Source organism: Miniopterus natalensis, chromosome 6, assembly GCF_054644295.1.
Source record: "Miniopterus natalensis isolate mMinNat1 chromosome 6, mMinNat1.hap1, whole genome shotgun sequence".
NCBI classification, from domain to species: domain Eukaryota; kingdom Metazoa; phylum Chordata; class Mammalia; order Chiroptera; family Miniopteridae; genus Miniopterus; species Miniopterus natalensis.
In genome coordinates, this window is record NC_142086.1 from 5,062,963 (window position 1) to 5,207,141 (window position 144,179).

Here is a 144,179-nt window from a genome sequence, read left to right on the forward strand (position 1 = left end):
TCCTAATCTTTTAAAGACTTCAACCCTTTTTCTCTAGATGACTAGTAAAAAGAATGGATTTAAAAGGAATCAAGGTGGTCAGAAGGTTGGGGCCTATTAGATACTCAAGTGAAGATATTTGCTAGTAAATGAGACGTAGAAGTCTGGGGTTAGGAGAGAAGTCAGGGTTGGGAGGCTAGTTAGATATGGAGATATATTTTCTTTCCTTTTTTAAAATATATCTTTATTGATTTCAGAGAGAGGAAAGGAGAGGGAGAGAGATAGAAACATCAATGATGAGAGAGTCATTGATCGAGTCCGCAACCTGGGCATGTGCCCTGACCGGGAATCGAACCCTGATTGCCTGGATCCCAGGTCGACACTCAATCACTGAGCCAAGCCTGGCCGGGCAGAGATATATTTTCTTTTGAATCTGCATATATTCATTTAGACACATGGAGCCCAAGGGCTGAAAGTGTACATTTTCATGCTTATAAAAATAGTTGCATCTGGAGGATTTGAATTGCAAGCTTGGTCAAAGGGAGCTTTAGGTTTTTCTATAATTCTCGAAAATTTTGATTGAGAATGTATTCATGAATTCTATATGATATTAAAAATTACTAAAAATTTAAAAAGAAGAAAATGTGCTAAGTCAGCCACATGCTTGGGCCAGGCTCAGATGAAATAAAATGTTGTCGCATGTCAGTGGGAAAAATATGGTCTGTTCTCTCCAAATTGGGTGGAGTGGTCTCACCAGGAGCATCTCCTTGACTTCCCTCTCTGATTCTACCTGGTTACTACCTTATATATATTCATTCACATTTAGAAATTACTTACCAATATCCCTGACTTTGTGAGACCTTATTTTATTGTACTTCTTTGCTGTGAACCTCTTTTCTTCCCAAACCCTCCCATCCTCTTTATGACCTACTCACCCAGGCTCCCTGGATAATTGTTTTCCTATTGGGTTTGACAAACAGGGACCATAGATAGGAGATTAGGAAACAGAAAGACAGAAACATTTTATTTCTTCCCTTGACCTCTCCTTTTTAACTATACTTTTGGCAGGGGCCATATGCCCCTCTGATGGCTGCCCTGGTGGGAACAGGGACAGGGGCATGGGGGTCTTCTCTGTGTCTTCTGCTCTCCCGATTGCCTTTGGAAACACTCTTTCCTCCGCTTTTTCCTACCCAGATCTCCTAACAGCTTGTTACTGTTGCTAGCTGCTGATTGCCTCAACAGCCTTATCAGCTTCATAAATGAGCTCTGACTTCTCCGCACTGAAGTCTTTTTGTTAAACTTGCGAAGTAGACTGATTTCTTGAGAGGACCTGGACTGACACACTCCCTTCTTGAGCCCACTGTCCTGAGTTTCATAAAGGCCCTCATCACAGCCTCTACCAATGTGGTCATACTTGTGTATTTTTCCTCATAAAACACATCTGCTCGTTCTCCTGTCACCTATAATATGTACAGATTTTCATCAGGTGGCACTATGCCTATGACCACCTCTCTCGGGCTCACGGATATCTCCTGCTTGGATTACTACAATTCCTCCTAACTGGGTCTTGCTCCATTGCAATTTAGTCTCAACTTAGCCTTCAGAACCATCATTTGAAAACATAAGTCAGATCTTGTCTCTCCTCAGAATCTTCCAGGGGCTTCTCATTGCGCTGAGGATATCATCAAGCTTCCCTACCATGGGTGACCAAATGGTCACGCAGTACCTGCCCCCACTACCCCTCCGATCTCACCTGCTCCCGCGGCCCCACGGTGAGCGCCTGTGGCCCTTTCACCCTGAGCACCGGGCCGCCCCGGGGCCTGGCAGGGGCTCCTTCACCCGGAGCACGGTCCCCAGGTACGCGCACTGGCACGCCCGCTGTGCGCCAGGCCTGTGCGCGGGCCGCACCCAGACGGCCACCCTCTTTCAAAAGTCTCTGACTCTGCTTCATTCCTTCTTTCTGGCTCTTAGCATACAGCCTAAACACACTTTTTAAATTTATTTTCCTCTCTCTACACTTTAATGTAAATTTTATAACAGCAAAGATGTTTAACATTTTAATCACTGCTTTCCCAGTGTATATGTAACCATCTCAGAACCTACTAATACATATACAAGTGCAAATGTTTTCATGTGTAACCTACATGATGTTAGAGAACAGAGATATTGGTTATATAACTTTTTAGTTAAAAATAAATTAGTTATATGTTTTATTCAGACACTATGAATATAATATATATTTATGCTGTTTGTGTGAGTGGTGGTTCTTTATGTTTATATATTAATTACATGTGTTCTCCCCAAATTAAAGTGGGTAATATGAATAAACATGATTATTGCTAGTAATCTCAAAACATTCAGTGATCATAGAAAAACCATACCAATTAATTTATAAATGATGACACCATGAAGGATGGTTGGACAGTTACTTTATGAATATTGTATGTATTTATGAATATTTTCAATATTAAATATTTTTAAATTATCTCTACTCTTGTCACATCAAGCTCAGATAATCTATTTAAAGCTTCTCATAGTATAAAGATATTTATTATTTAATTTGATGTATATATTTATTTATACTGCTAGACATTGCCAGATGTTTACTTTTTATTTTATTTTTAAAAACTAATATCACCCTAATTTTGGATGTGATGGCAATGTGTTCAGTTAAAAATACTTATCTTTCCAGAAGTTCAGTCTGGCTCTCTGAGCCCATTCTGACAAATGAAATGCATACAGTACCTTTCTGGGTGAATTTCTGGGAAATGTGTTTTTTGAGGGGAAAAAGAGTCAAACTTAGCCGATATACACCTTTTAGCTTTTGCACTCTTGGTTGGAATGTGGATGAGTCACCTGACCTTGGAGCAACTGTTTTGTGACCATGAGGATAGAAATTGCATCATAGACAGTGGAGAAGAGAGTCAGGAAAGCCTATGTAGGAAATCAACAAAAGTATATAAAAAGAAATAAAGAAAACGTCATCTTTAAATTTACCAAAGGTCGGTACCATTAACTTTACGGTAGCCACAACTTTATAAATTTTTACACATACACTGTATATATATGTGTTCGCTTTTTTTTTTTGTTTTGTTTTTTTTATATATCTTTATTGATTTCAGAGAGAGGAAAGGAGAGGGAGAGAGAGAGAAACATCAATGATGAGAGAGTCATTGATCGAGCCCACAACCCGGACCTGTGCCCTGACCGGGAATCGAACCGCGATCGCCTGGATCCCAGGTCGACGCTCAGCCGCTGAGCCACGCCCGGCCGGGCTATCTATGTTTTTATATAAATGTGTTATGTATGCTGTTTAAAAAAGTTTGAATGCCTTGTGTTTGCTGTCCTGTTCTCTCCCTAACCTTTAGGGACTAATGTTAACCACCTGAAACATTATTCCACATGCTTCTTTTCTCTCATTTGCATATTTATATACATATATGTCATCATTTTATAAGTGTGGAGTTGTGTACATTACTTATATTTTATTTTTTTATAATTAGTACTGGACATGAAATCTCACCCAAATAGTTGGGAAAAATCTAACTCAGTCTTTTTAATTGAAGCCTAATTGGAGGACATTCAACTGGGATATTAGAGTTTTCTTTTCCCTTGATGATATTTTTAATTAGGATTTGTATTAAGATAATTATAGATTTGTATGTGGTTATAAAAATAATATAGAGGGATCTCATGCACGTTTATCCACTTTCCTCAATGATAATATTTCATTAAATCCTAGTATAGTATCAGAGTGAAATATCGCTGTTGATACAACTCATCAATCTTATTCAGATGCCCCTGGTTTTACTTGTACTGACTCATTTGCGGACGTGTGTATGTGTGTGTGTGTTATTCTATAGAATTTTATCACATACGTAGGCTTGTGTATCCACCAGCACCACAGTCAGGACGTAGAACAGTTTCATCACTACAGGGATTCCTCTGGGTGCCCACACTCCAGTGGCCCTCTTCTCGTTCAGCCTCAACCCCGCAGGTGCTTACAGCCCTAAGCGATGGGCCTCCCCTTCCTGGGGCTGGGACCCTGGGCTGGGAGGTCTGCTCTGGGCTGGAACCCTCGCTCCTCAGGGGCCCCACGGCCAAGCTGTCCTTCTGGATTTTAGCCAGTTTGTTGGTGACTCTGCCCCTCCTTCCAGTCTCAATGTGGTTTCTCTTTTTCTTTCTTTTTTCTTCATATATCTTTATTGATTTCAGAGAGAGGAAGGGAGAGGGAGAGAGAGAGAAACATCAATGATAAGAGTCATTGATCGGCTGCTTCCTGCAGCCCCCTGCTGGGGATGGAGCCCGCAACCTGGGGATGTGCCCTGACCGGAAATCGAACCTCTGTCTCCTGGATCCTAGGCCGATGCTCAGCCGCTGAGCCACATCGGCCGGGGTCAGTGTGGTTCTTTAGTTGTAGGACTTCTTGTTTAGCTGTTCTAAAAAGTTAAAACTTTAACTGCTCTTCTATTTTTCCATATAAATTTGAGAATAATTTTGTCTAATACTTCAAAATAAATCTTGCCAGAATTTTGATAAGAATTGTGTTAAAACTATAAATCAATTTGGTAGAATTGGAGTTTTAATTATGTCAAGCCTTCTAATAAGTGAACATGGAAGATTTATTTATTTAGGTCATCTTAGATTTCTTTTATCAGCATTTTATAATTTTCAGCATAGGATTTCTGAATTGTATTAACTGCATGTCTAAGTATCTCATTTTCTTTGGAACTGTTGTGATACTGGGTTTAATTTTTGGTTTTGCATGGTTATTGTTAGTACCTAGAAATGCCATTGATTTTTGTGTGCTTCTTTGTAACATTTATACTGAAAATAAAGTTAGCAAGTGCTTCTTTTTTGGTGGTGATGACTATTTTCAACATAGTTTCAGAGATAATATGCTTTTATATTTGAACAACTTATTCACAATTAAATTTTAGAGAGAAGTGTGTGTGTGTGTGTGTGTGTGTGTGTGAGTGTATTTGAGATTGAGGAATGAATCTCAGAATATCCATGCTGTTTTGGACAAGGTATTTGCAAGCCCTGGTTGCCTGGTATATAATATTTAGTTAACAAATTTCCCTTTTATTATTATTGACATATTTCAGGCCCATTGATTACATATATATGTGTATATATATATGTATGCATTATGAGATTCAACTTTCTATACTGTTTTTAAGCAGAAAATTCTTCCTGAATCTAACAACTGTTTTGAAGGAAAGTAGTCACAGTTGTACATATCTAGATTTAACTTGCAAAATAAGATTATGGTAAGAATATATTTTGGCTTTTGTTTTCTTAATCAGCTTTCTGAATTAAGTGAATAGTGCTTAAATTCTATTTTCAATTTTGTAGATAGCATATAGCCAAAACATATAAGAGGAAATTAAATATACCTGACAAGTATCTTGCCTTCTGATTGTTGGGATGTTTTTTTGCATTGCTCTACTTATTAAATTGTTTTTAGTTGATCAAGTCAGCATCATTTTAAACTTTCAGTGTGCTTAATACCTGCACATTCATAGGGAGAAAAAAAAAAAATCAAGATTTAAATATAGAAAGCAATTTTATGAAGTAATTTACAAATGATTAGCAATCTCCCAAAGAGAAATGCACAGAAGTAGGACAAATGAGCACAAGTTAACAACAAAAAATCAACCTTTTGGTGCGTTCACTTGGGAGTTGAATCCAAGGCTGATTTTCTGATATGTCCCTTTTCTTTCTGAACTTGATAGATGAAATGATGGATTGGGTGTGTATAGCCGATTTTCAATGCCATATTTTGGAAATCAAGCTAAAAATAATACCATAAGCAGGATTTCCAGACAGTAGGGAGTAGTTATGGGACAAGAGACTCGTAAGTTTTGTTCATGTTGCCTTAACGGTGCAGCTTTTGTCTGCATCTGAATTTTTCATGGGCATGGCATGACGGAACAAGTGTTGGGGATGAATAGCTGAGAGCAGAGTGAACGTAGGTAATAGAATTGGGTCCCAAAGGCGACTGTGGAGCCTCTAGGCCCCATGGATGTTTCACTGAGGAACTTGCATGCCCTGCTGAGGGTCTGCACCCCAGCCCGCTTCCACCCCGGCTCAGCGCCAGGTGCTGCCTCGCTCCTTTCCCTGCGAGGGCACAGAAGGTCGCTCCTGTTGGGCGAAGGGTTCCCAAAGTAGGTCTCAACTGTACCCGGGACCCTGGCCATATAATCATGTGTTTGCCATAATCATTGCGCTGCCCAAATTTCTTTTTTATTCTTTAATTTTTGTATTGAAATGAATCGATGTGCCGGTGGTCTTACAGCGCCTTTACTCTTACTCGCCTGTAGCTGCGTTGCGTTGGCTTTTACATTGGCCTGCTGGTCACTCTCAATACCTAGTAACTTTCTTCATTCATTTTTATATAACAAGAACAGGAATGACAAAATCAGGACGATATTCAGGAGTCCAGGCAGAGGTCAAGGAGAAGCAGGTTTGTAAAACCCTTCTGTGTCTCGCTTCCCACCACCAAATATGTAGAGAAGTTCTATTTAAGGACAAAATGCATTTTTATTGTTACTTTTTCAAAAGTACCTCCCATTCCACTGATTCTTTCTAGTATGTTCTGCTTGAGCGCCTCTCGTGACCGGATTGCTGTCTGACATCAGCCCGTTTCACTGTCGGGTAACAGGGTTAACAGCTTTACTCAGGGTCTTCTGTCCCTTGGTCCTATCTGACCTCCAGAGAAGCAGACCGTCTTACTCTTTCACTGTGAAGGGTTTGCTGCTAAGCACAATGGGGGGCTCCTTGCCAGCGCGACTATCACCCCAACCTTCTCCGCGAGGCGTGGTTTCCATACGCTTGATGGCCATGGCCGTTATCCTAGGCTTATGCCTGACGCTGTGGAGTTGCCTTTTGCTTATTAAGTTATCATTCATTTATCTGGTACCTTCTGTGTGTAAGATATTGGGTTAGATCCTGGGGCATATTTAGTTTTATTTAACAAACGCATACTATCTTCTGTGTTCTAAAATATGTTCTAAATGCCTTATAAATATTAGCATGTTTAATCCTCTTACCGAATCTACGGCTTGGGAACTAGTGTTACCCCTGCATTTAGGAGGAAGGCCAGGCACAAGGCGGTTGTGTAGCTTGCCTGGCTCAAGCTGCTAAGAAGTTGTAGAATGCCAGTTTTCTGTCACTTGCAGCTAAGTGTAATCTTATTAATATAATAAAACTCCAATAGTGAAAAAATTGTTCCTATTGCTCTGTCTAGAAATGACTTTAAGAGAACTCCTATGGTCACAATACGATACTTCCTTGAATGCTACTTAAGACTGAATTGCCATTTTATTAGATGTGATAGTGTTGATTTTAGGAATTATTAAAGTACTCAGAATATTTTTCTGTGTGATGTGTTGCCAAATAAGGCATTTCTAATTCTGTTCCCAGGCAATTGATTTTTAAAATCTAGATATAAGACTATCCCTGTTAAATTATACACTGGTCTGGGCAATCTGGCATAATGAGTTTACCGCGTTAGTTACATCTTAGGACTGCAGAGCATAAGGTTTTCACCACCAAATGTTACTTACATGAAATGCTAGTAACATTAATGTAGTGTACCCTGAACATGGATAGAATTTCCTTCTACAAACATGTATATACATAGTTTCAAAAATTAAGGGAAAATAATCTTGGAAAAATACATTTTGGGTTATTCTATATATTCATTTTCAAATATTCTGAATTGTAAACAACTGCCAGCATTGCACAGTTGCAGTCACCAGGTAAAGGAATAGCTTTCTTAGGTTTGAGAAAGTTAAAGTAGTTGATTGAAAATTGTGTAAAGTTATTCATCTAATGATATGTAATAATTTGGTTTTGTGTGGATCAATTTAATATGTAAAATACAGATACCACTTGCTTTACAGGATTGAAGTGCAGTGGAAATCACAGTTTGCAAATATAAAGTACTGATGAGTAAGAGACAGTATTCCCAAGTTATAAGTCTCTAATTTCAAAATTAAAGGCAATAGAAAAAGGATTACTATTAAGTTTTCAACTTATAACATCTCAGCATATGAAATTTGATTGATCTTAGATACATATGTATGGGTTTGTAACATGATTATAAAATACTTAGCTAGTTCTCATATATTAACCTAAACTTAAAATATTAATAATGGGTACATTTGTTGAATGTCTACCACGTGGTAAGTTCTTTCTTTGGCGAACTTATGACTCCTCAGGTAAACTCAGAAAGTGGATATTCTTATTATCTCTGTGTAACAGATAAAGAAACTAAAGCCTCAAGGAAATCAATCGCTCATCCAAACTCTTAGCAGTAATTTGTTTACAAGCTGGAACTGAACTCAGGTATCTGACTTCAGAGTGCAGTCCCTCAACAGTTTTGTCTCTTTCCTGTTGAAATGAATGTTCTACTGCACGAGAAGCCACACGCCACCTTCCTGCTCAGACGCTGCTACAGACCTGCTAGCCAACTGCAGTGAGGGACAGTTTATAATCTAGGGTAAGGATCGTCTTTTTAATTCAGCCTATGAAACTGTCTGGGGTTAGATTTCACTGAATCAGGTCCAGAGAGCAGGGCCTCTTTAGGGAAGAGCTTGCAGGGAGCAGTGGTCTGAGAGTAGGAACAGAACAGGGAGATGGAAGCGTTCCTTCCTCAGCAATACGAGACACACGCTCAAGTGTATCCCAGCAAGAGGCAAAGAAGTAAGCTCCTTCACTAGTGATTTACCAGTGAAGGGCAGTCCTGGGAAACTTACATCCCAGAGTCAGAGGCAAATGCCAAACTCAGAAGCAAATCACATGAAACTGGAGTTGGACTGAAAGAAATGCTAACATGAATTCAATGAGCAGATCTTAGTTCATTGGTGGGGAATCCTACAACCCCAGCTTGTACTTCCTCCTCACATTATTAAATTCAGCTCTGAATATTTGTTTTCTATTTGCAAAAATAAGCAAACCTTAAAGATTTAAAATAGTGGAAATAAATCAACATCAGCAATGACTGAAATGAAATAATTGTTCAGATACAGATATCAAAATACTGACACATTTTACTTGATAAAATTTTTGTTAATGCAACCACCTGTTGGAGAAAATAAATATGTTCCATTCAGAGGAACAGGCCAAACCCTTTTTTCTGTACTAAGATGGGGGCAGGGTGTTCCATTTCACAAATAGTCCCCAACATTACCAGCAGGGCTCACGCAACGCCACCTGATCTTCCCGCTCCCCAGCCAGTGACTGCTCTTAGGTAGGGCTCCCTGCTTGTCCGAGGCGTTGAGGAAGTGCAAGGTGCTGTTCCATGTCACTTAAGCACTAGTCTCTATTCCAGCCTCTGCTGCTGATTCTTGCTGCTCACAGAGCATTGTCTACTCACTGCCATTGGTTGCTGAAACTGCTACGCAACCCTGTGCTGGCCAACAATGACTCATCACCGGTTCTACACATGGTCCCCATAGGGTGGAATTCCTATGGGATATTGTTTGGCCTAGGCCTGTTCTTTTTTCAGAGTTCTCTCCGCTTTAGGAGTCACAAGTTTTCTTAGAGTAGACATAATGAGGAACTTGTTCCCCTCGGGACTCCTCAGCCCAAAATATCTTTGATATCTGTCTCTTTGCCTCTGAACTTTAAATGCTAGTTAAAAGTTGCTCTTATTATTGTTATATTACAAGTTTACAACTCTAACACTCTATATTTTACTTAAAATCAAATATCTGGGAACTTTTTAGATTATTATTAACAGTAAATATTGATGTGTGCATGTGTGTACTATGTATACATATAACATGCATTGAGTATTGTTAATAATTCCAATGTTTTCTCATCTTGACTTTATAGATGGAGGAATTTACTAGCAACTCTCTCAGTGTCTTCATTTCCTAAGGCTGTTGTAGCGAAGTGTCCAAGTTCTTTAAACTTGGGTAGCTTAAAGAACAGAAATATATTCTCTCAGAGTCTGTACATGGAGGTGCCGATGGAGCTGGTGTCTTCTAAGAGTGCTGAGGGAGACTTATTCTGGGACTCCCTGCAAGCTGCTGGTGATGACTGGCATCCTGGTCTTTCCTGGCTCGCAGGTGCATCGTTTCAATGTCTGTCTCCATCTTCACACAGTCAACCTCCCATGTCTCTGAGTCTTCCCATGATCATCCTCTTATAAGGGCATCAGTCGTATTGGCTTATGAGTCCACCTTACTGGACGTGGATCTCATCTCAACTAATTATATCTGCAACCACCCTGCTTCCAAATAGGGTAACATTCTGAGCTTCTGGGAGGTAGGATTTCAGTGTATTTTTGTAGAGGACACAATTTAACCCATAACATGTACTTTCTGGCAAAACAGATTTCATACAACTTGGGGTGACTCCAAATTCCATGTTTTCCTACTCTTGGAGTTTAAGAATAAGAACGCTGGCACATAAGTAAGAACTAAAACTTTTGTTTTAGAAGAAAAGAATAAAAGTAATTTTAGATTTTTGTCACTCTCATAGCTACAGAATATTTTGTTGAGCCAAATTAGGGGATAAGTGCCTAGTTTTTAAATGGATAGTATAAAGTATATTTGTGAACTTGAGGACGAAGCAGATCCGAGTGGTAGAAATGGGTGGCATATAATTTGAGCAGAATGTTTCCTAGCATGCAGTATTTCATAACCAATGATTTGGTTTGCTTGAGGCTTGAACGCAGATGAAAGGAGAGTAAATCATAAAGCAATTGCTTGAAGGTAAGAAATGTGGGAGTAGAGATATAATTTGAGAATAAAAGTAGCAACTGGAAAAAAGATGATTGTTTCTTAAGAGAAATGCAACCCTCATAATTGTAAACTCATTTGCTTCTCTAAAAAACAAACAAACAAAAACATAAGCAGCAGGTTGGTACATTAGGGAAGAAAAATGCAGTATTTAGAGTGAAACTTGATGTAGTTTAAGGAATGGAGACTACCTGGTGAGAAGCGGGGTTGATGGCAGACGGGGAGAATGATGGCCTGTCTAAGAGGAGGAGACCTGGAAAGTCTCCACAGCTGAGTAAAAAAAAAGTTGACTAAATCAATGAAGGAATAATTCTATTATGCATTTTCCTTTTAAATTACCAAACCCACATAACATTTTTACTAATAAGAACTAAATAATAGAGTATATTTCTCAGTAAGTCCTTTGTATGTCTTTAAAAGAATTATCAGCCCAAGTGCCTCTATGAAACCTTGGGGCAAATTCAAGCTGTCAGTGTAAGCGGACTTGTTTCCAGAATAAGACGTTTATAATCACAGACTCTAAATCTTAATTTTAGTTATTGTAAATAGATAATTGAAGAGATATACTTTGTAATATTGTAACAAAAAGAATATTTTTATTATTTGCTCTTGAATAATAAAATAAAGTTTCTATAAGACATTAATCTTATTTAAACTTTGTATTCCAGTGGAAAGATTTTGGTTACAGATTGAGAAGGAAGAATCTTGTGAGGAAAATGAGAAGCCACATATTGTCTTCAAATATTACAAAGATGCTTCATTTTATTACATGATACATATGTGTCAAAAAGAACATACTAATATAATCTTAGTTAACAACTAAAAGTGGACGCACAGATGAGACTGGCAAATGTCAGAGGGATGGAGGAGGGTGGTAGGTGGAGGGGGAGAGAGTAACCAAAGAATTTATATGCATCTATGCACAACCCAAGGACACGGACAATGGTGGGGAGAGGGACTGGGGAGGGGTGTGGGATGGGGTGGAAAGGGTCATTAGGGAGAAAAAGGGACATCTGTAATATTTTAAACAAAAATAATTTTTTTAAAAAAATTGTATGGATAACATATAACTCTGTTATCTGATATATTTCAATATTTCACTTGGATCCCAAGTTGGAATCATGGCACCACAGCCTCTTAACATGGTTGTGGTTATATCGATGCCCAAAGTAAAGAAATTACATAATATGCCTGAGAAAAAAGCTGGAAACTCTGTTTCTTTACATTCTTTCAAATGAGTTACAAGGTCCTTAAAACTCAAGAAATGTTATTTGAAATATTATTATTTGTCAGAAATATCATTTGACAAAAACTTGACATCACACAACATCTGTAATACTTTCAATAATAAAGATACATTTTAAAAAAGCAATTTTGTAAGACAAATGACTTGGCTTATTTTAAAAAGAGAAAGAGAGGAAAGTCATAATAATCAAATGCAATGTGTGAGTCTAGATTGGATGGAAAAATATAATAAGCAAGTTTAAAAGACATTTGGGGAATATTTGGGAAATCTGAATATAAATGGGATTTTAGATAACATTATAGAGTTTTTGTAATTTTCTTAGGTATGTTTTTAAAATTGAATATATGTGAGAGAATGTCTTTATTTTTAGTAGACATATGCTAAGGAAAAGCCAGTGTGACTGCCACAGATTTTCAAATGGTTCTGAGAAAAGGGGATATATGGGTAGAAAGACATAAAGCAAACATGGCAAAATGTAAAAATTGGTGAATTCAGATAAACAGATATTTATTAAACCTTTTTTTTCTCTTGGTTTGATAACTTTAAAAATTAAATGTTGGGGCAAATAGCTCTTCCTCTTGTTAAAGTTAAATTGATTCTAGATTTTAATTCCTTGATTCCTTCCAGGTAAAATACTTCAGTGACCTGTGATCCTTCATGGACTAAAAAGTTCTTCCACTAGTGCCTATAACGTTTGATTGTAATAAATTTGCTATAAATTATGTGGATTTGGGGCTAGAAAGTAGATATTTTTATTAAGCGGCAGTTTTTTGTTGTTTAACAATTAATTAATTACATTTTCCACAATAAGAACCTGATGCATTGCTTTACATTATAATTGTTTTTATTCAGGAGGCTCTGGATTGTTAAATTGGCATTCTGAGTTACCCTCCAACTGTGCCATGTGGACTAGAAAACCATGCCCATGGCTGCTGCTCCATCAGTGACCCTGGCTACCAGAAGTTTGGGGGGGACTAAGTTTTACCTGTGCTGCATAGCTTTCCTGCTTTCTTCTAACCATACCTGATATGATCATTATAAAATAGTTGTGATTAAAAAGTTACACTTAACCTTGATGCATATTTGCTTTCTCTTCATGAGCCTTTTCATGCTCATGAAAATTGCCTTTCTCTTCTTGCTGAGGTGATAAACCGACATAGATCAAGCTTCAGTTCCTTTTAGCACTGGCAATAGGTTCTTCTGGGAGCAAAAAGGTGAGCTTCTCTCCTTCTTTAACTAAGAATTACAGGGTTTCTGTGCTCATACTTGGCCAAGGAAGGGGGTGAGTACACTAATGTTATCTTTGGTGCCATTGTCTTCTAGAGACACATTCATACTAATGTTTTATACCAGTGTTGGCAGAACAACATCTCAGAATGAAATTAAATGTAGCTCTCTCCTAAGAATTACGTTTCTAACACAACCAATTCCCCCGTAAAGCCACAGTAGTTACCAAAAATGAAGAATCCATGTGATTATAGCCATTTTACAGTTACAAAGACATGCAACAGAGAATGGGAGCAGCAGTACCACTGGTCATGAAAAAGAGACTTCATTTGCAAAGTATTTAGTAGAGCCTTATACATGCATGTTCACTCTGCCTCTGACTTTCCATAGTATACGACAAATAAAAGGTGTTCTTATCTCCAAAACTTTATTACTAAATAGGGGTACAAACCTGAACACAAACGGCTAAAAACAAGACAGTATCTGAAAAGGGTTGTATGAGTACTAGAGGAATTTAGAAAGTGAAAACAAATTTATCTATGAACACCAAGAGAGCAAAGAGGTGGCTTTTTCATTCAAGACTTAAGTGGATACATGGCAACAGAGGCTGATGGCATCCCAACTAGAGACCGTATGTGTAGATGAAACAATCAGGTGATCCTGTTATCTTGTTATCACAGATTTCAAGAAATAGCATCAGATTCCATGCCCTACTTGTCAAAAATATGGAATTTCTAAGGACTTCATGGGAACTATCAAATTTTGGTTTCAGGGTATAAGACCTGCAAATGAGCATGCATAAGACCATCTGTATTGACTTTTAAGAGGAATAAAGTTTGGATAATATTTCCTTAGTCGTTGGGGTATCACTGAGATATTTTTAGTGAGAAAATGTATAATAATTGATATATTTTTTGTAAAATAATCTAGCTAAACAGACATTCTTGCTCAAAGATATCAGGACCTTTAATAATCCCAAGACAAGTTACTCTCATGAAGGAGGGGGTCTTTTGCACAATGTGCCCCTAAACATCCTTAATGACAGGAGAGATACAAATTATGCTGGTCCTCAAAGTCTGGGCTGCAGCAGGCCTTCTGAAACTTTATGCATTTCCAAGTCATATTCAGAGACCTTGAGGAGAGAAAGGACTATAGTGTTAAAGTTTTCCTGAGTTGAAATTCTGATCATGCCACTTATTGGTTGTGTGACCTTATACAAATTGTTCCATGTTACAAAGGGCACACAAATAGTAATTACTCATAGAGTTGTAAAGACTACAAGGGATAACACCTCTAAAGTGAATATGTGGAAATAATTGCCAAAAATACATGCATCAGAAAGGATATATGCACCCTGATGTTCATAGCAGCACAGTTTACAATAGCTAAGATCTGGAAACAGCCCAAGTGCCCATCAGTAGGTGAGTGGATTAAAAAGCTGTGGGACATTTACACCGTGGAATACTACGCAACTGTAAAGAAGAAGAATCTCGTACCCTTTGGGACAGTATGGATGGTCCTGGAGAATATTATGCTAAGTGAAATAAGCCAGGCAGAGAAAGAAAAATATCACATGATCTCGCTTATACCTGGAATCTAAAGAACTTAATAAACTGACGAGCAGAATAGATTCAATGACATGGAAGCATAGTTGAGACTCACGAATGTCAGAGGGATGGAGGGGGCGGAAGGGTGGAGGGGGACAGAGTAACCAAAGAATTTATATGCATATATGCACAACCCAAGGATACGGACAATGGTGGGGAGAGTGACTGGGGAGGGAGAAGGAACGGGGGGGAGGGTCATTGGGGAGAAAAAGGGACATCTGTAATACTTTAAACAAAAATAAAAATTATTAAAAAAAAATAGATACGAATCAGTCAGATTGTAGATTATAACATTATCTTTCTTGTACCTTTTGTCTATTATTTTACATCTTCTTCTTAGTGCTAGGCCATGCATTTTTGTTTTTGTTATGTTGTTTCTTTATTGCTATTTTAACACTAGAAAAATGGATTAACTGCTCTAAAGGGGGAGAAAAGTGCATTGTGCCATTTATGGGAAATAAAGATGAATTTATTTAATCAGTAATGAGAAATAACATTTGGACTTATATAATTTCAGAGCTAACCTGTACTATTAGTGCATAGTATAAAAAGCAGACCAAAAGTGATATTATTTATTTGCTTCCAAATTACCTAAGAAGAGCCATAGTAATTTGAGCAAAATTTTGGTCAAATATATCATGTCAGGCAATAATTTCTGTGTGTAAGTTCATGATGATTGAGAAAGATAATATTTTTAAAATATCATTGTCCTTCCCCCCCCCCAAAAATATATATTCCACATTGTGGAAAAGTAGAAATGTTTTATCTCACTACATCACTCACTTCTCATATTTTACTGTCATCATCTTTTAAAAAATGAATTAATACAAAATATTCTTATTAGTGGATATGAGATATTCTATAAATCATCCCATTGCTTTGCCCACCGATTGATTTTAAAGTGCTCTGGAGATGATGCCTGGTGCAGCTCAGAGAAGTTCCTGCCCTTGAAGATACGGGCAATGGTGGAACCAGGAAAAAGACCCACACAGTGTTAGTCAACTTTGCCATACTGTAAATCTACCACTATTCTCATGGCATATGGAGATTTTTTCACTCTCTTTCATGATTTCTAAAATTACATATTTTTTGACTACTATTAGAATTTGAATATTTAAAAATACTTTTATCAAAACTGTTAAAAGGTCATGAAAGTTTTTTCTTAACATAGTTTAGCAAACATTGCACACAATTTTTCTCTTATGTCACCCACCTACTACAGCTTTAGTAGCATGCCTTCCTTATATAAAAAAGATTTTCCTCTCTCTTGGAATCTGACACTTTCCTCCTTTGTTCTGCCACCTTTTTTTCATTCTTTTAGCAAACTTTATAATCAAAGTCTTGAAATTTTATAACTTTGCAAGGTTATAAAACTATTTTTACTCCAGTGTATGCTCTTGCCTCCTTTGTCAAATATAAATTGACCATAATGGTGTGAGTAGATTTCTGAGGTCTCTGTTTTGTTCCATTGATCTATATGTCTGTTGTTGTACCAATACCAGGCTGTTTTGATTACAATGGCTTTGTAAGTACACTTTGATATTCAATAAAGTGATCCCTCCCACTCTGTTCCTCTTTCTCAAGATTGCTGAAGCTATTCGGGGTCTTTTTAAGTTCCATATAAATTTTGGGAATATTTGTCATATTTCTGTGAAATATGCTTTTGGTATTTTAATAGGAATTGCATTGAATTTATAGATTGCTTTTGTATGGACATTTTAACAATATTAATTTTTCCAATCCATGAACATGGTATATTCTTCCACTTCTTTATATCTTCCTTTATTTCTTTTTTCAGTGTCTTATAGTTTTCTGAGTGTAGGTCTTTTACATCTTTCATTAAGTTTATTCCTAGGTATCTTATCTTTTTAGTTGCAATGGTAAATGATATTGTTTTTTCAGTTTCTCTTTTTGAGAGTTCACTATTGGTGTATAAAAATGCCATTGATTTTTGGATATTAATTTTTTATCCTGCTACCTTGCCAAATTCATTTATTAAACCTAGTAGTACTTTGGTGGAGTCTTTAGGGTTTTCTATGTACAATATCATGTCATCTGTAAATAATGACAGTTTAACTTCTTTTATAATCTGGATGCCTTTAATTTTTTCCTTTTCTTTAGTTTGGGGTTTTTTTCTTTGTCTCCCCATTTTAGTGTCTCTTTGTGTTTGTATCTGTATATTAGATATATTTGCTTTCTCCTAGACTTGTGGGTTAAACTTTCATAGTGAATGTCCAGTGGGACCCAGAGGTGTGTTTCCCTTATACTTCTGAGATGTATTCTCTAAGTAGGTCCCTTTTGTAGGTTCTTTGGGTGATCCTGTTGTGATTGGGTCTAGAATGTTGTTAACTCATTCGTGGGAAGGCTCTTCTCAAGCTGGATAACTGTGAGGCTCAGCCACAACCACGTTGTGGAGAAATGTTGTACAGGTGCTGATAAGGCAAAACAAAACACTATCAAACTGAGCAAAAACAAGTAGGACCTTACAAAATATCCTGACAATCAATAAGAACAACCCAAGAGAAAGTAGAATTAAGAAACCAAAGTGAGAACACAAATCACAAATTCTAAGGCCAAAGAGAAGGAGAGAAAATGATATTATTGCTAACAGTAAAAAAATACTACTATTAATAAATAAAATAATAAAATATAAAAAATACAGAAGCTACTGGGAGATAAAAGGGGCAGAGAAAAGATTCTGAAAGGAAAGAAGGGTGAGCAAAAAAATAAGGATAAAGAGTTGGAATAGGAAAGTGGTTAAAGAAAAACAAAACAGCAACAAAAAACAGGAAGACAGAATGAAAGGTGGGAAAAAAATTATGCCAATGCAACAAGAAGGGGCGCGGGGGGTAAAACAAGGCCAGGGAAGGAGGTTAATAAGAGATATGGAAGAAATGAGGGAAAGGCAATAAACAATGATTGTAATAATAATATCCCATCAATAAAGCAGAGACTATCAAGAAAATCTTGATAACAGAACCACAACAAACAAAAGAAGCAAAGCAAGATAAAATGAACCCCAAACAAAAATTAATTAAACACATAAAGGTTAAAAAATTATAAAAATATTTTTTAAATTAAAAATTAAAAAAAAAATGTTTTGCCCGCTTTTTTCTTTAAAAACAACAAAACAAACAAGTGAGATTCATCTGGGCAGCTTATGTTGTCTGAGGCTCACTGTTTTGTATGTTGATTTTGGGTCTCCTGGGAGGTACTTTTATGTCAGCCAATGTCAGGGGCTGTCTAGGTTTGGCTCTGGTGTCCTTATGTAGCTGGTTGGTCTGAGGCTCCCTGTGAACCACTTCCAGCTGTCTGCTTGTGGTTGCCTGGTATTACTCCAGCATCTTCTGAAGAGAATCCTTAGGGTGCAGGCCAGCTAGTGTAGCTCAGGATATTGATTGTATCCCTTACTTAGAGGTTTCCCTATCAGGCATTCACTGTGGGGAAGTCAGTCTGCTCCATAGCCAGCTCCTCAGTCCTTACCCTGTCCTCCAATTCTAGTTCCCCATACAATGGCCTGCTGCACGTTCAGATTGCATTCAGTCTTTTCCCTTTTCTGTGTGGGCCGTTTCAGTGGCCTGGGCTCAGTGGGATGAATCAAAAGAGACTCCAATGCCCACATTGCCTGCCCAGCCCTCAGAAGGGGTTTTAAGCATTTTCTCTGGTTCCCAAACAATAGTTCCTGAGAGTCTTACTCTTGTATTGTCATCTTATGAGCTGCCTCCTTTCCGCCTTGGAGCTGTGCCCAGTGGGGGGTATCTGGGGCTCCAGGGAGCTGAACCAGCCCCTTTCCTGTTGGGGGTCACGTTCCTCGCCTGCAGGAGAGGTAGGCATGCTCTGCCCCTCCTTTCCCAGTTCTGGCTGGCTGATCTCACAGGGCGCTGAGTTCAAACTCTTCACACTGCAGACACAAATCCCAGCTTTTGCTGGTCTGTCTCCCCAAATGCAAGCCAGAAAGGTGGATGCCTGTTCAGTAATCAAAAACATATAAAGTAACAAAGGGACAGAGAGCCTGCGCTGTGAAGATCTGGCACCCTTGCTCCTTGGAGCCAAGCAGGAGGGACTACAAAATCAGCCCACATAGCTGACCCCAGTAAAGTTGGGGCAGCTCTGTGCAAGCTATCCCAGCTCTCTTCGGGGAAGGTCAAAAGCCCCCAATTCACGCCCCCCCCCAGTCTGTCCCCTCTCTGGCAGCGGAGGGCTCCCTTCCCCTTCCCTGCGCCCCACAGTTCAAATGCTGTCTGAGGTTCTACACAGTACTTACGGGGAAGCAGAGGGGCCCTGCGGTCACTGCTGAGCGCAGCGCTCTGGCCCCTTTCTACCCGGAAGCCACACCCTGCGGGGCAGCCTTTCCCGCGGGCAGCGCCTGGGGTGAGACCCTCCCGCCCCCTGCAGCCCTCGGGCTCATTGTCTCGCCCGAGGTGCAGCCCCCTCCTCGCCCGCACACCGTTCCCGGGCCCCTCTGCCCGCCCTGCCCGGGCTCCCCCGCCCCTCTCCTCCGCTTCAGGCTTGCGATCCCAGCGTGCGGATGCCAGGCCGCGCTCCCAAGGGGAGGGGGCTTTGCAGCCCCCAGCCCTCAGCCTTGCAGCCGAGCCCTGGCTTCAGGGGCACCCTCCTTTCCATGCCCACCCTCTCTTACCAGTCTCTGCCATGTTTCTTCAGTTCTCCTTACTTGGAATATGCCCATCGGCTATGCTTCTCTTCCTTTCCCGCGCCGGCTGTGCAGTGCTTCAGCTGTCAGCCCAGCCCCGGGCTGGGAGCGAGGGCGCTGTGGCTCCGCCGAGCGCCCCGCCTCGCGCGCTCCCGCCTGATGCCAGTTGGGGCTAATCACCCATGTGCCGCGCTGATGCCGCGGGCGCCTGAGCACTTTCACTAAACTATGTTTCCTAAAGGCAACTAAGTCTACTGCCCAGTCCTTCGGCCTTTGCCCAGCAGGCCCTGAACAAATAGTTCAGAGATCCCCGGCTGACGGATGAGATGGAGAGGAAGGCTCTTCCCCGGAGGGCTGGGCCCGTCGCTGAGGCTGAGGCTGAGGCTGCGCCCCCCCCCCCCCCCCCCCCCCCCGAGAGGGGCCGGCACGCGCCTCGGAATTGGGAACTGGTGACGCCGAGAGGATTAAAGGGGAGAAGGAAACGTTTGCTGGTAACGAACAATTTATTTCCAATGTACATTTTTAATAAACAGACTTTTGAAATAAAATAAACAACTGTTATATTTCCTGTGGTAAATAATCATGTTTCAATGTTTAACTTTCACGGTGTTGATTGGCTTTGTCTTTTCCTGGTTGTTTTGTCAGCAACTGTCACAGTCCATGGAATGCAGCAGGGACACTTGAAACACGTGAGTGAGTGAGTGAATACAATTAGGACCAATCAGTAAAGTTATAATTTTAACCTGCGATGATAAAAATACAACAGTATGTCAAAAATGTGCCAGTCTGCAAACATTTTGTTTTTGTTCTTTTACCTAAAATATTTTTTCAGAAACAATAGAACACATATTGAGAATGTGGCCTCTGGTGTTAACCAGTGATTTAATGCTAACTGCGCTTTTCAGACCAGACAGATTTTCAGCATTTTTTTGTTTAATTTTTTATTTAGAAAATGACAAAACAGTACCTCTTCCTCTAGATTTTGTATACTAAATGAGACAATTTATATAGAGTAGAAAGCACGTACTAACTGGCTTCAACTGGTAATTTATTATTAATTAATTTACTTATTTTCAAACAATGATTACATTTTATTTAAAGATTTTAGAAGATGAGTGGTAGAACTCAAAAAAGTTACCTGAATCATTAAAAACAATGAAGTTGAAGAACTTTTTTAAAAGTAACTTTTAGCAAGATGATACCCTTTTAGTCTCAAATTGTGGAAGAGAGCAGAAAGAAGGCTGAAGATCTAAATTATAAAGTTATATTTATAAACATGTTGAAGAGTACATTAAAATAAAAAGATTGAGGAAAAGGGTACTGTACCTTACAGGTTAAATCCTATTATAAATGAACATATTCCTGTGGAAATTAACAGTCTTCTTCAATGATATTCAAACAAAACCCCATTACTAAAAGTGCTTCCACACTACATGGGATGTGCATGAAAAACACCCTGGAGAGACTCAGTATGTCTGCAAACATGAAACTGTTTCTCTAAATGGCACTTATTGACCTTGAATCCAGTTGAGTGGAGGTCAACTACAACTTGAGGCTTGTCATCTTGGGGTAGGAGAGCAATTTGAAGCCAAAGAGCACATTGCTATAGTTAATTTGTGCAGCTACAAATATATTCTCTAAGTTTCTCCTCAATGCCAAATATCTTCTGAGAATTACAGAGCAGATGAAACTTTCTAACCAATTTCAAGAATTCGTGTAAAAAAGGGTAATCATTACAGAGCTTATATATAATCAGTGTCTTACTGCCATGGATATTTTAAAGAAGAAAGTGTGTGGCATTAATAGATCTAGGACCTGAATTCTAGAATATTAAGTGCTTTTTCCCTTGCTTAGCAACCAATTATATCCACGGGTTGCAAAATCACATGCATGACAACATTGTAAGTGTTTTGCATCATCTAAGCAAAGGCCGATATTTTTGCCTGAGTGTCCCACTAACCTTTATCTAGAGCCATTGTACCTGAACTTTCTTTAAAAAGTTTCTTTTCAAATAATTTATTAATTATAACAACTAGGAGGAGCAGTGTAGAGAACCTGAATACTTCAACCAAGCAGTGAAGGCAGCAAACCTCCTATGAAACTGCTCTCCTGCCTGAATGTCTAAATACTAAATAAGCCTGCTCCCTCACCTTTGGAAGGGCGCCCCGAACACAGTGCATTTCTTGGCCACCGCAAGCCTTAGGTCGATCTCCTTTGTTCCTCAGTGTTCTCGCAAAGGCCTCTGGCCCTGCAGCTCATGCCCCGAGTAATTCAGCCTTGCTCTCAATGACCCAGGCACCCAGCACCGGCAGGAGGAGCTGAAAGGCACCCTGAACTTAGAACGCGCTGCTTGAGGCCCTGGAAGTACCTCTGTAATTAATGGATTAAGGACGGCTGCCTCTTCTTTGACTCCGGCAGCTGCTGGGCGGGTGGTAAACTCTTTAGACAGCGAGGACGGCTCTTTAGGCACCAGCTGTCATCTGGAGAAAGGTTCTGCTTCTTTCCATAGCTGCGGCTTCCTGCTTCCAGCCGCAGACAGCGCTGCTGTTGGGGGAAACAGTTCACTTGAGGAGGCGGGCGGTTCTGCCAGGCTCTGGGTTGCAAATGCATGGATATCCTCTATCGAATTTTTATTGATTTGCTCAGTTTTTTCTCCTTCCAACTGTTTTTCTCCTTCTTTATTTTCTTAATGGCTTCTCCAGAGATGTCCTGACCCACTCATAGGCTGTATTTCTTGCCCTGGCAAGTTTCTCTGGTTTGGAGGAGACGTGTAGCTGGGAAAATAGCTCTGCTATCTCTTTAGTAAAGGCTTCATCTCCTTTTGTCTTTTTCTTCCCTTCTTCAGAGAACTCTGGTAGGGAAAATGCTTCTTTCAGTTTCCAATTCAAGTTTAAGAGTCTCTAATTTTTCTCCACTTAGAGAATTAATATTTCATCTTTACTTCACATACTCGGGAAACCATCTCCAGAGCTGCTAGATGAAAAAAGCTTTTAAATTCATCAAAGAATAGCCCATAATGAGTTTTCTTGTCTGTTTCCATAGTAACCTCATTGGTGGCCCACTGCTGCTCTTTCTACTTCGCCTCTCATAAAACCTGAGATGGTGTAGAATCCCTGTTCATCAGACCCTTGGTTCCTTTAAGCCCAGGACTCCCTCCTGCTATTACACCCATTGTCCTTTTCCCAGTTAATCCTGAGGCATCTAACCCCCACTGACAGCGATCTTTTCTGTGCTCTGAACAGCAGTAGATGGCGGAGAATATGCGAAATGGTCCAGTCACTGGGGAGGAGTTTTCATTCTTTTTGGCATTTGCCTCTCCTGTTGCACCCTGAACTCAGTTGAGATTTCTCTGGGCCTAATGAGTCCCAGGGCAGTCTCCTCCTTCTTTCTCAATGACTTGAAATACCTTGTCCTGCTGTGGCTACTGTACCTGAGGCTGAGGAAAATAAGCTCTTGCCCCAGGGGCCTAGTAGCCCATGGGGTCTGGGGTACATCTGCAGAAACAGTCTCTGCAGGCAACCTGTGATGCTGAACAGGAAGAACTTCTGTCTTTTGGTCACCGGAAGGTTTGGGCTCTGGTTTTTCCCAGTAGAACCTACTGGTTCTGGTTTACCCCGTGACGTGATACTTTGATCAACAGACTCAGGATTCTTGACTGGCTCAGAGTTCCCATCTTCAAGGATGTGGGTTGTTTTAGTTATCACTAGACATGATTAGATTATAGCCACCACCACAGCTGCCCATGAGTCACTCCTACTACCCAGGAAGCCAACTGGTAACTTATGGAAGAAAGTATCTCTATTCTATACACTGTGCAAAATTAGTTAGAATCATGCATATAATTACAATGATTCAACTATCCCACTCTACTTCTAGAACAATCCAGCACTGTAACTACTTGATTAACAGTAATTTCACAAAAATAATGGTATAAAATCAGGTTTTAGTATAGAAGTTTAAGTACAAAAGCAGAGGCAAAATATTTGCAATAATTACATTTGGAAAAAGTTATGACAAAATTTCCTCCATGAGAATAAAAATGTTGCCTCTTTGATAAGTTGAAGTAAAATATCATGCCATGAGTCCTTGGACCTGAGTTAAAACCTTGGGCTTAATATCTATACTTTCTATGACTATTGACCTGCATAAACCAGGATAATACCATATTTGCTGCTCAATTATAAACTCACTTAAGTTTTCCCTCTACTTCTTCTGTAGAGAAGGAAACTTTCTCCCACTTTTCTAATTTCTTATGGTTGGACTCACAATCAAATTAACATATAATGGATTAACAGGAGAGAATGACCGACTTTATTACATATGTGCATGCGGGGGTTCCACAAGAATATGAGGCCCCAAGACACGTTGGGCAATTGAGGCTTAAATACCAATCTGGACAAAGGAGACAAAGTCAGGGGGGTGCGATTTCAAAGGGAAAGAAGGCAATTCACGGGTAAATGAGAAAGAGCAAACGCGGGGTAAACACATTCTTGCTGGGCCACCCAGAAACAATGGGACACAGGGCAATCCAACGAACAGACGTGCTGGATCCCCCCTGCTTGTCACACTTAGCTCACACATGCCAAGGTGAATATGCTAAGGTTGCTTCCTGAAGCAGGTTTTTCCATCTGAATTCCTTTGGACAGGCAAAGGAGAGGATCAGAAGCTTTTCCTGAATCTTTTGTTTCTTATAAATAACCAGCTTAAAATAATCAGTTTCCCAAATGTAGTATTTTGGGCGGCAAACTGGCCCTCCTCACTTTCTCCCCTCCCATCTCTCTCCCCACCCCTCTGTCTCCTCCTTCTCTGCTCCCCACTCCTTTTTCCTTCCTTTCTTTTCATTCTTATTTATTCTTATTTATTTTTCAAAACACCTCCATTATGCTTTAGGAACGCTAGTAGTCTTTGAAGTAGCACAGTGAAAACACAGCTTCATTCTTGGAGCTAACAGTCTCTGGGGAATGAAGGAATCTAAACAAGAAGCTTCAATAAAGTGAGGTATGTTGTATCAGTGAAAGTTTTGGTACTACGAAAAACTAAAAATGAAGCAGCTCTAAAGCTTTGGAAAAACATATACACAACCATTAAATAGAAATACTGTGTGATCTGAAATAGCCCCATTAAATGTGTAATTTAACCTGTGCACATGGCATGCTGGACAAAGCAGTGCTTCTCTCGGATGAGAAATTCCTTTGTCTGCAGGGGCTGCCGTTGTGCCAGCTGCCCGGCTTCGTGAGGCCTCCTCTGCTCTAACAATGGCGAGGCGTGGTTTCCATGGTGTTCCAGCAACTGATCTTCCAGACACTGCTATGTAATTGCTTTTTCAAATACAAAATAGCTTATAGAGAATAACATACAAAATTTACATATCCACTGTCCAGTCTTATAAATCTTCTCATGTTGGCGGATTCTTTTCAGATTTTTTAAATAAATTCTACAATACAGATACAGTCAAAGCCCCTTGTGCACTCTATTTTAATTCTACTTCCCATTGTCCTTTCTTGGTGAAACCTAAATTATGTGATTGTCATTTTTATGTGAATATTTGCAATATTACCACAGTATTTATGAACAATATATAACATTATTTTACATATTTTTAAACCATGTTATAAATATGATGTATTCATTTTGCTACTTGCTTATTTTGCTAATTATATACATCTTACAAACATACAGAATTGATATGTAACATAATATGTAAGTGTGCATTTATATATGTATATATATACTGTATTTTAATAGCTGTTCTGCATTCCATTGCTTTATTTCAGAAATTTGTTTGCCTATTTTTATTGAAGAACATTTAGATAGTTTTCAATTTTCACTATTACAAATCAAGTCAAGGCAATTATTGCAAGCTTTTCTTTATATATGTTATTTTTTAACAGTATATAAAAATAAGTATTGAGATTGCTGGATCTAAAGGAATGCAGATCTTTAACTTTGCTAGATACTTTAAATTTCATGGAGTTACATTCTTGAGTTTCCAAGGTCCCATTTCCCTTTGTCCTGCCAAGGAAGAAGTCCCATTTTACTTTTAGCAGAGCTAGGGTTAAAGCCATTGCTAGAGTTTCCTTTCCATGTTGGGGCACAGTCCAATCCAGCATCAGACTAGCTTAGTTTATGTTTCTAGTTGCAGTCCATCAGTCCAGTTTGTGGATTCTGCATGGCCATAGGCTATGTGGCCTCTAGGAAAACAGGTAAATGAAATAGAGTCACAAGAGCCAAGAAAGCAAACTCCTCTGTCTGGGATTTCCTATGTATTCCCAAATTTTCATGGGCTTGCCATGGCCCCACCTCATCTGACCAATGATCTCTATCCCCAGGTTTGACTAAAAGACACCTTCCCTAAGTCATCCAGACTTTATTGCTCATGTGTCCATCTCCCCTTTGTTGGACCCCTTCCCCCAGTGATTTTCAGGGAATGGATCGGTGGTTCCCTGGGGAGTGTAAAGCTTCAGCTTCCTGATGAAGCTGCCCAAATAGCCATGCTTTCAATGTCTGGTCTCCCTTTTAGTCCTATCCTATAGTTAATAACTAGCTAATTACAATGGTATTAATCCTCTCTTTAGATAAAACAAGACTCTTTGTAGCTTAAAAATGGGTAAATGAATAAAGGTCTACATCTTCTTATAACTGCTTAATGCTGTCAGAGAGGCATAGCCCTGACTATACCAAGCGTCAGAGGCTTTCCCTACCTGACAGAGGAAGGAGGTATAAAAGGGAAAGGGATTTTTTCTTGCAGGGAAGAGAGATTCTGCGAAGACCAGGTCAGTTTGGTGTCCCTGGGAGGCAACATAGACAGTGTCCAGAGGATGGTGCATTGGACAAGCAGGCATCCTTGTTGTATTCTAGAAGTGAGAAATTTAACAATAAAGTTAAAAGGCAAAATTCAAAAGTGAGGAGACCTATAGCAACTTAAGGTCTGGTGAGATGTAAAAACCCTTATCATAAAGGGAAAGATTAAGTTTACAGTGTCCCAGATTAAGTTGGAGGAGTGGCTTCCCTCAAGACAGGTGTGCTGTACCTGTCTGAAGCCCCTCTGTCTATGATTCTTAACTCAAATTAAGCTAAGGGAAATATTCTAAGATTTCCCCCTTGAGAAACTGTGGGCTTTTTCTGTCTAAATCATTAAGGCAGAAAAGGGAAAGCAGTTTCAAGTAAAGGTGATAGGCTGTCCATGTTTCATTGACTCAACCATAAGTACAAACCATTGAGTCTCATTGTAGGATACGGTAATGAAGATGGCTTCTAAAGTGAGGTTTATACCTTGTGCATAAATAATCAGGTAAATAGGGACATAGGCATATATTCTATGAAAAGAGAAGGAAGAACACAAAACATAAAGGTTAATGAACCAACCAAAACATAAACCGGTTGAGAAGACTTCCAGATGCAAGGCTTTTGCTGGAATGAAAGCACAGTGACAATCTGATAGATTGTCTGCAGTTAGAACATCTCCAGTGATGTCACAAGTACTGAGACCTGTATGGCATATACAGACACAGCCTTAAAAATAAAACTTTGGTGACAGTTAACTGTACTGTAGTCCAATATCCATAATTGCACATGGTGATTTCCATTGAAACATAAGTTTTCGCCCTAAGATTATCCTCATTTTCAAAGAGAGTGCATTAAATCCAGCTTTAATTTAGCCTGATTATTTGCATAAAAACAATAATAGCAGTAGATCAAATAGATCATACAGGCTTTTCCAAATTTGCTTTGTTGGAATTTTTATAAAGAATCTATAGATTGAGCTATAGTCAGCACCTCAGGGCAAAGAAGCCAAGACACACAGTTTCCAAGAGGGTTTGCTTGCAATATCTGTAGGTTTGGGTAAATTCCTCAAGTCCTGTGGTCCCCAAAGATGTCTTGAGGCTCCTTTCTTGTCATCTTTCAGGGAAGGTACCTTCATTCTTTACCAAGAAGGATTGCCACCAGCCATGTGACCAAGCAAGGTTCCAGCCCACTACTGCAGTGGGCTCTGATAATCTTTGAGAGTCAATCTTAATTCCTTAAGGATTTCTGGTGACATCCAGAGTCCAGACATCTCTCTCTCACACACATAGCTTTCCAGTCAAAATCTTGGTCAATAAAACCACACCATTTGAAACTGGTCTTATTTAATTTATGCACAGAAACCTATTGACATGACTCACTCATTAAGAATTGCCAAATTCTGGAGGGCTAAGGTAAGGAGAAAAAACTAAAAGTAAGCGATTAGTATTTCCTAGACTGGAAGACATATTTCATAATTTTTAGAAACATAGGCTTTTTGCTGGCAGACACACTGACTCTTCAGATAAGAGTTCTTGGAGACCAGGAATTAGCAGTTTAAAGACAGACAGTCTTTCCCTTGACAAACCCAGAGTAAAATTCCTTGCCAGAGTATGCACTCTCAAGGCACTGTGAATGCAGATTGTATTACCTATTGACTTTGGGTAGAAAAGCCAAAAACCTTCCATCCTCTTGAGAGGGAGATGAACATTTAATCCTCTTAAAAGAGGGAGATATTTGGTGGCTGAGGAAAAATATGAGCATCCCCAACATTTTCCTAGCTACATTGTCCTGTTGCCAGAGCCTAGGATTAGCACATGACCTCTCACTGCCAGTCTTGCCCTTCCCAAAGTAGTAATACCAGTTTCCAAGTGTGGGGCCTTACCAACAGACAGTGTTGACCAGGCACTGTTTAGTTGGGTTTATTTAACTCCGCAAGGGTGATTCGGATGGCCTCTGACCTTACAGGAGGTTTCCACCCTTTACTGTCTTGGGTAGAAAAATTCTGGCTTTTATTTGGCCTCTCATGGGTAAGCTAGAAATTTATTGCTGTCTCTTATATTCCTAACAGCCTCAGCCCCTTAGGAGGCTTGGCAGAATGAGACAGCCTCCTTTAAGAGGGAGAGAACATTCCCTGTAAACTTGACTGGACAGAGATTTAACACCCAGGCCCTGGGGTTAAATTCTGTTAGCAGTCTCACGATTACTTAATAAAAGCCTTTCATTTTTCTGAGCACCTATACATTTGAGGCTTTTCTCTGTTAGTTATACCTGTGGTAGAAACATTAATGACAAGTAGCAGTGTTTGCATGAGCCAAAATACACAGCAGTTGCATTTCCAATAGAAGCTAAAATTTATCAAGGTTGCCATGGAAGGGGAAACTCCCAAGCAACTTTCACTCCTGCTGCCCTAACGATGAGACGTTGCCAGGGGAACTCACCCTAGGCCTGGGAGATAATGGGCACCCCCTGCTTCTCTGGCTCACAGCCGAGGGTTCTGAACCATGTGCCCTAAGCCTGCAGGGCTGGGGGTTCCCGGGACTGCTGGAAAAGAGGAAATTTTTCAGCTGCGTCTCTCAGTAGCAGGCCCATGCTGTGGGGGTAGAGGCAGGGATGAAGCTTTGAATGCAGGCCACAAACTGCTGGGCTGCCAGCCAGCCCTAAGCCCCAGGCTGGGGGAGTGGACGGCCACCGGCTTTCTCTCCTGGGGCTTAAGCAAGCAGGGGGCACTGTGGGGGGCTTGTGTGCCTGTAGTAAAATCCAAGCAACATGAGTGCATGCCTGTTCCCCTTTTCCTTCCCTGGCCCCGCATGTCTGGGGCCAGCTACAGAGGCCTCTCCTGTGGCAGCCCGCTTCAGCTCACACTGTCAGAGCGGAGGGGCGGCGGCAGGTGAGGTGACACGGGAACGAGGCCGAGCTGTGCGCTTACAGCTCCCCTGGGCTGGGCACACTTGGGGTTTCGCAGGGCAGGCGTAAATTCCAAGGCAGCAGAGGGGGCTTGCCAGCTCACCCTGTTCTGTGTTCCTCTGGCACCCATCCGCCCATTGCCCTCCAGGGACCCAAGCATGGGGCCCGTTTTGGTGAAAGCCTGGGTGTTCCCAAGCAGCGGTCTGAGTTCACAGGGTGGCAACAGAGAGGAGACAGCTTGCAGAAACACAGGCCTTAGCAGAGAGAGGGATGAATTATATAGTTCCCAGACTAGGGAGAGGGGTTTCATCTCACCACAGTCCCGGTCAGGATTTCAGTCTTGGAGGCTGGGAGCCCCTCTGTAGGGAAGGAGCAGAGAAGGAATGCTTTCCACAATCTCCACAAGTTATTCTTTCCCCGGTGTTTCCTTCACAGAGGGGGCCATCTGTTGTCTGTTGGGAGCACTCCTTGTCCCTACCAGTTGTTGGTGGAAGTGGGCTTCTTGCGATGTCAAGAGAAAAAGAATTTTCTGAGACTCACATGGGGGAATGAGTGGCATTTTTTGCATGCAGTTACATCTTTGAGTTTCCAAGATCCCGTTTCCCTTTGCCCTGCCAAGGAAGGAGCCCCATTTTTCCTTCAGCAGAGCTAGAATGAAAGCCTTTGCCCAGAGTTTCCTTTCCATGTTGGGCACAGTCCAGTTCAGCATCAGGCTAGCTTAGTTTGTGTTTCCAGCTGCAGTCGATTAGTCCATTGCATGTGGGGTCTGCCTCTAGGAACACATGTGAATGCAAGAGAGCCCCAAGAGCCAAGAAAGCAAGCTCCTTTGTTGGGTATTATGTATGTCCAAATTTTTGTGGGCTTGCAAGGGCCCCACCCCCTCTGACCAATGAGCTGTTTCCAGGTTTGACTGAGAGGCACTGTCCTTATGTCATCTCAATTTTGCCGCTCATGCATCCATCTCCCCTTCATTGGACCCCCTTCCCCCACTGCTTTTCAGGGAATGAAGAGATGGTTCCCCGGGGAGTGTAAAATTGCAACTTCCTGGTGAAACTGACCAAATGGACTTACTTATAATGTCTGGTCTCCCTTTTGCTCCTTTCCTTTGATTGATAACTAGCTAATTACAACTGAATTAATTACTTTCACTATCCAGGCATAAGGTTTTCCATTTCTCCCCTTACCAAAATACTTGAGATTGCCAGATTTTTAATTACGTTCAAAGCAATAAACATGAAAATGTAGTCCATTGATTATATAGAGATCATTTATTCATGTTTCTTGGTCACTTGGACATCCACTTTTATTAGTTGCCAATTTATATACTTCTCCCATTTTCTAAAGGGTATTTTGTCTTTTACTTTTTAGTATGTTGATTTTCTTAAAATTATGCATACAAATCCTTCATCATTTTTAAATGACTTAAAAATGCTTTTTCGCTTTCAGTGTTTTGTCATTCTCTTTTGTTTTAGTAACTATTGGTGAACTAAAGTTTATCATTTGTACAATATGCGTTTATGTCATTTACAGGGAACAGACTGACAGCTGTCAGAGGGGAGGCGGTTAGGGGCTGGGTAAGAAGAGTGAAGGGATTAAACAGAGGAAAAAAAGAAAGACTCATGGACACAGACAACATCACGGTGATTATCAGAGTGAAGAGGGGCAGCAGAAGAGGGTAAAGAGGGAGTAAATGGTGCTGGAAGAAGATTTGACTTGCGGTGGTAAAAATGCAATATACAGATGATGTATTGTAGAATGTACACTCGAAACCTATATAATTTTATTAACCAATGTCACCCCAACAAATTCAATAAAAAATATTTAGAGCTAAAAAATAGAAGAAATCCTTCTGACACTGACAAAATATATTTTATATTTTCTTCTAAAACTTAAATATTTGATAAGACAATTTTTACATTTGTTTTTTTCAACTTATTTTAACAATTCTTGGCTTTGGGTCCTTTTATTCAATTATAAAATTAGCTTGAGAGTTTCCATTAATGAAACATGAAATTTTGATGAAATATCTTTAATTTATGAAAATATTTGAGGCAAAATGGCCTTTAAACAAAACTAAGTTTCCCAATTCATGAATGGGATATATCTCTCTCCATTTATTCATGTCTTAGTTTTGTCTTTTAGTGATGTTGAAAAAATAAGTTTAATTCTAATAAGTATTATTGGGCAAAATCAGAGAATTTATGTATTACTTTATTTTGTTTCTCTGAGTTTGATCATTTCTCTTTAGTTATTATGCATACACAGAAATTATATCAAGTTTTAGATTTTAATTTTCTTATGTCTTTATTGATTTCAGAGAGAAGAAGGGAGGGGGAGAGAGAGAGAGAGAAACTTCAGTGATGAGAGTCATTGATCGGCTGCCTCCTGCACGCCCCCTGCTGGGATCGAGCCCGCACCCCAGGCCTGTGCTCTGACGGGGAATCGACCTGCGGTCTCCTAGGTCATAGACTGATGCTCTGAGGCTGAGCCATGCCAGCCAGGCTGTTCATCTTTTAATCAAGGTTTTTTCTTAAATTTCTATTGGCTCAACACTTTTGTATAACATTTTAGATTGTCTTTGAAGACATATTTTCTGCCAATATATAAAAACTTTTATCAATTTCTTTGTATTTTGTAAAACTCTTATTTTGCTTGTGATACTGCCTTGGCTATGATAATAATGTATATGAAATTGGTGGACATGGAGAGGGAAGAATCATTACCTGGTTATTAATTTCTATGGTCATGTGTCTATAAAGTTTTCCCAATGAAGTGATATTTGCAATTGGTTACGAAATTAAGGAAATTTGCTTAGTCTTATTTATTTCGTAATCAGTGATTTTTCTTAAATATGTTTCTGAATCTACTATGATGATCATATAGTTGGTGTGCTATGTTGACAAAATTTTCTAATGTTGAAATATATTTGACTTTCTTTCAAGTACCCTTTTAGCCATGGTTCATTTTTTTTTTTTTTTTTTTATGGTTGGAATTGATGTGCTAGTTGTTTTTTTTAAACTTAAAATATTTATATATATTGTTTAGCTTTTGACATAAATTATTGTTGTGAAATAAATTAATTAAATTCACATATTCTTCTATTCCCTAGAATAATTTATAATAAGTATAAAAATTAATTCCTTAGTTAGATAAAAATCATTTAAAAACAAAACTAGAAGTGGTGAATTTCTGAAGGAGAGATTGTGATTGACTTCATATTTTAGTAACGTTCCTCTAGTTCCCTCTTCCCCTTCCCCTTTCCCATCTCTCTCTCTTCCCTCTTCCCTCCCTCTCTCAGCACCCCTCCTACTCCCCTCCACCTCTTCTCTCTCTTTCTCTCATGTTTCTAGATTATTTTCAGTTACTTCAGTGTTTCTTTTAAAATTTTCTCTCAAAGGTATAAATTTACTTTTAGTTATTATTCGCTCTGCATTCTCTAAGTTTTAATATATGATATATTTCACTGTTATTACGTAATTTTTCTAGAGATTGCCTCTTCAATCTATAATCATTTAGGATTGCATGTTCAAAATTTCTAAAGTAGGGTTTCTACAGTGTGTTTGGAAATTTGCTGTGATTTTTAGCTACAATTTTATTGTTGATGCTTTATTGAATTTAATTTTGATTCAAGCTCTTTATTGGTAGGATAGCAATTTTTTTTATTTAATGAGACTTTGAGTACTTATTTAAAGTTTTCTTATTCTTACTAAATTTATTAGTCTGCTACATTTACCCTCATATAAGTATGCATATTAAAATCTTCAAGTTCAAAGTTTGAAAACTTTCTGTAATTTTCTTCAGTTATTTGTGTCATTAATTTATCTCCTTACAAGTGCATTATTGTTATATATTATACAATCATTATTATGTGTTCCTAGTGGGTTATTATTTTCATTATTTTTATAATATTTTTATACTTTTATATTTGTATGAATTATAGATATTTATTATTTTAGATTATAAATATTGTATTGTGCTTATTTGTATTAGTATACAATTATTATAATTTTATATTTTTGTAATAATTATGAAGCTTTTTCTTTATTGCTTTTTCCCTTAATTATATTTTGTTCATTATATTTCATGTCTTTGTGCCATATCTGTTTGTACTACTTTGTCCTGAATCTTAATATATAGTCTTCTTTAGATACACCTTGTTATAAAGCAGCATATAGTTTGATTTAAAAAATACAATCTGAGTACTTGTGTCATATTTAGGGACTATTTAGACTTATTTTCTAGATTATACATTTTTGTTGTTTCCCCGTGTCGTTAGTCTCCTTTCCTCTTCAGCCTCGCGGGCTGACGTCCGTGAGTGTGACGGGTTTTCTGTTACTTCGCTCCCTTTCCTTCCTTCGTTTCCTTTCTCCTTCCCTCCCTTTCACCCTTTCTGTCCTGACTTAGATAGACTATGTGCATATTCTGTAATTCTCTAAATTTACCCCATGGAAGTGATGCTCATTTCCATTAAATCTGAATTTATTCTGCAGAGCTGTCTTATCCTAAACCCAGCAAGGCCCTCGGTGCACTCTGACCACCCATTGCCTATCGTATGTATATTCCAGCATCATGTAGTCATTGCTTTGAAATTTAGACTGTTTCAAAACATTTAAAAAGTTGTCTTGTAGTCAATAGTTAAATGTTTTTATCAGCACCTTTTATTATTTTATATTACCTTTTGTCCTATACATTCTTTCTGGTTTCTTATTTCACCAAGATGAAATTTTCTCATTAGAAAAATTTTTAAGTGTCAATACTCATCTGACAACATTGTCTCTTGAAATATTAAAAAATGCATTTACTTAGTTTCATACTTAAATGATAGTTTGGCAGGTTATAATTTTTTGGGCTGACAGTTGCTTTTCCAAAGCATTGAGGAAATATTATTTCATTATCTTTTAGAATCATTTAGCACTTTTGCTGATCAAATTATGTACTGTTCATAATTATTTTATGGCAGAATATTTTTATTTTTGCTGATTTAAAAATTAATTTTTCTTTATTCCTTATGTTGCACAGCTCACTGTGCTGTGTCTAGATGTGAGCTTATCTTTACCCCGCTCTATGCTAGGAATCCCAAATTAAAAACTCAGCCACTTTCTCAATTTCCTCTGCAAAGAGACTATTTGAAGATATATATGCTGGAGACACTTGAAACTATTATTCCTCGGTGAATCTTTCAGTATCTTCCACTTTAGCAATTTTTCAAGAGACTGTGGTTATACTGGTGACATTTTATTAATAAGTAGAACTTTTATTTCCAAGATTTTTAGGTTTAGTTTTTTTTCATACCAATTACTCTTATATTGCTGTTAATTTTACCAAAATTTATGTTTTTGGTTTTTACTATTTTTCATGCATTTTACAAGTATTTATATAAAATACTCTGTACTTATTCCATGAATGAATTGTATCTGAAATAAACATGTTACACATAGATTGGATGTCTTTCTTAGCCTTACTTTGCTTCATATGATTTACAATTTGTGTTAATTCATTGCATTTAGTTTGTTTATTAATTTAATTCATTTATTTTCTGTCTGTTTCATTGCTTTGCTTACCCATCTTTTATGAGTTGCCTCCATGTGTCTTCACTCAGAGCCTTTATCCAGAATCAGATATTATAACGACCTCTAGTTTTGTTCTCTCCCAAGTCATAGCCCTGATCACTACTCAGCACTTATGTTACATTTCTGGCTTATTGGAGATGTTTGTTTTCTTTTTACGCATGGTAATTTTGCCTGGGTTTTTATTCTTCAGTCTTATCTCTCAGTGTGTATTTGCAGCACAAGTGGTAAATCAAAGCATGGCCTCAATTTGCATTTTGACTGAAAGTCTGTGACTGTTTAAATGTCTTTTGAGTCACAATAGGGCTTCCTTGCCTCTTTTTGCTGATATTATGGATTTTCATCCATGTGCTCATTTTTATTTAGCATCGCTTGGGGGAAAACTTCAACTGTCATAATGTTTTATAAGTCAAATTTTCAATATAGAAAATTAGTTTTCTGCAGGTTTGGAACTAGAGTTTATCAAATTCTTCACTTTGTATATAGAGAATAAAGTGAAGACATTTGATTTAAAATATGACTTAGGGTACTACTTTAAATAATAATAACTAAAGTTTTATAGGCAAATATTATATAAGGAAATGTGAACGTCTTATATAGGGAACAGAGTAATATTCTACAATGGGGACATTGTAGAATATTGAGAAAAACACTGGGTTCTGGGTTAGGAGGTGGAAATCTACTCTGGGCTATTTAAGCAGGTAGGTAAGAGGCTAAAAGGATCAGAACCTTTTAATTTTATTTGTAAGATTGAGGTGCTGGGATACAGAACTTTTAAGATTTTTTCCCCAGTTCTAATATATGATACTAACATTTTAATTAATTTTATGGTTCTGAGGTGATAGCCAAAATATGCAAGTCACTTTAATCAGAGTGGAAGCAATTTTTATAGAGACTTCAACTATAAATGGAATAGATTCCAAATGAGGCATTTGGATTTACAAAGAAAATTACTGCAATCATGAACAAGTAGAAAAACATTATTAAAAAAAAAGAAAATAGGTTTAGTTACACAAACAGCTCAATTTCTGAAGAGTTCATTTTTATTTTTTTGGAAAAGAATATATCATCTGGGCAATTGAAAAGCACACGACTATGCTTTCAATTTTCAAGTTTGAAAATGAATTTAATCCACTGCTTAGCTTCTGTCCTGGCCTTGATCCTAAGGAGAGCGCCTGGGATTCGAATAAGCTGCCGAGAGCAGGGCGCCCTCCCCAAGGCCTTCGGGGGCCCTTCCACGGCCCAGGGGCACGGGCGGACGAGCTCGCTGGACGCGCGAAGGAAAACTCCCGAGAATCTGCTGTTTCCCGGGGACCCCGAGGAAACGGGCCTACGGCGGGGGCCTCCGGGGCCTCACTGCGCCCGGGTAAGCCCCGGGGGGGGCGCCTGGCAGGGGTTCCCCGGTGCCCGGGCTCGGGGCTCGGGGCTCGGGGCTCGGGGCTCGGGGCGGGCCCAGCAGGGGCGCGGGGGGTCCCGTCGGACCAGGTGGCAGAGATGCCTCCCCCCAGCCCCTTCACCGCCCGGTCCCCCCGCAGGGATTCGGGGCCTCGCCTGCGGGGACATGCCGGTCCAGGAGCCAGGGTGGGGACTTGTGTTTCCCTCTGGCCTGGAGTCCCCCCGGGCTTCCCACCGGGCTGCGGAGCTGAGCCGAGTCCCCGTCGGAGGACCACGGGGGCACAGCGGGGGCAGGCGGGGAGGCCGGGAGCCCGAGCAGGGCCTTAGGGCTGGGGCTGCAGAGGCCCCTGGCCCAGGCCGGGCCCCAGCCCCGCCGTCCCCCAGGGAGCTGTGACACTGGGAGCTGCTGGTCCCCAGCCCCGCTGTCCCCCAGGGAGCTGTGCCACTAGGAGCTGCTGGTCCCCAGACCCGCTGTCCCTCAGGGAGCTGTGCCACTAGGAGCTGCTGGTCCCCAGCCCCACTGTCCCCCAGGGAGCTGTGCCACTAGGAGCTGCTGGTCCCCAGACCCGCTGTCCCTCAGGGAGCTGTGCCACTAGGAGCTGCTGGTCCCCAGCCCCGCTGTCCCCCAGGGAGCTGTGCCACTAGGAGCTGCTGGTCCCCAGCCCAGCTGTCCCCCAGGGAGCTGTGCCACTAGGAGCTGCTGGTCCCCAGACCCGCTGTCCCTCAGGGAGCTGTGACACTAGGAGCTGCTGGTCCCCAGACCCGCTGTCCCTCAGGGAGCTGTGACACTAGGAGCTGCTGGTCCCAGCCCTGCTGTCCCTAGTGAAGCTGTGCCACTGGGAGCTGCTGGGCCCCAGCCCTGCTGTCCCTCAGGGAGCTGTGACACTAGGAGCTGCTGGGCCCCAGACCCGCTGTCCCTCAGGGAGCTGTGACACTAGGAGCTGCTGGGCCCCAGCCCTGCTGTCCCTAGTGAAGCTGTGACACTAGGAGCTGCTTCCACAGCCCTGCTGTCCCTAGTGAAGCTGTGACACTAGGAGCTGCTGGGCCCCAGCCCCGCTGTCCCTAGTGAAGCTGTGACACTAGGAGCTGCTGGGCCCCAGCCCCGCTGTCCCTAGTGAAGCTGTGACACTAGGAGCTGCTGGGCCCCAGCCCTGCTGTCCCTAGTGAAGCTGTAACACTACAAGCTGCGTCCACAGCCCTGCTGTCCCACAGTGGAGCTGTTTGCAGCCAACAGTTTCCTCTTCTCCACACCTCAAATTGAGGATTCCTGCTGGAGTTTAATTGGTGCCAACAACCATCGGTTGACACTTTTTACTACAGCTACAAACCACTTTAGATAATTTGAAAATTATACAATGATAGTTGCTATTTTTTGATAATTTACTTGATCCCAAGCATGTACAAAATGCTTTATTTTGTTTTATAACTGAAGCCTTGAAATAGACTCTCTTTGTTTACAGATGTTTTACTTTCAAAGGCTCAAGCAGACCAAATGTTAGCATGAGTTTAATTAGTGGCAAGAATCAAGTGGAGATCATGTGGGTATATCTATAGTTCCTACCAGAATATTTATTGGATGTTAGTTATGTGTTAGTTATGTGAATGGGTATTAAAGAGAGGGCTTCAACCCTGAGAATGCAAGGTGGGTAGAGATAGCAAATGTTCATCAGCCTAACAAAATACACATGCACACATCAGAGCTTTCCTAGACTTATTATAAATCTTATATAGGGTGTAGAATTCCTCATGTGAAACTCCTGGGTTTGAGAATTCAAACTAATTTATATTAAAAAAAAATTGTATAAACTGCATATTATGTGTCACCTGAAAAAGTGCCCAGAGTTATAGCTTATCATGAAATGAACAATTTCTGTAGCAAAAAGGAAAGTTTTATATTGGTAGGATAAATAGTTTCCCATCAGATCACGTTTTGCCGGCAAATAAATTTCTGGCATACTTAACAAAAACAATTTTTTTCCCTAGCGTTTTCAAGTTTTGGAATTGCAAATAAAGGGTGGTACACCTCCATGATATTACAAGTACAGAAAACTGGAGGGAGGAGAAGGAAATACAAAAATACGTTTGAAAATCTATTTGTATTATGCAGAAATATACTGTAACTCAACATCTTCTGAGGATATTAAAGCATTTAGCTGATATTGTCATACACTTTCTATGCCTTCTTGAGATACAGCACAATTGTAAAGATGGCTGGTTGATTGGATTATTGGGATAATTTGTGTCAGAAAATAGGTTATTTTTTATATATGAAGTTAACAACCAATAAGGAAATAGATTGAGAGCCTCACCTTCTTCAGACAGACATTTAGCAATAGACTCAAAAGAAAAAGGGAAAATCAATAGATAATTTTAAAAGTTTAAAAATTGATGAGCCCCATGAAAATGCTAGAGCCACCCTGGGTACTGTGGGCTATCATGTTTCCCATGTATGAAGTCACATGAGAACAAATTTAAAAAGAGAAAGATTCTCTCAAGAGGGAGAAAAGAGGTATTTTCTAACTAGATAAGTGGATACATGAAAAAAATAAACATAATTGACACATAAACTTGTTTAACGATGGAAGGGAGTTTGTTAAACATGTAAAAACATAATGAAGATTCCTGACACAGATCTATTTAACATTTTACTGTATATTACTTTAAACTCTACACCATGCAATGAGCGGTAATATAAGTACATGACTGTGTCAAAGTCAATGATAAAGTATAAAAGAGGAATAATTGTGCTTCTTGTAGAGGGCATGCTGCATAAAGTAGAATAATTCATTGAAGCATAGAAATAAAATGAAAATATTCTGAAAACAAGATTTTATACCCTTCCAACAGTAGTGTTATACTTGTTTTGAAAAAATAAGTAGCATGGATGAAGATTATTTGTGTCTGTACAGTTGATGACTTTACTAGTGTAGTGCTCTCTACCATACTATTATTCGGGGAACTGGCAGTGAGTAGTGTATTAGGGGCCTAGAGGCATTAAATTCAGTGATAGCCCAGGCTGAGCACGTCTGCCAACCCCGATGGTGGACTTGATCAATGGTCTGGCGGGAACCCTGCATTTCCGAGTCACGAAGCTGTGGTGGAGGAGCCCCGAGCAGCGCTCCCCGGTTAGACAACCCTGGCAAGTAACCTCATCTTCTGAACCCCACTGTTCTCTTAAAATAAAGGCTACCCCCCAGAGCTGCACATGAGAGCATTTGCTGAATTGAAAATAGTAGTGATAATAATGAAAGGCACTATGAGTAGCGTGTTACCCTAACACCCTGTGGTTTAGCCTCTCGGTCTAGTTCAAGTTTTGGGTCTCTACCCAGCAAGATTCTGACTTTGGACACCTCTTGTGTCCTCAGCTTCAGAAGCTGTAAAACAGAGATAATGTCAGTAATATTCTCTGCCGCGGGCCATTGTCTTCCAGGGCCTGCTGGGGGGCATCTCCCTGCCAGGTAGGCCCCCTCTAGGTCCCCTCACGCCTGTGGTCGCGCTGCCCTGGGTCCAAGCTCCCTCTCCCCCAGCCCTGCTCTCTGAGGCTCTGTCACAAATGAAGGCATCTCAGGACTGTTTCCTCTGGGCCCAACCCCCAGAGGAGCCAGGACTCGTGGTTTTCTGGCCTGGGAGCCTGTTACAGGCAGGAGATTGGCTGATGGAAGACTGAGGAAACCAACCTTTAGTAGGAATTTTACTAATAAATTTAAAGTGAAAATTTCTACGGGCGCTGGCACATTAGAATTTCGGTCCCGTGGCGCTCACAGGGCCTCCTGGGGAAACGTGCGGGGCAGCAGGCCCTCTTCTGCGGGAAACTGAACCCTCGCTGTCCTGTGAGATCTCAGTGGTTTGCAAAGTCCTCTGGGTTTCTTTATATTAGCAGGGATATTCATAAGCATATATGAAAACGGACCTAATTTGATATTGTTCTGTTATGCAAATGTTATTGAAACCTGCATAAATGATTTTTCCCTGAAATAAAATGCTGCTGGCTTGCTTCCTGTGGTGAGCAGGGTAGTGAGTGCCCTGTGTGGAGGATTCCAGGTCAAGCCCTGGGCTGGCAACGATGAGCTTCATGTGCCTAAGCGGTGATGCCCAGAGCTGGTTCCCTCGTGAACAGGAGATCTTTAGAAGAACCTCACGGAGTGTTGTATAAAACCCCATATCTGAGCTTTTGCAAAGTTGGCTGGTTGACGCCTATTGCTGCAAAGCCGACTCATTTCCTCCGGTCTCATTGGTGCTCTTGCATCTGGAGGTCTTTGTATTTCTGAGTTCTTCTACCTAGATACTTAAGCCTGGCCTTTCTTACAATCTAGCTCTTAAGTTTTTTTCTCTCTCCTTCAGCTCAGCAACATGAGTGTGGACTCAGCTTGTCCCCAAAGCCTGGCCTGCTCTTAATCGTTTGATTCCGGGGAACCTTCACCAGGGCCTGCGATCTGGGAGCCTGAAGAAAACTCTGCACCCTTGAAATGTCATCTGAGACATCCACACGAGACTGGCTCCCCTTCCTTCCCCAGGGACCTGCTTACTCGGAACAGCCTGATCCTTCCACTGGTCTCGGGGGAAGGCTGCCCGGGGACGCTTCCACGGAGAACATGCGGGAAGGGGAAAGTCCGCACAGACACAGAAGATCGGGGCGGTCTCACACACCCAGCTCTGTGTATGCAGCGAGAGATTTCAGAGGCAGAAACGCCTCAGCCCCCAGCAGACCGAGAACTTTCCACCATCCTGAACCTTAGCTACAAGCAGATTAAGACCTGGCTCAAGAGCCAGAGAATGAAATGCAAGAGGTGGCAGAAATACAACTGGCCGAACAATAGCAACCGTACGACTCAGATGAGTTCAGCAACTACCGAGCACCGGGGCCTCTCTTCCTGTCACCAGGGAGGCCTGATGGACACGTCTGGAAACCCTCCCGTGTGGAGCAGCCAGGCCTGCATAGCCCAAGGTGGAACTACCATTCCCGGAATAGGCAGACCCAGGGCCCCCAAGCCTGGAGCAACCAGGCTGGAAACAATCATCTCTGTGGTTAAAGACAGGAACCCCTGCAGCCCCAGGCCCAGTCCCAGCAGAACGCTGCTAGTGATTTGAAGGTCACCTGGAAGCGCTGGAGGAAGCTCTGATGCACGACCGCAAACCCTGAGTGCTGTGCCCAGCAAACCCGGACCTAGGCCCAGGTTGCTCCATGAGCACGCAGCCTGGCCCCGCAAACAGCCGCGAGCACACTGTGACGGTGGCTATATTATCCTGTCTCGGTCCGGGCACTGGCTGCATTACCACTCCTGGAGTTTTCCATGCAGTTCTGCCTGATTTGCTGCTTCTCATTATAATGTCTATTGTGCCGATTGGAGGGGCGAGTCTAATCAGAGAGGGTTCTGTAACCTCTCTGCTATAGGTAGACACAGGATAAAAGATGTCTCTGGCTGTAGATAATTAGATATAATGCTGTTTTGGATAACTCTAGTACCTAGAATCTTAACCTCAAGGATAGAAAATAAAAGTACAAAGGTGTGTGGTAAAGGATTATTCATATTTTCTGGGATTGGGAGACTCTTTAAACCCTCAGTTCAGGTGAACCATTGAGACATAATGTGCTTTGCTGATTTCCTCTGCCCCTGTTGCTGTTTACTGCAACCCCTAATTGGTTTATTACTCAAGTGTTTGCAAAAGATGTTTTGCTGTATCATGATAATAATAGCAGTTTGGCTGGTTGGTCCATAGGTTTAAAGACAAATAAATAAAATGTCTATTTTACCATTAAAAAAACACCAAAAAGAAGCCCATATTTGAGGGAAAGTCCTTTCAGTTGGGCTGAAATCTCTTTGAAGCCCCCAGTCTATGTGGAAAGCACCTTTTGATAAACATGGAGTTGTTCTCTCCCTAGAGGAACAAGGTGTGTCCTGATAATAGATGACACACTTGGAGGTATATGACTACCAGCATTTGAGGTTTTGGGGACACAAGTGTTTATTAATTTTCCTTTGTGTGTCCGGCAGCCATGGAGGTGAGTGCCCACTGGTCTCTGGATGAAATGAGCAAGAACGAGAGGAAGTCAAGACCTCGAAGCAATGGTCCAATCCATGTTTTTCTGCATCACAACTAAGTGCAGATCCTCCTGAAGGAAGTGTGTGACCGAGGTCTTATGGCCACAAGAGAGGCTGTGCGGCCTGGGCTGGCCTTGTAGGGAAAGGGTAAATGGGCTTGATCGGAAAGCTCAGGGTGCCATTGACCTTCCCAGCTCGGAAACTCTTCAAAGTGAGGATTTCTGCACGTCTATCTTCAGGTTGCACAAGTAGTAGACCATTGTGACCTGAAAGTGTATATCTCAATGTTTGTTTTAACTATGAGAAAGTTCCTTACTTCTTATGACAGGTCAGGACCAGGTCTCACAGGTAACACATTACTGTGCAACACAAACCACCCAGTGCTGAAAGGCTTGCTTTCTGAAAGGCACTGTCTCTTCTTTTACATTAACTAGAAAACCTTTCTATACCTATTCTTCACAGCTAGCTTTCTTGGCTGTATTGGGCCATCTCTTTCTGTATAGACTGATTTTGGTAAATGTGGCAGTTAATGCATGTTTTATGCAAAAGAATATATTAGTTGTTTTTAAGGAATTCTGGCATTGTGGGTACTTTTTGTAGAATTCCTACTGAATTTGTAATTACATACTAAACTCCAGTCAGGTTTCTGTAAAATTACATAAAACCAATTCAAAAAATATATATATATCAGTAATAGTATTGTCCATTCACTAACAATGACTGCACATAAAATGCTGACCCCTGTGGCAGGGCAGGCACAGATTAAAGTTCTCAGTAACATGACTTTCAGTCATGATAAAAGTGGTAGGAAGGCACCATCAGTGTCTTTTGTTTTTCAATCCTCATATTTTTCCATTGCTTTCCTGAGAGTGGAAGGGAGAGAGAGAAACATAGATGTGTCTGATTGCTTCCCTCAAACACCCCGACCAGGGCCCCGGATGAGTCTGCAACCCAGGCACATGCTCTTGGCTGGAATTGAACCCAGGGCCCTTCAGTCCCTGGGCCAATGCTCTACCCACTGAGCCAAATTGGTCAGGGCACCATCCACCATCCAAGATCCCAAGAGAACTTTTAGGAAGAGAATTAGGCTTCATAGAGGGAGAATCACCATGTCTGAAGTCACTTTGAGTATTTTTTACCTATTTTTTTTCTGAATTAATTTTAAAATATTTCATCTTTTCCCATTTAAAGTAGCTTTTGGGCTTTGGTTCATCATTCATCATGTAATTGCTAATAGCTATGCTATATCTTCTGTGCGGTTGATCAGTGCTTTTAAAAAAAAATGCAGATTCTTGTCCTGGCCAGTGTGGTTCAGTTGGTGGGAACAGGGCCCCATGCACCAAAAGGTTGCCAGTTCAATTATCGGTCAGAACACATATCTAGGTTATGGGTTCGATCCCTGATCAGGGCTTGTATGGAAGGCAACTAGTCCTTACATCAATGTCTCTCTCCTTTCCTCTCTCTCTCCCTCTCCCTTTCCCTCTCTCTAAAACTAGTAAAACATATCCTTGGTTGAGGATTTTAAAAATAAAAAAAATAAATAAATGTAAGATAGCAAATCCTCTTTTTATATTTAATATTATTCAGCAATGAGTAAAAACTTATCTTTGAGGATTATCGACTGCAAGACTGAGCCAGTTCATAGGTAAAATGTGAATATAAAACAGTGATCATAACATACCTTAGAACTAATTTTGAGTAAGATTTTCAACGTTTATAAAAACGGTGGTAAAAAAAGGTTTGTACACACTATCATTTTTCAAATGAGAGTTAAGTATTTGGTGCCATTCAGATAGATTCAGTAAGTTGCTTACATCTCTTCTGTTGCACATGTGTTTTTAAGCTTCTCTGGGCTTTTTGCATATTATTTGAAGAGCTCTTAGCACTCCTTTCATTCACTAAATGGAAATGGGTTTTCTGATGAATTTCTAATTTTACCACCTTACTTGTCTAGGGGAAGTTTCCGAAGCCACGAGTTACCCTTGTCCTTCCTTATAAGATGATGTTTCATATGTATAAGCCTTTCACTCTCTTAATTGTCTTCCAATTCATTTATAGCAGGGTGACTTATGACATCTTTTCCTAAGTTATCAACTTTTATATATTCCTCTCCTTTTCCATAAATGAACACGTTACTCCAAAATTAATGTACAGTAGATGATAAGTGGCCTCACATAAGTCAAAGGAGGCTTCATGTAAATAATATTTTGTGAACAGTCACAATTTTGTTAGGCTTGTTTTTCAGAATAGCTGTCCAAGCCATACGATGGAAGAGTTATAAACAGAAAGAGGAGGAAAACTACTATCATCCTGACTCATAATGGATAATCTGGCCATGCATCTAGGCTTAAAATTCTTGAACAAACTCATACTTCTTGCAAAAAATTTGACTGTATTTGAAATCATCCAGGCTCTTTTTCCATTTGAAGACAATAGCAAATTCTGACCTCACTTTTTCAGTTGAACCATGATTATACATATCTCTCTTATTATAAAATAAGTTATTCTCTTAATTCATATTTCCAATACTGGGGCCACATTGCATTGAAAATTATTTCACTTTCAAAGGTCTTAATTAGAGTGTCCTCTACCATGTTTAATGCTATTAAACCATGCAAATATCTAAAAATAAGTGTTTTCTAAAAAAGATTATGTTCGGCAATATTCTTCTGCTTGTAAGTACAAATTCTGGAGATATGTTACTGGAAAACTTATAAGCATGTTTAGGTTGTTTAAGGTTCACTGAATATTGTTTTATTCTCTAATTTCCTTTTAGAAAAAATAAACTATGGTGTGGTTAAGGATTTAAGGATGCATTTCTCTAGTTTATGACCAGATTGGACATTTACAGCCCTGCAACTGGGGGAAAAGCATCAAAGAGGTAAAGGGGTGCTGGGCTGGTGTGGCTCGGCGGTTGAGCATTGACTTATGATCCATCCAGGAGATCGAGGCTCCATCCCTGGTCAGGGCACTGCCTGGGTTGTGGGCTGGATCCACAGCAGGGGGCATGCAAAAGGCAGACAATCAATGACTCTCTCTTATCATTGATGTTTCGATCTCTCTCCTTCTCCCTTCCTCTCTTTGAAATCAATAAAAATATATTTTTAAAAAAAAGAGGTAAAGGGGTCACAGAATGACCAGGTAGTTGCATTTCTGGGAAAAGAGAAGTTCCCATTTTCCTAATGTTTTCAGATGATAAAGGGAGCACTGCTAACAAAGTTCCTGAGTATAGCTGAGTTAGGGCATCCTTATAACTGGAGGAATCAGCCAATTTTAGGAATCTCAATTGCTGATGTTAGACTGATGACCTCATTGTTTTTCAGTGGAAAGAACACCTATGGGTATATTTGAAATCCCAGAGTTAAGAGTTACCCTAATAAAGGGTCATTTATAGAGGAACATTCTATTTTTTTTCACTTTATTGTTGAGACCATTACAGATGTCCCCCTTTTTACCCTACTGATCCCCTCCACCCCACATCCAACCCACCCCCAGGCCCTCCCCGCACCAATGTCCATGTCCATGGGTCATGCCCATAAATATACAAGTTCCCTGATTAATCTCTCCCCACGCACCTCTCCCTGCCTTCCCTCTGAGATCCCTCAGTTTGTTAGAGGAACATTCTAAATAAAACTAAGAGGCAGATCAAGGTCAGCTTAAGGTATAAATCCATGATTAACAGAATGGTTGATTGGATGATCACAATTAAAGATCAGTGAGAAAAGGTATTGGTTTTTACACAATTTCACTATTTGATAATATAAATGACTTTATTCGTTAATAATTGTCATTTGTTTTTTGTTTGTTTGTTTTCTTTTTTGTCATTTGTTTTAATGGAAATATTCTGCTCATGCCAACAATTTTGTATTACTATGTAAAACCATTGGTTTCAACCATTTATAATTGAGAAAATCAGTAATAGTCTACCATAATAGCTTTAAATACCTTAGGTGGTGATAATTTTCTTGTAAATTTAATCTATAAACCTAAACCTGTGAGATCACAAGAAACACCACCTTATAATTGTCATAAATCAGGCTTTGCTTTAATATTTGTACTTGTCTATTTCATAAGAACTTTAGAAGGGTATGACTTCTAAAGGAACTGGTACACAACAAGAGGGTCTCAGATTCACAATAAATTTAATCTGTGGTTCAATCCATTGTGTTAGAACAGAAGGCTGACCTGTAAAAATTTTAAGCAGAGGCAAGTATAGTGCATCCTAATGAAATGTGGAGCATCTAGAGAGACATTTCACAAACAAAAAAAGGGTTTAATTCTCTATCAAAAAGTAAAGCATGCTTTTAAATGTATTAAATAATACTGAATGTTTTCAGATATTTTCACTGTTTATTATTTTAAATCAGTTTTGATAGAGAACGAAGTTAGTCCTTTCTACCGTTTTATTGCCATGAGTGAAACTTCTGTGCAGAGAACATTTTTATTGATAGTAATTACTTCTTGAGTGCAGTGCAAGGCCTCTGTGGCCTCAGCAATGCTCACCAGCCTTCCTTTAAATACAGTGAAAACTGAGGTGAAAGGAGGTCACATGCTTTCCCCAGGCTCATCCATGAAGTCAGTGACAGGCAGATTTAAAATAAAGAGCAAATGGCAGATTATACTTATTAATTCAGGAAATACATCCAAACACATCTTGTTACTGGGAGAATATTTAATTATTGTCTGTTTAGCTCGGTAATGGTGTGTGTGTGTGTGTGTGTGTGTGTGTGTGTGTGCGCATAAGCAAGTATGCATGTCAATTCTCCATGTTTACTGTTACAGTATTTGTCTTATTTTTAATCTTAAAATTTTTTAAAGATAACTATGTTTACTCAATGAAGCAGAAACCCATTTACTTGGGCACCAATTTCACTTGGATTTATAGATTCAGAAAAAAAGTTGGTTTTTCAAATTTTAACCTGGGTTCTGCTTAAAAGTTTTGGAGACCTTTGACAAAAGACATAATAGTAGATTTTTTTACATAAGAACTTATTTTGGAAAAGAAAATCCATTTATAAATGACAAACTTGACTGAATTTTTTAAAGAACAGTGTGTTTAAGTTCTAGAGGAAAAGTGACAAATCCTTCCATCCTTATTTTTAAACTGATTGAAGATTTTAATAGTTTAAACCTTATGTTTCAGACTTACAACTCAGTTCATTAAAGATTATTGAATCTTATGGAAAAAGGGAGTGATAAAGGCATTGACACCACAGCCAAAGGGATTACACTCTTTCCTTCCTTTTTCCCTTTCTCCCTTCCTTCCTTCCCTCCTTTCCCCTCCTCCTACATCATTCCCTCCTTCCCTCCCTCCCTCCCTCCCTTCCTCCCCCCTTCCTTTCTTCCAATTCTTTTTTTCCTATCTAGGAGAATATTTTTATTGGGATTTTTAAAGGTAAGAGAAGCCTTTATTTATCAATGGTAAATTCCATACAGGAATCAGGTAGAGTTAAAAAAAATTTAGCAGTAAAATAGAGAATAACCTAAGGCTTTCTAATTGTCATGTCCACCCCCAAGTCACGTCCTCAGGATGCACTGAAGGGAAAGGAGAGAGATCCACACAGCTGCAAGATTTCCCACAGTCCTCACTCCCTGCCTTGAACCCAGTGCAGAGGCCCTGCCTTGCTGGGTGGCCTAGTCTAATCCTCTCCTGGGCTCGAGTAGAGTATTCTTACCATATTGACCCAGCAGGGAGAGCAAAAAGTGTCTCCAAACGCAGGAATCCAGCGGCCCACCTGGCTGCTGGCTCGCTCTGATCTGCCTGAGGACGTGCCTGGCGCTGGCCCACAGGGCAGATCGCGGGAGGGAAGCCGTGGACGCAGCGAGAGGCTGTAAGGTCTAGGTGAGAATGAAGATTTGGAGCGCGGCCCTTGGCCAAAGCATTAGAAAGGAGGTGCCAGCTAGTGTTTTATGGTAATTATTTAATTTACTGCAAGTGTCTGAAGTACTTTTGCTCGGGTAGTCTTACAAAGTGAGAATTAATGAAGACTTCATAAGTAAACTTATGAACAAGGAAACAAACCCACCTAAAACAAAAAGAATGCCTTCCTGAGCTCCTAGAAAACTGCAGACCTTGCTGAACTTATTTCTTCATTCCCTGGACGGTCTGCTGTCTCGTGGGGCTGGAGCAGGCCTTTGTGATCACTGAGATGAGAGGAGCAGCACACGGCCCCAGCAGCCCACTCAGCTCCCTTCAGCTTCTCCAGGCATCAGCTCCCAGCCGGCCCCGGCCCTGAGTCAGAGCTGGGAGTCGTGGGGACTGTGGTCAAAAGGCCACAAAACACCTTCTAAAGGCGTCACAGCCATGCAGCTTCCGATGGTGGCTGCAGCGAGGGACTGGTCCGGAGATGCCCGATCTTCCTATTTTTCTATGGAAGCTGCAAATCAGAATGTTTACATGCACTGACTAATTTATTAACTCTTGTGTGGAAAAAAACAAGAAACCTGTGCATTAGAACTAGTCCCAAGCCTCCAGGTTGGGGCTTTTGGGTTAGAGGGAGGAGGGAGGGAGGCCTGTGGCGCCCCAGTGGCCGGTGGCCCTGCCCGGCAGCTCCGTCCCACCAGCAGACCCCGCGCTTGGGCGGAGTTTCAGTGATCACCCTGCGGCCTCGGCGCTTGTCCTGTTTCCCACTTTGCTCGCTCTAGTGCCTCTTACAAAGCCCTGACTTAGTGGGGGGGGGGGATTTCATCCCGGGATGTAGGACCCCTGATGGCAGGTGTCATCTATTTTTAGCACCTGGCAAGACGCAATATAGTGGAGGCTCTATTCAATCTATAAACTGCTTTTATGCAGAAGCTATTATTTTTATTTTACAAACAGAGAAACTGAAGGTTAGATGATATGTAACCTGTCCAAACTTCGGCAATACGTGGAAACGCTGAGAAGATGTTTGACCCCAGCGGCCGTGCCCTAAGCCCCCACACAGTGCATCCTGCCTAAGGCCTTCCTGAGACCCCCCTTCCTCCCCCTTGTAATGCAGGGAAGAGACGAGCCCATCGGGAGAAATGGGGTGCAGCAAATGTGCCACCTGAATCTGCTCTTAGTGAACTACAATGGAATTAAAAATAGAGGTTAAAATATTTACATAGTCATTTTACTTGTCACAAGCTTCTATTAGTATTGTCTTTACTAATAAGTAAACCAGTTCAGAAAGGTAAGTGACTTTCCAACACTGATATCTCAGAGTAATAGGATCTGAAGCCCTGCGTCTGACCCAAAGTCCAATTATCCAATCCTCTCTACCCACTCCTTACTTATAACCCACTTGGTCTCATCCTTAATCAAAAAACTAGGTGGTGAAATGGCTTTTCTTTGACTTCAGAGCCCTTCCTCTCAAAAGACAGGTACCACGCCAAATCCAATAGGAAATCATGTTCAAACCACACTCCTACTTTGCTGCTTTAGGTACAAAACTCTGAACTCAAAAAAAGAGGATGTGTTTGTAGCCATTTTTATAAATTTTACATTTTGAATAAAGAAACATAAAAGATGATTACTGGAAAAATATGTGGAAAATATTTTACTTAATATACAAGAAAAAGAAAATACAATGCTCTTTATGACTTAATGAGAAAACAATATTTTTTCCTAGAATTTCTCTTTCATGTCTAAAATTTAAGAATTTAGGAAGAGGCCTTGGAAACTTTTCATTTAATAATATATTATTATAATATACCAATTATAGTCATTGACCTTTGCTTTTACTGTGAAATTACACTTCTCTCATGAAAGTAGTTTGACTCTGAAGGCATCTGTCTTCCTTAGCCACACATGAAAACATGGTACAATATTTCATTTTCAGGTCCTATATTTCTGTTCCTGAATCTCTATAAATTTTGTTTCAATGACAGAAATCTTGATGCTAGAAATCAAAGCACTATGTAAGTTCCAGAAGTGCTATGCTGTTAATTTGATTCTAATATGATGGGGCATTTTATTACTGCATATTTTCTATGTTCCCAAGTAAATTTTCTGTATAAACAATGCATTTGTATGAATGGCCGAATGAATTTTCATTTAAGAAAATGAAAATATTGCTTAACAAATACTCAATGTGGATCTTTCTGATCCCTTTATCTTGGTTTCTAAAACACAAATGCTAGCAAATAACAGCTCGAAATCATGTTCTTCTTAAGAATTTTCTAAAGGTCTCAAAAAAACAAACTCCACAAATAAAAAGTTATTAGAGTGCCATAGCAGAAAAAAAATGATAGAAAAGGAAAGATAAATTGGAAGTAAAAAGCAATTAGGTTTATAGTTGTTTCTTGGCAAAAAAATACTGGCAAGAAAAAGAATTTGAGAGTTTAAACAATGCTAATGTAACTTAAAAGCAAAGTCCAAATGCATGTTTCCTTTCAGCCAACAATTTCTGCTCTAATATTATTAATAAAGTTAAGTACCAAAGTAGCTATTTGCTGATAGTTTGTTTGAATTCGTTTAAGGAATATATTCTGAGACTTTATGTGATCCACTCTCTTTTTAAACTATTTTTTTATTGATTTTAGAGAGAGGAAGGGAGAGAGAGAAACATTGATGTGAGAGAGAAATATCAATAGGTTGCCTCTTATATGCCCCCCAGGGATCAAACTTGCAACCTGGGCATGTGCCCTGACTGGGAATTGAACCAGCAACCTCTGGATGCATGGGACAGACAAAGCTCAACCACTGAGCCACACTGGCCAGGGCTACACGATCCACTCTTTAAAGTCAGCCAAAGAAGGCGAAGCTGGAGTTTCTAAAAATTACCAATCTTGGATCACAATATAATATTTAGAGTTCAAAATTTAATAATAACCAAACAACAGACCTGAACTTAGCCCAACAGAGAAAAATGCATAAATAAAAAGATACAGAGAATTACAAATGTCCCTTTTGTTATAGGGTGCTGTGACCACTAGTTTTGGGACCATTTATTAATGCTAAGCTCCTGGTGTGACCAAGGCAGCACTCTTACAGGTACCAGCATTGCGAGAGCTTAAGGGGAAAACTAGGCTGATGTTGGCTTGGTCTCAAAGACTGCGTTACCCAGTGAATTGAAAGCTCGGGTCTCTTTCTCTTCTCTCCAGTTCTCTGATACAAACATATGGGTATAGGTATTTAAAGAACACATTTTTGGGGTGAGAGAAAAGTGTCCAGGTTACTTAGAAGAAAAGTTAAAATAGTCAATTCAAGGAAGATCTCAATAAGAAGTTGAAGGAAGGAAAAAGGAAGGAAAGAAGGAAGGGAGGGAGGGAGGGAGGGAGGGAGGGAGGGAGGGAGGGAGGGAGGGCTCCAGGGTTATAAAATATTATGTATTATTATGATAAAAAATAGTGTTAAGAGCACAATCTAGTTGGGCTTAGGGCTAAGGTAAATTGTGTGAATCTCTCAAGTTGTCTTGGTAACAGGACTTTCATTTATTGTTAGTCAGTTTATAATGAGAAAAACCCTTTTTGAGGTGAGGTAAACAGTAAACTAATCAACCATAGTTTCAGTAACATTAAATTCTAATTTTAATATTTTGATATATCTAACCTTAGGTAAATTTAAACCCAGTAGCATTTAGCAAGCTTTGTGTTCCAGGGCGTGGAAGGAGACATTCACTGCTTTGGTGACTGAGGTGTGAGGTGTTCAATCTCAATATCCATGAACATCACCATATAAGAGACAAAAAGTATATTTACTGCTACTACTTAGAGTTAAGTTTAGTCTCTAAGGAATGTCTGAAGCCGTTAAACAGGTGAAAATGAGTTCCTCACTGTAGCTGGTGTTTCGCTTGTTCATCACTGTGTTTGTATGAATCGTTAAAATTCTATAGTTTAGGGCCAAATGGGGAAAATAATGTCATGCAGTAGAAAGATATGGAAATGACTTTAGGAAACCTGGATTTCCCATATCTGTTACTGTATTTACCTTTTTGTAACTGAGGTATTACTGACATACAACATTATATTAGTTTCAGGTGCACAACAATGTGATTCAATATTTGTACATATTGGGAAACGGTCACCATCAGAAATTAGTGAACCCCATTACCATGCATAGTTACAGGGTTTTTCTTATGATGGGAACATGTAAGTTTACTATCTTAGCAACTTTGAAATTTGGGGTACAGTATTATTAACTGCGGTCACCATGGTGTACATCCCAACAGCAAAACCTATGTATTTTATACGTGGAAGTTTGTACAGTTTTACTCCCTTGGCCCATCTTGGCCACCCGCAGCCCCACCTCTGGGCAACCACCATTCTGTCTGCTGTATCTGTAAATGCAGTTTCTTTTGTAATTCCACGTATGGGTGAGACCATAAGGTGTCTGTCTTTGCGTGACATTTCTTTGCAGTTGGGGGAGTCCCGGGGACTGGCCTCTGCCCCCTGCAGCCCTCGCTGCTCCCCCTCTTCCTGAAGCCCCGCCGCCCTCGCCCTGGGGGGTTCCTTCCTGGGAGGCCCAGCAATTTCGAAACTTTGTTCGAAGGGACGAAATCTTGTAAAACGTGGACAGCTATTCTTAACTTTATCATCTATGACTCAAAGATATTTGGGAGTAAATTCCAAACTCCTCAGTTTAGCAAGAAAGGCTCATTCTCATCCTCTCAGGAAACCTTGGGGTGCCCCGCGCCTTCTGCAGCACGGGCCTTGCTCAGCTACAAGCTCTGGGCGCTTTTCCCGTGAAGCGGGTCAGGCCCTGCCTCCCCCCCAGCGCCTGTCCTTCCCCCCCTGGGATGCTCCCCTCTCAGCTCTCTCATGGCCTCCCCTCCCTCCCATGCTCCATCTGGGATGCCCCTGTCAATTTTATTTATACGCAGATAATTTTAGTTTTGGAAATTTTTTAATACCAGTTCGATATTGGACCTTCAATATTAATTCTCCAGGTTTCTTATCTCGGTGCTGGTGTGGCCCTCCTCTATTTCCTCTTGCCAAGGATATTTCTGAGCTTTATCTTTCAGGTGGGTCTACTGAATTGACAATTTATTCTATTATATTTTTGTATTTTTAAGAGATTTTTTTATAGCATTCTGTGTTCTAATTACACTAATACAGTGGGTTCTTTTTACTCTCTGAAATTTTAATTATAATTATTGATTTTAAATTTTTTTCAAATTTATGCGCACTTACATTAACATTAATATTTTTTAACATTACATGCCCGCGTGTTCCCTATTACCTTTTTTGGTTGGTTGTTTTTAGTTTTTGTTTTTAAATTTATGTTTAGAGACAATTAATAATTTATAATTCTTTCTACCTTTGTGTTTTCCCTTTCTCTTTTTATCTCAGTGGCTCCAGTCCAGCATGTCTTCGATATAGAAATTAATTAATATTGCTCTTAAACTGCTGTGGCCATTTCAGTATAGAATGCATGATATCATTAGTTATCTTGAAATTATTCATAGTTATACCTTTTATATTTTAGATTATATTATATAGACTACACTTTGGTAATTCTGCTGAAGAAGAAGAGGTTTTAAAATGAAGTTTCCTTTAATATTTTTACCAATGAAAATTTCACTTAGCATTTTATCTTTTATGCTCACAGGATGGTCATTCCAAGTAGAAGATAATTTCTAAGTCTCCTCCTTCCAGCCTCTTTTTTTTACTCAGGTACCTGGCAGGGATCATAAATCTCTAAGGTAACAACTCCTTTTCTAAGGAGGGGTCTATAAAACAAAAGTTAACTTTCTCTTGTTGGAACAGAGTTATTAACTATTAAAAATGCAGAACTTTGCCTTTTTCCCTTGCACTATGCTCCTCTGTCCCCCCTTAGGAAGCTACCTAGCACCTGAACACCTGGGCTGCTGTGTATTCAGCTCCCAGGCGTCCCCGGACCCTCCTCACCTCTGACTTTATCACCCCCCGAAGGGCCTGTGAGCTCCAGCGGGGGCACCTGGATCCGGCCCCTCCAAGGACACTGCTGGGAGTGGTGCGGAGCAGACTGGAGGCCGGAGGGGGACAGTGGCAAAGGCTGGGCCCCGGCAGCCAGCCCAGGGCACGGGAGCGGGTGAGCCGAAGGCCGGCATGAAACGACGCCTGGACGCCCCAGAACCGCGTGGGAGCTCTCAGCGGAACGTGGGGACAGAAGCCAGCTTTGGTTTAGTTTAAGACTGAGCGGCCTGAGAAAATAGTAGGACAGGCTTTGCGCCTCGCGCTTGGCATCCAGAGGCTCTGTGAGTTTTACAGGACACATCTGAAGGGGGATCAGAAGCGCCTCTCGCCTGCTGCGCAACCCCAGGAGAGCAGGATGACTGACGGGCCAGGACAGAGTGCCTGCAGCTGGGCGGGCCAGGGCTGCCTTTAGGGGAGGGGAGACACAGCCACCGGCAGCTTATTTTATTTTGAAGGAAGGAAGATGACAGATTAGGTTTGTACACCTAGGGGTTGAAATTTTAAGAAATTCCAGCCAGGTGGTTTCTATCAAATTGTTATTAAAATTATTTAAAAAGCTACTATTTTGTGTTTTCACCACGGCTTTCTCTTTTGGCAGGGTGCTAACAAGGACACAGCCGTGACATTGTTGACAGCAGCAGTAACAGAAACAGCGGTGGCGGCTGTAATGCCGACGGCACCCTGGTGGCGTTAGGAAAGCATCAGCAGCCGGTGAATGTGGGCTCCTGGGCTCGTTCTCAGGCCCCAGGTCCCCACCAGAGTAGGCTTAGTGGCAACCCTGACATGTATCCTGTTGCTGTGGGATAAACTGGTCTATAGGTGTCAATTATATCCAGTTGATTGATGGTGTTACTGAGTTCAACTGTTTCTTCATTGATTTCTTTCTCCTGGATCTGTCCATTTCTGATAGAGAGGTGTTGAAGTCTTCAAATATAATGGTAAATTTATTTATGTCTCTTTGCAGGTTACCAGTTTTTTTGCCTCATGTATTTTGATGCTCTGATATTGGGCATATATATGTCAAGCATTATTACACCCTCTTGAAGAACTGACACATTTACCACTACCTAATGCCCTCTCTATTCCTGATCACTGTCTGGCTCTAAAGTCTACTTTGTCCATAATTATTAGAGCTACTCACACTTACTGTGAATTTTTGTTTTATGGTATACTTTTCTCCATCCATTTAACTTTCTTTTATATGTATTTTTATATATGAAGTGGGTTTCTTATAGACAACACATAGTTAGAAGTTGTTTTTTGACCCACTCTGACAATTTCTGTGTTTTAATTGGTGCATTTAGAACACTGATGTTCAAACTTGATAATGTTGAATTAACTTCTACCATGTTTATCTTTTCAATTTGTTGACCATATTCTTTGTTCCTATTTTTGTCTTTTACTCTTTTTTACCTTTGTGGTTTTAATTGAGTAACTTACATTATTTTATTTTTTCATCTTTCTGAGCATATTAGTTATACTTTTTTTTAGTCATTGCCTTAGAGTTTGCAGTAAACATTTACAAACAATCCCAGCTTACTTTCAAATAACACTACGCTACTTCACGTGTATTGCAAGTCCCTTACAATAAGAAAATAACCCTGATTCCTCTCTCTGTTCATTGTAACATTGCTGACATTTATTTCACTAATACACAAGAATGCATTATTAAATAAATGTTTGCTATTATTATTTGGACAGTTACTTGTTAGATGAATTAAAAATAAGAAAAATAAAATTTTTATTTTACCTTCTCATTCCGTTCTTATGTAGATTCAAGTTCCTGACCTATATTCTTTTTCTTCTCACTAAAGGTCTTTTAACATTTTTTCCAAGTCCTCAATTATTATCATTATTATTATTATTATTATTATTAGTCTGAAAAAGTATCCTGAAGGATAATTTTCAAGGTATAAATTTCTAGGTTGCTGTTTATTTATTTATTTATTTATTTATTTTTTACTTTCACACTTTAAATATTTAGCTCAACTCTCTTCTTGCTTACATGTTTTCTAAGACATGGGATGTAATTATGATCTTGGCTCCTCTAAAGAGAAATTTTTTCCCCCTTTTTTCTCAGAAACTTTCTTTATATTTGAATTTCTTTCTTTTTTTAATATATCTTTATTGATTTCAGAAAGAGGAAGGGAGATAGAAACATCAATGATGAGAGAGACATTTATGGCTGCAGCTCACAACCCGGGCATGTGCCATGACTAGGAATCGAACCCTGATCTCCTGGATCCTAGGTCGAGGCTCAACCACTGAGCCATGCTTGGCTGGGCTATATTTAAATTTCTATAGTTTGAAAATGATATGACAAGATGTAGTGCTTTCTTGTTTTTGTTTAGTTTTTTTAAATTATTCTGCTTGACGTTTTCTGAGCTTCTTAGATTTGCAGTTTAGTTTATTACATAAATTGGGATAATTTTTAGTTATTATTTCAAATACTTTTTCTGTTATTTTCTCCTGTTTCTAATATTCAAAGTATGCCTATGGTACACTTTTTGTAGTTGTCCTGCAATTCTTGAATATCCTACTTTTTTTTTATTTTTAGGGTTTTTTTTGTTTTTCAGTTTTAAAGTTTTTATCAAGCTATCCTCAAGCTTAGAGATTTATTCCTCAGTCATGTCTAGTCTATTATTTAGCTTATCAAGAACATTTATTCTTCCTGTTAAAGGTTTTTTGTTCTTTAGATTTTCTTTAAGGTTATTTCTAAGAATTTCCATCTTTCTGCTTCCATTGTCAATATGTTCTTACATGTAGTCTACTTCATTCATCAAATATTTTAGTATATTAATCATAATTTGAAATAATTCCAACAGCCCTGCCCTATCTGTGTCTGGTTCTGATTTTTGTTGTCCTTTCAAACTATATTGTTTTGCCTTTCAGTAAATCTTGAAAATGTCTTGATCGCCAGAGATGATGTGTTAAGTTAAAGAAACTGCTATAAATGTCTTTGGTAATATGATAAAATGTGGGTGGAGGGCAAACGTGTTACCCTAGGCAGCTATCAGTTGGAGTGTGGGCCTGGCTGACCACTTTGGAAAAGTGACACATGCAAGGGCTTCACAGAGGACTTGGGCACACCAGGATCCAGTGGTGTTCCACAGACTCCAGCTGGATCCCTTTGATGTGCTTGTGCTGTGTCTGGTGTCAGGAGGTGGGCTGAAGGCTGAGGCATCTAAGGCTACCTGATAGCTGGTTCTATAGTCCTCCTGCCCCCACTACGCAGTCAAGGAGTGTTGAGGAGTCTTTCCCATTGTCTAAGATAATGCAGGGCATGGTTCTTACACCAAGTGCACCGAAAGCTAGAATGATGAATGGCCAGGGCCCAAGTGTGCCAAAAGCTAGCAAGATAATTGGATAGAAAAAAAGCCCTCTCTGCCCAATTCTTATAAGAATCCTGAGCTTGAGCAAGAAAGGGAATGGTCTTTGAGATAGGAGTCCACCATTCTCCTAGGTTACACAGCACCTGAATAAACCTCTTTCCTTTTGCACCAGCACCAGTCTCACAAGTATGGCTTTCACTGGGACAGGCAGCTAACTTGCATTTTCGGATTCAGTTTTTGGTGACTAAACCTGGACAGTGTAGACCTTGGTAAGTCCCAGAGGGTCCAGGCTGGGGTACCAGCTGCATATGCCAGGCTGACCTCAGAGCAGGACTGTGGGGATTTCCCAGCAGCTGCCAAAAGTTTTCTCTGGGAATTTCCCTGCACTCTTTCTCAAGGTGTCAGCCATCTGAAATGTTTGGCTGGTGAAAGGAAATGGTTTTCTGGGAAGAAGAAGGACTTTCAGTCTAAGTAAGTCAAACTGGCTTGCACACCAGGGGTCCTCCACCCCTGCCACTTGAGATTTGTGCCATTGGACTTTTCGCCATTTGGGCTTTGTGCCAGTTGAGTCCAGTTAGGACCACTTGTGACATCTGCTGACAGGAGATAAGATGCTAGGACTTACTCTTGAGTGTTCACTGGGACTAATGGAATTATGAATCCAAGGTTTTTTTTTTGTATGTATCCACTTTGTCTGGGGTAATTCTATGGCTATGGTTTTGGGTTTGTACTTTTGTGCCATCAAGGGTTATTCTGTTTCAACTCCTGAAGGTAGCCCACTGGGCTAAATTTTAGCAGATTGGTCCATGTATATCTATGATCCAATGACTAAGAAGGAGTTGGTTTTCTATTGTAACACTGTTTGGCCTACATATACTTTAGACCATGGGGGAAAATGTTCCCTTAATGGTTCCCTAAATTACTACACCATCGTACAGTTGGAATTGTTTACTCAATGATCAGGAAAATGGGACAAAATTCCTTATGTCTTGGCACTTATGTCTTTACACAATTAGGGTTTGACAAATAATGGGAACAAACTAATGATACAGAGAAGGGAACTGGATTCAAAACTTCTCCCTGAGAGTAGACACGGGGAGAAAAGGAAAGTGAGGGATGAGTGTCTTTAATGTCTTGAACCCTGAGACCCAGTATTAGCAGGAAGAAGACTACCCCCCCACACACACTGCTAGATAAACCTGAAATAAGGCCCAGAGGAGTGGCAGCCCCACCCCTGTATGATGAAGGAATGGTGTCTCCCCCTCGAAGATGCAGCAGGACACCCAGTTTGGCCAGGGAGCATCCTTACCCAAAGCAGCACATTCTCTTTGAGGTGATACACTATAGGTGGGATAAACCAGGAAGGCCAGTCTGCTGGTCACTACTGGGCCTATCCCCCACTTTCCACCTCAGATTAATTGACTTGGAAGAATTCCAATCACTCATATAGGGAGGATCTTCAGAAAATGGCAGATCTTATCACCTCCATTTTTGCCACTCTCCATCCAAACTGGACAGACGTCCAGGCTCTCCTTAACATCCTGCTAACAACCGATGAAAGACAGCTAGTTATAAGTAAAGTTAGTGAAGAGGCTCATTATCTCCTCCATCAGGAGAATTCCAGCAGGACCCCCAACCCAGCCTGGGAGATTCCCTTGACAGAGTCCAACGTGGACTCAAATGGTAGTCACCTCGCCTCCCTAGAACATTACAAAAGGTGCATATTAGAAGGGCTTGAGAAAGGGTCGCCTAAACAAAAGAGCCTGAATATGGTACAGGCCATTTAATAGAAGCGAAATGAAGACCCCTCTGAGTTTTTAGAAAGGATCTTTCAGGCCTATCAAAAGCACACTGACCTGACTTACAGGCACCAGAAAATGTCTATATAGTAAGCATGACATTTTTAGGCAAAGTGTTCTGGATCTCAGAAGGAAGCCCCAATGTTTAAACAAGGTGTTGGGAATGAATCCCTCCCAGCTGGTGGACAACAGCCTTTAAAGTTAACCATTCCCAAGAGACAAGGAAACTAAGGCAGGCCACCGAGTTATTAGAAACAGTGCAGAGAAGCCGGAAAAAGAGGAGGGACCCAAAATGAAATGGGAAAGACCCACTAGGCAAAAATCAATGTGCCTGTTGCAAAGAGGAGGGCCATTTGGAGAAAGGACTGCCTGGAACTCAAAAAGTAAAATAAAAAGGACAGAAGCCCTTGCAAGAAAAGTTAGAAAGGAATGAAGAGTCTGAAGACAGAGGAGACCCGGGGCTCCCCCAGACCCTCCCAACCTGTTACTACCCCCAGAGGAGCCCAGGGACAACTGACTGTGGGGAACAAGTTAATGGACTTCCTGATAGATGTGGGAGCTACATACTCAGTGCTGAATTCAAACCTAGCCAAGAAATTTTAGCTACAGTATTGGTTACTGGAGAGACCGGACAACTACAAAAACAGGTGTTCCCTCAACAGCTAGAATGCTAGCTTGGGGATAAAAAACACATAGTTTTCTCTACATGCCAGACTGCCCCATTCCATGGTTAGGCTGAGATTTGCTTCTTAAATTGCATGCACAAATAACTTTTTCCCCTGAGAAGCAGGAGTTATGTTTAGAGATTTTGCTAGCACATGTTCACCAGCTCCAGGTGCTCCTAACTTGCCCAGAGGTACCTGGAAGTGAACTTCTCCCACTGAGATCTACAAGCAGGTCATTCGAGCTGTTTGGGCCAGTGAAACTCCAAGTAGGGCAGTTAACACCCAATTCACAGAAATTACACTCCTAAAAAAAGGAGTGTGATCCCATGGGAGAAATAATACTTTCTTAAAAGAAAAGCTTGAGAGGAAATTCAACCAGTCTTGCAGAAATTATTAAAATCAGGAATAATTTGGCCATGCCAGTCTCCCTACAACACTGCCATTTTTCCAGTCAAAAAACCTCACTTTGATGAATATCAACTTGTACAGGACCTTGGGGCCATAAATGACATTGTCAAGGACATTCATCTTACAGTGCCCAACCCTTATACTTTGTTGACCATAGTGCCCAGGGAGAGCAGATGGTTTCAGTCCTAGACCTGAAGGATGCTTTTCTCTGCATCCCAACAGATGAACAGGCTCAACTGTAATTTGCCTTTGAATGGCAGGACCCAGAAACTAGCCTTGCTCCAGTACTATTGTACTGTGCTGCCACAAGGATTTAAGAATTCCCTGACCATATATGGGGAAATATTAGCAAAAGATTTAAGGGATATTCAGTTGAAATCAGGAATTCTTCTACAATATGTAGACGACTTACTAATAGCTAGCAATACTCACAAAGACTGTTTTCTCAGCACCATCACAGTCCTGAATCATTTGGGAAAAATAGGATATAAAAGATCTCCTCACAAGGCCAATATTTGCAAACAGGTGGTGGATACCTGGGATTCCAACTGAAACAGAGCACAAGGAGCTTAGCTGTTGATCAAAAACAAGCCATCACTACAATAAAAATCCTAGAAAACCGGAAGTCACTTTATGGATTCTTAGGGATCACAAAGTTTTGCTGAATTTGGATTCCAAACTTTGGCCTTATAGCAAAACTATTGTATAATATGTTCAAAGGACTAGACTCATAACCCCTTGAATGGATGAGAGACTGTCAGGCAGCATTTGAATTATCCCAGGGAAAGAATATTAACATCTACACTGACTCTAAAAGTGCCTTCATGGTAGTCCATGCCCCTGGGGAAGTATGGAAAGAAAGTGGGTTCTTACCTTCAGAAATAAGGACATCAAACATACAAAAGAGATTGTAAAGTTGCCACGGGCAGTGAACCTACCAAACCAGGTTGCCACAGTACACTGCCCAGGACACCAGAAGAATGGTTTCCAAACAAGCCAGGGAAACCAAACTGCTGATAAAGCAGCAAGACAAATTGCTCAAGGGCCCCCACTTCTTAGGGCTTTAATTCCCCACTTGGGCTTGCCAGAATTTAAACCCCGTTGCAGAGATCAAGATGAAGAATGGGCCCATGCATGAGGATTCTCTAACACTGACCCTCACTCTATATGGGAGACCAACACTCAGGGCATCGCCTTACTCCCTGAATCTCTAGCATATCCCATTACAGCATTCAAAATGACAGGGACTGTCACTCACTTCAGAAATCTCCCTGGAGACAGGACAGGCACTGCACATTCAGTGAAATCTACATGCCTCTTGGAGACCCCAGTCTACGGGGAAGACTGAGAAACTGAACCACACAATAAAGAAGACCCTGGCGAAGATATGCCAGCAAACACATTTGAAATGGGACCAGTCACTCCCTATTGCCTTGCTGCAGATTAGGGTAGCCCCCCAAAGTGGTCTTAAATTAAGCCCTTTTGCGATAGTTAACGGGAGACCCTTTCTAAGTTACTGTTTTAGGAGCACCCTGTTTAGATTTAGAACAAAAATTAAAAATCAGACAAGATGTTCGCTTAGGGCAAACACTAGCAACTTTGCACAAGTTTGCTCATTGCAGGTTTATTAGCCCATCTGACAACCCCTTAAATCAGTTCAATATAAATAAATTAATTAATTAATTAAATTTAAGACATATAAGGTTATTAGAGGGTTTTAAATAAAATTTAAAAACTTCAAGAAAGATATTGATAAAATAAAAAGTATCATTCTCCATAAATCTTCCCAGGTTGATGTCAGTGGACATGGAGAATTAATAGAAATTTGTACTTTTTCATTTGCATATGATAAATATTTGTAGTAACAAGATAATATACATTTTTGAACAAAAGTAGGGATAAGAAAGCATCAAGAGACTAAAGGAGTTGAAACATTATGAGATCCATGTGTTATTATTTTTTTTAAATCCTCACCCGAGGACATGCTTAGAGAGAGAGAGAGAGATGTGAGAGAGAAACATCGGTCAGTTGCCTTCCATATGTGCCTTAACTGGGACTGAACCCACAACCCAGGTAAGTGCCCTGCCAGGGAATAGAACAGGAGACCGTCCAGTGCACAGGGTGATGCTCAACCAACTGAGCCACTCTTCCCAGGATGTTATACTTTTTAATTTTCCACCTCATTAAGGTCTCACATGAAGATATGCTGAGTGTGCAGAGGTTTCACTTTATTACTAAATGCTTCACTGCCAGCCAGTTCTTCATTGTGCTCAGGGTGTGTGTGTGTGTGTGTGTGTGTGTGTGTGTGTGTATAATTATATAGACATATATTTGATGATTTTTTTGTGATGTGTTTTATTTAGTACACAAATAGCTATATTCCAAGGCATTCCATACCTAAAAGAAGTCTGCTATTAAACTTCTCATGATATCTTGGAAGTAAGGTAAAAGAACCCAGGATGCACAAGAAAATAATTTATTCCAGTCCCAGCTCTAGCGCTGAATACTTGGTATTACAGTGATGTCACTTAGAATTTCTCATTCTTAGATTCATTGAAAAGTAAGGATTACAAAAAATTGTTTCCAAGGTCATGATTATTCTTTCTTTGTTTTTTTCTCAACTCCTTATATTATCACAAGTTTTCTTTTGGTTGGCTTTTCTCTTTAGAATTAGTCAAGTTTAAATACTTAAACCTTAGCAAAAAATAAATCACTTAAGTTGTTAACATGGGGAGAACTGAATGTGTGTGTGTGTGTATATATATATATATATAGTTATAATTACAAAATATGAAAGATATAGCACTTTAAAATTTAGAATATGCTGTGTTAAAAATCAGTACTTTGCTAAAGCAAGAGATATGACTTTACATTTTGAAGGTATGATCATTTTTTCTCCTATACACTGTACAGTCAGTACATTAAAAAAATCAGTGTCTTTTCTTTTTTCACTGTCCTCTCTGTACCAGTCCCTCTGTCTCTTCACTACTTCCTTTAGAGTACATGGGAAGTAGCATATTTCAGTTTGTAGTATAAAGTTAGTATATGCAATTCAGTTTGAAAAGTGGGCTAGTTGGTGTGAGATTTAGAGACTATATGCAGCTCAGCATGTGGTGTTGGAGCCAGGGTGGTAGCCAGGCTGAAAGGCAGCCAACGCAGGGTGGGAGAGCCAGAGCTGACCAGGGGGTGTCCCCTTGGACATATAGCCCAGTGCAGGATATCAGAGCTCAGGCAGGTTGATCAGGGACATCTGGCATGTGGTGTCAAAGCCAAGAGGATCGAAGAAGCGTCCTCAGGAGAGCAAAGCAGTGTGTGTGGCAGGGACCACGCAGGGAGAGGGGGTGTCTGCATCGCAGAGCCCCCTGTCCTGGGTCCTTCGGGGCTCAGCAAGATAGCTCTCCTATAGGCAAATTGAACAAATGAAAAATGCATGAAAAATAATAGGTGCCAATTTTCTTATTGTCAAAGAAAGGAGTTATAAAAATGGAAAGGAATAACATTGGCATGAACTCGGTGAGGCTGGATTGAACTGGTAGCATGTGAGCAAACGCATGGCTTTCAACAGGGATAGAATAAAATATAGGTGTACATATAATTATTTACATGAATAAAATGTATATATATCTATATATTTGTGTGTGTGTGTGTGTGTGTGTGTGTGTGTGTGTGTGTATCGGCCTGGCAGTAGGGACAGCCCATAACAACAACCACATCTAGAAAATAGATTGTCTTCTAAATACTTCTCTGTTAGAATGAATTAGTGCTCAGTGGGAAAATGGCTGGCTCCCAGGGCTGGGGCAGGGTAATACAAGATGAGCCTGGAATACCACGCTGTGCCAGAAAATAAGGGAGTTCTTAAAGATTGATGGGAGCATATCAAAGTGATAATGAATATTGCTGGACAAAGGTATGAACACTTGAGCATCAAAATGAATACTGATAGTATCAGACTGTATTTGAGTAAAATGGGAATAAATAAAATCTGTGTCTATACTGAAATTAATCAATCAATTAATTAATTAATGGAAGGTTTGCTAAGTATTTTAGTTTTCTATGATGTATAACAAATTACCACAAATGTAGCAGCTTTTAAACATCATGAATTTATTGTCTCCCAGTTGCAGGAGTTGGGCCCGGTGGGGCTGGGTTCTCTGCGAAACTGCAATCAAGGTTTCATGCAGGGTCCCCTGGGAGTCTGCAGTCAAGAGAGCTGGCCAGAGCTGGGTTTCATCTGAGTCTCACCTGGGAAAATTCTCTTTCCAAACTCACTCAGGTTGCTGGAAGAATCCATTTGCTGATGGCTGTAGAACTCGTGTTGGCTTAACATTCCTTCAGGCCAGGCATGGAGAGCATGACTCCAGGAAGAGTCAACTCGCGAGACAAAGCCTTTTGTACAACAAAGTGTGACCATGGGAATAACATCCCATCACCTTTGCTGTGTCCTGCTGGTTAGAAGCAGTCGCAGTCCCTGCCCAGAGTGGAGCCATTGGAGATCACCTTGCAGTGTGCTTGCCATAGTGAGGAAGGGAACAGATACACAGCCCAAAGCACCACCCCACAGATGATTCTTTGTTCCAAAGTGGAGTCGTGTTACCTTGGAGAAGCCTGGCCCACCCTCCTTTGATCAAGGTGATGGGGTGCGATAGCCTGAATATTATAATTTATAGTTTGATTGTATAACTAGTTGTGCTTATTTCATAGTATGATGTATGATATATTGTTACAAGTTTGTCCCTCCCAGGCCCTTTGTGTTCCCTTTGAATTCAGCAGACTGGTTTATGGTTGGATGCAAACCCACAGGGCAATAAGAACAAAGTCATAAATCTAGAGGCACAGAACAGAGACGTGTGCTGGCCATGAGACTCAGATACCGTTTTGTCCATCGCCAGATGCTGCATCGCCAGATTGGTTAAGAACAATAGCTGATGTCTGCGGACCTTCGGGGCTGCACGTTGCTGCATTCCATTCCCAGCCTCAACTTACCCCATCCCATTCCCCTTTATAATCCCGCCCCTGGCACCATGCTGTGAGACAGGTTTTGGGTGCTTGTATGGTCCCTATTTTCCTGGTTGGCCCGCTTCTCGGTAAACGCCTTATATGACTCAACCCGTCTCCATTGAACTGGGCACAGGGACCGGCAGCCCAAACCCAACCAGGGTTTCCTGGTAACAAAGGGATCAAAGTGAATCTAAACTGTAATGCAACCAACTGAAATTGTGTGACATCCTATCAAATACAACAACAAGAACACAGCATCTCTTCTATAATATTTTCTGCCAAATGCGTATAATCTGAATTAAATTGTGAGGAGGCATCAGACAAGCCCGCACTGAAGGGTATCCTACAAAATCTCTAAAAATATCCAGCCTGTAATCTTCAGAAGTGTTAAGGACACAAGAGTTAAGGTAATTGTTCCAGACTAAAGGTGATTAAGGCACCTTTGAAACTAAATGAAACACGTAATTCTAAACTGAAACTTGTGGCTACAAAGGACATTATTAGGTGGAGTGTTAAAACTTAAAACAGTCTTAAACTTATGTTATAGTGTGGTATCGATATTAATTTATGGATTTGGATGGCGCCATTACAGTTAGGTAGAGAATGCCCTTGTTTGTTGAACATACACACTAATGTTTTCAGGAGTTATCAGTGATAATGAGACATGAGGCTGACGACTTAGCTCTCACATTGTTTACAAAATAATTATTTGTCATTATATTTGCCACTTTTTTTTAGAGCTTTTACTTTGGGAATGTTTTCAAGTAAAAAAAATAGAACTGTAGATTGATCTGAATGCTTATAGCAGCTTTTCCTAAAATGCATCCCTGAGGATGTTCGTTCCAATAATAGTTAAAATGCTTTAAGCCAAATACATTTAGGAAATGTTGATTAAATAAAGTTGAACAAGTTAAGAACTTCTTAGAGCCTGATACAAAAGGATGTTGTTAGTCTCAAAGAAGGTGAGCTATTATGGAGTGTGTCTTAACTTTGCTATTGTTTCTTCCTTGCCTTGAGAATTTCATGAGACTGGGTCTGCAGAAAACAGACTTTAGTAAATGCGAATGTAGAAAATAAATTAAATACTCTTTAAGCAATTATACAAAGCTTGTGTAACTTGCCCCTCTCTCAATTCTCAACCTTGTTACCCCATCAATTAAATTATTTTGCTCACTTAATAAAATAAAATGTTTAGCAGAATCAACCTGTAATATATATTTTCATTGTTATTCTTTGACATTTTATTTAATATTATTATTTTTTAAAATGTCTTTATTGATTTCAGAGAGAGGAAGGCAGAGGGAGAGAGAGAGAAACATCAATGATGAGAGTCATTGATCGGCTGCTTCCTGCACCCCCCCTACTGGGGATCAAGCCCCAAACCCAGGCGTGTGCCTTGACCGGGAATCAAACCATCACCTCCTGGTTCATGGTTCGAAGCTGAACCACTGAGCCACACTGGCTTGTCTACATTTTATTTTTTATAAAAGCATAAATTTGCATATAAAATAACATTCATTAGAAATTCCACACACCAGAGACCATTGCTATAGCATTTTAAAATTTTTATTGAATTTATTGGGTTGACATTGGTTAATACAATTATGTAAGTTTCAAGTGTACAGTTGTAAATCCATCATCAATATATTGTATTGTGTGTTCACCACCCGAAGTCCAGTCTCCTTCCATCAGCACCTGTCCCCCTTTACCCTCTCCTGCCTGCCCCCCCCATCCAGCAGTATGGTGGTCACCACGCAGTTGTCTGTGTCTGTGGGAGCTTTTTGTTGTTGCTGTTTGTTTTGGTTTGGTTTGGTTTTGCTTAATCTCTTCACCTTTTTCACCCAACCCCCCAAGCCCCCTCCCCTCCTACAGCTGTAGCCTGTTCTCTGTATCTATGAGTCTGTTTCTATTTTGTTTGCTAATTTATTCTGTTCATTAGATTCCTCATGTAAGTGAAATCACATGGTAAACATCTTTCTCTGCCTGGCTTACTTCACTCGGCATAACACTGCCCAGGTCCCTCCACGCTGTGGCAGCAGGTAAGGTTTTCTTCTCTTCTTTAAGGCTGAGTAGTATTCCACTGTGTAAATGTGCCACAGCTTTTTTCCACTTGGGTGTTTCCAAATCTTGGCTACTGTAAATAGCACTGCAATGAACGCAGGGTGTACACATTCTTTCCAAATAGTGCCCTGCGTTTCTTCGGTGTTGGCGGAATGTGGAGGAAAGAGAACCCTTGTGCACTGCTGGTGGGAATGCAGATGGGTGCGGACACTATGGTAAAAAGTACGGAGTTTCCTCAAAAAGTGAAAATGGGACGGCCTTACAACCCAGCAATTCTTTATTGATTTCAGAGAGAGGAAAGGAGAGGGAGAGAGAGAGACAGAAACATCAATGATGAGAGAGCCATTGATCAAGCCCACAACCCGGGCATGTTCCCTGACCGGGAATCGAACCCCAATCGCCTGGATCCTAGGTCGACGCTCAACCGCTGAGCCACGCCCGGCCGGGCGAATTTTGTTATCTTTCTTCCATTATCCCCTTTCACTCCCCCAAATACATGTATCTTATTACTTTTTATCATTGATTTTTTGTTGTATATACTATACTGTAGCAATATTTTACTTGACATTTTATTATGAGCAGAGTCTTTAATTAGTAAGCATTCTTTACACATTTATACAGCACTGGGAAATTGCAATGAATATCTATAATTAGTTTCCCAATCCTGACAGCACAGGGAATGGAGGGAGTTTCCGTAGCACAAAATTCATGAGCTAAGAACTCCTAAACAAAACTTCTGTGTATATTTTTGATATTTTGTGGCAAGATAATGTCAGAAATCATTTTTTCAAATAGAAATACATGAATACTTTAATGGTCAAATGTAAAATGGACAACAATAAAAAAGCTAAACAAAATTTTACAAAAATTTATCTTGGAGGAGTTTTGGGTTTAAGATTAAAATGAGCGGAAAGAACACAGAGTCCTCCGATCCTCCTCCCCTCCCCGGCAGGCACGGCTCCCCAACCATCAGCTCCCCCACCAAAGGGGTACATTTGGTGCAAACATTGAGCCAACGCTGGCACTCTATTATTTTCCAAAGCCCATAGTTTCCATCAGGCTTCACAAGCGGTGTATTTCTATGGATTTTGGCAAATGTACAAATGGCATGTTTCCACCATAACACCGTCAAACAGAATAGCTTCTCTGCCCTAAACCTCTGCCAGCCACTGGTCTTTTTGCCGTCTCTATAATTTTCACTTTTCCTGAAAAGTCAGTGTTGCAAACAATAATTTTTTTAAATCCTCACCTAAGGACCTCGCTGAGCACCCGCTCTGTGGTGGGCACTGTGCCCACATGGGGAATGCAGCAGTGAACGGCCCCTGCCTCCCGCCTGGCATTCCAGGCCGAACCGAGCGGAGCACGGATATTTTTTCTTTAACCGAAGTTATTTTCTTTACTCTTTTATATTTTAAAAATATCAGCACAGATGTCACTTCCAAAGACCTGGTTCAGAAAAATATACCTGAAGATGCTCCCTAAAAATACTCTTCGTCTTGATATTTCTGAGTTCTTGGCACTCTTGGGCCTGTTTACTCTTGGGCACTTAGAGTGCGCTGTTGGCCGTGCAAACGCCGGGTGCGGTCTGATATCAAAACGCCCCTCGCCTGTTGCCATTGACGTCACGTGCGGTGGTTAGCACTGTGCCCGGCGCCTGGGAAGGGCCTGCGGACGCACCGGGGAGGGCGCGCGGCGGAGGGCGGAGGGCGGAGGGCGGAGGGCGGAGGGCGGAGGGCTGAGGGCGGAGGGCTGAGGGCTGCGGGCTGAGCGCTGAGGGCTGCGGGCTGCGGGCTGCGGGCTGCGGGCTGAGGGCTGAGGGCTGAGCGGTGAGGGCTGAGGGCTGAGGGCTGAGGGCTGAGGGCTGAGGGCTGAGGGCTGCGGGCTGCGGGCTGAGGGCTGAGGGCTGAGCGGTGAGGGCTGAGGGCTGAGGGCTGAGGGCTGAGGGCTGCGGGCTGAGGGCTGAGGGCTGAGCGGTGAGGGCTGAGGGCTGAGGGCTGAGGGCTGAGGGCTGAGCGGTGAGGGCTGAGGGCTGAGGGCTGAGGGCTGAGGGCTGAGCGGTGAGGGCTGAGGGCTGAGGGCTGAGCGGTGAGGGCTGAGGGCTGAGGGCTGCGGGCTGAGGGCTGAGCGGTGAGGGCTGAGGGCTGCGGGCTGAGGGCTGAGGGCTGCGGGCTGAGGGCTGAGCGGTGAGGGCTGAGGGCTGAGGGCTGAGCGGTGAGGGCTGAGGGCTGAGGGCTGCGGGCTGAGGGCTGAGGGCTGAGGGCTGAGGGCTGAGGGCTGAGGGCTGAGGCTGAGCGAGCGGGGCGGCTGCGCGGGGAGAGGGCGCGGGCTGAGCGGGGGCAGCGCGATCCGTCCACCGTCGGGCGCAGGGCGCAGAGCGTCGCGGCACCGTTTGTCCAGAAACTGATGCTCGGTAGACTTCGAGGTCGGAAGCCTCCACCTAGAAAAAGCGGGGCGCACAAAGGGTTAGAGATGTGGGGGGCACAGTGTGTGGAGAAGGAGGACAAGAAGGTGGAAAGGGCGAGGCTGGCGGGAAAGGGTGCGGGGCGCGGGAACGGGTGCAGGAGGCGGGAACGGGTGCAGGAGGCGGGAACGGGTGCAGGGCGCGGGAAAGGGTGCAGGGCGCGGGAACCGGTGCGTGCGGAGGCCCCAGCAGTCCCGCGCCGGCCGCGTGGTCCGCCCGGGCTGCGGTCCCGCAGGAAATCCCGTCTGGTGACCGCCACGCCCTGTCTGTTCACAGCATCGCTCCCCTGGAAGCCCCAGTTTCCTCACCCTGACCAGCAGGTGACCTGCCTGCCCCCGCCCGGGGAACTGTCCCGCTGCCCCGCCCCTGCGGCGCTGCTGGGGCGGACCCGGTGCCCGGCCAGGGCGCGTCCGCACCAGCCGCACCGGGGCTCCTCCCGACGCCCGCGCAGCCTCGGGGCTGAGCAGTGCCCGGCTTACCCGCGCGTCCCGGCCCGGGGGGCAGTTCTTGGTGCCGACGCCCAGAAGCCGTTAGACACGTTTCTCGGGACACCCGGCCACCTTCCGGCTCTGCGGGGGGCCGTTGCTCAGCGCCCCTCGCGCTGCCTCGCCAACAGGTGCTCCTTCAAGGGCGGCCTGGCTGCTGTGGCGGCGCCCGGCGGGGCGCAGGGGCTGGGCGCGGGCCTGGGGCGCGGGGGACCGCCGCGGACTGCGGGCCAGGGCCCAGGGCTGCGGGCTCCACCCCAGCAGGGGGCGCGCGGGAGGCGGCCCACAGCGACTCCCGTCATCCATGTCCCCTCTCCCTCCCCCTTCCTCTCTCTGAGATCAATAAAAACATATTTTATTTAAAAAAAAATATTGTCAACGGACAATGAAAGTTTGAGATGCTTTCATCTCGTATAAGGAGGGAGCAATAGTGAAAATACAGAGAAAAACTATTACTCCCAACAATTATTGTTAACTAATCTTTTAAAAAATTATTTGTGGAGCAGAGAGAGAGAGAAATGGGGATAAATAAAACGCAAAGGCTTCTTTATTTCATTGGTTAGTTTTATAGTAACGCTTTAATTCTTGTTACTCCTTCTTATCTTTAAAGCTCACGTAACTGAAGTGCTTTCCTGAGGGAGTGATTTTCACAAACCGAAGCATCTAAGTGGTTCCACATGGCTACATATTTTGGGGATGTTTAATTTGACATATTTTCAATATGCTTGAGTTGAAGCTTTAGCCAATATTTGCTACTGTTTTGTTTTTGTTTTTTTTTTAAATATATCTTTATTGATTTCAGAGAGAGGAGGTGGGAGGGAGAGAGAGAGAAACATCAGTGCTGAGGGTCACTGACCAGCTGCCTCCCGCAGCCCCGCGCTGGGGATGGAGCCCGCACCCCGGGCCTGTGCCCTGACCGGGCTCGAACCCGGTCTCCTGGGTCCTGAGCTGATGCTCAAGCACTGAGCCACGCCCACTGGATGCTGCTGTTCTGTTTTGTTTTTCTTTTTCCTTTGCTTCTGAGAATGCAGATTAGTCCAGTACCATCCAGACGGATTAGGATTGTTACATAAGTCACCCATAGCACTGTGCAAATCTATTAGTAGTTATCAATACACTTCTGAGCGATATTAAATTATCCCACGTGTGTTCTGATTATTACTCTGGTGTCACGTAAAATTATAAGATGTGTAAAGAAGGTCCTGTTAAATACGAAATTTCCAACATGACTGATTTTTATAACCACAAATTCAAGTTTTTGCTCCTCAATTTCAAGAATTTCAGGCTTGACAGGATTCCTTATAATTCTTTGCTTCATGGATAACTGCATAATTTGATATTAAAGTGGACTATTTTCTGAGTCACTAGGTTTCACTAAGGGCATGTTACCCTTTGGTTCACGGGACCAAGGCCCATTCGTAAGAGGGGAGACAGCCGCTTGCTCTGCCCCGAGGCTCAGTGACAGCAGCTCCGCTCACTTTCCCAGCCCCCTTAGCTGGGCCGCCTTCTCAGAGCAAAGCGCAGCTCATTCACCCAGAGCAAACAGAGCAAACGCTTGGCTGCTTTGTCAGCATCAGTACCCGCCCCATGCTGTGGCTCCTTCATCCTGTGATAGGAGCAGGATCCATCTCAGGCTTGTTGTCAGGATACAAGGAGCTCCTTGGCAAATGAGCTTCTTGGCAATTGTAATATGTTCAATACACTACAAGATTTTCCGAGTTAATGCCTGGTGGGCTTTATCAGACGTGTCAGCTAAGGAGTGATGTTGCAATAAATCAGGACGCGCTCCTGCTGAATCCGCGGGCCTGAGGGCGGTTAGTCTCAGTGGTGCCTGCCCCGGGCTCCACGCTCCCAGGGAGGGTGGCACCCTTTGAAACCCTATGTTCTCCCTGTATGCTGAGCAAAAAATAACCATTATTCACCTGCCTGGGGGCCTATCTGAAGAGAACCTTTTTGGTAACAACTATTAAAAAATGCCTCCAGGATTTGCTTCTTTTAAACTTATTTCTTGAGTTAAAAATCAACTCAAGGCATTTCTTCCAGAAGTGGCCATTAACGGTTGCTTCCAGGGGGCCTCTACCCTCAGTCCCTCTCAGGGCGGTGGGAATGACCCCCAGCTCAGCCCGGCGGCCACCTGAGCCTGGCGGCTTCTCCTTGCTTGGCCTGAGTATGATGTTCTCTGGGGAGGCCGTTCAGGAAAGAGAGCACCTTAGAGGAGAGAAAGCAACAGCAGCGGCATTATCTGTGCTGCCGGGGAGGCCCCACTGACAGTGAAAGGACGTGGAAACGGCTTTACACGAAATTATGTACCTGTCCTCGAATTCCTGCAGCGCTCTTACAGTTTGTTGCTCAAATTTAGCAGAAGGTTAAGTGAAAACTCCAGTAACTATTGTTTCAAACAGCTTTAACAGTTTTTCTGAATACCAATTAAAAGGCAAAATGACTGAGTAATAATTGGTCAGTACTTCTCAGACAAAGAAGCATTTTAATAGTTTTATTAGGAACAGTCTAGAATGGTCTGAGAATGTGATTAATCTTTAGGACTAGAAAACATTAATGGGCAAAAAGGAAAAATACTTAAAGAAAAATTAGGAATTAAAGTTAGGAGTTTGCAAAAAAATATTTTTAAAGTATTAACACATCTAAGTCATGCTTCATTCTCACTTTCACAGAGATATCTAAAAGTTAGTGTAGTTTATATAAGTTTAGAGTCTGTCTAAGTATGAGTTATGAGAAGAGAAAATTTCATATGGAATTAAATCAAAAGGCAGAGTTGAGAAAGCTTGCATCAACTGATCCAATCTGTTAGGATACTGCAGTGTCTTTTCAAAATGAGAATAATATAATGATACAATTGAATTCAAAAACCGACTGAATGGATTCTCTACTTAGACAATTCACTGATGGGAATAATTTGTCAAGACTTTAATCCAGTAAAGTAGTAATTAAACATTATGAAAAACGGCCCTTTTTTCTAATCTTGGAACAGTGAATTACCCTTTGTCATTTCATGGAAATTATAGATTTGTAAACATAAATTATTTTCCAAGTAATAATTATTTCAACATACAGAAAAACTGTGGGGAAGTAATAAAAATGTGATATTCTAGAAAATGATAAATATTTTCTCCATTGAAAGAAAAGATTGTGCTCATGACAGTAAACATGAGATACTGAAGAGATTGCTTGAGTATTTATGCACTTAGTAATTGTCAATAATTTTTGCCCTAATGTATTATTTAAAATATTATGTGTGTGTGTAGACATAGTTATATATAGTTATATAAAGATAGATATCTACATCTATATATCCAAGTTTATGTCTTGAGTTCAAAATATCATTTGGGATTTATAATTAATGCAAAAAAAGTATGAAGCAAAATATAACACATATAAAAAATGCTAAGCTATCTGCTACCACTCGCATCGTTATGGGCCTTAGAGGAGGAAATCAGTGTTTGCTGCACAGACCAAGCAAGGGCTGGAAGGCGGTGAGAAGGCTTAGGGACCATTCTGCTAACTCCAGTCTCCTCAGAACGTGCAAGAAAGCCGAGACGCAGCCAGTGACTGGCCAAGGCGCAAACCTGGCATCAGAAGGATGCCGCGTTGGTTGTTTTCTTCAGGGCACGTGGGCATGAGTGCCATCGCTCAGTCTGCGGTGCGCTCCCGCTCGCCGCAGGGGCTCTGTATCTGTGCCACTTGCTCCCCAACAGCTCTCCCAAGGCCCCGCACATCTCCAAACGCTCCTGGGGGGGAGATGTACCAACCTCGATTGAGAACCCTTTTAATAAATGCGTTCATTCAATTACAGGAAACTAAGAGTCGTAAGAAAACTTGAAGATAATGTAAGAAACTCTTCAACAACTGGGAATTTATCATTACGGTGATGATTACTTAGCTTTTCTGCTGGCATTACAGAACAATGTTTTATAAAAACTCTAAGTGGAACTTACTTGCCAACCTATAAGCTATAGATAAGATTGGCAAATAGATGAAATACCTTTGCACTACAGGAAATTTTAATACATGGTTAAAATCTGTTTCCTTTGCCGTTGTACCTAAGTACGTCTTTCTCTATGCGTTGTTATACTTTAATGGTAAAATTATTTTATTTTAGCCCAGTAACATCCTTCCAGCATGTTATCAAGTACTTGTTCGATGGGCTCTTAATAAATATCTTTAGAAGCAAATTAAATATGGGTCTACTAACCTGCTGCAGAACTAAAGCACAGCGGAACTCAGGGACATCTCACAGAAGAGACATTCATCTAGTTTGTGGGAAGGATAGAACTTAGGTCAAATTCAAATATAGCAGCAAATATTAGTCTTAAATATATGTTTTCTCAGAAACTTTTAAACTACAAATTCTTTCTCAGATTGAAAGAAAAATGAACTTTCAAGGGTAAAGTTGGGTTGAAATTAAACATAAAGAAATATTAATGGGGGTTACAAAGTTAAACCTTAAATGCCTACACCGGGGAGTCTACACCGGTAAACAGACGAGCCGACCGGGCTATGTGGGTGGAGAACTTGGAACTTCTCAACTTCAGGGACCCAGAGAGTCACCTGACGGGGGCCACCCCAGCCTTCCAGTTTTCCAAATGAGTTACAACAGTAACATGTTTCTATGTAAAGTATCAATTTTTAAATGTTGCCAATTAAGTAAAACATTTTATGAACAGTGCAGGTTTAAAAAATGCCCATCTTCAAATTGCACCTCTTCCCTGACACTGCAGAATCAAGGTCCCTGCCCGGCCAGTGCAGGCTGGCCCTCGGGCGTCCCCGTCTGCTGGCCCCGACCCTGCGGCCTGAGCTCCGGGGTCGCCTCAGCCTGGTTACTGAACTAGGACTATACTTTACTCTTATAATATTTATTCCCCAGGGTCTTTTTTTTTTTTAATCAAACCTGACAACTACATATTATATTAAATGAGGTATCAATAATTAAATGTAATTCTTTTTAAAAAAAAGTATTTTTGTGCTTTTTTGAGTCTGAATTCTTAATAGAATTGGCTTAACTCACCAATTTAGAGCTACAAATTTCCAGAAATTCCAAATTATCAGGTACATTTATTCTATTTAAAAGACACATATGCTGGATTTGGACAAAAATGAAGCTGGAATTTTAAAATATATATATTGATACTTAAATGACACTTTGTACTTTGCAAGGCATGATAACTTCTCATTTTGATATTTAACACAGAACTATCTGATTCATCAGGCAAGTGCTGTGATCTTCGCCTTACTGACAGACGCAGGAACACTCAGGAGGTGTGAGTACCCCAGGGCTCGGGGCCAGCTGGCGTATAGACCTTCCCGTCCTTCAGGCATCAGCAGGCCTCCAATGTGCTGTAAAACTCTCTGTGTTTGGTTTTTGCATAGACACATTGAAATAATAGAAAATAGTTTTATCTTCAGATGTATAGCTCAATTTATTTCAAATTTAAACTAAAGAAAATAAAGCATTAAAAAGTGATCATATGAAATTAACAAACCGTTACGTTTGGGTTTTATTTGTACAATTTTAACAGATTTTTGTAGATGAAAACCCTAACATTAAAAAGAAATATATAAAATCACTTCTAGGAATATATTATTTCTTGAAAATCAGAAATATCTGGTGATGCAATAGGTTTAGATGAGGTTTCAAAATTATTTTAAATCTTTGCCCTTTTTTTTACTAGTGTTTGAAGCAATGTTAATATTTATTTTTGTACCTCAGTAAAACTAAGTTTACAATGTAATCTTGTTTTCTAAGTTGAAATGTCCATAATCATTTTAGCTAAAATGTTGCAAGGTACTTCTTTTATATTAAGTCTTCACAAGACACTATACTTATTGCAAATATAAAAATCCATCATAGTTCAAAGAAGATAAAAAACATTGTGAATTTATTATTCAATTGTGATGACAGCAGGAGATAATATAAAGTTCTTCTGAATTCGTTGGGTTTTATAATTTAAAACATTTATTTATTTATATTAGGATAACCTATTAAAACCCTACACAGAAAGAAGAGGAATGTATTAGAAAACGTCAAAAGCAATTGCACCAGAATAAACTTTATAATAATCATTTCAAGAATAAAACCTCCCAATTGCCAGAGTTTTTCTATGTGGAATATTTAAACTTCACCTTAACATTTAATATGCTAAATATCCCCCCTAGTGTGCTTATGAAAGTAATAAAGGGAATAATAAGTCATTATGGGGAACTGTCCAAATAGAAAATGAATATTGTTGAAAGGAATGGAGTAGAAGGCCTCAGATTATTAATATGTACAGAATGGAATAACCTATTCCTGACATAGACAGTGAATTATTTCTTAAATAATAAACAGCTCCAGTGTCATCAAAAACATGATAATCACATAGATATAATTTAGGAAATTGAGTACTTTTTTTTTTGGTTTGAAAATTGTCTCTCTACACTCAGATACTGTTAGGAAGAAACAGAAAGTTACCCAAGCTTACCTTAAGTTTAACTATATTTTGTATTTCTTACCAATTTCTAATTTACAAAAAAACACAAATTTTAAATATCAACTAGACTATTGGATGGGATCTTTTTAATAAAAACAGAGTAATGATGTGATTTTAACTAAAGACAAACCCCCCAATAATTTTATATAAAATAAACATTTTGAGGATATATGCACAAGGACATGCACAAATCATCAATTGTGGTTGCAGTGAATGAATGTTCAAACAAATTGTTCCTGCAATTAAAAAAAACAAACAACATAATGAAGATATTCCATATCTCAAGTCAGATTCAGACTAGATCCAGGGTAACAGAAGTGCTGTTGCCAGAAGGACATCAAAGTTCAACTAGTCCCAAGGTTTAAATGGAGGAAATTAAGTCCCTGAAAATATTCTCTCTAAAATTATGTGAGAGGTTTGAATAACCAAGTCCTAAGACTTGTTCTTCCTACTCTCTGGTTAATCTTTCTGCTAAATTTGACCTTCCCAGTGTTCAGATGTTCACATAGTTGGCTTGCGTGCCTGCTTTTCTCAATTCCCTTTCTTAGTTGCCCTCCCTGTCTTCTGTCTTCCTGCCAGGGTCTCCTGTGCTGGTGCTTCCCAAAATTCTGCCTTAAAAAGTTCCGTTCCATCCACAAATGTCCTGGCTGGTGATAGCAGTTTGTGTTGCCTCAGTTACAGCGGACACTTATTTTTCTAACCTTTGATCTTGCTCCTGACCCTGAAACCCACATTTCCATTCTTTATCTAGAAAGGTTTGTTTCCTTCATGATTTCACCACCTTGGAAAAGTGACCTTGACTGGCATTTCATGTCTACTGTCACCCTAACCCTCCGTGGCCTTAGTGTTCAGTTGCCTTCTTAACAGATAAATTGTTTATCCCCACTGTTTGCGACACCCTTCCAATTGCTCACTTTTTAAAGACCAACTTTCTGCTTCACTCCCCTACCCACGTCCTGGCTCACTGAGTTATTCTCCACTCCTCGAACATGCTTTTCCATATTGTCCCTTATGGCCTGGAATTCTCTCCTCTCCTTTCCCTACCACCCCTCACGCATCTCCCTTCTTACAAGTCACACAGTGGCACAAAGGAGGGAACCAAAGTAGCCCTTCCCCGGGAGATGCAGGCCCCCTCCCGAGGAAGCCCTTGCCGCCTTCTCAGTATTTCCCCAGCAAATGAACAATTTCTTAATCAACTTCTATTGTGTGCCCACCCAATTTTAAGGGTATTTTAAATTACACAATTTTTATTGGTATAGTAATTTCCATTTCACATACATTTTTAAAATCCTAATTTTCTATAAAATTTATTTATTTTTAATTTTCTATTATAAGCAATGACTATTATTTATTATTCCTATTTAGGTTCCATAAATAATATTTGGATCAATATAAATACTAAATAACTCTATAACTGATGATTTAAACAAGCACGCTTCACAGGATAAATGATAAAAAAATTTTTTTCATGTCCACTCAACTTGTAAACTTACTCAGTGAAGGGATTTTTTTCTCTGCCCCTTGATTAAACATTAAGGCAAACCCTACGCCTTTTCTGGTTGTTTTCAGTTCACTCAAGGTTTTCCAATCGGTAACTTTGGAATAGGCTAAACTCTTGGTTTAATACTGTCTTATTCCTTTCAACATCTAAGGCTTATCACAAACAGGGCTCTCATCATCTGCAATATATTAATTTAGTTGTTTAAACTTAATAGTCAAATATAATCCCTAAGCTATACTCCTATGAGAACAAATTTTGTATCTGTAATGTGTTAAATAAAGTTCTTTCTGTCTCAGCCTCTGTTCTGCTTGAGCTCATTTCTTCCTTACAGTTTTCAGTGTGGTTAAAGGAGTAATTTGTTTTTCAGTTAGATTCACTTATAATGGGTCAGTATCCCAGCTTTGGTTCATATACTGTTTTTTAAATTAGTATATAGTAGAATTCACTTTGTGTGGTTCCGCACTATGAATTTTGACAAATGCGTAGAGTCTTGTGTCCACAACTCCAGCTCCACACAGAGCAATGTTCCTTTACTCAAAGCAGCCCCCTGCCCTGTGTCATCCTTTAGATTTACCTTTTTTTTTTTTTTTAATATATCTTTATTGATTTCAGAGAGAGGAAAGGAGAGGGAGAGAGAGAAACATCAATGATGAGAGAGTCATTGATCGAGCCCACAACCCGGGCATGTGCCCTGACTGGGAATCGAACTCTGATCGCATGGATCTTAGGTCAACGCTCAACCGCTGAGCCACGCCCGGCCGGGCAATAGTTCATTCTTTATGGCAGAGTAGAATTTCATTCTACAAATGCATCACTGTTTGCCCTCCATTTGCTAAATACATGACTTTGGTGATCTGGCAATTGTGAATAAAGCTACTGTAAACATTGGCAGGCAGGTCTTGTTATTGATTTTAGAGAGAGAGGAGGGGAGAGGAAGAGAGAGAAATCAATTTGTTGTTCCATTATTTATGCCTTCATTGGTTGTTTTTGTATGTGCCCTGACCAGGGACTGAACCTGCAACCTTGGCATATCCGGATGATGCCCTGACCAGCTGAGCTACCTGGCCAGAGCTGAAGAGACAGGTTTGCATGTGAACATAAATTTTCCTTTCTCTTGAGTGAACATGCTGGATGGTAATGCTGGGCCAAAAAAAGTGTACATAAAACTGTTTAAAAAATGATTTTTAAACAAGGTATTATTTGTGGCTCCCATTTTGCATTTCTTCCAATTCTTCTGCTTCCTCAGCCACACTTGGTTTTGCATTTTAAAAAATATCCTAGCTAAATTCTTTTTTTTTTTTTTTAACAGATTATGCTCATAGCATTGTATTCAAAGCTCTTTGCTTAAGCCAAGGTCATGCATATTTTCTCCTGTGTATTCTTCTATAACTTTTATATTTTGTGCGTTACATTTAGGACTATGATCTATTTTGAGGGTTTTTTTTTTTTTTGTATGACATGCAATGCGTCTAGACTAAATTCTCTTGGCATATAGATGTCCAATTATTCCAGAACCAGTTGTTGAAAAAGCTATATTTTCTATACTTTCCAATTTCTTTGCACATTTATTGAAAATTAGTTGATGTGTGTATGTGAGAGAGAGAGATCTGGATTCTCTATTCTGTTACATCATTCTGTGAATAAATCTTGAAAGCACATAGTGGAAACCTCCAACCTTGTTCTCTTTCATCAAAATTATATTAGCTATTTTAGCTTCTTTGCTTTTCTATAAAACTTTATGACCTTATTGTTAATATCTACAAAACACAAAGGGGATTTTGACTGAAATTGTGCTGGATCTATCGATCCTGTTGTGTAGAAGAGGGCTCCTTGATGATATTGAGGCTCCGTCCATGTGCGCAGTGTCATCTTTCTCCATGGAGTTAGGTATTCTTTAATTTCCCTCAGTATTTCACCATTTGTAGTGTACATTGTCAGGAGATAATTGGTTGGATTTATATCCTAGCATTGCCTTTGATTTTACTTATCCTAGTTTTCTTCCTTCCCTTCTGTATTGGTTTTCTGCTGCTGCCATTAAAAAAAAAGACACAAACAAACCTTAAACAAACAAACAAACCCAAAACAAAAACTAGGTGGCTTACAGAACAGGAGTGATTCCCTCCTGGCGCTGGAGGCCCGCTGACCACGCCCCGCGCACAGGTGTCTCCCCGAGGGCTCCCTCCTGGGCTTAGCGGGCCGCCTCCTGGCTGGGCCCTCACAGGCGTCCTCCCTGAGTTTTCGTTCCTCGCGTCTAGTCCGTGTTCTCATCCCCTCCTTTTATAAGAACAGCAGTCAGATGGAATTAGGGGCCCCCAAAGGCCTCATTTTAGTTTAACGACCTTTCCCAAGCCCCTGTCTCCGGGCGCAGTCCCGGGCGGCGACTCTGAGGTGCGGGCTGCACCGCACGCGGTCTGGAGCGACGCGGTTCGGCTCAGCTCCCTGCCTCGCTGCCTTTCTCCGCTTCCTTTTTCTTCAGCGTTGCTGCAGATGGTGCTTTTGAAATTTCAGTTTAAATTGTTAATCGCAAGTGCACAGAAACACGGCTGACCTTGTGAAGCTTTGCACAGCAAATGCCGTGGCATATTGCCTGCTGTCCCCTTGGTGCCTTAAACTGACGGAGCAGAGTTGCTGAAACTTCCCGCCGATGCTTTGGCATTTCTGTCACAGCGGAGCCTCATTCTTATGGTCAGTTTGTCCCTTCAGACTGTTTCTTCTTGATCTTTTATGCCTCCTGATTTTTTATGAAAGGCGTAGTTTATTGGGCAGCAGACAGGTTGTTTTCATGTCGTGCGCGCCGCCTTCCGCTGGTTAGAGTGGGGTTTCATCTAATAGATTTAGGGTTTGGGGGGGTCTGGGCTTACTGTTGCTATGGTTACCCTCACTGCAAATCCAGTTTCAAGTTCTTGCAGAGATGGCTGTGTTGGGGGGGGGGCTCACCAGAGACGGTGCTGGGTCCCGAGGCTCAGACCCCCGGCTCCTGCGCCTCGCCCGCCCCGGGGAGGGCCCCGCGGTTACCCGCTGTGGGTCGGGGCCAGGCCGCCCTGCGGGGGCGCTGGCGGCCTTCCTGCGCAGCCTCAGTCTCGGTCACCACTGCGCCACTGCGCCACTGTCACTGCGTCACTGTCACTGCGCCACTGTCACTGTGTCACTGTCACTGCGTCACTGTCACTGCGCCACTGTCACTGCGTCACTGTCACTGCGTCACTGTCACTGTGTCACTGCATCACTGTCACTGCGCCACTGCGTCACTGTCACTGTGTCACTGCATCACTGTCACTGCGCCACTGCGTCACTGCCACTGTGTCACTGTGTCACTGTGTCACTGTCACTGTGTCACTGTCACTGTGTCACTGTGTCACTGTCACTGCGTCACTGTCACTGTGTCACTGTCACTGTGTCACTGCGTCACTGCGCCACTGCGTCACTGCGCCACTGCGTCACTGTCACTGCGCCACTGCGTCACTGTGTCACTGTCACTGCGTCACTGCGTCACTGTCACTGTCACTGCGTCACTGCGTCACTGCGTCCCTCCCGCGCCCCCTGCGTCGTCTCCCCCCCCCCCCCCGGCCCCCGGGTCCTGCTCCCCGCGTCGCTCGCTCCGATTCGGGGCAGGCGCGGGGCCCGCAGCCCGACGGGGCCGCCCAGGCTGAGGCTGCCCCGGCTCAGCGCGCCTCGGCCTCGGGCGGCGCCGCCCCGCTCTCCACCCGGCTCCCCGCACAGTCCCGCGGACGCCGCGCGTTATTTTTATCTGCTGGTTTTATGCTGTTTCCTCTTGCGCAATGCCGTGATGCAGCATTCCTTGTGCTTCATGTAAAATAATTATTAACCTTCAGTTCAGAGTTCACAGAATCCACACCGCCAGTTTTTTCAGTTGTGCTGCTTTAACCTCGCGTCTGTCCGAGGCAGTTGCTCTGCTCTGCTGGCTTTGCTGCGGTGCATATCGCCTAACACTTTTGTCTTCCCTAAAAGATTGTCTGGGAGTTGAATTATCTGAGATCGCAGACTTCTAAGTCAGTACCGATTCTGCTTTTAAATTTACTTGATACTTGGCCAGAGTAAATAATTTTCTATGCAGAACAAGCTCTCAGAACTTTATAACACTGTTTACCGGCAACATGCTTACTTGAGGATAACAAAGTTTGACATTATTCCTACTCTTTTCTTTTTAAAACTTTCAAATTCTTTGGAATTTTTAATTTGCGGTCCCACCCAAACTCTGCAGAAATGTGAGCAAATCTCTACTGAATTATCTGTGAATGTTACCGTCAGGCTGAAGAGTGAGTATCGTCTGCCGTAACCTCCTTTACAAGAGGCCAGCGCTTAACGGATACTTTCTGCTTAGCTGATCTAGCAGAGATCTTTCTCAGCTTCTTTCAGAGCTTCTGAGCATTTAGTATTGATCAACGCAATATGTATTAAAGTGGTGTTACCTGTGCCATGTGTCACCTTTCCACTCCAGTCTATAGCTATTTTGAAGGTAGACTTAAGTTTTATTTTTACTGTAGCAAGGTTTGTAAGAATTTCATGCTGTTTATATGTCACAATTTTATTAAAATTGTATTTAAAGGCCAATTTTTCTCATTTTTAAAAGAATATTTAACTGTACAAATTCATATATGTCAGTAGGCTCCCAATAAACAAATGAGGTTGTCTAGTAATTTCAAACAGAATTTCTAATCTTATAATCAAGTCACAAGGAAAAAAGTCAACTTTCACTCTACCTTACTTAGGTAAATTTTTAACATCTTTTAATGTGCCTGTTATTAGGCATATAATACAATACTAATGTAAGAAAACATAATCATAGTATAGGATTTTGACTAGTATTTGGATTCTGAAATAGCAATTGTCCATATTTTCTATTTATTAGTGATCAAGTATCATTGAAAATTCCTAGTAATATAACTTAGATCCCTTAGGATTGAATACGTAATTATGACTCATAGTCTATGAGAACAATTTGAAGTTGTGAAGGTGCTGAAATAATTCATAAATTTCAATTTTGGCATTAGATTTCTCTAGCAAAATAAATGGCCTGACCTCCTTGTAATCAGCTCTTGTTTACTGAAATTTGAGTTTTTAGCAATTTTCTTTACAATACACTGGCATTCCTCCGCGAATTCTCCTGTTTCCCTTGTTGGCTCTTTTAAATCAATATATTAATAGGAAACAGGCAACTAGTTTATTTTAGATGAATACAGTAACTGAAAATCGGAATGAGGAAAATTATTCATGCTGAAGTTTTTACATAGCATTAATCTTGAAGATTTGTAATGGTTACAGGTACTAAAAATGGCTATAGAAAAATGCCAGAAGAAAGAAAAAAACATTAGATAGTTGCCAGGACATTCAGAGTAGTTACCAATATGCTTAAAATCAAATCAATTTGGTCAAGAGAATAAACTTATTCTAAGTACCATTTATTCTTGAGCTTATCACTCTATAATAGAAGTCTTTCATTTTTGAGCATTTATTTTTGCCACACACTCTGATTGAATTTTATATATGTTATTTGATTTAATTTTCACAGCCATAAGAGGAAGCCATTATTATTTCTATTTTTGAGCTGAGGACATTGATGGTCAGAGACATTGAGGTTAATTTCGCTTTCTCCATGGACAGTGCTTATTAGAATCAGTTTTGCAAACTTGTCTTTCTGTAAGAAAAAACTGAGCTCTTATTTACTGCTTTATACTTCATTTCTTCCATTCTTATATTCTTCTGTCCTAAAATTTATAAAGCAACTCTTCTTCTGAAAAAAAATGAACTATTTCTACACTTGTCTAAAAAATTGGATTAGGCATGAGGAACCATTCTCATTAAACAGACCACAGTTTCTCAACCTCAATGCTGTCGACTTTTTGAGCTGGATAATTCTTTGAGGGGGAGAGCTCTCCTTTGTATTTTGCGTATTTTAAGATGTTTGACAGTATTGCTGTCCTCTGCTCGCCAGATGCTTGTAGCTCCTCCACAGTACAATGGCCCCCAATGCCTCCAGTAATTTCCAGTTTCCCTTGGGGTGAACCACCCTGGGTTAACAACCATTCATGGCTTAGGTGGAAGGCTAACATTGTACAGATCTGCTTGCTAAGATAGGGTTTCTCTTCTCCTATTTAAACTATTTTAAACTCTTTTAAAAATATTTTAAATGTACAGCCAGAACATGCTACTTTCTCAAGGCAATTTGAGGAGGTGATAAAAGGGAAAAGTAAGGGAGATATGATTGTTGGGCACATATTTTTTTAAAGATGCTGTGCTACTTTGCTTATATAAAGTGCCTTTTTATAACCAAACAATCCTAAGAGATATGAGTTAAATCATTAAGATTGTACAGGTAATAATAGTGACACATCCTTAATAATTTTTAAATCTCTTTATAAATAAATCTATAAAACTATGTTTGTACACATGGTCTGTTGAACAGTGTTCATTCAGTAACTAATTCTACCTGACTGTTGTTATCTCATGGCTTTGATTCCTTTAGTATTTATGTTGCTTTTATTGCCATTAAAATCTTGTTTCTCCTTGGCTCACAGTGATCTCCTTGACTGACAATGTATTTCTTTTGTCCATCCCTTAAAAACATAAGTTCTCTTAGCCAAAACTCATTGCTTTTAGTCCTCTTCTTATTCCTGTAATATCTCTCAAGATAATATTTGAAATGTTGGAAAAATTCTTTAGATAATATGTAACAATAAAGAGAAATAGGTTTTTCTCAAATCACTATGTTTTCCTTTAAACAGCTATCAATAAAAACACTATTAAAACCTACCCTAATGCTTATAAAATTATCATATTTAATAGATGTTAAATATAAAGGACCAATTATTCATTTTGTGTAGCTAAGATCCATTTGTCTCTTTGGACTGAGTATAACAGAGAACACTTAGGTGAAGAACTAATGAAACTGTCGCTCACATGCCACCGGAAGGGAAATGCATGCTTGCTGGGGTGGCCCCTTGGGACAGGGACACTCTACACTTCCTCACGCTGGAAGGGGCGCGGGTTTTGATGACGAGCCTCCCGTGGGCCTCGTGGAGCAGCTTGGACATCAGCAGACAGGGCGGGGCGGTGGCTGTGTCACCCGCAGGGCCAGGCGGAGCAGTGCCCAGGCCTGCGCCCTCCGGGCCGTCTGCGTCCCCGCTGCCCTGTGCGGGGGCCTGGACGGGGCCCACCTGCTGCCTCGCGCCCGCCTCGGAGCCCAAAGCCCGCCCGGCCGGGGTTCCCCTTGGACACCCACAGGGAGCCGCAGGAAGGCACAAAGGAGGCCTCCATTTGTTCAGAAAAACCTTTACGTATTATGTCTCTTCTGTGAATTGAAGGAATTTACCAAATTACTCACCATTTTTAGAAGATTTACCTAAAATAATTGCATTTTTTACTGTTATTCTCATGCACAGACACATGTCTTACTTAGCTAAAGCTTCAAAATGACTAATGCAGTGATTGATGTCAGTTTGGGAAATCATGAGAACAGACTATTTCAATGTAATTATTTGTATTAATGATTTTTTAATCTACTATAATTCAATGAATACAATGACTGTAGCAACTTCACTGACAGATTACACTATTTTGACAATTTAAAAAATTTATTCCTAGAGCAGAGGGTCTGTATTTTCCCAGGAATCAGCAAGTGTCAGGAAGAATGGTGGGTATTGTAAATGGATTATTTTGTTAAATCCTCTCACCAGCTCTAACCTTCTATACAGACGAGGAAACAGGTTCGAGAGACCAAGTAATGTTTTAAGGCCACATAGCTATGAAGTGCCATAGTTGAGAATAAAACACATCTGTTATGTATTTGAAATTCTTCAACACTAACCATTTTTATGGGTTCTTTTACTGAGAAATGGATATTCTTGTAATCTGATTACTTATTGAGCAGATGTCCTGTGGAGCTACAGCAATGCTGTACTATTACTGAAGCCAGGTGTGTTCTTTCTCTACCTCTCCCTTCTGTTATTTGGGTTTTGATTTTGAAATTTGAATTTATCACAATAATAATATACACAACTTTGTAACATTTCTGTAAGTCCTGCAACAAATATAAAGAGCAGCCACCTGCTCAACTCTCCTCATCAGATTCCTGCTTTTCAGAGGTAAATGTAGTTTATACTGTTAGATGATTCTTCTGGTATTTACATTCATATTTTTATGTAATGATTATTCTGTTACTTTTTATTTTCAATTTTAGATACTGGTTTTCTTTGGAAAAATATGAGAACTTGACTTTTCTTGCTGCTCTCCTCAAACACATACCCTTCTCCTCTCATATTTCTAATATAGTTATGCAAACTATTATGACAATAATTTTTGCTTTTATAAATATTCAATCTCTGCATTATTATAACTGTGTAAATATTGTTGAAGATCAGCCACCTGTGTATAATGATTAAGTTTTATTTCTTGCAACGATTTTTTTCTTGGAGTCAATAGTTGCTAATACTTTGTTTGAATAGTTTTATAAATTATCTCTTATATCTAGTCCCCCAATTGCCTGATATTACTGTGGTGTCTAATCGATCTAATCTGATCAAGCAGAAGCCTCTACCTTTCCCCAGGTTGGCCCTGGGTCCTGGGCCTTCCCTTCACCACCTCGGAGAATTCGCTGCCTCCTTTCCCATGCCGGTCCTCTCATTTCCCAGATGGCAGCTTTTGTTTGTTTGTTTTACTCCCTCATTTTGTGGAACATGTTCTATAGCATTTTCCTGAGAGTGGTTAGATGAAAATGAAATGTATGAGTCATTGAGTAAATTAATGTATGTCTGTTTGTTCGTTTGCTGCTTTATTTTTTTTGAGGTATAATTGATGTATAACATTATATTAGTTTCAGCTGTACAACTAAATGATTTGATAGTTGTATATATTATGAAATGATCACCACAATAAGTCTAGTTAACATCTGTCAGCATACATAGTTTTAGTTTTTTTCTTAACAACTCTCAAGTATTATTAATGAGAGTCACAAAAGAAACTCATGAACAGCATCTATGGGTCTCTTATGCCTAAATTATGAACCTGATAGAGAAAAAGTGATACCCTAAGATATCTGGGGCCTTTGTGTAGACAAGTTGGAGAACCTCTACTTTCTGAACTCTCTAGGTGAATAGAAAGCTCTCTCTCCTGCAGCTAAAGGAGACACTGCAAAGGTTTCAGCTCAACAAGGTGTCTCATAAAGTTGTTTTTCCTCTTTAGAGAGGTGCCTCTCACTCCTCATTGTCTCCCAGGAATAATCAGAGAGATGTTGCAGCATAACTTGGACAAGGGAATGTGATCTCTCCAGAAGTAAACAGCTGATGCCCAGAAAGAGTTGCAGAACCTGGCTGCAGGTATGCTATGAACTTGGGAATACAAGTGGGAGTGGCTCCTGTTGGTATTATATCAAGAAGACCTTAATAAAATGCTAGAAGTGAAAAAACATTTGCTATGGGAGCATAGATTGGGTAGCTAAACAACAGAAAATTATTTCTCAGAGCTCTGGAGGCTGGAAAGTCCTAGATCAAGGTGCCTGTCTGGTCGATTTCATCATGAGGCCTCTTCACGTGGCTTGTAGGTGGCTGCCACCTCGCTGTGTGCTCCCTCACATCCTCGTTAGGTGGCACACGGAGAACGGGAGCTTTCTGCTGTCTCTTCTTATAACAGCTCCCCCTTTCTTCTTCTGAGAGATCTACCCTCACATTCTCATTGAACCCTAATTACCTCTTTATGACCTTACCTCCAAATACCATCACATTGGGAGTTAGGGTTTAAACATGGATTTTGATGGGACAAAAACATATAGTATATTATATGCTAAAAGCTTTTTATTAAAGTGATCACCAAATTGATTACATTAGAAAGCTAACAGCTTTATTAATTCAATAGTATAGAACATGCAAATATTCATTTCAATCTGAAATCAATTACATTTTAATACATTTAAACAAGTCTGGGTTATAATCTTTTGTCATAAAGATTTAAAAATTTTTTTTTGAGGATATAGGTATAACAATGCTTATTTTCTTAGTAGCAAGGGTTTTGCTTTGCTTTTAGTTTAATCACTGGATAATTATTAGCCACAATGGTGAAGACATGGAGTTGGTGGTTTTCCAGCACATATTGTTTTTATCTTGTGATGTAAGTTCACTAACAGTCAATTCTTTTGAATTCTTTCGGCATCACTACCTTTGTTCTTAATCTTCACCCAGACAAACCTCTTTGTTACACCATAAAATTGAAATAAAATGAGTTAAAGTTTTTGGTTGGCAGAATGGGTAATTCTAAAATTTAAGAAAAGTGGCGAGGCTTGCCATGAAGTCATTCAATTCTCTGTGGATGAGTTTATATACCAACAAAAGGTTTAACAATATGTACATACATACATATATACATTCATACATACACACATATATATACATGCATACCATGGGCCCCAATTGTTGTAGGCAGAGTTTAAAATTTTTTAAAATTACATGCCTTCATTGATCAGTTTCTTATAAAATAACACTGTGTAAAAAGCTCTGAATTTGAAATCACACCTAGATCCTAAGTCTTTTCTGCCCTGAGGACTGTGGAACCTTCCAACCATGTTGAACTTCGGATTTCCTCAGAGACGAATGAAGGAATCAAGACTGATAACGTCTAATGTTTCTTCCAGCCACTAACTGCCCATGATTTTCCAGTCCACTTATCAGCAGGTCATACGAAGCACTGTTCTACTCAAGAATGCAAATCAAACAAGAAATACACCTTAATATTTTAAATATATATTTTTTCTCTTTTAAATTGTTTTTATTTTTATCAATTACTGCTTACATTCCACATTATTTTGTATTAATTTCACATGTACAGCATAGTAGTTAGACAATCATATACTTTACAAAGTGTTCCCCCTGATGTTTCCAGTAGCCACTGGCATCACACAGTTATTACAATATTATTAATTATGTTCTCTATGCTGTATTATTCACCTTGATTTTTTTTTAAAGGAAGAGATGATAATAGGAGTAGGACTTTGTAGTCAAAGAGTTTTGAGCCAAGAAGAAATGTAGAAAATTCCAGGGGGGAAAAATGGAGACATCTTTAATACTTTCAATAATAAAGGTAAATAAAATAAAATAATAATAAATAAGTATAAATAAATAAAATTCCAGGAGGAGGCCTTTGTTGTAGAGATGGGAAAAGAAAATACGGCATCTTATTGTTTGTTTTTGGCTTCTTTGCCTACAACTGAGAGTAATCGGGCATTACAAGAACGACTAAGTTCGAAAGGGCTGCGGGCATGGGAAGTGGTGCGGGGCCTGCATTGCACATGTCTTGTATTCATAGGTTCTTAAACCAAAATAATTCAATGCTGTGCAGAAGGAAAAGTTATTGGCTTCTCACGGAGTGCTTTTGTGACTTGTGAGATGCACAATGTGTTGATATTATCTGTGAATCTTCCCTTAGTTTAAAGAGAACTTATTACAAGAGGATACGTTAAAAAGGAAACACTGTAAACAATTAATCAGTTCAAGACATGATCAATATGCCCAGCAATGCTCATATTAGGACATTTTGTTAAACAATTGAGGAATAGGAAAGTGTGAGGCGTGTATGAGGAATGTATTTTACTTATGATAAATGACTTTTAAAATTCAGAACAGCAAACCCAAAAAAGGGTCAATTATAAAGAGTGTGGCAACGATAGGTTTAGAGTTGTTCATATTGAAAATAATGCAATAATTAATAAATAATAAGACAAGAATGAACTCTCTTTTGCATACTCACAACTGTAAGCCTATGTTTGCCCCACCCTGTGTGTAAGTCACCGATGAGGTTATTTCCTTTAAGAACATGGCCATCCTTCCCCCAGGGCTCATAGAAATGGCTTTTATATTTTAAAATCATATATTAAACACCAGTTAACTGAAGGATTATATTTTGACTGAAAAATCCCCAACTTTAACAAAAGAAACAAGTAAAACGGGCATTTTATCTAACTAACTTATCTACTTCACACTTATTTTTTTAGGAGAAGCGCTAATAAATTGTGTAGGGCTATCAATTACAACGTTCCTTTGTTTTTCTCCAAAGAATATATGAAAGTCTTCTCCAAGTTCTTACCTCTGGGATAACGTGTGCTGGCCTCTGAGTTCCTTGCAATGGTCGTAGACGGGATTCTTCTGTTTCAGCACTAACAAGGTTTCGTTTACTCAAAATCAAGGTTAGCTCTTAATGTTGTGTGTCCTAGGGTAAGAGTGAGTCTTCCCTGGTTCATGAATAAAATAGCTTCCTGCTAATGCATATTGGCTCGCGATTAAGTCTCTTGACCTAATAGTTGCTCGATAATTTGGGGGCTCTATAGATTCCGCCCCAAGCCTTACAGGCTTTCTCTGCATAATGAAACCATCATTCACTTTAAAGCTGCTCTCAACTGGCATCTATTTTCACTTTGCTTTTATATTAATGGATTCCCCGAACCCTGCACTGTTCCTCTAAGCCTAATTAACGGGTGTTGCACTGAACCATATTTTTCAGTGTCTTACTGATCTTTTTAATGAAGGACTTGCATACTGTTTATGAGTAAAGATCTTCTTACACAGCAGAAAGAATTTACTTTAAACTTTCCTTTTCTGTGACTGCTCATTTCAATAGAAACTTTATTGGATTATGACTAGAAACTCAGCAGGAGATGTTTTCTTCATTACAAAATTTAAAGTGCTTAAAAGGCACTCAAATATGTTACATTCTTATTTTCAAATTTATTACATTCTTTTCATGTATTTGGTAGTGGGACATTAGGCAGGAGGGAAATCATCTTGCTTTTTTTGTAAAAATCCACTTTTTAAAACTGATTTTAGAGAGGAGAGAAACGAGAGAGAGAGAGAGAGAAAGAGACATAGATGTGAGAGAGACGTGGACTGCTTGCATCTCCTACACGCCCCGACCGGGTGAACCCGCAGCCTGGGAATCGCCCTGCCTGGGAGTCAAAGCCAAGGCTCAGGGCCCGCAGCCTTCCTGAGCGCGGGCTGACGCTCCAGCCAACGGAGCCACACCTGCCGGGGCCACCTTGCATTTTCTTACACCTAACAATCCATGTTTGTATAAGAGGATCTTTGAATAGTTTGATCTGAGAAGTTTTGCATAATATTTTGGGGTGTATGTAAAATACTAAATTCCCTTCCGCTAAAGAAGAGCACTAACAAGCACGTGCGTAGAGCATTTGATCTAAATTGCTTTCTGAGTGATGACATTTTCACATTTCTGGAGCGGCTGTAGCACAAATGAATTTACTGCAATTTATTAGACCTGTAATCTGATTTTGGCTTCTGGGAATATGTTTCTTTGTTTTGTTTTTTCTCCCCTAAAGTTTTTATAATAATCTGTATAAAATCTTTAAGCTGCATAAAAGTATTCACTCTTTGGAGCTATGCTAATGTGAGTATTAGCAATACAATAGATGACATTTAGGCTTGGGTTTAACAGAACTGTCCATCCCTTTGGGAGGAGGGAAAAAGAATGCTACTTCTCATATTTCTCTAAATTCATAAGGATTACAAATCTAAGAGTTAAAAATAAAACATGAAAATATTTACCTCATCAAGCCTTCGCTGGAATGTTATCTTTTCGATGAGACCTATAAAGATCACCCTATTTTAAATGACAAACACCCTTTCCTTTAATTCTGCTGTACTGACTCCACCATTTGCATTAAAATGTAAACTTTTCAACATCTCTGCTCACTTCAAGGGCATGCATTTATGGAATAAAGTACATTCATGTGTGTATGTTTATCTCTCGATCCATAATAAGGTTACTACACCCCACCTTTCCTCACTATTTTACCCTACACTCCTCTCCATATATTTTACCAATTTATTTTCCCTCAGATGTATATAAAGGTACACAACTCACTTTTTACTCACTGAATTTGGTGGATTCTTTTCATATTTATTAAACATATATAATAAAAGCTTATTTTATTATTTCTTTGCTCAGTCAGATATTCTGGTCATCATATCAAAATTCTTAATTATATTTGGTTTGGGAGAAATATTCAACCTACTTGCTGTAATAATCATTGTGGAAAGGTGCCTAACAACTTACCCTTAACGTGTATAGTTATATTTGAACAGATCAAAGGAAGTTTCAATACAATTCCTTTATAAAATTCTGAATGTTATATGAACTTGGTCTCATAACTATATATAGCAAAAGGTTGAAAGAAGGTGTTTAGCCAGTGAAAAAGTTGTAGGTTTTGTCACAAAAATTTACTATGTGTTAGCCCATCCTCCATTGTTACTCCCATTCTAACTTTTACATTATTAAGTATATTATTTAGCAATGAGTATTCAGAGCATTCATTTTTATATGAAATTGATAATCAAGGTTATATATATATATATATATATATATATATATATATATATCAAATCAACAGACTTTGTTATATTAAAATGAAAATCAAAGAATTACTAAAGTTTCTTGAAATTTGGCAGGAAATGGGAAGCGATTTTAAGACAATGCATTTCTCCCTAGATAGAATAAGCTAATTTACAGTCCTATTTTCGAAACTTGGTAATTTGCCTGTGTCTAATTAACTTATTAAAGTTACTTCTTATTAAAGTTATTTCTTGTTTCTTGTGTTTGTGTGTGTGTGTGTGTGTTTTCATTAACACCTGGTCGGAGCTCAATCCCCTATTGGGAAACACCTGTCCACAGTTAACAAGGTGTTAACTGTAAAAACAATAAAAAGTAGAGTCTGTGAATTAGTTCAAAACAAATTATATAAAAATCAAGAGAGTAGACAATAAGACTAATTAAAGTATGTTATTTTTATAAAACCAAAACTTTATAGTGATTCTAACTGTGTAACTCTGGGTGAGTTATTGAGCCCCTCAGAGCTGGGGGGGCTCCTCATCTTGTGAGTGGGGAGAATGATCATATTTATTTCATAGAATTCTTGTAAAGACCAATGTCGTTAATGCAGGTAAATGTCTGCCACATGGCAAGCACTGGAAAAGTGTTAATCATCAATAATATTAGATTATTATAATTATTTTAAATATTTTTGGTTGGAGTTTTCACATGTGTATTTTTTTATGTATATGCGCATAAAGCAACTGCTGTGTGCGAATGTGGTTTGTCAGAATTATGACTTGAATTTGTTCTACAATTTGCATTTTTTACTGCATTAATTTTCTACCATTCATGTTGAGCTCCAGTGAATTATTGAAGCTTACGGCCCCTTAAAAGTGCATTTGACAATGCATTAAAAATAAAACAGTGGGCCCTGGCCAGTGTGGCTCAGTGAGTTTGTTGCTGGTGTGTGCAACAGGTCCTTTTGGGGCTACATGAGGAAGGAATTTCAAATGCACACGAGTGGTAAGATTTTATTGTGAATTAAGGGAAATTAATAGACCTTGGGGACCTCGAGGGTGGGCAGGCTCTAGAAGCTCTGCTAAGGGCTTCTGCTGATCCTCCATACATCTTCTTGGATGAAGGATGAAGAACCATTTAAACTATCCAGCCCAAACTTCTAACTTTTTGCAGGCTTGGATTGAGCCCTCCTCCCAGTAAACTATATTGGGGTTTCATGCACTCTGTCCAAACCATTTACCTTTCTGGTTGTTCCCCAGCTAGGCCCTGCTCCTCTATTTTGTCACCCTGGCTCCCACTGTGCATGTCCAACAGTTTCATTACATCACCTAGTTGTCATTGTGCATGCGCCCAGCAGAGGCACCTGGCTTTTAGCCTAAGGAGGTTTCCTGTCCCATTCTGGGACCAGTGGCAGTCCCCCTGGAGTGTGTTAATGGGTCTGTTTACCAGTAAACTAGATGGAAATTCTGTTCTTTGTTTCTGCTTTTCAGTTTACGAAAGTTATTAAATTCCCTTTTGCTTTCTTTCTTATATTAGAAACTCCAATTGCTTATGCTGACAGGTCGAGTGTCATCCCATGCACCAAAAGATCAAGGGATTGATCCCACGCCAGGGAGTATGCAGGAAGCAACTGACTGATGTTTCTCACATTAATGTTTCTGTCTCTCTCCCTATCTCTTCCTCTCTCTGTCTAAAATAAATAAAAACATATTTAAAATAAATAAAACAGTGAAAAAGAATCATGCTAAATATTGATATATAAATTTTGAGTTCTTGTAATACTGTATGTGCTGACCTGCTGAAAACAGCTTTAAGACTGGTTAAAATATATAAAAGAAGTGTTTTTAGACATTGGGAAACAGGGAGCACAGCACAGTGGCCCTTAAGAGAAGGCAACCCATTATTAGGTGAACTCTACTCAGGTCTTTGCATGGTGGTAGAGAAGATATTGCTGTGGATGAAAGAGGAGGAAACTAAAGAAATTTTGGTAATCATGTTGATTTGAGGGAAGTCCTCAACTAATGGAGCATCTGAGCTTTGTAAGGCTTAGTCAAAAAGAAGAGAGAGCTCCTCAGAAAGGGTCTCCAACATTTTGTGAGTTTCACCATGAGTTTTTAGATGACTGTTGGCCGTACATGTAAGGAAAGGACACAAGAGGCCTAGCAAAGTTCACTTGTTTTGAGTTAGAGATAAAACATGATATTAGAATCATGTAATGCCAGAGTGAAGAGACCTTGATTAGCACATCAGCATTTTGTTAAGTCCCAAGAAAGGCCATCGTTAAGGAGGAATGAGCGTGCCTGAAAATAAATGCCACTTTCTAAGGCTAAGTCCACTATCAGACTGGACTTGCAAACAAAAAACCCAAGCATATTAGGACCAAATGTTTCGGCCAGTAATTTAACCTGATGGGGAAAAAAATCAATAGTCTTTACCAGAAAATGTCATAATCTAAATTCAGCATACAATCAGAATTTCTAATGAAAAGAAATAGTAAAATATCATCCATACCTGGAAAAGCACTCGATAATTGAGACAATGAAGGTGTCAGTATTCTTATGGGGACTTTGAAACACTTTAAATAAACACATGTTCAAATGTTTAAGGAGAATGTAATTATGAAAAGTGAAAATAGATGGGAACTCTTAGCAGAGAAATTGTGACTATCAAAAAACTAAAATAAAAATTGAATAAAATTGTTAGACATGAAGTGAAAAAAAATTCACCAACTAGACTTATCAGCACTGAGACTGCAGAAGACAAGCCTAAGAAATATGAAGGCAAAGCAATAACAATTCCTCAGTCTGAAAAACAGTGAGAAAAACTGTACCTATAAAAGAACAGAGTTCAGTGACTCATTAGACAATTCCAAGAAGGACAACACAAGTGTAACTAGAACCCTGGGCGAGAGGTTGGAGAGAATGAAGGGAAATAAATTGACAATGTTTGAAAATTTCCAAATGTTGGTGAAAAATATAAGAATGTCAGCAAATTCCTAGCAGGATATATGCAAAGACATACCTAGGCATGCCATTTTCCAATGACAAACTAGACACATCAAGAAAAATATTTAAAACAGCCTGACAAACTAAACGTATTAAGTAATTGGGATTATCAGCATCAATGGAAATGGGACAGTGGAATAGCGTTAAAGTGCAAAAAACAAAAATATTCTTCAAAAATGAATGTGCAACTGAGATATTTTCAGATTAAAAAAATGGAGAGAATCTATTGCCAGCATATCTGTTGTATAAGAAATTTAAATGAAATTCTCCAGGGAAAATGATACCAAATGGCATGTTATATTTTCAAGAAAAAATGAAGGGCAATAGATGTACTAAATGTGTGGATAAATATAAACGATGATCTTTCACATATATATCAATTCTTTTAAGAAAAGTGAATACGTAAAGTAAAAAATAATTACATTTGCCTGGCCGGCATGACTCAGCAGTTGAGCATTGACCTATGATCCAGGAGATCGTGGTTCGATTCCTGGTCAGGGCACATGCCTGGCTTGTGGGCTTCATCCCCAGTTGGGGGCGTGTGGGAGGCAGCTGACCAATGACTCTTTCATCATTATGTTTCTATGTCTCTCTCCCTCCCTCTTCCTCTCTCTGAAATCATTAAAGACATATTTTTTAAAAATAATAATAATTACATTTCTTTGTGAGACTTAAAACTTGAATATATATAAAATAAATGCAACAGTGGTATCAAGTGTGGAGGATATAAAACAATTTTACTGGTGTAAGGTTCTTAGATGTTATAAGAAGCAGTGTAGTATTATCTTTAAGTTGGTAATGATAATTAGTAAGTGCATTTTGTTACCCCTAGAGAATCCATTGTAAGTAAGTCATGATTTTCCCCCCTCATAAAACATTTGGTATATCTGGAAATACTGTTGGTTCTCTGAAAGAGCAGTGTTACTGATCTCTAGAGGGTAGAGAACAAGGATGCTGCTAAATATAATAAGATACCCAGGACAGCCCCTCACAAGTATTATCCAGTTTTACTTGTCAGTAACAGTGTTATTGAGAAATTCTACACTAAAGCAACTGTATAAACAGTTAAACAAAGAGGTATGGCTAAAAGGTCAACAGAGGAATTAAATTAGCCTATAAAAATATTACCTAATCCATAAAAAGGCATGAAATGGGGAATAAATGGAAAAAAAATATGTGGCAGTTAGAAAGCAAATAGCAAGATGGTAGACTTAAACCTTACTATATAAATAACTATATTAAATGTAAATGAATTAAACACTCCAGTTAATGGGCAGAGATTGTCAGATGGGATTTTTTTTAAAAACTATGCAATATTTATAAAAGACATAGTTTAAATACAGTAAACTCTCAATTTTGTGGACTTTCATTTAATAAGCTTTGGATTTAATGGACAAAATTTCTGGTCTGTATTTCATATGTGAAAATTAACACCCTGTTAATTTTAAGATGCTTTTAACCAAGATTTGCTTATAATTAAATTAACAGGTTTTTTTTGTTGTTGTTATTAATTCATTGTTACTTTTAACAAATTTAGCATATAGGCCATATGTTGTAAAAAAACACTGTAGTAATTTTGTCAACATAAATAAATATTACATATCTACAACTATAGTCTACATATTTAAATACAAGAATCACCCAACACTCCTAAACAGTTTGGTGAATAATTAGCATGTGAACACACTGAATTGTGCACATTAATTGGTTCTGCTGTCACCTGGCATGACTATCTGCGGCAGTTTTCACTCCTGCCAGTGATGTTCCCACATGCTAAGCCAGGCCCCAGCCGTGGGCATTTGTTTACTCACAGTGACTGGTGAATGCATACATTTACTAGACCTATTCATTATAAATTTTAAATTATATCAATACATAGAGATAACTTTTCTGTGAAATTAAACTCTTCATACATACTTCATTTTAATTACAGAAATATGTCTACATAAGTAAAAACTGGTAAACTAACTAATTTGTCAATTTTTTTTAACAAGCCCATTCAGGAAACCTACTTGATTATATAACAGACTTTTGGCTTTAATGGATACCTCATCATCTGAATTAGTTTGTCGCAATGAGGTTTTATTGTGCAAAGGAACCGAGACATTAAATATAAAATGAATATAAAATGATGAAAATATGCAATTTCTTTTAGAGAGAGTGAAAGGAAAGGAGGAAGGAAGGAAAGGGGAGAGGGAAAGAGAAAGAGAGAAACGTCAATGGAGAGAGACATTGATTGATTGCCTCCCACACATGCCCCTACTGGAGCCGGAGATTGAACCTGAAACCCAGGTATGTGCCCTTGACTTGGAATCAAACCAGAGACCCTTCAGCGTACAGGCTGATGCTCCAACTACTGAGCTACACGGTCCAGGGCCCAAAGTAGAAATAATAAACATAAGAAAACTAGAACATCTCTATATCTCTAGAGATATCAAAAAAAAATTATACAGAATATTAACAGAGAAAAATGAATATATATTGTTAGGATAAAAGGTCATTTGAATAGGGAGATATAAAACATGTGTTTACCTAATAGAGCTTAGAAATACAGGAAGCAAACATTGCCAGACTGTGGGGAGATATCAATAGATCTGTAATTATATACAGAGTTTTAAAAAATTTTTCTTTCACATAGTAATTTATAGAACTATATATAAATGACCTAAAATCCATAAAATATTTAAACACTATCAAATAACTTTTCTTAATTGACATTATAAAAACACTGCATTCTACATAAAGAAAATAGCATGTTTTCCCCAGTGCACATATAATGATGAAAATTTCACAGGTTATGTTCTCTGATTATAATGGAAATAAATTAGAAATTTGTGAAAATAGAAAAATGATTTTTAAATTTCTAAGTATTTGCATATTAAAATAACACCTTTCTAGAATCCATGGATCAAAAATTAAATAATAAATTATATAAAACTGAATAAATTTTTTGAGATACACTAAAACAATGTTTAAAGAAAATAAATTATAAAGTTATATTTGAAAATAGGAAATATTTAAAATCAATGATCTACATTATCACTTAAAATCCAGGAAAAGGAAAAGAGGTTAAATTTAAAGTAATTACATAGAAAATAATTAAAATCAGAGAAGAATGAGTGAGATAGAAAAAAATAATTGCTGGATACCATTGAAAAAAAATGAACATTATAAACTGGTAAAAATCTTCTATAAACTGGTAAATATCTAGCAATTTATAACAGAGAAACTAACAAAGATAAATATACAGTCAAGAAAATGCATGTCAAATTTATAAATAATTCCTATAAGTTGATAATAAAGTCAAACAACCCAATTTAAAACCTGATTAAAATATTTGAATGAACCCTTAAAGGAAGGAATCAGCCGGTCATGAGCGGGCGGAGAGCCGTCAGAAGAGCCATCGGGAGAGCCCTGGGGAGAGCCCTGGGGAGAGCCCTGGGGAGAGCCCTGGGGAGAGCCGTCGGGAGAGCCGTGGGGAGAGCCGTGGGGAGAGCCCTGGGGAGAGCCGTGGGGAGAGCCGTCGGGAGAGCCGTCGGGAGAGCCGTGGGGAGAGCCCTGGGGAGAGCCGTGGGGAGAGCCGTCGGGAGAGCCCTGGGGAGAGCCGTGGGGAGAGCCGTCGGGAGAGCCGTGGGGAGAGCCGTGGGGAGAGCCGTCGGGAGAGCCGTGGGGAGAGCCGTGGGGAGAGCCGTGGGGAGAGCCGTCGGGAGAGCCCTGGGGAGAGCCGTGGGGAGAGCCGTCGGGAGAGCCGTCGGGAGAGCCGTGGGGACAGCCCTGGGGAGAGCCCTGGGGAGAGCCGTCGGGAGAGCCCTGGGGAGAGCCGTGGGGAGAGCCGTCGGGAGAGCCCTGGGGAGAGCCCTGGGGAGAGCCGTCGGGAGAGCCCTGGGGAGAGCCGTGGGGAGAGCCCTGGGGAGAGCCCTTGGGAGAGCTGTGGGGAGAGCCCTGGGGAGAGCCCTGGGGAGAGCCGTGGGGAGAGCCCTGGGGAGACCCCTGGGGAGAGCCGTGGGGAGAGCCCTTGGGAGAGCCGTTGGGAGAGCCCTGGGGAGAGCCCTTGGGAGAGCCGTCGGGAGAGCCGTGGGGAGAGCCGTGGGGACAGCCCTGGGGAGAGCCCTGGGGAGAGCCGTCGGGAGAGCCCTGGGGAGAGCCGTGGGGAGAGCCCTGGGGAGAGCCGTGGGGAGAGCCGTGGGGAGAGCCGTGGGGACAGCCCTGGGGAGAGCCCTGGGGAGAGCCCTGGGGAGAGCCCTGGGGAGAGCCCTGGGGAGAGCCGTGGGGAGAGCCGTCGGCGCGCTTTCCCGTCGGAAGCTGCTGAAGCGCAGCGGCGGCGCGGCCAGCGCGCCCGGACAGCAAAGCGGAGACTGAAGCAGGGGGACACCCGCAGGGCGTGGGCGCGGGGACGGCCTGGTCGCCGAGCACGCAGAAGGTCCTCTACTTCAAAGACCTGGAAACGGGAAGGTTGGAAGCTCTGTGGTAGTGGAAAGGGCGATCTTGGGGTGTCAGGAGGTGAGGTCCCCGAGGCCCTCGGGGGATGAGGGGTGTGTGGGCAGCTTCACTGACGATGTGAAGTTAAGGGGCCTCCCCTCCGAGCCCCATCTCTGTACGTCTCCCCATGAAGAATTCCAGCCTCGGCTGGGGGGGTGGGGGGCAGGATGAAGGCCCTGCCCAGGGCCTCTGCTCCATTCAGGTCCAGCCCCGCACCTGACAGGCTCCGCCCATGCTCCCGGCTGCGGCCCCCCGCTGCGGGGCTCGCTGCGGGGCTCACTGCGGGGCTCACTGCGGCCCCTGCTGCGGGGCTCTCTGCGGGGCTCACTGCGGGGCTCGCTGCGGGGCTCACTGCGGGGCTCACTGCGGCCCCTGCTGCGGGGCTCTCTGCGGGGCTCACTGCGGGGCTCTCTGCGGGGCTCACTGCGGGGCTCTCTGCGGGCGGCGGCCGCCTAAGGCCCCAGAGCTGGGGCGAGGCGGGAGCGCAGGCCGGGCGGGTGCGCCCGGAGCAGCCGGAACAAAGTGACAGAGCAGCGCCCGTGTCCTGGGTTCAACCAGGGACTTCACCATGAACTTGCCAAGATGTTGGGTGCTTGTGAAAGGCCCACCTTTCTAGCCACGCCAGTGACGTCTCCCGGGCTAGCCTGAAACAGACTCAGGTTCAGAGAACAAACTGATGGCTGCCAGCGGGAGGTATGTGGGGGGCTGGTGCAAAGGTGCAGGGGTTTAAGAAGCATGAATTGCCAGTGATAAAAATAGTCATGGGGATGCAAAGTACAGGCAGGGAATAAAATCATAATAATTGTGTATGTTGTCAGGTGGGTACGAGGCCTACTAGGGTGATCACTTCAAAGTTATATAAATGTTTAATCACTATGTTGTACACCTGAAACTAGTAAAGTATGTCAACTGTAATTGAAAAATTAAAAATAATTAAAAGATAAATGCAAAAAATGCTGCTTTGAACATAGGGGTGCACATATTCTTTCTGATTGGAGTTTCAGGATTCCTAGAACTAAGATCCCTGGGTAAATGGCAGCTCCATTTTTAATCTTTTGAGGAGCCTCCATACTGTTTTCCACAGTGGCCGCCCCAGTCTGCATCCCACCAGCAGTGCACTAGGTTCCCCTTTCTCCACACCCTCACCAGCACCTGTAATTTGTTGATTTGTTGATGGAGCCATTGTGACAGGTGTGAGGTGATGCCTCACTGTGGTTTTAATTTGCATCCCTCTGATGATTAATGATGTTGAGCATCTTTTCATGTGTCTCTGGGCCATCTGTATGTCCTTCTTGGAGAAGTGTCTATTTAGGTCCTCTGCCCATTTTTTACTTGGGTGGTTTGTTTTCCATTTGTTGAATTGTATGAGTACTTTATATATTTTGGAAATTAATCCCTTATGTGATGTGTCATTGGCAAATATGTTCTTCCATACAGTGGGCTCCCATTTCAATTGATGCTGGTTTCTTTTGCTGTGCATAAGCTTTTTAGTTCGATGCAGTCCCGTTTGTATATTTTCTCCTTTGTTTCTCTCGCTCTAAGATCTGGAAAGAGCCCAAGGGCCCATCAGTAGGTGAACGGGTTAAAAACTGTGGTACATTTACACAATGGCTGTAAAAAAGAAAGACGTCTTACCCTTTGAGGCAGCTTGGAGGGACCTGGAGAGTATTATGCCAGGCGAAATAAATGAGCCAGAGAAAGACCTGTATCACACGATCTCACTTATATGTAGAATGTAATGCACAAAATAAACTGATGAACAAAACAGATCCAGAGACATTGAAACATGCAACTGACTTACCTATTTCAGAGGGAAAGGGGGGTGGGAAGATTAACCAAAGAATGTATATGCATATATGGTTAACCCATGGACAAACAATAGTTCTTGGAAGGCCTGGGGAGGGGGTAATACTTTCAACAATAAAGATTAAAAAATAATAATAAATAAATAAAAGAAAAAAGAAAGAAAAGAAGTCCACTCACTCCAAACAAATTCCAATACTTTGCCCATAACTGAATTTCTGTAAGCCACAAACAACCTGTAGAAGGTCCTAAACCATCAATCAATAAACAAACAAACAAACAAATAAAAATGAATCCAGGTCTTTCCTGAATTCTAGAAAATGGAGAGGAATAGAAAGGGAGAGTTGAGATCATATTTTACTTGAATGAAGATTTTTCATGCAATTATAAATGCTCACAATACTATCACACAAATATAAGAATAAAATTTAAAACCAGCCTCATCCTTATGCAGTGATATTCAAACTTTTTAATATTATGCTTCCTAAAAGAATTTTGATAAAACTTTGAATGCCTTGAACATTCTAAGCTTAATATCACTGATTATTATTGTAATTTTATACACTGTGAATAACCGTGGTATTTTGTTTATTGGTACCACAAACTCAGGTATAATGTTGCTAGATCCTTCAAAGCTGGTGCACTGTGGTTATTTAATTAAACTTGTTAATTCAACCCCACATATTGTGAAATTTAAATGTTTGAAGGTCACTGCAACTCTGCAAATGTCTGAAATTTAAATGTGCAATGCGGTGTACAGATGATGTGTTATTGAACTGTGCACTTGAAACCTGCATAATTTTGTTCACCAGTGTCACCCCAATAAATCAATAAAAGAGAAAAATAAACAAGTACATAGAATCAAGTTTTTTATCCCCATGACAGAACTCTCACTATTGAATTCTAAGATAAATAGTTTAACTCAAGTATGCATAGGAAGCTCCCCCCTTAGTTTGTTACCCGGGTGAGAAGGGTGCTCCCCTTCAGTACATTTCTCTTTACTTTGCCCCGGGGGGTGCTCTGCCTAAGCAGGGTAGCGTCCAGGCTTCTCTTTCGGTGCTTACTTGTGTTTTCACCCTGCGGTGATTTACTGGATTGGTGGGGTGGGTGAGATGAGTCCTTTCTTCTGCATAGAGGCAAAAGGGCAACTTTGAAAGGGGCGGTGAAATAAAGGACCTGGCAAATCACAGATGCTCCTGGCAGATTGATTTTGGGAAAAAAACATATTGAAGGTCTGGAAATTGATTTTTAGAAGTGACCTATGTCTTGTCCATTACCTGCTAGAAAATCTTTGTGTATCCATGGGTATTTAGGCACCCAATTTTGAAGACTATGCTGTATAAGATACTAGTTCAAAAACATCTTAGTGCCATTTTTCATATTTGTTTTCTACTGATAAGTTCTTATATGTTGTTCTGAAGAAATTTATATAAAAGAATGATTTAAAATAAGGGCAAAAAAAGTTACAATTATGGATTCTCTCTTTTCCGTCATGTTGGCCAGTCTTTTTGGCTACCTGTCTTATGTGTGAGCCTGTGCCTGCACGTGGGCACCTGCACACACATACACACATACACACACACACACACACACACACACACGAATGCCCAATTTTGCCTACAACAAAAATTTTTTCATATTTTATACTCAGTTATTAAATAGGTTAATAATGTTATTTATCTACTAGACACTTTGTAAGGCTCTGTGGGTTTAAATATTTAGAATATGCAATCCCTAATCCAAACAGCATATAGCCCAAAGAGGAAGAAGCACTGACAGTCATTTCCTTGCCATCCCCCAAGTGTCTCCTGGCAGGACAGTGACTGGTACAAGTGCCCCTACAGGGCACCAACCCAGATAGGAGCCGCTGGGCTGCAGAATGCCTGCCCACCTGGCACCTGCGGGTGCTGGCGTATTCGGAACTGCCTCTGTGAGGTCCCAGGTGATGCTTTCTGCTACTAACTCGGTGTGGATGACATGCTGCTGTGCCTAGAAAGGTATAGTTATAATGTTTTATTCTTTGTTTTATTGAATTTGCTTTTAACAGTAGTCCCTAATTTTTTTAAAAAAGTCAGTGTCTCACCCTGGACTAACCCCATATGAGAAGCTATTCCTTATGGATCTGGAGTAGAGACTTCCCTCGAATGAGTTATTCCTGAGGACCACCCTACATTATGAGAATTAAAAAAAAAATAGCTAATTTGTTTTACCTATAAAAGTTAAAGAAAGCATTTGAATGCACAGAGGAACATAATTTTGGTAGCCAAGAGAAGTGAATAGAGTAAGCCTCTGTAGCTTCTTTGGGCTTTACTTATTTTTTAAATAATAGATTTTTTAAAAGCACATTTGGCATAAAAATGTTAGGCTTATTCAATTTCTTAAAATAAATTCCTATCATCAAAATTTATTGTCTTTAACTTTATTTTGAACATGCTGCATGGTCATTAAATAAAGCCATACTGAGCAGAAAAAATATATAGTTAGAACATAAAACTGCCACTTAGAAATAAAAAAGGAACCTAAGTATAGCTTTTGTTTTATAGATTTTCCGATGCTTTAGTACAAATTAAAGATTCCTTCCTGCCAGTCACTAAAAGTATGGGCATGAGGTTCATTTGGTTGCCACACAATAATTTTTATTTACCAAAAGTCTCAGGTAACTGCATTGATTCCTCTACACCTAGGGACATTTAATTAGAAAGAAAAGTATTGTGCAAAAGACATTTTAAAATAACAATAGCAGCAAAGGGCAGCTGTTAGAGCTTTAATGAGATTTTCTGTTCAGATGAAGTTTAGCATTCCTGCAGAACAAGATCGATATTGGCTCACTTTTACTTAGATATTTTGGAAGACTTCATAACAGCGATATTTTCTAATCATGGAGTCTAGTAGGGGACTCTAATAGCAGGTGGCAAAGGGACTCATAGATTGCTCAATCCATGCGAAAATTGACCACATTCAAAATACTGGGTTATCTTCTCACATTTTATCTAGAGAGGTAAGAATTTTCTGGACCAACCAGATGGAATGCTAAACCTGGTGAAAATCAAAAGGAATGATACATAACATACCAAAGAGTAGTATAACCAGATAAAATTCTAAATGCTGCAGTAGTTAGACTGCAGATTTTACAAAGCCATACCTATATTTTCAATGAATAACTTCCTTTCCAGCTCCAAAGTTATCTTTCCAGCAGACCAATTTGGAAGTGATTAGAATGAACTTAAACTGGGAAGTAGGGGGCTGTTGGCTCCTGAGGACAATATCATTGTAATTAATATTATTAATAATAATAGTTATATTATTTTAAAACTTATTAATGTACTTTGCAACTACAGTAAAACCTCAATATAATGGACTAATTTGGGTGACGGGGTGCCTGTTAAAGCCAAAAGTCTGTTAATTAATAAAGTACATTTTCTAAATGTATATGTTAAAAAATTGACAAATTAGCTAGTTTATGTTTTTACTTATGTAGACATGTTTGTGTAATTAAAAGTACGTATGAAAAGTTAAATTTCACAGAAAAGTTGTCTCTATGCACTACTGTAATTTAAAATGTGTACTGAATATGTCTAGTAATTGCGAGCATTCTCCAGCCACCTCTAGTAAACAGATACACAGGGCTGGGCCTGGCTTGGTGCACACAGGAACATTGGCCACAGGAGTTAAAACTGCTGCAGAAAGTCAGGCCAGGAGACAACAGAACCAGTTACCATGCACTATGTGGTGTGGTCACGTGCTAATCATCCGCCTAACGTTGTTTATGAGCAGAGACCCTTGGGTTTAAATAGGTAGACTATGGTTGTAGATATGTAATATTTATTTATGTAGGTGAAATTACTGCAGTGTTTTTTCCAACATATTTGCTAAAATATGTTAAAAATGACAATGAATTAATAACAAAAAATAACCTGTTAATATAATTATAAACAAATCTTGGTTGAAAACACTTTAAAATTAACAGGGTGTTGCCCAGCCGGGCGTGGCTCAGCGATTGAGCGCCGACCTAGGATCCAGGCGATCGGGGTTCGATTCCCGGTCAGGGCACATGCCAGGGTTGCGGACTGCAGCCGATCAGTGACTCTTTCATCATTGATGTTTCTGTCTCTCTCTCTCTCTCTCTCCCTTCCTCTCTCTGAAATCAATAAAGATATATTTAAAAGAAAAAAAGAATTAAAATTAACAGGGTGTTAATTTTCACATATGACATACAGACCAGAAATTTTGTTCTTTAAACCCAATGTCGGTTAAATGGAGGTCCACAAAACGCAGGGCTTGGTGTGCGTGTCTCAGATAATGTCTCCCACATGTATAAACATTACCTCAGGCACAGGGATCCAGGACGAGCCTGTGAGGGAGGCATTTCTGTCTTCATATGGCTGCCCTTAGGGTCACTGAGGCTCAGGAGAGATTACCCCGTGTCGAACTGTGAATAAGCGTCTGACCAGGATCTAATTCTGGATGAGCCGGTGCCCAATTCTATTCTTGCCGGTAATCAGATTCTAGAAGAGCCTCTAGCGAGCCGCTCCGGTGCGGGAAGGCTGCGAAGGCCCAGGGGCTCGTGAGCACGCAGGCAGGGCGCGGCGCCGTGGCTCTGGCCAGGAGTGGTTAGTGGGCCGTCGGTTCACTAAGAACAGTCAGATTGTCTTAATAAACTTGAAGTTTCGGTTCTGAGAGACCGCTTAGGGCTAAACTATGACATTTCGTTGGCTTACTTGCAGCTACAGGTTTTTGAAAGCTCCGCTTTAATACCCACGCTCACGGATTGGGCCCTTCGGAAGGAACGTTTGGAAGCAGGTCTTAGGGCAGGAAAGGCCTGGCCCTTGACCCGCACAGCAAGACGGTCACTCGTTGCCCTGTGGACAACAAAACTTAATTTTTGACCATGACATTCAGTTTGTTCTATTAGTAAATCTATGTCCTTGTTCATCAGAAAGTCTCTTGGGCTTGAGCTTATGTTCGGTCATCCTGATACACAATGTTTAAGCTCCAAGTGATACACCTGGAGCAACTAACAGGACGCGTTCCCTGCTTATCTCCGGAAATGCGGGTCTTCGGGGCACAATGTCTGCGTTAAAACTGCGCAGTACAATCTTGCAGTTAGATACTCTCTGAAGCACATCAAATATTTTTCATTTTTTTCTTTTATTTTTACTAAAATAAAAGTCTCACATAAAAATAGCATTATTAAAGAAACCTGTTGCACACAGACTGGTTTATTAGATTTTCAAGCGCTGGCGGTGCAAGGACTTTGACATTTGCTCCCTGGTCAGGTCCCTTGAGCCTGACCGAGCCTCGGCCGAGCCGCCGGCGGGCAGCTCCCCGCACCGCGCAGTGCGCAGCAGGCGGCCCTGGTTCGGGACCGGAGGCGGCGCGGGGGAGGCGCGGGGGCGGAGCGGGGGAGGCGCGGGGGCGGGGCGGGGGAGGTGCGGGGGCGGGGCGGCTCCTGCGGGGGCACGGCCCCTCCTCGCTCGGCCCCGCCTCGCTGGCCCTCACTGACGCGGCTTTCCCGCGGGCACCCTCGTCCGTGCCTCGCGGGGTGTCCGCCCGAAACCCCCGGGCAGGGCGCCCGAAGGAGGGGACGGGGCCCGCGAGGGGCGGCGCGCGGCTCCCGGCGCTCCGAGGCCCGGGGGGACCTTTCCGGCCCGCGCGCGTGCACGGGGCGCGGGAAGCAGCACCCCGTTTTCCTTCAGGGATGAAGCTCAGGCGAAGGGTCGGGGGCGCCCTCTTCCCTCGGAAAAGGCGGACAGCGGGCCGCGCGTGCGGGCTGCCCAGGCGCCCGCCGTGACCCTGACCACGACCCTGCCCCTGCCCCTGCCCTGACCGCGACCCTGACCCTGACCCTGACCCTGACCGCGACCCTGACCCTGACCCTGACCCTGACCCTGCCCTGACCCTGACCGTGCCCCTGACCCTGCCCTGACCCTGACCCTGCCCTGACCCTGACCGCGACCCTGACCCTGACCCTGACCCTGCCCTGACCCCACCTCGCCGCCGCCTCCCCTGGCCTAGCCGAGGGGCGCGGGCAGGACAGGCCCTGGGAAGGACCCTGCGGCTGGGGTAGAGCAGCCTCCTCTCTATGCCACAGCAGAGAAAAGCACTGTGAGCTAGGTTTTCAAAAATGGAAAGATTTAAAAAAAAATAATGAAAGAAAAATCTGTATTTTGCAAAACAGAGTAAAACATGAGGCCATCCCGCCCTGGCCGGGGGCCCGGATGGTTGGAGCGCTGTCTGGTACACGAAGAGTCCCGGGTTCGAGTCCTGCTCAGGGCACAGGCCTACGTTTCGGGCTCGATCCCCGGCAGAGGTGCCGCGGGAAGCACCTAACCCATGTTTCTCTCTGTCTCCCTGTCTCCCCTTCTTCACTCTCTCTAAACATATCCTGGGTGAGATTTAAAAAACAAAAAAATTACCCTGTCCTGGAAAATAAACACTCTGGAATTAAAGTAAATTCTCCAGAAATGCTTTGTGCTATAAAAATAAATAAATAAATGTGAATATTAATCCAATAAAAACAATAATCCGAATACCTGTTGACAAAGCAAAAAGGAGGAACAGCAAATTATAGACATAAGAAAAAATTTAAGGCCAAAACATGAAAATGCTGGAAAAAGGGAAGGTCAGAGAATATACAGACATCTGAAATTGAATAGCTAAGGTTGACTAAAGGGTTGAGATAACTGCAGCAACAATACAGAAAAAGAGATTAAAACTGTCAGAAGCAAAATCGTATCCAAGGATGATTAAATTAAAGCCGCATTGATTTATCCAGAATAGAGAACATAATAAATTTATCAAAACATTTCAGAAATAAAATATGTACAACATTCTTTGAAATAAAGAAAAGACAAATTTGCACTATAAGAAAGCAAAGTTCCAGGAACATGTGACCTAAAGATCAATTCTAATTAATTTATTAAAATTTATTCATGAAGAAAGTCTATTTGGGGCATTCAGATAAAGAAAGAAAATCTCAAGAAAAAAAGTCAAAACAGACTGGCCATGAGACGTCTTCCCTGAAACATTTAATGCCCAGTCCATTCAAGCACTGTCTACTGCATCCTGAAGCAGAGTGACCCCGTTACCACAGCTAGCAAGTCACAGTTTGGTTATAAAGCAAACAGTCTCCAAAGCGAAGGAATTTAGAGTAGCCAGGCTTTCTTTGCAACAGGAAGAAACTACCTGGTTAGAAAAAAAATCCAAAAAACTAGGAATCATGTTAAAATTAAAAAAGTAATGACAACAAATAAAATAAATACTGCTTTAAAAGGATTTATGTAGACCGTAGAATCGTCTGTGAATCACGTTGCACAACAAGATGTAAACATAAACCCGGGTTCTGCAAAGCTGTCGTATAACTAACAAGAAGGCAGGGGCTGTATTGTTCACTGTTTCACGGAGAGCATCAACTCTACCATTGAAAGTTATAATTACAAAAGAACTACCTGAACCCTTAATGCAAAATTTGGTTTGTCAATTTTATAATGATCTTCACATTAAGTAAAAATATATTGAATACTTTTGATTTAAAATAAAAACTATATCATTTTTTTCTTTCTGTAGGTGGGCAGAAAAAGATGGTTGGAATGATGGTATTTTACTTTGATATAACCCCGAATTGCTTGCATCCCTTATAGCGAGTATGAGAATGTATTAGCTTTTAATTATAGATTTCTGCACCACTTGATTATTTACATTTCTGTGCATCACTCTGATAAAATAAGTTAAAAGGATTATATCTAAAATGAATATTTATTAACTTTATAATAAAAATATTAATAATCATTTATATGGAATGTATGAGTATTATTACCTAGGCCTAGGCCAGTTACTCTGCATATAATGTCTCACGTTTGGTACTGTGACATCTGACAGGTGTTTTTGGATAGCAGTGTTTGTCTGGTGGCCCATGAAATCGCAGCAAATAGGCAGATTCCCATTTACTGATGTTCTTTCCAATGTGTAGCTAATGTGATCAACGCTACATACCTTTGTAAACCATGTGATGTTGCTGCATCTTAGCAGAACACAATGCACTTATTATTGAGATAAGAGTTGCACATGGAAGCATGGAGCATTCTCACTGCAGCCGAGGAGGAGCGAGTGCGTCTGTAGGACCAACAGGGCCACCTGCCCATCAGTCTCTTACGACACAGTGTCTGTACTACCTTGTTTCCTGGACATTCCTTGTTTCCCACCAATCCCAAGTCTGGACTGCTAACTTCTTACAGATGCAGTGAGCCCCAAACTTGTTCCCAGGTTTCCCCTCGCTTTACTTAACTAAAGCTGCTTTTCTTTGTTGCAAGTAAGTATTGAACAAATCATAGTCCCACCCTCCTTTCCCTTCCAGGTTTAGAACCGCCCTTTCACTAAGCTCATAACTGTTTCCTCAAAGGGTTAATTTATTTTTTTACTCCCTCTCAGAGGGTGTTGGATTCTTACTTCTTTTGTGGGGTAAATAGTTGAGAGCAAGACTTAGGATGGGTTTTTCCTCAACTTAGCCTTTCTCCACTAACTACTCTCTCCCCAATATCAAGAAGGTGACAGTAAGTCACTTTTCTACAGCCTGTCTGCCAGAAGTATTTTTATAACGTCCTTCAATTTTGGGCCACTGAAATTAAAACACATACAAGTTGATTACAGAAGGACAGTGGTGAAACGTAGGATGAAATCAAGTGCTGAAGCCTAAATGAGAGACAGGGTCCGAGAACAGATTGTTGTGTAGAGCGACAGGTGGAATAGATAGAACCCACAACTGTCAGGCGAGTCCTGTAAGCACGACGTCTCTCAATAACGGTTATAACAAGAACCAATGGTATTACTGTCCCTCTGACTAAAATGGAGGCACTGGATAAGATTCTTGCTAGATAAAAGGTAAGCCAACTTATTTACAGAAATACACTGAGTACCTTAAAAAACTTCACAATGTTTTTTTCATATATAAATTTGAGACCTGCCATCGCAGGTATGGGCAAGTTCAGTTCTCAAATTACATGGCATGGAATGCTCACTTTATTTTTTTAATACTTTATTAAATTTGTTGGGATGACAATGGTTAAGTGCTCTCTTTAGCCATGAACCCAAATCTCCATGCCTTTGCCCCTGTTCCACGCACACTGGTTTCTTCCAGTCTGTAAAGTATACACAACCACTCCTCTTTGCCTTGTCTGTTCCCCTGGGCTTTAATGTTATTCCCTTTTATCTTCTCTTGGTGGGCTTCCTTTTGTCATTTACCTTTCATGCTAAATTTAACTACCTTAGAGAGATCTTTGCTTCACCTCCTAATCTAGTCAGCTGCTTAAACCCTATCACGAATCTCTTATTTCTCTGCAAAGCACTGGTCACCACAGGAAATTTTCTTATTTATTTATAAATGGATGTGTTTACTTAGCTGACTTCCCCCGCTTCAGTGTAAGATGTTGGAAAGCATGGGATTTGGGTTGTTAGGTTCCTGGAACTTACAAAGTTTTAATAAATATTAATTGCAGGAGTGAATGAAATTAACTTTCAACTATGTAACGCAAGTCCACTCTTCAGGACACATTGGTCAGAGAATATACACCTAGGGAGAAGACGGTATTGACCCGTTACATAAAGTCTTAGGTAAAAGCCAGTTAGCTACTGAAAGACATTTGTTCAAAGTACAGTTACATGGAGTTTAGACTGGTTGATCTGTGGACTTTCTTCTGCATAGTATTTAATGGACTATTCATATTTTGCAGGAAGCCACCTAGCCCTAATTTTTAGTAATAAAACCAGACCAGCATATAAAGAGAGTCATTGCTTATCTGCATAGTTCCTGCTGAGGGATGTGAGAGTGAATCAGGGGTACCAAGTTGTCATTATCCTGTCAGCTGATGTCACAGCATTGGTTTTATGAAACAATTGAGGGTGAGCATCCACGGAGCAGTGCTGAGTTTATTTAACACGGTGCACATTGGGCTCTTGGCCATAGCCATCCACACCTGAGGAACACCCAATAATAGCCACACATCTTCCTAGAACTTCCAGGATAATCTGAAGGTTACTGATGAGCAGAACCATCTCAGGGATGGAGTAGCCATGTCTAAAGCCACCTGCCTCTCTCGCAGAACAGTGGCCTGAGAAGCCCAGGGTTGCAATTTTTCTGGTGGGTAACTTGCTTAGTGAGCTAATTGGTTATAATGGAGGAATAAAGTATTGCCTTTTTAAAAAATATGATGGACTACTGTGCTGGATGAAACATATATACATAAAACAGATTTTTTTAAATGATAAAGAGAGCCCACCATTTAATGCTGTCTATAAATATTTCTAGAGGCAAAAATAATCTTTCTCGAGTGGTACATTTAGTTTGAAAATTTTAAATGATTTATACAATATGCTAGGGTATAATAGCATTAATGTATGTGTATTTTAAATTGTGCAATTACATGGTACATAAATTTAATGGAAGGAACATTAAATACTAAAATACTGATGTAGTTTTCCTAGGTAAGGAAAATTTATCCAGAAATTGGAAATAAGGCCAAAAGATGGCATGAATTTTCCTTTTATACAGGAACAGGAACCCACGCAAAGCTCAGGAAATATACTTTTCAATTCATTGCATGCTATTGATCAAAGATCTCTGATTAAGTAATGTTAAATGTTAGCTCATTGATTTTTGTCCAGTAGAAACACAAATTATTTCCATTTGATGAGACAAACAGCTCAAAGGTTATAGTTCATTGCCTTTTTGGACATTAAGCAATTTAGGAGTAAGCCCACAAACTTACCCGAACATTCTTTTATAAATCGCCTATTGCCTAGAAATAACTAATCTCTCACACGTTAATGTTTTCCGTGTCAGCTAGCTGAAGTTAGTTGCTATATTCATTTTCTGTTTGCACAAGTTTCATACTTTTGGAAGATTAGACTTTACAATCCTAAATTCACTCATCACATCAATATATGTCCTCGGAGCTCTGTCTCCTTAAACAGCTTTCTCTCAGCCATCGGGTGCTTTATCCCTGTTACCTGCGCCTTCAGACCTCTTTGTCTACAGGATAAAACCCACACTGTTTATGCAAAAATTCCTGTCCCAAAGTTTAACCTGTGCCTCCCTCTCCAGCATTTTGTCTTGCGGCGCCCACCCCCTGCCCTGTGCCCAGCACTATCTAGCTAATAGTTGCTACGAGCGTGCCCAGTGTGTCAGGGGGACTCTTCCTCTTGCATTCTTTTTGTCTGGCAACGTCTTTTTGGAAACACCTGACCTACCCCTTGTCATCTTTCCAGAAATATCAAATACCACTTTTTAATTATAAAATCTTTCTGGACTGATCACCTCAAAATGCTCCAGGTAAGGCTGGCTTTCTTCCTTAGTTTCTTAATTCTAACACGCTAGCTTTTAGTGAACCTGCAATTCTTAATCGCACTTACCTACTCACGTCTCTCTCCATTGACCAGACTCTGTGCTTCTTAAGGGAGGCGTATGTCCTACATGACTTTGCATTGCTAGCAACCCCTGCACAGCTGCCTGACATCTAGAAGGTACTTGATATGTGGTTATTGCAAATTAAAATAATAGTAGAAGGTGTGGATTGGTGAGTAGCCCATCTAAATTCTGAATTTGAGACATTAAGGAGAGAAGGTGGAAATGCCTCTGTACTGGTTGAGCAACATTCAGTGACCCATTTTGTCTGAAACAATTGAGGCTGAGAAATTAGGCAAATTGTCCATGGATATGCCATCGTTTTGTGACAGACTTGGGGCTAGCTCCTCTGCTTTTAATCCAAACAAGCATTCTTATAACTAGTATGTGATGTGGTTTTCAAGGGTCCTTTTTGATTCGGAGGCTGAAGTCGCCTTTCTTTAGGGAACTGCATTACAGACAGGCTGGGCCCGAGTGGGAGTGGGCCCCTTGCCCCCATAGCTGCGTAACCATCCCAAGGGCGGCCTGGCCCTTTCCTTCCCGTTCCTGGGCCCTCAGAGCACCAGCAGGAGCCCTTTCTCTGTTCCTCTGAGACAAAGTAACATTTCGGTGCTCAGCCTTTACTGATGACTTGACCTTCCGATTCAGTGACGCTCATCCCGGTATCACCTGAGATGTCTTTAGGAAAGAAAAAAGAAGAAAAGGCAAACACCAAGGGGGTTGTGCTTTGTTCCTTAGGAATTCTGGCCAACTTACTACCATGGTTTATAGTCAGGAAGACTAATAAACTCCATGTTCTTTTTCTTGTACAGAATTACAAAGCACTTTCTGTTTATTTTAGAGAAATTAGGGGGGAAAAACTTTAAAAATACTTGCCAAAAGTGGACAGACATTTAAAATAATGGCGTTTCCCCAGGGCGGTTTGGCTCAGTGGTTGGAGTGCCCACCTGCAGACCAAAGGGTTGTGGGTTCGATTTCCAGTCAAGGGCCCTTAACCCCAGCCCAGTCTGGGTGCGTGGGGGGCGGGGGGACAACCAGTGTGTCTCTCTCACATCAGTGCCTCTCTCTCTCCTGCTCCTCCCTCACCTCCACTGTCTCTGAAAAAATCAATGGAAAAAATATCATCAGGTGACGATTAAAAATAAATAAATGAATAAATAAAATAAAATAAAATAATGGCATAAAGGAGAGAGGGTTGGAATATTCTTAATGGAATAGAAGAAAAAAAAGAGCATTGTTATTTCCACAAACATAATTCTGATGTTTATGGGCCTTAAAGCAATTCATGATGAAACAATTTTAAAATGATGAAATACTCCTTGGTGATTATATGTCACCCTCAGGTGTAAATTACTTTTCTAAGCTTTGGAAAGAGAGTTCCTTGGGACTAGAACACAACACTGGCTGATAATATGTGCTTCTGTTTTCTTCAGAGACACAGAATGGAGAAGCTGTTTGAAACAGATTGAGACCGACTTTCGCTAACGCTCTGCCTGTCTGAAGTTAAAGCTCAGGATGCTTGGGCCTCGCTTGTCTTCTGTCCTGTTTCCCCTTTAACCTGGACTTTTTGCCGCCTCCTTTCCCTTTATTTACTTAGCGACGATGTTCGCTGCTGCCAAGGCACTTACAGAATAAATGAAAGCAGAACTGCGTTAAAAACTGTCATTATTATAGCTAAGAAAATAATGAACTATTTTATGGTTGTAAATATATTCATCTGTAAACTATTTGCTATTCTATTGGTAACATAATAACAAAAATTGAATTACATACCACTGAGAATGTAGAATTCGTACACTGTGCTGTAAGTGGATTTGCAAACAAGATTACTTTTAAAGTTGCATTGACTTCATTGATTTTCATAAGGGTATATATAGTCTGCTCTATGTAATGGAGTTTTTATTGCAATTCACAGGGAAACAGTTGAAATACCTGAGGGCAGGTTTTTCTTACTGTGCTGACAGAAGCTAAAGGTGAAATGTGTCACTATTAACCTTGAAACTATTGTGTTTTATTGGTTTGTGTTTCAACCATCTATTATTTGAACATGTCTGGGTGGTTATAATATTTGTGAATACATATGGGGCAATTTCTACTTTTGTTTGTTTGTTTTTTAGGTTAATGGTGACAATCCTGTACTTCAGGATTTATTTAAAGAGGCTTTTGCCCCCATTGAAATAGAAAATACTTTTTATGTGTTCTAATAATAAGTATGCTGCTTCATTTTCCCCCTGAAATATGGCCAATTTATAATTCTCTACTGGATTCAAACACACATACACACACACACGCACACACACATCCACATGCACATGCACATGCATGCACTCTAAATGCAAAGTCTCAGCAAATGCTGAGTCATTCCACCATTCTTGCTCTTTGTGGTCACAGTCCCTTGTAAAGAATAATCACTTTATTAGGGAGCTTCTACAACTTTAAGAGAAAATTTAGTTGCTAAAATTATATTTGAGTCTCCTTACCACACAGGCTCCCACATGATTAAATATCTCAATTTTGAAAGAACTTCAAATGAGACAGTATGGTGGGCTTTAGGAAACAATAGAGATGGTAAATCTCCCTGAAAACTTGACATGGAAAACCATATTTCTCTTGTATTTTTAATGGGGACCAAATATATTTAGAAATTCTGAGTTAGTAAGTCCCATTTTAATTTCAGGCAGGATCTTAGGATGAATTATAGAACCTACTTCCCACTTTTCTACCTTAACTGTCTCTGCTCACAGCTATCACTTCTCTTTCTAGAAGGCAGAACAGGACCAAAATAACAACAAACAAACAAAACACAAAACTGACCTGATTACCTGCGGACTCGGACAGACAGATTTGGAAACCAACTTTACAACTAGATGACTACTGGAAGGTTATTTAACTTTCTAGCTGAATGACTTTTGTCACATTATATTATCTCTCTGCCTTGTTTTCCTCATCTATAAAATGAGGATAATAGTATCTTGCTCATAAAGTTGCCCTAAGGTTTAAATTAGTTCACATATGTAAAATACTTTAAAAGTGTATAATAATACTGTTATTATTACTGTGGTAGGTAGAATAATGGTCCCTCAAAGATGTTCATATTCTAAACCCCAGAACCTGGGACTATGTTACCTTACATGGCAAAAGGGTCTTGGCAGATGTAATTAAGGTTGCAAACTGTGAGATGGGCGATTATCCTGGGATCTTCTGGTAGGCTCCCTCTAATTACAAGGACTGTTTTTTATGATTTCACAGAGAGGAAGGAAGGGGGAGAGAGAGACAGAAACAGCAACGATGAGAGAGAGTCACCATCTGCTGGCTCCTGCACACCCCTTACTGGGGATAGAGCCTGAAACCCGGGCATGTGCCCTGACCAGGAATCAAACCGTGACCTCCTGGTTCACAGGTCGATGCTCAAACACTGAGCAATGCCAGCTGGGCTAATTACAAGAACTCTGAAAAGCAAAAAAGAAAGAGGCAGATGAGTGGGTCAGAGAGATGAGACAGGAGAGATTTGAAGTACAGGAACTTGACCCACAGTTGCTTGTTTTGAAGATGAAAGAGAGACACAGGCCAAGGAACATAGGTGATTGATCAAGATCTGAGAGATCTCTCACGATTGGGATTGGACCTGAGCTGACTGCCAGCAAAAAACCCCAAGGATCTCAGTAACATAACTTTAAAGAGCTGAATTGGCCAGCCATGTGAATGAGCAAGGAACAGTACAATCTCCAGAGAGGGGACAGCCCTCGCCCACCTGGACTTACCCTGGTGAGGCTTGTCAGACTGCTACACACAGAACTGTCAGACAATAAATTTACGGTTTTAAATCATAAACTTTGTGGTCATTTGTTATGGTAGCAATAAAAACAAATAAATATACTATTGTCATTATTTTTATTGATGTTTAAAGTTTTATCATCAGTTGAATAAACAGTTGATGCTGGGAAAAGCTCACCGAGTGTCACTGTATTTCCAGAAAGACACCTGATATCGAAATATCCGCTGTCAGGACCTGAGTTTTCGAAGAAGGCACCAGCCTGTGCAAGAGCAGGAAGAAGTTTAGAAGCAGTGATTGTGGCTTTGCGTTGGCCGCTGCCGTGGGTGTAGGACGGCGTCAGGGCGACACTCCCGTCCTTCAGCCTCATTCTGCAGGCCTTGTAGGCTCACTCTCTTCTCCGCCTACGGAAAAATTAAAAATAGCTTAATATTTTTTGTGCCAGACAGGTAAGAAAGACACAATGAAAACATCGTTAGAAAACAAAGTTTCCGGGGTTCTAAGACAGTGGCTGACAGGACCTGACGGCAGCTGAGAGTGCGAGTGCGAGTGCGTGTGTGGGGGGGGAGTGTGTGGGGGTGTGAGTGTGGGGGGCATCTGTCAGTGCGGGAGCTCCTTGGGGGCCCAGGAGCTCCTTGGGGACGCAGGAGCTCCCTGAGGGTGTGAAAGCTGGTGGCAGAGGAGTTGCCACCCACGGCAGCGCTGCTCAGCCAGGACCTTCTTTCCCTTTGAGAGTGGAGAGCGTGCCATTTTGGAGGATCTCCAGGGTCCTCCTCAGGAGGAGGCTGCAGGGAGCAGCCCAACCCAGGGCACACTGCCTTCCTGATGGCGCACTCACAGCCAGACTACCTGCGCCTTTGACTGGGTCACGCCTCCCTGACCCGGTGCCCACAGCCAGCCAATTTGACTTAAGCAGGTAGGAATGCAGGCCTGCCTGCCTGCCTCTTTGACAGGGTTGGATGGCTGGCCTACGGCTTCCCTGCCAGTGGTGCCCACGGCTGACTTGACTGCCACCATGAGGGGGTCTCACTGCTGGCCTGCCTGTTTCCATGCCAGCAGTGCCTCCCTGACAGAGGGCCTACAGCCAGCCAGCCACCCTGCCTGTCTACCTCCTTAACAGGGACAGCCTTCCCTCTGCTTGCTTCCTTGAGGAGGGTGCACAGCTCAGCTGACTGCCAGCCTGCCTTCTGGCCAGTGGCGCCTTCCTGACATGGTGCACAAGGCGCTTTCCTGCCTGGCCTGCCCCCTTAATAGGGTGAATCCTGCCTGCCTACCTGCCTGCCCTGCCTCTTGGACAAGACCCACAAGGCCTGCCTGTGGACCTTCCTGACTCCTTCACTCAGAGCAACTGCTTGCCTGCCTACCTGGCCTACATCCTTGATGTGCTGCACCTGGCCCTGCCATCGTGACCCAACACCTATCAAACACATAGGCCTGCCATCAGAACCTGGTTGACAGACTTAGGGCCCTGGAACTACTGGAAACCAGGCCCTGTTCACGTCCTGCAGTCTTGACCTGGTATCCAGGGAAAACAGCCAAAATAAAATGAGGAGACAAAGAAACAACACCCAAATGAAAGAAAAGGAGAAATCGTGAGAAAAATAACTAGATGAAATGGAGGCAAGCAATTTACCAGATATGGAGTTCAAAATAGTGGTTATAAAGATGCTCAAGAACCTTAATGAGAACTTCAAAAGCCTGCATAAGAATCAATTGGAAATGAAGAATGACACAGCTGAAATAAAGAACACACTGGAAAGAGTCAACAGTAGATTAGAAGGAACTGAAGACAGAATCAGCAAATAAGAAGACAGGGTAGAAAAAAACACCCAAACAGAGCAGCAATTAGAAAAAAAATTTAAAAGCATGAAGGCAGTTTAAGAGAGCTTATCATAGGGGTACCAGAGGGAGAAGAATCCAAGGAAGGATTAGAGAATGTGTTTGAAGAAATAATGACAGAAAACTTTCCTAACTTGGTGAAGGAAAAAGTCACTCAAGTTCAGGAAACACAGAGAGTCATAACCAAAATGAAACCCAAAAGACTCACACCGAGACACATCATAATTAAAATGACAAACATTAAAGATAAAGAAAGAATCTCAAAAGCAGCAAGAGAGAGACAGAAAGTTACCTACAAGGGAGCACCCATTAGACTGACAGCTGATTTCTCAATAGAAACATTTCAGGCCAGAAGGGATTACCATGATGTATTCAAAGTAACGAAAGATAAGGGACTGAACTCAAGAATATGCTATCCAGCAAGGCTATTATTCAGAATTGAAGGTGAAATAAATGGCTTCACAAACCAAAAAAAGGCTAAAGGAATGTATTCCTATCAAACCAGCACTACAAGAAATGCTAAAGGTGTTGGTATAAGAAGAAGAAATGCAGAGAAAGAAAATAAGATAGCCATAAAGAAAGGATGGCAATAAATAAGTACCTATCAATAGTAACCTTGAACGTAAATTGCTTAAATGTTCCAATCAAAAGACATAGGGTAGCTAAATGGATAAGAAAACATGACCCATATATATGCTGTCTACAAGAGATCCACCTCAGAACAAAAGACTCAAACAGGATAAAAGTGAAGGGATGGAAAAACATTTTCCATGCAAATGGAATGACAAAAAGCAGGGGTAGCAATACTCATACCTGACAAAACAGACTTCAAAATGAAGACCATAATGAGAGGCAATGATGGTCATACATAATACTAAAGGGATCAATCCAACAAGAGGATATAACACTGATAAACATATATGCACCCAATATAGGAGCACCCAATTGAATAAAAAACTTCTGGAGGAATTTATGGGAGGTATTGACAGTCATACAGTCATAGTAGGAGACTTTAACACCTCACTGACATCACTGGATAGATCTCCTAAACAAAAAAAATCAACAAGGACACAGTGATCCTAAATGACCCACTAGATCAGATGGAATTAACTGACATTTACAGGACATTCGACCCTAAAGATACAGAATATATCTTCTCCTCAAGTGCACACAGGACATTCTCAAAGACAGACCACATGTTAGGACACAAAACAAATCTCTACAAGTTCAAAAAGATTGAAATCATATCAAGCATCTTCTCAGGTCACAATGGCATGAAATCAGAAATTAACTACAATAAAAACACTAAAAATCATTCAAACACATGGAGGCTGAATAGCATGTTATTAAACAATGAATGTGTTAACAAAAAGATCAAGGAAGAAATAAAAAACTTCTTGGAAAAATATGAAAATGAACACACAACAACCCAAATCCTATAGGACACAGTGAAAGTCGTCCTGAGAAGGAAGTTCATAGCATTACAGGTCTACCTCAAAAAACAAGAAAAACTTCTAATAAATTACTTAACTCTATAAGTTAAAGACTTAGAAAGAGAACAACAAGAAAAGTCCAAACTAGTAGGAGGAAGGAAATAGTAAAGATCAGAGCAGAAATAAATGACATAGAGACTAAAGAAACAATACGAAAGATCAGTGAAACCAAGAGCTGGTTCTTTGAAAAGGTAAACAAGATTAATGCACCTTTAGATAGCATTACCAAGAAACAAAGTGAGAGGACCTAAGTAAATAAAATAAAAAATGAAAGAGATGATATAACAACTGAACCAGTAGAAATACAAAGGATCGTAAGAAAATACTATGAACAACTATATGCCAAAAAATGGACGACCTGGATGAAATGGACAAATTCCTAGAAACATACAATCTTCCAAAGCTGAATCAAGAAGAATCAAAATACCTGAATAGGCAGATAACAACAAAATAAATTGAAGCAGTAATTAAAAAAAAAAAAAAAAAAAAATCTCCCAGCAAACAAAAGTCCTGGGCCAGATGAATTTACGGGCGAGTTTTACCAAACATTCAAAGAAGAATTAACACCTATTCTATTCAAACTATTCCAGAAAATTCAAGAGGAGGGAAAACTCCCACACTACTTTTATGAGGCCAGCATTATATGAATCCCAAAACCAGATAAAGACACTACAAAGAAAGAAAATTAAAGGCCAATATCCCTGATGAACATAGATGCTAAAATCCTCAATAAAATATTAGCAAGCCAGATCCAGCAATATATAACAAAGATCATACACCATGACCAAGTGGGATTTATCCTGGAGATGCAAACCTATATAATATTCACAAATCAATAAACATGATAAATCACATAAAAAAATGAAGGACAAAAATCATATGATCATATCAATAGATGCAGAAAAATCATTTGAGAATACCCAGCACCCATTTTTGATAAAATTTCTCAGCAAATTGGAAATAGAGGTAACATAGTTCAACATAATAAAGGCCATATATGACAAACCTACAGCAAACGTCATATTCAAAGGGCAAAAACTAAAACTGTTTCTCTTAAAAACAGGAACAAGACAGGGGTGTCCACTTTTACCACTCATGTTCTACATAGTACTGGAAGTCCTTGCCACAGCCATCAGGCAGGAAGAAAACATAAAAGGCATTCAAAACTGGAAAGGAGGAAGTTAAACTGTTATTATTCACAGATGACATGATATTGTACATAGAACACCCTAAAGACTCCACCAAAATACTACTAGGTTTAATAAATGAATTCAGCAAGGTAGCGGGATACAAAATTAACATCCAGAAATTGATGGAATTTTTATACACCAATAATGAACTCTGAGAAAAAGAAACTAAAAAATCAATACCATTTACCATAGCAAATAAAAAAATTACATACCTAGAAATAAACTTAACCAAGGATGTAAAAACCTGTACTTGGAAAACTGCAGGACCATGAGAAAAGGACTGAGGAAGATATAAACAAGTGGAAGAATATACAATGATCATGGATTGGAAGAATTAATACCATACTACCAAAAGCAATCTATAGATTCAGTGCAATCCCTATTGAAATACCAACAATACTTTTCACAGAGCTAAAACAAATATTCCAAAAATTTCTTTGGAACCAAAAAAGACCCTGAATAGCTGCAGCTATCTTGCGAAAGAAGAACAGAGTTGGATGGATCACTATACTGGATACCAAACTATACTACAAAGCCATTGTAATCGAAACAGCCTGCTATTGGTACAACAACATATATGTAGATCAATGGAACAGAACAGAGGTCCCAGAAATTGACCCAAGCAATAATGGTCAATTAATATTTGACAAAGGCTGTAAGAGAATACAATGCAGTAATGACAGTCTCTTCAATAAATAGTGTTGGGAAAATTGGACAAGTACATGCAAAAAAATGAAACTAGATCACCAGCTTACTTCATACACAAGATAAATTCAAAATGGATAAAATACTTAAATGTAAGTAAAGAAACCACAAAAACCCTGGAAGAAAATATAGGGAGTAAAGTCACAGATATTTCACGTAGTGCAATTTTCACAGATACATCTCCTAGGGCAAGAGAAACAAAGAAAAAAATATACAAATGGAACTACATCAAACTAAAAATCTTCTGTACAGCAAAAGGAAACATCTTCAAAATACAGAGAAACCCTATGGTGTGGTAGAACATATTTGCTGAGGATACATCTGATAAGAGGCTAATTTCTAAAGTGTACAAAGAACTCACACAACTCAACAAGAGGAAGACAAGTAATCCAATTAAAAAATGGGTAAAGGACCTGAATAGACACTCTCCAAAGAGGACAGACTGGTGGCCAAGAGACATGTGAAAAAATGCTCAAAGTCGCTAATCATCAGAGAGATGCAAATTAAAACCACAATGAGGTATCACTTCACACCTGTAAGAATGGCTCCATCAACAAATCAACAAATGACACCTGCTGGCGAGGGTGTGGAGGAAGGGGAACCCTGGCACACTGCTGGTGGGAATGCAGACTGGTGCAGCCACTATGGAAAACATTATGGAGTTTCCTCAAAAATTTTAAAATGGAACTGCCTTTTGACCCTGTGATCCCACTTCTAGGAATATATCCTAAGAATCCTGAAACACTCATCCGAAAGAACATATGGACCCTTATGTTCATAGCAGCACAATTTACAATAGCTAAGATCTGGAAACAGCCCAAGTGTCCATCAGTAGATGAGATTAAAAAGCTGTGGGACATTCACACCATGGATACTATGCAGCTGTAAAGAAGAAGAGTCTTATACCCTTTGGGACAGTGTGGATGGACCTGGAGATTATTATGCTAAGTGAAATAAGCCAGGCAGAGAAAGAGAAATATCACATGATCTCATTTATATGTGGAATCTAAAAAACATAACAAACTGATGAACAAAATACATTCAGTGACTTGGAAGCATGAATCAGACTGACAAATCCCAGAGGGAAGGTGGGTATGTGGGTGGGGAGAGATTAACCAAAGAATTTATATGCATATATACATAACCCATGGACACAAACAATAGTGTGGTGAAGGTCTGAGGCAGGGTGTGGGTGGGGTGTGGAAAGGGTTAATAGGGAAAAAAAGGGGATATCTGTAATATTTTCTACAATAAAGATAAATTTAAAAAAAAAAAGAATGTTGCACTATTATTTATACAAGGGTGGGCAAAGGTAGGTTTACAGTTGTTTGTATGGAAAATAATACAATAATTAATAAATAATCACAGAAGAATACGCTGTTTTGTGGACTCACAACTGTAAACCTACTTTTGCCCACCTCCTGCATGCACACAACATCAATTATATTCATATCAAAATTTTTAAGGAAGTCTTTCTAACTGGATTGAGTATTTATCAAAATTCCTTTTACAATTTTTATGTGAAAATCAAAATGTTGAAAGAATAGAAATCCCTTAAAAATTAAACTATGGAAGTAGGTAAAAACCACATATCAATATACCTTATCATTGTCAGAGAATTTTGATGGTGAAGTAATTCTCAGGTCAATACACAGAAGTTACACTGATTGCTAGGAGTAGATTTCCACATTATGCATAATTGCTGAATCTATTTTCTGTGTGAAGGAAAGTTGCACCAAAATGACTAAGGTGCAGAGGCTGGCATATATGAACTTATTTCTTATGTAAAGAATCAGGATGAACACTGAAAGTACATTATTTTATATGAAGTATCAGATGTAATATTACAACTAATTTTCTGTGCATGATTTTAGTTTTTCTCTCCCAGATCAAAAGGATTGCTGAATAAAATTTTAAAACATGGAAATTATCTACATTTAATATGTCTTGGCTAAGTTTAATTTCCAGGTCTAAAACTACCATGAGATGCCCTGGTCGGTGTGGGTCAATGGTTAGAGTGTGGGCCTGAGCACCGAAGGATTAGATTCCTCTTCAAGGATTGCAGGTTTGATTCCCAGCCCTGGCCAGCGTGAGTGGAGGAGGCAATCAATTGATTCTCTCTTTCTCGCTCTCTCTCTTCCCACCCTCCCTTCCACTCTCTCTCTCTCAAAAAAACAAAAAACAAAAAACAATGATATTATAGAAGGTTACCATAGATAGTAATTGAAGATAGACATTAAAAAAAAAAAAGTATGTGACTTTTTTTTGGTGTGATTAACAAATTCCTGCTGCCTCTACCTACCCAGAAAATGCACATATTTGTTCTCAGCTTATAAGACACACATACTTCAATTCCCACATAGTCCTTCAAAAATTAGCTGCAATATCCATTCACAATGTTCACATCATTCCTTTGATGAACAATAAAAACTGGTCTTTATGTTATTTGCAAGGTTTTGTCTTTGTCTTTTTGGTTTTTTTATTGTTGTTTTTGTTGTGGTGGTGGTGATGGTGGTAGTGGTGGTAGTGCTGGTGGTGGTAGTGGTGGTAGTGGTGGTAGTGATGGTGGTGCTGGTGGTGGTAGTGGTGGTGGTGGCGGTGATGGCAGTGATGGTGGCGGTGATGGCAGTGATGGTGGTAGTGGTGGTGGTGGTGGTGGTGATGGTGGTGATGGTGGTAGTGGTGGCAGTGCTGGTGGTGGTAGTGGTGGTGGTGGTGGTGGTGTGATGGTGGTAGTGGTGGTGGTTGTGGTGGTGGTGGTGATGGTGGTGATGGTGGTAGTGGTGGCAGTGCTGGTGGTGGTAGTGGTGGTGGTTGTGGTGGTGGTGGTGATGGTGGTGGTGGTGGTGGTGATGGTGGTAGTGGCGGTGATGGTGGTTGTGGTGGTGGTGGTGGTGGCAGTGGTGGTGGTGATAGTGGTGATGGTGGTGGTGGTGATTGTGGTGGTGGTGGTAGTGCTGGTGGTGGTGGTCATGGTGGTGATGGCGGTAGTGGTGGTGGTGGTGGTGGTGATGGCGGTGATGGTGGTAGTGGTGGTGGTGGTGGTGGTGATGGCGGTGATGGTGGTAGTGGTGGTGGTGGTGATGGCGGTGATGGTGGTAGTGGTGGTGGTGGTCGTGGTGTTGATGGTGGTGATGGCGGTGATGGTGGTAGTGGTGGTGGTGGTGATGGCGGTGATGGTGGTAGTGGTGGTGGTGGTCGTGGTGTTGATGGTGGTGATGGCGGTGATGGTGGTAGTGGTGGTGGTGGTGGTAGTGGTGGTAGTGGTGGTGATGGCGGTGATGGTGGTAGTAGTGGTGGTGGTCGTGGTGGTGATGGTGGTGATGGTGGTAGTAGTGGTGATGGTGGTAGTAGTGGTGATGGTGGTAGTGTGGCAGTGCTGGTGGTGATGGCGGTGATGGTGGTTGTGGTGGTGGTGGTGATGGTAGTGATGGTGGTGGTGGTGATGGTAGTGATGGTGGTTGTGGTGGTGGTGACAGTGGTAGTGATGATGGCGGTGGTAATGGTGGTGATGGAGGTGGTGGTGGCTTGTCTACCAACACTTTTTCCTTTATTTTGTAGAAACATCTGTACATTTTCTCCTTTTTCGGATATCTCAAAAGTCATGCTAAAATGCTCTTTTGTGAAGATCTACAATCTTGTGTGGGAATAGCATTAAACGCAAGCATATCAAGGCAGGCAAATCATTCACTACTTACATATACAAAATCCTACCTATCTAGAGAGTATGTGACTTTTAATTCTGTCATCTGAGAAGTTAATACTAGATTGGAGCTAAGAAAGGAGACTACCTCAGAAAGAGAAGCTTTTCATTGACAAACTTAACTATATTTCTGAAAATAAATGAATTATGCTGATTAAAATTATGCTTTGATTATAAGCTAAAAAGAGTCTTATTTTCTTTTACACTATAAAAAATGAATGAACTATGAGAATGACCAAAAATTCAATAAACATGAACTTTGATTCATGTTTGTTCAGTAGTTAAGTCCAGCATACTACCTTTTTTTTTTTTTTTAAATATATCTTTATTGATTTCAGAGAGAGGAAAAGAGAGGGAGAGAGAGAGATAGAAACGTCAATGATGAGAGAGTCATCGATCAAGCCTGCAACCCAGGCATGTGCCCTGACAGGGAATCGAACCCCGATCGCCTGGATCCTAAGTCAACTCTCAACTGCTGAGCCATGCTAGGTGTATGTTTATCATAGACGCCCATTACCAGGTCAAGGAAATTCCATCTATTCCTCATTTGCTGAGAATTTTTTACAAGAATAGGTGTTGGATTTTGCCAAATGCTTCCCTGTGTCTTCTGACTCTAGTGTTGGGAAACTCGGGCTTCAGCTGCACATGCCCTGGGATGGTGGGGTGGGCTTTCTTCAACAGGGCTGTGAGGACAGAGTCTTTGGTCTTGAAGTAGCGGTGTCTGCAGTACTGATACCAATTACTGCTCATGTACATGGGTTGTTTGTAAATCCTCTGACCAGGGACTGTCTGCCCACCATATTGTCAGACTTCCCACTCTGATTGTAAGAGTTTATCACATATTGCTTTTCCTGTCTTAGATATGCTAGAGAAAGTTCTCTCTTCCCTGTGCTAAGTTAGAACATTTTTGTTTGGTGAAAATAGCCTCTCTTCTTCCAATCTGAAAACATTAGAAAGGAGAGAGCATTTTTCCTATCCGTGCAACACCTCAACAATTAAGTTCCCGTATACATGCAGAGGTCAGTATATTGGACAATTTTCAGTAAAGTTATTAAATAACTGAAAACTGAAAACTCTGAATTAAAGTGAGAAGACTAGCAGTCTTCGTTACTGCTAATTTTCTCTGTAATCTTAGAAAATTCACTTAAGCTCTTTGGGCCTCAGTATTTACATTTGTGAGGTGAATTAGATTGAGCGCTCTGAGGTCATGTCCAGTTCTTAAGTTGTGGAATCTTTACTTTTAGCAGCTCCGAGGGCATCTTTGAGAACCACACCCCTTTTCCAAATTATTTGCTGTATAAAGTTTGCAAACCCTAAAACTACTCCTCAAATAAAGATAATGAAGGAATTCCTTTGCCGGAGGGATTTTGAAGGTTGGAGTCAGCTGTCAGCCCCAAGGACCTGGTTTGACTTTCATTATCTATTAGCATCAACACATTCTCATATCAGAAGTGCTGTCTGTGGTCTGCACTGGCGTCTTGGCTCTTGAATACCTTGGTCTGGCAACTTAAGCCGGTGCAATTTCGTTTTGGACTTAAATGTTTTTATGCGATGCTTTACATTCTCGCGATAGGTTAGGATTGGAGTGGAAATTTTTGTTTGAAAAGAGAAGCTAAATGCCAATTATAGATGTCAAGAATTTTGGTTGTTACTTTAACATACCACAACAAGGGCAGATATGTAAAGCGAGATAGAAGCCTAGTAAAAGACACATTTTCAGATTCATTAATCAATTTTTTCTCCTTTGTAAGTCAGCTTTTATGCAACAAGGAAGAAAGCAAAGGTGTTTTTTGTGTATGTGTTTCTGTGAACTTAGAAGTGCAAGTGTTATTCTAACTCAGCTACTCAAAATTAATTAAAATATAGGGCGGGGGAAGGCTTTGAAAGGGGTAAGGTTGCAACAAAGAAGTCCAGGTATTATGTCTCTCTAGGGTTCAGATGTCATCAGTCCCTAGGAGGGTAGGAGGACAATTTTATGTTGAATTCCTTTAAGTTCAATAATTCCAACTCATCTTGCTGTTGGAGCTGCCTCCACTCGCCCCTGAGATTAAAGCCCAAAGCAGGAATCTTAGGTTTAGACTGGAAGATTGTATAAAGGTAGATCTGATAAAGTAAGCTGTGGGCTTTTGAGAAGAGGCCATGAATTTTTGGCTCCTTTGTGTAGCTATACAGGATTATGTTATAAATTCTTTGGGTTATTTTGTTTTTGCATTTACACTGCTTGCTTTGTTTCACATAAAAAAGGGACCTGCATGCATAGATTTTGGTTGGTTTAATAATGTTCCCTAGAAAAATGATGGTGTTTATAATTTCAAAGTTAGTAACCAAATGGAGACAGATCGGTAAAGTGGAAAGAATTTGGCCTTTCAAATTAAGCAAACAATATTTAAGCTCCTAATTCTATCACTTATACTGCATAACTTTGGTCAACCAATTAATCCTTAAGATTCTGAATGTCTCAAGTGTACAGATGCAGCAGTAATGAGTGTGTAGAAACCACCGAGAGAATTATGTGAAAAACAATGCTTGTAAATCGGCTAACAAGCTTTCAGTCTTCGGCACGTCATTGGTAATTTTTAAATATTTGTTCTTTTCCCTTGACTTTTGGTTCTTAGTCATTTCTGAGTCTTCTGAAAACATTTTTGTGCTCCTAATAGTTTGAATAATAAGTGTAGCAAAATAAACCTCTAAATACAATTGAGCAGGTGTACTTTAAAAAAATACACCATTTTGGTTCAGGTGCATATAATCAACTTGAAATTTTACAAAGCTCCACTACTTGTTTACTGTTCTCTAAAAATGAAAGTGGAACTTTTTTAAGCCAAACTTTGAAAGGGGGAAAAATTGGCTTCTCTCCTGGAGTGAGCCAGACTTCAGAGGTTTAGGACACAGTTCACAATACTTCTCTCACTTTTGACACCAACTACAAGTCTGGGGATTTCCCAAACCACCCTCAGGTTCAATAATTTGCTAGGAGAACTTACAGAACTCACCGAAAGCTATATATACATAGTTATGGTTTATCAAAGGAAATGACACAGAACAAAATCAGCCAAAAGAAGAAATGCATGGGGCAGATTCTGGGAGGGAGCCAAAACCAAAGTTTATTTTGTTTTCTCTTGTGGAGTCAGGATGCAGTATCTTCCCATAGTAACCTGTGACAATACACATGACATATTGACAGTCAGAGAAGCTAACACAAACTTTGATTTCTAGCTTTTCTTGGCCTTCATTACATAGTCGTGATTGATTAATTGATTTCCCACATGGTTGATCTCAGCTTTCAGCTGATACAGCTTGACCCAAAGCCACCACCCCAAATCCCATGGTTGGTATTTGTCATGTCCCACTTCAACCTGAGACTATCATATGCCACCAGCTCCACTCTAGGATCCTGCGGGGCAGCCTCTGACCTGAATAAGGACTTCTGTCAGGCATTACATAATTTACTTTACAGAAGCCAAAGGCAAGGCCAGATCTCAGTGGGGGCCAGGCCACATTCTATACTGTACATCTAGAAATGGATAAATGTATTTTCCTCTTCTCTACAAAACAGTCTGCTACCATCCCCACCCATTTCACATGATAGGATTCAATTACAATATTCAATTACAAATTTGTCCTAGAACACTGACAACTTCATTGTACTACATTAATATACTCTTACCATTGGAAATTGTTTAATATATTCCCATTTTTTTCTGTTATCTACCATAGCATCTTAATCATAGTGGGTTTCTTATATTGGGCTGTAAAAACAGAAATCAACCCAACCAGCATGGCTGAATGCAAGAGTAAGTGGAGTGGTAGAAACCCAAGAGGAATTCAGTTTCCAGATAGTGATTCTGCAGAATGGTGACCATCAGAAGAGATCAGAGATCACAATAAATTACCTAGATTGGATGTATTCAAACAGTAAGTCATGACCCTTGACAATGCATTGAAGAATTCCTTACTGTGCGTTAGAGACAAAAATATTGCTTGCCTTGCTCTGACCCCAAGCCAACCTAGTGCACCTAGAGAGTGAGCTTCCAACTTTGCCTGGTTCATTACTTTTCCTGAGCATCACTTTTGCTATGTTAATAAAATATGGTAGCCAGGTAGGAATGAAATGATATGATTTAATTATTGCCTTGACCTACCTAGAGTCAACAAGTTTAGCAATTGCTCTGCAATACCCAGAAATCGTATGCATATATTTGCTATTAAACCCCTCTTTTCTTTTGATTTCCTCATTTCACTCTACTCAGGCTTCCAAACTGGATGTTTTTTGAGATAGTAATGCCATCGCCTCTCCCTCTGCCTGGGTCTCACAGTGCTGTTCATCGTAGGCCCCGTCCAGCTGTGTGTGTCCTTCTGGTCTGTATAACATGTCGTATGGCGCTGTGTCCTAGGATATATTTTTTAAAGCCTGAAGACGTTTTTTGGTAACAAATGGTAATAGATCTTCCTCTAAAGGTTTATGGATAGTATATGCTTCTCTGGTCAAATTTAAAAAAGAACCAGATATTTGCTTTCAAAGATATCTTATTAACATCAGGTGGTATTATTCTGACCTATGTTTTTTTTCACTTGTATTACCCCCTTTTTGCTTATTTGTTTGAGTTTATTACTGATCTAGAAGAAAAAGTATGTTTTTTTTTGAGAGGGGGTGATAATATCATTTTTTCCAGTCTAGACATAATTATTTCCAAAATAGTATTTGAGATTTAACATATTAATACAGTTTCATTGTTAACTTTAATATTAATAATTTTGCTTCACAATATTCTCTTCAAAGAAGAAACATATGTTATTTTTTAAACTACTGGATTAGCAGATGACAAAAAGCAGAATATATTTTGCCAGTTTATTTAAAATGGTATACTAATATAAAATAGGTCTGTATTATAAAATACATAATTTGATTACAAAGCAGACTAAGAGGAAAAAGGCACGCTCACTTTATTTCTTATTATTTTTAAATTAAATTTTGGGGGTGATGTTGGTTAATTAAATTATATAGGTTTCAGGTATACAGTTCTACAATATATTATCTGTATATTGTATTGTGTATTTACCACCCCAAGTCAAGTCTCCTTCCATCAACATTTATCCCCCCTTAGCCTCATATCTCATCCCACCCCCCTACCCTCTGGCAATCACCACACTGTTATCTGTGTCCATGAGTCTTTCTTTTTACTCTCTGCTTAATGCTTTCACCCTTCTCACCCAGCCCCCAACCCCCTCCCCTCTGACAGCTGTCAGTCTGTTCCCTGTATCCATGAGTTTGTCTCCACTTTGTTAGTTTATTTTTTTGTATTAGAGTCCACATACGAGTGAAATGATATGGTGTTTGTCTTTCTTTGACTGGCTTATTTCACTTAGCATAATAATTTCCAGGTCACAGAAGTTATAATTTCCTTCTTTTTTAAAACTTTTTTACATTTTTATTTTAAATATATCTTTATTGATTTCAGAGAGAGGGAGGGAGAGAAAGAGAGAGGAACATCAATGATGAGAGAGTCATTGATCGACTGCCTCCTGTACACCCCGACTGGGCTTGGACCCCACACCCGGGCCTGTGCCCTGACCGGGAATCAAACCCTAATCTCCTGGATCCCAGGTTGATGCTCAACTGCTGAGCCACGCCGGCCGGGCTTCCTTCTTTTTATGGCTGAGTAGGATTGGATTGTGTGATGTCCCACAGCCTTTTTATCCACTCATCTGCTGGTGGGTGTTTGGGCTGTTTCCAAATATTGGCTATTGTAAATAACGCTGCAGTGAACACAGGGCTGCATATATTCTTTCTAATTAGTGTTTAGGTTTCTTTGGATATATTCCCAGAAATGGAATGCTGAATCGTAAGACAGTTCCATTAACTTTTCTGAGGACCCTCCACACTGTTTTCCACAGTGCCTGCACCAGTCTGCATTCCCACCAACAGTGCACTAGGTTCCCTTTTCTCCACACCCTCGCCAGTACTGGTAGTTTGTAAATTTATTGATGATAGTCATTCTGACCTATGTGAGGTGATTATCTCATTGTGGTTTTAATTTGCATCTGTCTGATGATTAGTGACATTGAGCATCCTTTCATATTCTGTTGGCCATTTCTATGTCCTCTTTGGAAAAGTGTCTATTCAGTCCCTTTGCCCATTTCTTTTTTTTTTTTACTATTTAAATTTTATTTTTGTTTAAAATATTACAGATGTCCCTTTTTCTCCCCAATGACCTGTTCTACCCCTTCCCATCCCCCTTCCCAGTCCCTCTCTCCACCATTGTCCATGTCCTTGGGTTGTGTATATATGCCTATAAATTCTTTGATTACTCTCTCCCCCTCCACCCAACCGCCCTCCCCTATCCCTCTGAGATTCATCAGTCTCATCCATGCTTCCATGTCACTGAATCTATTCTGTTCATCAGTTTATTAAGTTCTTTAGATTCCACCTATAAGCGAGATCATGTGATGTTTGTCTTTCTGTGCCTGGCTTATTTCACTTAGCATAATATTCTCCAGGTCCATTCATACTGTCCCAAAGGGTACGAGATTTTTCTTCTTTACAGCTGCATAGTATTCCATGGTGTAAATGCACCACAGCTTTTTAATCCACTCATCTACTGATGGGCACCTGGGCTGTTTCCAGATCTTAGCTATTGCATTTCTTAATTGGATTGTTTGTTTCTTGGATGTTGAGTTTTACATGTCCTGTATAATTTCTATATATTAAGCCCTTATCAGATTTCTCATTGCTGAATATGTTCTACCATTCAGTGGATTGTCTTTTCATTTTGTTTATAGTTTCCTTTGCTGTGCAAAAACTGATTTGTTTATTTTTTCTTTTGTTTCCCTTGCTCAAGGAGATATATCAGAAAAAAATGTTGGTAAGAGAAATGTCCAAGAGTTTACTGCTTATGTCTTCTTCTAGGATTTTTATGGTTTTGAGTCTTACATTTAAGCCTTTCATCTACTTTGAATTTATTATTGTGTACGTTGTAATAAAGTGGCCTAGTTTCATTTGTTTGCATGTATCTGTCCAATTTTCCCAATACAATTTATTGAATAGGCTATGTTTACACCATTATATATTTTTGCTCTTTTTGTGGAATATTAATTGACTATGAAGGCATAGGTTTAATTCTGGGCTCTCCATTCTGTTCCATTGATCTGTATGTGTGCCTTTATGCCAGTACCAGGCTGTTTCTATTACTATGGCCTTGTAGTACAGTTTTAAATCAAGAAATGTGATTCCTTCAACTATGTTCTTCTTTCTCAAGATTTCTGTGGCCGTTCATGTTTTTTGGGGTTCTACAGAAAATTTTGAAATATTTGTTCTAGTTCTGTGAAATATGCCATTGGTATCTTGATAATAATTGCATTGAATCTATAGGTTCCGTTGGGTAGTATGGATATTTTAATGATGTTAATTCTTCCTATCCATGAACATGGTATATGTTTCCACTCATTTGAATGTTTTTTAATTTTTTTTTCAATGTCTTGTAATTTTCCGAGTACAGGTCTTTTATATCCTTGGTTAAATTTATTTCTATGTATTTTATTTTTTTCTGAAGTAATTGTGAATGGGATTGTTTTCTTAGTTTTTTTATTTCTAGTAGTTCATTATTAGTGTATAAAAATGCAACTTGTTTCTCAACAGTTTGTAGTATCCTACTATTTTACTGAATTCATTTATCAGTTCTAATAGTTTTGTGATGGAATCTTTAAGGTTCTGTATATACAGTATCACATCATCTGCAAATAATGACAGTTATACTTCTTCCTTTCCAATTTGGATGACATTTATTTCTTCCTCTTGTCTGATAGCTATGGCTAGGACTTCCAGTACTGTGCTAAATAAGAATGGTGAAAGCAAAATCCCTCTCTTCCCACTTTGCTGAGAGTTTTGATCATAAGTGGGTGCTGTATTTTGTTAAAAGCTTTTTCTGCATCTACTGATATGATCATGTGGTTCTTGTCCTTCAGTTTGTTTATGTGATGATCACGTTTATTGATTTGCGGATATTGTACTAACTTTGACAAATATGCAGAGTTGGCACTACATAGGATAAAACTTGAAATGAATAGTTTGTTTGTTTTTAAATTTATCTTTATTGTTGGAAGTATTACAGATGTCCCATTTTTTCCCCATTGACCCCTTTAAGCTCACAACCACTCCCCACAACAGGCCTTTGCACACTATTGTCTGTGTCCATGAATTATGCATATATGCATATAAGTTCTTTGGTTAATCTTTTCCTACTCACCCAATCTGATAGTTTTATGCAGAGGCCGGGACATAAAAAAACATATTTTATTTTTGAGTAACTATTCTTGATGAATATCTGTAATTTAATACCATAAAATGTTGGTGCTATTTGTTAGTTCTTATTTTTTGTCAATAAAATTTCACTTTATTAACCTGATAGCAGTAATCCTTCCTTTCAAGGAATAAATGGAGCACAATCTTTTATGACTTAATATTAATGTCAACAGCTACAATTTCCTGAGCATTTATAACTAAATGAGATGTATTTAAAATAACTGGTGCATAATACAGACTGAAAATCAAGTCATTTCCTTTCCCCACCACTTCTCTCTCTGAGGAATATAGAGCATAGTAATGTAAACATTAAACACGTAGAACATATTAACTGCTCTACTAAAAGAAATATTTATTTGCTTAAATAAGGACAGGCAGAAGGACATATGACTATTGACAGACATAAAAAATACTACCTTTAGAGGTTTTCATAGTCAATGTTTAACATTTTCAGAACTGGGGGATAACATTTCATGAAAGTATATTTTGGCAGACAATGTGACAATTTTCTCTTCTCAGAACAAAGTAAAGAATTTCATTTTTTATATGTGAGGATCTACCAAATGTTGTAAATTCTTGGACTTGGTGAGAATTAAAACATTTTATATAAATTACGATCATGTTTATTCATGTATCTAATATGGAAGTTGAAGATATCTAAAGAGCATCGGCTTTTGTAAAAAACAATGACTAAGGTCATAAAAATTTTGTATTTTCCTAATTAAATATACTCTAGAAATACATATTTATTCTGCATCAAAAATAATTTATTTTTATAAAATATGTTACATACGTTAAAAGTTTTTTTATGAGATGAAATTTTAAAAGAGAGTAAAGTAGCTATGGTTAGTGTTTTTTATCTATATTGCATTTTGAATCACCAGAATATTTATGTGTAGCTTGAGGGGAAATGTATCCTGGTTTCTTTCAGACTGGAAAAGCGTTCTGTCTCATTTACACAACAAATGCTTGTGCCAGGCTTTATGTGAGGTTACTGAGGTGCAGAGATACACACACTCCACTGCCTTTGAGGAGAATAGAAGTAGATATGTGTTTTTATACAAGACAACTAGAGCTTAAGTACCAACGCAGTGAGGTAGGGAAGTTAGAGCAAGCGATGCGGAGGAAGTGATTCCGATGAGCCTGAGGAAGGCCGGGTTGGTCACATAGGAGGAGGCTAATTTAGGAAGAGCAGCAGCTGTGGTCCCTTTCAAGGCCTGAAGTTGGAAACTTGAGAGAGATGATGAAAGCAGTGACCTAAGGAAGAGCGCGAATGAAAACTACCCTGTTATGGGAAAGAGCCGGATTCTATTTGCAAAGCCATGGAGTTCAGTGCATGGTTTTGGAAAGGAAAGTCGTTTGTAATTTGCATTTTAAAATGATCTCTTCAGGCCCTAGAGAAGAAACAGTCAGAAGGGATTGTGACTAAAATTAGGGAAACAAGTTAGGAGGCTGTTACAGAAATTCAGAGGAGAATGATGATTGTTCAAATATAGGTGTCGTCTGAGGGCTGAAGAGAAGGGGTACATGAGGGAGCTTAGAAGGAGGGGCCATGGACGGATCACCTTGAAAGAGTTAGTGTGCACTCTGAGAAAGGGATGATGGAACGGCCGTCTGGTATTCCTGGCTTCGGAGATTGGCTGATTGATGTCACCATTCCCTGTGATGCAGATAATGTAAATCGAAAAGAGCAGGTGTGGAGAGGGGTAAAGTAAGAAATAGATTTAGCACTGGGCATGTTGAACTTGGAGCGCCCTGACACTTCACGTCAATTACTCTGCAAGAAACTGCTTGCTAACAGATCATAAATTAAATGTATCCCTCAGAAGCAGAATGTCTCTCCTAATAATCTGACAGAAACATGCGCTTGTTTGCATCCCTGAGTATGAGGAATGCCCGCACTGAAGCACTCACGCCTCCTTCGGGTCAATGGCTGGTTATAGCCACAGGTACATTTTGCAGGGGAAAATCCATTTTCTTATCCTGAGTTTAGATCCAATCATTGAAGAAGTTGTATATTTGCATAATTTCTGAAAAAATCAAATTAATTTCTGATTACTTTTTGAATGGAATAGAAAACAGGTAGACAGGATTTTTTTTTCATGCATAATTTCCCTTAATGGTTATCTGATTTGGATGAATTTTAAAGTTAATTGAAATATTTAACTTTCCCTCTAGTTCTCTGTTAGGCTAAGATAAACATAATCAGCTCAAGGGACATTTCAAGTGTTGAGTTTTATGTAATATTTATATGTAGAAACGCGTGTCTATTTTCCTTAAATGCAGTTTCCCTGTGTAGACCATGGTGCCTGATAAAAATGTCCCACGGTGGAGGTCCACTCCTCAGGTTAGTTTGAAGGCTTACCTCTTTGTTTTGGCTGCAACTCCACAAACAGTAGAATTAGGTATAGGACTGTGCGTTTGTACACATGCTGCTGCGTTCGTCTCTTTCGTATAAAGCAAAAGGCCAGGGGCTACCTTTAGACAGTGTCGTGTGGAGCCCCTTTAAACCTTACTCGATCTTCCATAAGCGGGAGGGAGACATGCCGAGGCAAGTTCCACGAACCACCTCCCCCTGCCTCCCGTGTCTCAGGCATGAAAGCAACAGCCTTCTGCAGGAAGCAGATGCGGACTGAATGGCGCTTCTGTGCTCATACGTACATCCCAGGCCTGCTAGACTCCAACGCTTACAACTTTGGCAAAAGCAGACATATTTTTCTTTCCTAGCAGCTAAGATTTAGTACAGTGGGGAATATAAGCCTTAACCTAGAAAAAAGATAGTCATCAGTACATAAACAATCATACCTATGTTTCCCTTTGATAATGCCTACCTGAGACTTGTCAGACTTGTCAGAATTAACTTCTGATGCAAGCAAGTGGCCTTTCATTTTAGGGAAATGTGGATAAGGGAAAAGCCGCACTTCCACAGATTCTTTGTTACCATAGCTGATTTGGCAAGGCATCATTTGGTTTAAAACAATTTGTTTGAATCAAAGTGGTTAAGAGAGAATATAAATCAAAAGAATCAATGTATAGAAAAATAATATTTGCAATTATTTTGTGCCATTAGTGTGTAATTTTTATTATCAGAGGGAATTTTGTTAACTTTGTGCACTAAGGTCAAATCATATATTTTATATGTATTTTAATATCTTTACTTATTTTCAAGACCTTAAAATAAAATTATCATTCATTTTTATTTATTAATCCCTGTTGTAGCTGCTTACTGGTGAAATTTAATTAATTTTAAAAGTTTTATCTCTGATGAAAATTATATTGTTTAAACACAAATATTTAGAACAGATGTAACTGGTGGAGATTTTGATATGTTTATTGCAGTATTATTTATAATATCCAAGATCTAGAAACAGTCCAAGTACCCATTATTAGATGAGTGGATAAAAAAGCTGTGGTACTTTTATCCAATGAAATATTACGCAGCCTTAAAAAAGAAGGAAAGCTTACCTTTTGTGACATGGATGGACCTAGAGATTATTGTGACAAGTGAAATAAGCCAGCCAGAGAAAGACAAATACCATATGACCTGACTTATATATGGAAACTAATGAACAAAGTAAACTGACAAACAAAATAGAACAGAGGCATGGATACAGGGAACAAAGGGAAGATGGTAGGGGGGGACTGGATCAAAGAAGGTGAAGGGATTAGCCAAAGAACATATATGCCTAACCTCTAGACACAGAAAATAGTGTGATGATGTCCAGAGGGAATAGGTAGGTGGGGTTGGGTGGAGGTGGGCAAAGGGAGAGAAAATCAGGACACCTATAATAGTCTCAACAATAAAAATATAGTTAAAAAAGCTGAGCAAAATCAAAGTACATTTTTGAAGAGCAAATGTCTCTAAGAATAAATATAAGTAAATCTCTCAAAGCAAAACTCTAAAAAGAGGAGAAATTCTCCTTGAAAACATTTAAAATATTATAAAATTACATCATTTTACAGAAAAGTGAAACAAAATTCTGAAAATTTTTAATAAAAATACCAAAAAGTTTATTTAAAATGTTAAAAAAAGTGATTGATAAGACTTCTCGTTTGGGGGTCGTCATGTGAGGACTTTAGAAGTTGCTACTTCATCCTAACAACATATAATGAGGTGAGCGAGTTGAAAAATTGACAACTCCTCTTGGATACATAAGAGAGAAAGGACACAGGGCATTAAGGATTTTCAAGGAATACTATGAACGGCACTGTACTAACAAGTTTTATAACCTAAATGGAATGGGCCAATGCCTTAAAAAACCTGGCAAAACTTACACAAGAAGAAATAGAAATCTGAATAAACCTATTTGTTGAAGAAATGGAGTCAATAATTAATGACTCTCCAAAACAGAAACCACCAGTCCCAGATGTTTCCCACTTGTGAAAACATTTAAGGAAGAAATTACACCAATTCCCTATAATGCCTTTTTAGGGATTAATGCAGTGGGGATACTTCCTGACTAATTTTATGGAGCCAGCTTTATCTCATTACCAAAACCAAAGGCACTACCGGGAAAGAAAACTTTAGACCAATGTCTCATGAACATATGTGAAAAAATTCTCAACAAAATATTGGCAAATAGAATTCAATAATGTATAAAAAGAGTTATATACCATGACCAAGTGGAATTTTTACCAGGTATGTAAGGCTGGTTCAACATCCAAAAATTACGTAATGCAACTCATCACAGCAATATGCTAAAGAAGAAAAATCACGTGATAATATCAGTAGGTGTAGAAAAATTATTAACAGAATACAATACCCATTCATGATAAAATTGTCAGTAAACTAGGAATTGAGGAGACTTTCCTTAACTTTATTAAAAAACAACAAAAAACCCACCAATAACAGCATATTAAATGATGAAAAACTCAAAGCTTTCCCACTGCCCTGCCAGGCGTGGCTCAGCAGTTGAGCATCAACCTAGGATCCAGGAGATCGTGGTTTGATTCCCAGTCAGGGCACAGGCCCGGGTTGTGGGCTCCATCCTCAATTGGGGGCTTGCAAGAGGCAGCTGATCAATGACTCTCTCATCATTGGTGTTTCTCTCTCTCTCTCTCTGAAATCAATAAAGATATATTTTTTAAAAATAAAAAAAAATTAACAAAGCTTTCTCACTAAGATCAGGTACAAGGCAAGGATGTCTCTTCTCCACTCCTTTTTTTTTTTCTTTATTTTATTTTATTATTATTTTTCATCCCCATTTATTCCCTCTAAACTCTCCTCCACCTGCACCCATCCTCCCTGCCCCCCGCATTCACCACACTGTTGTCCACGCCCATGAATTCTTTCTCTTTTTTTCCGTTTCTTTGCTCAATCTGTCCACTCCCCAGCTGCCCCCCTCCAGAGCTTTCAGCCCCTCTCTATGAGTCTGTCTCTATTTTACTTGACAACATCGTGCTAAGTGAAATAAGCCTGTCAGAGAAAGACAAGTACTATATGATTTCATTTATATGTGGAATCTCATGAACAAACTGACCTCCACTCTTTTTCACATCATACGAGAAGTGCTAGCTAATGCAATAAGACAAAGAAAGAAAATAAAATGTATATAGATCAAGAAGGAAGACATAAAACTGTCTTTGTTCACAAATGACATAATCATCTAGGTAGAAAATTTCCTTAAAAAAATCACAAAAAAACTCTCCTGTAACTAAGAAGCAATTAGAGTAGGTTTGTAGAATATAAGGTTAATATACAAAAGCCAATCGCTTTCTTATATACCAGCAATGAACAAGTGGAATTCAAAATTAAACTCACAAAACAATTTACATTATCTCCCCCAAAATGCAATATTCAGATATAAATCTAACACAGTATGTACAAGATCTATATGGGGAAAACTAAAAAACTCTGCTTAATTAAAACAAAGAATTAAATAAACAGAGGTTTCATGTTTGTAAAAAAGAAGTCTCAATATTGTTAAAGATGTCAGTTCTTCCCAACTTGATCCATAGATTCAAAGCTATCTCAATAAAAATTACCCAGCAAGTTATACTGGGGACAATCAACAACATCATTCTAAAGTTTATATGGAACCCAGCCGGGCGTGGCGCAGCGGTTGAGCGATGACCTAGGATCCAGGCGATTGGGATTCAATTCCTGGTCAGGGCACATGCCCGGGTTGCGGGCTTGATCAATGACTCTCTCATCATTGATGTTTCTCTCTCTCTCTCCCCCTCTCCTTTCCTCTCTCTGAAATCAATAAAGATATATTTTTTAAAAAATAAATAAAGTTTATATGGAAAGGCAAAAACCCAGAACAGCCACATAATAGTGAAGAACAAAGTTAGAGGACTGACAATACCCAACTTCAATACTTAGTATAAAGCAACAGTAATCAAGACAGTGTGATATTGTTGAAAGAAAAGACAAATAAATCAATAGAACATAATAGAGAGCCCAGAAATAGGCCACCACAAATATAGTCAAAACAAAGGGGCAAAAGCAATACCATGGAGCAGAGATAGTCTTCTCAACCCATGGTGCTGGAAAAACTGAACATCCATGGGCAAAATATGAATTTTATACAGGTCACAAAAATTAACTCAAAATGAATCACAGTAAGAAAATGTAAAATCCAAAAGTATAAAACTCCTAGAAGATAATATAGGAGAAAAGCTACATGACTTAGCAGGGTGATGCCCTATGAAATATAGCGCTAAAGACAAAGTCCATGAAAGAAATAATGCATAATCTAGACTTCATTAAAATAAAAAACTTCTGCTTTGTGAAAGACAATGGGAAGTGAATGAGAAAACGGGCCATGGATTGGAAAAATATATTTGCAAAAACCACACCTGATAAAGGATTATTATCCAAAATACATAAAGAATTTATAAAATTCAAGAGTCAGAAGGCAAATTACTCAATTTAAAAAATGGTCCGAAATCCTTAACAGACACCTCAACAAAGAAGATACACAGATGGCAAATAAGCACTAGAAAAGATGCTCCATGTCATTTGTCATTAGGAAAATGCAAATTAAAAAACAATGAGATTCCACTATAACCAAATGAAAATGGCCAGAATCCAGACACTGATGACACCAAACGCTGGGGAAGGTGGGGAGGCATAGGAACACAGGTTTATTGGTGGCAAGAATGCAAAATAGTACAGTACTTTGAAAGATAATCTGACCATTTCTTACAAAACCAAACAGACTCCTACCATATGATCCAAAAACTGTGTTCCTTCCTATCTACCTCCCCAAAATGAAAACTTATTTCCACACAAAACTATGTATATGGATATTTCAGCTTTATTCATAATTGCTGAAACTTGGAAGCACCAAAGATATCGTTCCTTCAGTTGGTGACTGGATAAATAAACTGGCATATTCAGACAATGGAATATTGTTCAGTACTAAAATGAAATGAGTTATCAGGCTCAAGCATATAAAAGACATGAATATTACTAAGTGAAAGAAGTAAATCTGAAAAGAGCGCCTACTGTACAACTCCAACCATGTAACAAAGTAAAAAATGCAAAACTAGACATAGTAAAAAGGTCAGTGATTGCAAGAAGTATTGGGGTAGGTGGGTCGGGTAAGAGATGAAAACCACAGAGGATTTTTAGGGTAGTGAAAATATTCTGGATGAGACCATAATGGTGGATCCATATCCTTATACTTTTGTCCAATCCCATAGAATATACATGTCACTAGGACGGCTGTGATGGGTTACTATGGATGGACTTCGGACGGCTGTGATGGGTTACTGTGGATGGACTTCAGACGGCTGTGATGGGTTACTGTGGATGGACTTCGGACGGCTGTGATGGGTTACTGTGGATGGACTTCGGACGGCTGTGATGGGTTACTGTGGATGGACTTCGGACGGCTGTGATGGGTTACTGTGGATGGACTTCGGACGGCTGTGATGGGTTACTGTGGATGGACTTCGGACGGCTGTGATGGGTTACTGTGGATGGACTTCGGACGGCTGTGATGGGTTACTGTGGATGGACTTCGGATGGCTGTGACATGTTACACAGGCTCATCAGTTGTAACAAATGCACCATTCTGGTGGGGGATGTTGAATATGGGGGAGGTTATGTATGTGTGAGGGCAGGGAGTGTATGGGAAGCCTCTGTACTTTCCCCTCAGTTTTGCTATGAACCTCCAACTGTTATAAAAAATAAAATCTTAACAACAGGGGAAACTTTTTTCCCCCAGAGAATTTATCAATTAATGAAAAACCTATTTTTTTCAGTAAATCCATTTGGAGTTGTCCACAGTTGCCAAAGAATTTGCCAATAGACAATGCTTCCTTGCCTGCCAAAAAATAAAATAAAATAAAAAGTTCCAAGTGTGGTAGGCATCTTCCTCCCACAAGCCAGACTCAGCTGACACTTGCTTTCAGAACATGTTGGGAGTTCTTACTTTTGCTATTATCTCTTACTTAATTGTCTCATCCAACAACAACTTCTAATTTTTCTTAGTTTTAATGTTCTTTAGTTCCAGATGCATTTTACCCAGAACAAATTATTCAAATTTCGCAGCATATATGTGACACTGTTTTTGTTCTCTGCTCCTAATTCAGAGGTTTTGCTTTACTAGTGTTTCCTGTTAGTTCTCTCCTTGGCTTTCAGTTGATGGTGACTGGAGATGAGTTGATGGTGGCGGGGATCAGAAGCATGCCCCCGCTCATATTCCTCCTCTTTCCCTGAAGGCTTGTGTTGACATCAGCAGGGAAAGAATCACTGCACATCAAACTGAAGAGCCAGCACCGTCCAAAGGCAGGTCCCTGAGATGTCAAATTGTTAGAGGCACCGCTCGCCGACACCAGAGAGGTGTTTCAGAACAGCCCCGAGTCAGTGGGAGAGGGCTGCCTGGTAACATGAATTTATACAAGAGACCTTGATTGCATTGTGAAAAGCCAATTTATTAAAGCAATTAAAGCAAGCACCTTTATTAAGAAGCAAAGCAAGAAAATATATACATCTGGCTTATGAAGCACAGATGGGCTCTCACCTAACCTGGAGTGTGAGTTGGACGGGGGTCTGAGGCCTTATAAGCCCTCCTTTTTATAGGTCTCCAATTGCCTCTGCTGAATATTTGGGTGCAGATTAATTCTTAAGGTCCCTCTTCACTTTGTTGCGGCCTTCCCAGAATTCATGAGAAGCACCTGGCAATTTTCTCTTGCCCAGCCTTGAGACTGCTGGCTTCTCTGCTTAGGGAGTAAAACTGCCCTCATTTCCTCTCCCCTTCCCCCCTCCTTTCCTGCATCTCTCCTTAGGGAGGCTTTTAACCCTTTGCTCTCAAGTGTCCTTGGCTGGGGAAGACTAGGGCTTGTTATCAACAAGCTGGCTGCAGATTGCCCACACTGTTTGGCCTTGTTTTTACTTTCTTGCCTCAGTTTCCCTATTCCTCTTGCCCTGGAATTTTCCTAGCTCCTGACTGACCTATAACATAATGATTTCTTAAGCATCCTGTCCTATAGAGAGCATTCCCTACTGTTTGCAGCTGGGTAAGTATCCTTTATCAGTATGCACAAAATATTGTGTGTGTGTGCGTGCTCCAGTGTGTGTGTGCATGTGTGCATGTAATTAAACTTACTACATTGCATTATAATTTTCCCTTCTTAAACTATGAGCAGTCCCAAAGTAGGGAATATTTATAAGTAATATTAAAATCCTCAAGGCCAGATTTAATACCTGAACACAGAGTAATTTCAATTTATATTAGTTGAACTAAGTAAAGTGGATCTTATACATATGAGTATGGATAAGCATTCCTTAGTGATATGAAGTATCATCACTTATTTATAAAGCATCTAAAATTCTTCCTATTTTTCCATGTTTTTGTCTGATTGTGTAATGTGATTATAGTCAGTGAGAGGACACATTTAATGTTAGAACATGAACTTGTCATTTGATTAGTATACTCTGAAATTATATCTTAATAAGTACATTATTACTTAGCATTAGTATTTAGT

The 144,179-nt window shown here is 40.3% G+C and overlaps 1 pseudogene; it reads right to left on the reverse strand.

The window, feature by feature from the left end:
- Positions 1–21,675: 21,675 nt before the first annotated feature.
- Positions 21,676–117,381, reverse strand: LOC107539209 (protein FAM114A2 pseudogene; annotated as a pseudogene).
- Positions 117,382–144,179: the final 26,798 nt, after the last annotated feature.